Here is a 140513-nt window from a genome sequence, read left to right as displayed (position 1 = left end):
CTCCTGCCATTCGATACCTCGCATCTGCGCATCCACTCGCACCCACGCCGCCAGCGGTTCCATGGCCAGGGCAAATAAATATGGTGACAGGGGGCATCCCTGCCTGGTGCCTCGACCTATGGGGAAAGAGTCAGATACTGCCCCAGCCACTCTCACCGACGCCGTCAGATCTGTGTATAGTAGCTGCACATATGATAGGAAGTGGGGTCCGAGGTTTAGGCGGGACAGGAGTGCGCGGAGGTAGACCCATCTCACTGAGTCAAAGGCCCTATCTATGTTGGCTAGTAGAAGCGCCGCAGGGATCCCCGCCGCACGGGCTGCTTCGCCCGCCACCTGTGCGCGTCTAATGTTGTGTCTTGTTGCTCTGTGGGGCATAAACCCGGCTTGGTCCGGGTGGACAAGGTCAGTAATGTACGGGAGGAGACTGTTGGCCAGTGCTTTCGCCAATATTTTTTGCTTCGGTGTTCAATAACGATATTGGTCTATAGGACTCATGTTGTTCAGGGGACCTTCCCGGCTTACAGAAGACCACTATTTCAGCGTGTCGCCAGTCCTTCGGGAGTCGGCCACATTCTTTGGCTGCCTCCAGTGCCCTTTTGTAATATGTGCCTAGTTGGAGGTGAAATTTCTTAAAAAATTCACAAGGGAACCCGTTGGGTCCGGAGGCTTTGCCAAGATTTAGTTCTCCGAGGGCTGTGTCCGGCTCCTCCGCTGACAAAGGGAGTTCAAAGCGGGCACACCCTTCATCTGAGATCCCTCGTGGCAGGAGGTCAGCAAGGAATTTGTCGACATCTCCTGCTGGGAGGGACTCCCTGGAGGCATATTGGGTAGCATAGTACTGTGCAAAACTGGCCGCTAGAGCTGCTTGGGCCGTCATGATCGTTCCCTCACCATCACAAATACATGGTAGGGACTGCGCATGAAAAGTGCTCTGGCAAAGTCTATATAACATCGAGCTAGATTTATCACCCAATTGGTAGATCCTACTCTGAGTCGCTAGCCACAGCTGTTTAGCCTCATCCAATAGCAAGGAGGCATACGATTGCTGCATCAGTAGCAACTGACCCACGTCTTCAGCACCCCCTTTAGTGTTGCATCTTTTTTCCTGGTCTCTGACCCGATCCGCAGACTTTACTATGTCTTCCCTACGTGTCTTACGAGCAGCGGCACAAAAAGCAATGTCTACCCCGCGAAGCGTGGGCTTCAGGTCCTCCCACAGGGTCATGTCATCTGTGTCAGACCTGTCGTTGTCGCTCCAGTAGTGAGCAATGGCCTCCCTCATGTGTGTCTGATAGGTGTCTTGTTGCAATTGCCATGTGGAAAGGCGCCATCTGAATGGCTGTCGTCGTTTATCGAGAAGTAAATCAATCGCAATTGGGGACTGATCCGACAGGCCGCGCGGCAGGATGGATGTGGAGTCTACCCTCCCAACCCAGGAGTGGGGGACAAACAAGTAATCAATCCTGGAGAAGGACTTGTGCACTGCCGAGACATATGTGAATTCACAACTTTGGGTGTGTTGGTGTCGCCATGCATCAACCCATCCCATCCCTCTCAACATACAATCAATTTAGTAGGTGTGTCCGCTGGCACATCTCCCCCTAGTCTGTGGCGATCCATTCATGCATCCATCACATCGTTCCAGTCACCACCCACCACTGCCAGAGCTTGTGGTATCTCGGCCCATACCCCAAATAGCTTTTCAATAAGAGCACCTTGTAGTGGAGGTGGGGCATATACACTACCGAAGACTATCACCTCAGTGCCTATCCTGCCCTGGATAAGCACGAACCTAGCCTGTGCATCAACCCATTGAGCCTCATGAACATAGGACAATCTGCGGTGTACTAGGACAGCAACTCCTCGAGATCCCCTCACAAAACCAGCATGAAATACCTGCTGATAACCGTAACGCTGTAAACTAAGAGTCTTGGTACCCATGAGGTGAGTCTCCTGCAACAGTAACACATCAGCTTTCTCTTTCTTAACCTGTCGCAGGATTGTGCCTCGCTTTATCTTATCTAGCATTCCCTGTACGTTCCAGCTCACAACACGCATCATTGCCCTCTGAGGGCCTGTCTCCGGAGTATCATCCGCCATCTATGGGCAGAAAGAGGAATGGCCCAGGTGTCAGAGACCACACACACATATCATGTTTCAATAGGACTTGTAAGAACACTGTGCAGATGAAAGTATCTCCCCCCCTTCCCCTCCCCAACTCCCACCCAACTAATCCCCCTACTGCCTCCCCGCCCCTAGCTACACCCACAACTTCCCCACCACCCCCCACCCCATACCTCAGCAACATTGAAGTACCTGTCGCGGTATAGATCATCTCCGGCCTCCAATGGGAGGTCAGAAACCCACTATCCCAATGGATCCCCATGAACTACCTACTTAGTCCCAACTTACCCCCACTAACAAACTTATCTAAACTGAGGGGTTATGTCCGCCCTCCCTTTGTCGTCCCCCAATCCGCGTCCCATAGTCACAAAATTACTTGTTCATCAGGAGTCTCAGGTGATAGATTACGAGAGTCATCGTCACCCAAGAAACGTCTGGATACTTCCCCGGGCCCTTGTCTGAAGGCCGCCGCACACCTTTGGAGCTTATGATTCCGGATTCTGAGAGCCTGTAGCATCAGCGGCCTCTGCCGCCCCACCGTCAGGAGGAGGGTTCTTCTTAGTTCGCGATCTCCAATTGGTCCAGCTCCGCGATCGCCGGGGGGGGGCGTGGGGGCCCCGCTGTGGAGGATGAGTTTGAGTCTCGACCTGGAGGAGTATTTACTGGCGTTGTTGCTGTACTAGCCTAGTGTAGTCCGGGAATATCAGGATTTTGTGATTGTCAAATAATAGAGGCTCCTTCATGCGCGCTTGTCGCAGAATCGTGTCACGGTCGTGGAAATTGAGTAGCTTGGCTATCACTGGCCGAGGGCGAGCTCCCACCGGTGGCTTTTGGACCAGTGCTAGGTGCGCGCGCTCAATTATAAAACAGTGCGAAAGGGACTCCGGAGGGAGCCACCCCTCCAACCATTGGGTCAGAAAGGCTTCCATGTTGCCCTTCTCGCAGCCCTCTGGAAATCCCACAAATCGTAGGTTATTTCTCCAAGCACGCCCTTCTGCATCCTCGGCTCGCAGGGCAAGACCCTTCTGAATCCCTTCCATGTTGGCCACCTTCTTTTTCAGGGTCGCCACATCGTCCTCTACCCCGTGATTCTGGTCTCAGTTTCAGTAATGCGAGCCACAGCGTTTCGCAGATCCTGGGGCAGCAAAGTAACATCAGCTCCAACTGCTCCTATTTCTGCATCTAGCATGTCTCTGGATTGTGTAATCGCTGCCATGAGGGCTGCATTGTCCGGGCCGGACACTGGAGGGCCCCCCGAGGCTCCGGCACCCCCAGTTGGCCCAGTAAACTTGTTTATTGTGCCTTGTTTCGAGGTACCTCCACTGTTGCCACCCCTCGTCATGGTAACCTACGAATATGTGCAGAGAGTCCAGGGTGCTGTGGGGGTATAGATCAGCCACACAAATCTCTTCAGTATCGGGCTCTTGTCCGGGCCTTCCCCGCTGTCTCAGGCGTCGAGGAGGTTGTTGTCTACTCCTAGGCCAACCTGCGTGTTCGCCCGTGGTATCACGTTTCTTTATATCAGTGTCATACCAATGTCACGGCGCCCCCATCCATCTCTACCAGAAGCAAGCACTCCACGTCCAATGCAAGGGGCGTATGGGTCCCACCGTTGTTTGGGTGCAGTGCACGCCGTGCGATGTTCTGCCCAGGGCCTAGTGTTCTGCGACTGGCACAGGTCAGTGGTGTGAGCGCCGCGATACTATTGCACGGCTGTGTTCACAGTGGCACGAAATGTCCCCGTCCGCCTGCACAGAAGAGGACACTCTTTGCAGCAGATGGCCTTGTAGTGAGGTGCAGTGCGGTCCAAGATGGCGCCCCAATGTTCAGCCAGTTCATATAGCTATGCTGCACACGTGGCTTCGAGTCGTTATACTCAGGCACCGAGGTTCCGCAGAGGGAAGCGCTATAAACGTGGTCAGTGTTGTGTGGTCAACAGAGCCTCACTTGGGCGCAGCGGCACTGTGGCAGACGTGTATGCCAAGGGGAGCCCAGGTCCTTGTGAGCGCCTCTATGAATCAAGATGGCGAACGTGACAGTGTCCAGGCCTACTGGCTCGTCAAGGCGTCTAATGACGGGAGGAGTGACCTGACCTGACCTGGTCAGAGCCGGTCGCTCCTCCCGCCGCGTTGCCCACCCCGAAGGTCCCGGTATCCGCCGCCACTGCCGCTGCCAGTTCGTCCTCTGTGCCCCTGCCGTTCTGCCTGATTAGTCTTGTGCCGTGATTGTATTCTTGTCTCCTGTACCCCTGAGTAGTATTGTGCCTGAATAGTTTTTGCCATGATTGTTTGCTTGTCTCCTGTACCCCTGAGTATTATTGTGCCGTGATTGTGCCCTGATTGTTTTTTCCGTAATTGTTCGCCTGCCCTCTGCTTCCACCGCCGACCCACCCCGCTCCCTGCCGCTGCTCCCCCGTGGCCCCAGCCCCGCTCCCTCCAGCATCACCGCTCCCCCCCTCTCGCCACCCCGCTCCCGCCTCCCAGCTGCTCCTCCCTCCCACTGGATTAAAAAGGTGGTGTCCGTGAGGCGGGGAGCTGTGACCTGACCTGACCTGGTCAGAGCGGGTCGCTCCTCCCGCCGCGTGGTCCACCCCAAAGGTCCTGGTATCCGCCGCCACTGCCGCTGCCAGTTCGTCCTCTGTGCCCCTGCTAAGTATCATTCTGCCTGATTAGTCTTGTGCCGTGATTGTATTCTTGTCTCCTGTACCCCTGAGTAGTATTGTGCCTGAATAGTTTTCTCCGTGATTGTTTGCTTGTCTCCTGTACCCCTGAGTATTATTGGGCCGTGATTGTGCCCTGATTGTTTTTCCCGTAATTGTTCGCCTGCCCTCTGCCTCCACCGCCGACCCACCCCGCTCCCTGCCGCTGCTCCCCCGCGGCCCAACCCCCGCTCCCTCCAGCATCACCGCTTCCCCCCTCTCGCCACCCCGCTCCCACCTCCCAGCTGCTCCTCCCTCGCCTCTCCCCTCCCCACTCTACACTTATGGAAGAGTGCATGCCTACGTGCAGCGTGGACGCGCAGCGGGCGCGCCGATGGTGTGCCGAAGGCGCGCCAAAGGCAAGCCTGTCTGCGCCCGTCCGTGCCTGGACCGCGCCCAGTGCCAGGACCCCTGGCCCCCACCGATGCAAGACGACCCGACAGACCTACAACGCCGCTGGCCTCAACGCACTCAATGCCGGCCGGAACCCCACCTGCTGCCGGGCCGCCCGAAACGCATTCACAGACCCTTCACCTGCAGAACCTGCAAATACACCTGCCTCCGAACCTGCACCGCGCCCGCCAAGCCAAGCACCAGCAGCAACCTCAAGTGCATCCTGCTCAACACCCGCTCCGTCCACAGACACGCCGTGGAACTCTGGAACCTCCTCGACACAAAATCACCAGACATCGCCTTCCTCACGGAAACCTGGATGAACGTCTCCTCAGCCCCTGACATCGCCATCGCCATCCCGGACGGGTACAAGATCATCAGGAGGGACCGTGTCAACCAGACCGGAGGAGGCATCGCCATCGTCCACAAGAACACCATCCACATCACGACCGACTCCAACTACACCTTCGCCGCCGCCGAGCACCTCCACTTCCAGATTCACACCGACCCAAAGACGACCCTCAGAGGCACCCTCATCTACAGACCCCCGGGACCACGCACACAGTTCAGCGAAGACATCACGGACTTCATCAGCCCACACGCCCTCCCATCCGCCGACTACATCCTCCTAGGGGACATCAACTTCCACCTGGAGAACAACAAGGACCGCAACACCGCCGCCCTGCTGGACAACCTCGCCAACCTCGGACTCAAGCAACTGGTCAACACCCCCACCCACTACGCCGGCCACACGCTTAATCCCGTCTTCTCATCCAGCAAGCACATCACCTTCAGCCACTCCACCGGACTCCACTGCACCGACCACAGCTGCGCCCACTTCAGCTTCAGAAAAACCACAACCCACCACCTCCCGCAACAGGTTCCTCACAGGAGCTGGAGCAAGATCACCGCCGACCAGCTCACCACCTCCCTCAGCCAGAACCCACCTGCCAGCACAACGGACCCCAACGAAGCAACCCGCAACTTCACGCAGTGGCTGACCGCCTGCGCCGACTACCTCGCACCACTGAAGAACCCTCCCAGCAGACCCAGAAGCAAGAAGGCACCCTGGTTCACCGACGAACTCAAGGACTCCAAGAAGACCTGCCGCACCCTCGAGAAAGCCTGGCTCCTCGACCAGACCACTGACAACATGACCGCCCTCAAACACGCCACCCACAAGCACCACCAGCTCATCCGCACCACCAAGAAGAAATCACTGAAGGAGCGACTGGACAACAACGCCCACGACAGCAAGGAACTCTTCAGCATCGTCAAGGAGTTCTCCAACCCCAGCACCGGCAACAACGACATCACTCCTTCACAAGATCTCTGCGACTCTCTCGCCTCGTTCTTCCACCGCAAGATTGCCGACATCCACAACAGTTTTGGCGCACCATCCACGCACCCAACCGTCAAACCAACGCACCCCACTGCCACCCTCCGCACCTGGACCACGGTGACCACCGAAGACACAGCCCGCACGATGAACACCATCCACTCCGGATCTCCAACCGACCCCTGCCCCCACCACGTCTTCAACAAGGCCGACTCCACCATCGCACCCCAACTCCCGGACGTCATCAACACCTCCTTCAACACCGCCACCTTCCCGGAGAGCTGGAAGCATGCCGAGCTCAGCGCCCTACTGAAGAAACCAACAGCGGACCCCACCGACCTCAAAAACTTCCTCCCCATCTCGCTCCTCCCTTTTCCTGCCAAAGTCATCGAGAAGATCGTCAACAGACAGCTTGCCGCCTTCCTCGAGACAAACTGATCCCTCGACCCCTCTCAGTCCGGTTTCAGAGCCAACCACAGCACCGAGACCGCCCTCATCGCAGCCACCGACAACATCAGATCCCTGCTCGACAACGGGGAAACAGTGGCCCTCATCCTCCTGGACCTCTCCGCAGCGTTCAACACTTTCTGCCACTGCACCCTAGTGCAGAGCCTCAGCAACATCAGAATTCAAGAGAAGGCACTGGAGTGGATCATCTCGTTCCTCGCCGGAAGAACACAGAGAGTCCGCCTCCCCCCATTTCGATCCGAGGCCACCGAATTCCTCTGTGGCGTCCCGCAAGGATCATCACTCAGCCCCACCCTCTTCAACGTCTACATGAGACCTCTTGCTGCCATCGCACGCCAACACAACCTCAACATCATCTCCTACGCCGACGACACCCAGCTGATCCTCTCCCTCGCCAGAGACCCCGACACCACCAGAACCAGCCTACAAGAAGGGATGAAAGACGTCGCTGAGTGGATGAAGAACAGCCGCCTGAAACTGAACTCAGACAAGACGGAAGTCCTCATCCTGGGACCATCGCCCTCCGCCTGGGATGACTCCTGGTGGCCCCCAGCCCCGGGCACCGCTCCCAAGCCAACAGACCATGCACGCAACCTGGGCTTCATCCTGGACTCCTCCCTCTCGATGACCAGACAAGTCAACGCCGTCTCCCCATCATGCTTTCACACCCTTCGCATGCTTCGCAAGATCTTCCGATGGATCCCGACCGAAACCAGGAAGACGGTCACCCAGGCCCTCGTCACCGGCCAACTGGACTACGGAAACACCCTCTACGCCAGAACCACAGCCAAGCTACAGAAAAGACTCCAACGCATCCAGAACGCCTCCGCCCGACTCATCCTGGACATCCCCTGACCCAGCCACATCTCCGGCCACCTGAGGGACCTGCACTGGCTCCCCGTCAACAAGAGGATCACGTTCAGGCTCCTCACCCACGCACACAAGTCTCTCCACGACCTGGGCCCCAAGTACCTCAACGACCGCCTGACCTTCTACACCCCCCCCAGCTACGTTCTACTAGCCTCGCATCCGAAGAGCCACCACCGGAGGCAGATCTTTCTCCTACCTGGCGGCCAAGACATGGAACTCCCTCCCCATCCACCTTCGGCTGACCCAGGACCACCTCGCCTTCAGGAGACAACTCAAGACCTGGCTGTTCGAGCAGAAGCGGACCCCTTCCCCCAAGTGCCTTGAGACCCTTCTGGGTGAGTAGTCCACTATACAAGTGTTATGATTAATTGATTGATTGAATGAAGCAGTAATTTAGCCAAAATGCAGGACCTGCGCACTCTCAGTAGCTGTCGACACCAAGCGCGCTGTCTCAGAGTGGCACACAGCTTGTCGGTCGGTCTCTCTGCACTCCCACCACTCGCATAGGCTGCAACCCTGCCAGTGCTATTGTCACCGCCTGCTTAGCATAATGTCAAATGTGAGGGAGCTGGAGCGTGGATTAGCTCTTGTGCAAGCTCTGTCACTTTACCCCAGAACTCGGCAGCTGGGAGCTTCTGTGTCTGCTCTCGATGTGTCGCGCGCCGGCCTGCTCCTCCCCTTGCAGCCGGGCACTGCCGTACTTCGCTCTAGCAGCAAATCCGTTCCGGCATTCTCCACAACTGCCTCGGATCCGCTGCTTCGTATGCCCCCTGTGTCTGATGTGCTGCGAGTACGACGCACTGCCACACGCACTCTCCGCTCCCGTGATCTTGCTTCTCGGGACCCGGACTCACTCGGCAGAGTATATGATCGCCTCCTCCTTCAGACACGGGCCGCCATTTGCAGACTCGCTTCCTCAGTTCAGTTCCGTGCCGCAGCCCGATTTCTGGCACCGCCACCACCTCGGCTCACTTCACTAGATGCCCCGCCAATTCCGGAGCGCAATCCCACCTGGATAACACCGGGTCCTTAAAGTCGGGGAAGGATATTGGTAAGATTACTTAAAAGTGGCGGGCGGAGCTGCAATACAGTGCGGCCATTTTCGCTGAGCCTCAAACCACGCCCCATTTATATCACAAGTTTATAAAATTATAAATTACAATAGTAATATAGTCTTGTGAAAAAAACAGTTTTTATTGTTACATTTGTTTGTAGATAGAAACATTTAAATATTTTTTTAATTTTTTTTAACATTTATTCAAATTTAACATTGCAGTATTTGTAACATATATATTGTAATTTTTTATTCATTAGCATATTAAATTTTAATATTTTTAAATAAAATTCAATATGTTAATTAATTTACATATAATTGGCATTTCCAAAAGTATATACATAAAATTGTTCACATTTTTATATTATAAAAAAATACATGTTTTAATTAATAAACATATTTTTAATATACAATCATTTTTTATATATATTTTTATATAAAAAAATTAATGTATATTTTACATTATTCATATGTTTAGTGTAAACATTTAGAAAATTATAACAATTTATGAAAAATAATTAGCCATTTTTTAAACATTTTTTCATTCATTAATATGGAGATTAAGTCCTATTTTTGTTTTTATTATGCTGCCATTTTGTTTTTTGTTGTTCACTTTTTAGGCTATCTACATCGTTGTTTGGGTCATTTCTGAAGACGGAATCTCGCGGTTGGGAGCTGCTTCGTGTTTGTTAAAGTAAGTTTAATTTTCATTACTTTTTAGTTAATTTAAAGAATTTATTTAGCTAGTTTTAGTGTATATGTGTTGCTATGTGTCTTATTTAACTGTTTATGTGAAAAGTACGTGTTATTTAAGAACGTTAGTTATAGCGTACTTAGTTTGCTATTTAATATGGATGGAATGTTAATGTTTTATATTAAAGTATTATTTTATGTATTTTACTACCTTTTATATGTTATTTCTTGGCTTTGTGGGTTTAGTATTTATTGCGGGTGGGTTTTGTTTGTACTTTATTTACAGGTGTTCTTTTTGGTGACCAGATGGATTTGATCTCGTTTTTTTTTACATACAGGGAAATGTTTATATATATTTCCTTATTTTTCGGGATTTAGGAGCGTTTTTTATCGTGATTTATTTTCGGGTTTTTTATGGCTCCGTTATCCAGAGGATTTCTAAGTTGGAATCTTTTTATACAGTTGTATTTATTGCATTTTGTGGGGATTATTTTGACGATGTGGATTGCTTTTGGTTGGATTCGTTTTGAAACCATCTATTTTGAACACATTCTACAGCTGCAGAACCGTAAGTTATTATTTATTTATTTTTTGGGGTGGATTATGTTTATTGGTGAATTTGTTTTTTAATTAGTTATATTATGTCTTGTGATAATAATTTACATTTAATTTCACATGACATAATTTAACTAATGTAAAAAAAAAATGTCTATGTTATTTATTGTTTGATGGTTTGCTATTTGTATTTTGTTAAAGGATAGATTTTGCGATTAGGTCTAAGTATTCTAGACCTTGGATACTTGGGTACATTCTTGTCTTTTGTTGTAGGTATTCGTACATATTTAATGTTTGTTTACTTAGTTTTGGCCATATTTTTGATAGAGATTGCTCGATTCTTAGTTCTTGGTAGCTTTGCTCTTTTTTGATGCATTGGATTAGTTTATGAAGTGTTGGTTGTGTTCTTCCTATTGTGGCTTGGAAGGCATTATGCCATCCTTCTACCGCGTTGTTGGTTTTGGCTTTCTGTGCTATAGTGCTAGCATACACATTCCACCATGGAATTTGGAACTTAGGTTGTCTGCGGTGACCAGAACGATGTAATCTTCCTACCCAGGTGTCTTCAAAATAGTCTAAGAAGGGAGTTAATTTTTTCTCATTACTGCGGTAGAAAGGGCTGTCAAGTAATACATTGTAATAATTAGCCACTTCTGTTGTTGGGACATATGCCAGTGCTATTAATTTTTTAATCTGGTAAGCAAAAGTTACTGTTTGTAGAATAATCTATGCTTAAAGTAGATTTTTGTAAGTGTCTCCATATACTTTGGTTGTAGTGATAATAACACCTTGTATTGCAGTGTGTGGCTATATTTTAAGTATAGCTTGAATCATAGCTATTTCAAAGTCTATTATGATTCTTTGTGGGTAGTAATTATCTGTAAAATCTTTGATTGTTGTTAAGATTTCTATGTAGGTTTCATTTGTTTTATTTGGCAGCAGTGTATAAATTAAGGGTATATTAGTTTCCTGGTATTCACCGTGGATGGTGTAAAGTTGATAGAAAGGTTTGGGACATACTTTAAAAGTTCCGTCCATCATCCATGTTTCACACGATTTTAGTTTTTGCAAATTGCTATTTGTTGCAAAAAGTAAAATTCTTTTATCATGACTTTGGTTATCATACATTAAGAATTTATCTTCATTATGGGTAATAGTATATTCTGGATATATTTTAATCTCTTCAAAAGTTTCAGGTGGTGGTGGAGTTGGATCAGAAGCTCTTTTAGTTTTAGCTATTAATCTTTTCAAGTTGGGGATTGAAGGTAACTGTCCAGTTACGTGTTCTGGGACTTTGGTCAAAACATTTTTCAAAACAGTGGTGCTTGTTTCTTGGGAGCCTGTACTAGCTTCTTTAAGTGTCTCTAATGCTTCTCTTACTTTGACTTCTGTTACATTGGGTGGGTGGTTATGCTCATGTACATTTACAACATTGTTATCGACAGTAGTTGCTCTACCATAGCATGCAGTTGAATAATATTTACTACATTTCCAATGGGTTTTATTCTCTTTGACTTTTTCTTGGGTGTAGGTATAACCCATGTAGCTGAGCATTATTTTCCCTTTTTGAGATGTTATAAAAGTAGCTCCTTCTGCAATTTCTAAGGTAGATCTGTGAAGACATATATATGTGTTTTTAGTAAATGTGTTAAACATTTATTTTAATGTGTTTGTTAAAAAATGAAATTGAAAAAATAACTTACAATGTTGTTTTTTAAGCTATTCCGATGTTTTCTGTTCTTATATTCAGAGTTTGGCTGTTGAATGTCCTGTAGTTGTGGTAGAGAACAGTAGTAATTAATAATATAGTTTGATACTTGTTTGTTTCTCTTTTCTGATTATTAATTGCCACAGTGGGTATACTTACTTAATTTAGTTGAAGCTGTTGTTTGTGTAGATGTAGATTGGTAGATGAAGTTTGTCAAATCTGAAAAAATAAGTGTTTCTATTAGTTATTTATTATAATTGGATATATTTATAGCTCATACCATATCAAGTCATTTCGAATTTCTGTTTGCTATATTCTTATTTATTTACAACTTTTCTATGTAGACATTGATAAGGCTGTTCATATTTTAGTTTATTTATTTATTGTGGCTGTTGTTGATAGGGTTTTTTAGTTCAATTTTAAAAAAAAGAGAGCATTTCTTTAGTACAGGGAGTTTAGCTAATTTTCGTGAGGCTTTTATAGTACATAAAATGGGAGTTCACTTACTTGAGTTGTAGTAGACTGTGTTGTAGTAGTTGTTGTAGGTGTGTATTCTCTTCTCTTCAGCAAAGTAACCGTTTTTCTCCAAGTTTGGGCCAAAAATGGTAATTTTAGTTAAGTATGTAATTGTTTTTATAGTACTGAGTTAAGTAATTCTTCATTTTGATTGGTTAAATTACATGTAATTTAAATTCATTGGATGAGAACCTTGGTTTGAATTTGATATCCGTTATTTTTAAATGAGGCTGTTTTATTAGTAATTTCGTTCTAGTATATATTTAAATATGTTTTGTATGTGTTTCATATTTATAGTTTATAATGTTAAAAATGTGTAAATATGTGAAGTCTTAATAAAACTATTCGAAAATGAGTATATTAGAATTATTAAGTAAGTTTATATTAATTAGTGTATTTAAAAATATTATATATATATTTATCGAATATATAGTATATATTTATATGTTTTTAAAGCATTATTTTCAGTTTATAATTATAAAATATTAAATTTGTTGAGGGTATTGTGTATTTAAGGTTATAGAAAAAAAGTCAATATTTTTAGTACATTTTATTAAGTAGTAATTAAGTCGATATTTGTGTTATCGATATTTGTGTAGATGGTAATGTTATTTCAAGGATTGTCGATAATGTAGTAGTCGATATTTATGTACTCGATATAATTGTTAACGATATTAAAGTTTTTGCGATGATATTTTTGTAGGTCGGTGTTTTTGTAATCGATATTTCATCATGGAACCAATTAGAACTAGTCTGAGAAGAGACGTGTGAGTATCCTTGTTGTTCTTTCCTTAGTGATGGTTAAACTAATCAAGAAAATTGTGATCACATGATGAGATGTGTATAAACCATGCAATAATCAAGGAATTTCCCAGTAACACACTTATTGCTGCTGGCTGCATGGTATAAGATGTGTAGCCTAGAGGCGCCATGTAGACGGTGTCCATAGTGAGATACTGAAAGATAGGGATGTTAAATTCAATTCAATTCAGTTAATTTGTATAGCGCGCTACATACCCATAGGGTCTCAAGGCGCTTGGAGAAGGGTGGGGAGTTACTTGTCGAAAATCCATGTTTTAAGTTGCTTTCTGAATGCTAAGTGGTTCTGAGTGAGGCGCAGGTGGGTGGGAAGTGAGTTCCAGGTTTTAGCCGCCAGGTAGGAGAAGGATCTTCCTCCCATGGTGGCTTTGTTGATGCGAGGTACAGCAGCAAGGGCTTGGTTGGAGGAGTGTAGCTGGCAGGGGGGGGGGGGGGTGTAGAAGGAAAGTCGTGTGTTGAGGCATTCGTTGTAAGTTGTATACTCCTGCAGAAAACAGACAAAACAAAAGACACTAAGGTTAAAAAAAATGCATTTGAATAGGCATAAATATAGGACAGCTTAACAGGTTAAATTACTCAGGTTGTATGCTTCCCAATACTCACTTCTGAATTGTCAGCCTCAAGTTTATAGCAGGTCTCTCCAAAAATAGAATGAAGGTTGTAAACGTAAATATTAGCACTCTCTGTGAGTGTATGCAAATAACTGTTCAAGACATATGTCTGCCCTGTGTTAGTCCACAAAATTAGAGTAGGCCAAGGTACCCAATAAACAAGTTCGAAATCCTCCAGATCTCCGTGTGAATCCACAAAGCAGCTAACAGAATGAAACAAGACATTATAACAATTTATGAAAAATAATTAGCCATTTTTTAAACATTTTTTCATTCATTAATATGGAGATTAAGTCCTATTTTTGTTTTTATTATGCTGCCATTTTGTTTTTTGTTGTTCACTTTTTAGGCTATCTACATCGTTGTTTGGGTCATTTCTGAAGACGGAATCTCGCGGTTGGGAGCTGCTTCGTGTTTGTTAAAGTAAGTTTAATTTTCATTACTTTTTAGTTAATTTAAAGAATTTATTTAGCTAGTTTTAGTGTATATGTGTTGCTATGTGTCTTATTTAACTGTTTATGTGAAAAGTACGTGTTATTTAAGAACGTTAGTTATAGCGTACTTAGTTTGCTATTTAATATGGATGGAATGTTAATGTTTTATATTAAAGTATTATTTTATGTATTTTACTACCTTTTATATGTTATTTCTTGGCTTTTGTGGGTTTAGTATTTATTGCGGGTGGGTTTTGTTTGTACTTTATTTACAGGTGTTCTTTTTCGTGACCAGATGGATTTGATCTCGTTTTTTTTTACATACAGGGAAATGTTTATATATATTTCCTTATTTTTCGGGATTTAGGAGCGTTTTTTATCGTGATTTATTTTCGGGTTTTTTATGGCTCCGTTATCCAGAGGATTTCTACGTTGGAATCTTTTTATACAGTTGTATTTATTGCATTTTGTGGGGATTATTTTGACGATGTGGATTGCTTTTGGTTGGATTCGTTTTGAAACCATCTATTTTGAACACATTCTACAGCTGCAGAACCGTAAGTTATTATTTATTTATTTTTTGGGGTGGATTATGTTTATTGGTGAATTTGTTTTTTAATTAGTTATATTATGTCTTGTGATAATAATTTACATTTAATTTCACATGACATAATTTAACTAATGTAAAAAAAAATGTCTATGTTATTTATTGTTTGATGGTTTGCTATTTGTATTTTGTTAAAGGATAGATTTTGCGATTAGGTCTAAGTATTCTAGACCTTGGATACTTGGGTACATTCTTGTCTTTTCTTGATTCGACCAAGAATGCCAAGAAACTAGTAGTGCCTTGTGTAGCACAGTTTTAAATTCAAGCAGCCACTGTGTTGTGTTTGAAAGATTTCTCATAGTATTTGCAGTTTCTTTAAACAGAGTAAATGCAGAATAACCGGGGCCAGATGTATCAACATTAGGAATTGTGATTTCCAAATTGCAATTCTTACCGAATCGGAACTTAGAAATCACAATTCCTAATGTAAGACAGTTTGTTTTTTAAAATAGTGGCCTAGCTCATGAATATTAATGAGGTAGGTCACAATTTGCAACCCACTAGGAATCACAGTTATCACAGGGATGGTAGCCTGCTGGGGTCAGTAGACCATCGTGTTTGTGATTGCTTTTTAATAAAACAGACTTGTTTTTTAAATGCAAACCATTTCCCTTAAAGAAAGCAAGGTCGCATTTACAAAGAAAAGTTTCCTTCTTATTTTTTGTTTAAGAGGAGGGAGTGGTCTTATGGGTCACTGCCTTCTCTTAAACATATTTTTTTTTTACATTCACAAAGGGGAAAGGGTCCCTGTTTGCGAATGCATTACCACTAGACTTCTGTAGTCGGTAAAGTATTAATTTTTTGCGACCAGAATACGGTCACATATCATTCCAATTTAATATTTGGAAGAGACGCCCTAAACACGCCCCTTCCAAATATCGAATCGGTATGCATTCGCAATCCCAAATTTCGATTTGGTAATGTGCTACCAATTCGCAGTTCGGGGTTAATTCCTACAAAAATGCCATTTTCTGTTCGCAAATACCCCAATTCTATGAATCAGGCCTTTTGCCAAAACAAACAGGCTTGGTACATTTGGCCCCAGGTCTCTTGCAAACCTAATTTATCTGGAATGTTTGCAACACAATATGCAAAACAAAAAAAAATCTCTAAAAAATGGGTGAACATTGACAGAGTGGAATATTTTTTCCTGAAACTCCCACTTGACATTAATGCCCCCTGAATGTGCGACCATGCCTTTCTGGTTAAAATAGGCTCCTTCAAAGAGATACAGCCTGATTCATGTGCGGGCCGTTTTGCGTGGCCCTAATAGCGAATCATAGCGACTCGCTACTTGAGGACACGCAAAACGGCATTCATGTAGGAATTGCTAAATAAATAGCGATTCCTACATGTTCTCTATTTGCGAGTAGCAATTTGCTACTCGCAAAAAAAGGAATAACTCCCCATTCATTCCTATGGGCCAAAAGGCCCATAGGAATGAATGGGGAGTATCCCTTATTTGCGAGTAGCAATTTGCTACTCGCAAATCAGATAGCGATTTTAAGGGTGCCAGGGGTGTCCAAAGGACACCCTGTAGCACCCCTAAAATGCACATTTGAACAGGTGTTGCGCACACACATGTCCAAAGGACATGTGTGTGTGTAACATGCAAAAGAAAAAAATGCACTAAAGTGCTTTTTACACAATTAACGCAATTTACCACCAAGTCAGACCTGGTGGTAAATTGAGACCAAATATAGCGATTTCGCTATTTCTATTTGGTTGTTGAATTGCATTTAAGGAATCTCTATTAGAGATTCCTTAAATCCAATTCCTCGCAAATATGCGAATTCTTGAATAGCGATTTTTGCATTTGGGATGATGAATCCCAAATGCAAAAATTGCACTCGCAAAAGGCAAGATTGTGAGAATCTTGCCCTTTGCGAGTGCAATTTAGCTTGATGAATCAGGCGGATAGTTGTCTAAGGATTTTCCAGATAAAGCAGAAACTTTGTTGAACTGTTCTTTATTGGAGCAAGTGGTGAATTTGGCCAAGAAATTCATGCATTGAGGGCCATATTTATCAACGTTTCACGCAACTCAATGCAGCAAGACAGCTTGCTGTGCTGCGTGAAAGGGCAGGAGTATGCCGTATCAATCAATATATGGCACATTCCTGCGCTGGCGCAAAAACTGCTGCTTACCGCCAACGCAGTAAATGGTGTCAGGGTGCCTGCATTACAGGCAGGATTGTTTTTGTGCAGGAAGGGACACCTTTCTACACAAAAACAATCCACAGGGGCATTTTCCTCTTTCTACGTGCGTCCACACTAAATAGCACACTTAGAAAGAGGAAACAACGAGGAGAAATAAAGCTATGTCTACTCGTTGTGCCAGTGGTGGGGCGCAATTCTGCTGCATGCCCAGGTCTACCAGTGTTGGTAAATCTGGGAATGCCTCGGAATACATGGGTGGATGTGTGGGCATACTCACGTTCTACCCATGTAACACCCCTATCACGAAGAGTAATGGCTATTGATTGCCTACCTTTGGTTTTGAAAGTTTTTTTTAGCTGAAGCTTCGGTATGCCGGTGGGAAGGATGCTTTCTAGTGCTTATTTTGAGGTGAATAGCACATTCCTGATTTTGACCGATCTGTAGAACACAGACTTGGGAGTGGTTATTTAGGGCCAGATCCATCAAGGTTTTGCATCGGCCTTGCGCAGCGCAAGGGATGGGCAAGGGCGACGCAAAACCTAAGTGAGATTTATCAAGCCGCGCAAGGTAACCTTGCGTGGTCCTGCATGGCTTAATAAATCAAGAGTAACGTGTCAGCGCTAATCACTGTCTTGTAGTACTCTGTCCCACCTATGCATTGTTACGCTTTCCCAGATTCACCGTTAGTGGTAGACCTGGGAATGTGTCAAAATGCCGTGCCTTCTGCGGTGAGGCATAACAAGAAGAAATATCTTTATTTCCCCTTGTTTTTTCCTCTTTCCACGTGTGCTGCCTTCTGCAGCATTAAAAAAGAAAGAGGAAAATGCCTCTCCGGTAGGTTTGTTTGTAGGAAGGTGTCCCTTCCTGCACAAAAACAATCCTGCCTACAGTGCAGGCCCCCTTGCATCATGACACAAGGGTGCCTGCGCTGGCGTTAGGCAGCCAAAAGTGCCCCAGCGCTAGAAAAGGACAGGAATGTACCGTATAATGTTAGATGCAGCGCAATCCTGCCCTTTCTCTTTCACGCAGCGTAGCAATGTAGCATGTCCTTTATGTGGGTGACAATTGGAGACAGTTTGTTTTCCTGCTAATAACGTACAGAGCAACACAACTGATAAAATGTTTGATTATTGGTCAGAGTCCAGTATTTCATGTCAACATGTGTACCACAGATTAGTTAGTATACTACAGGTTTATTTCCAACACATGCAAGTTTATTTCCGACCATTATTAGATTTACATTTAAGCCACAAACATGTTTTGTATCACTCACATTTTTCAGCAAAAGCCAAATACCTCCATAATTGTTATATTCAAACTGCAATTCCAACTCTGCATTTCGTTGCTGTAGTGCAGGTATTGGCTGATCTGATTTTAGTACATTTCCAAACTGCATTTTACCTTTTTAAAGCAATCTGGTTGTATCCTTAATTCGTAAAGGAATATCACAAAAAACTTTTGAGTTGATTCTTTTTCAAGTGTCCTTCCCAGACTGCACTCCAAAAACATCGATTGAATAAAGTGATGCTTCTCACAGCAGGCATCATTGTGGCTGTCTCCATCCTCCAGCACCCACAAAAGGGGCACAATGAGGGTTGAAATTACTGCAACTGGCTGCCATGAACCTTCCTGGAGCAACCATTAGGGGCAGAAAAATGGAACGGCCGGGTTCCTTTTGCATTGGTTGAAGACCTGGCATCCTTATGGTGGTCCTCTCCCAGACTTTTTTCCTTTTGCCTTCACGTTTTGTTGATTTCTTTTGTTGGCCTTAGGACTCTGAGCACTTTACCGCTGCCAACCGGTGCTAAAGTGTATGTGCTTCTCCCCACAACATGGTGACATTGGCAGGAGAGTCTCCTCCACTAGGGCGGAGGAGCGTCGCCCCACTGCTTTTTCGCCGCGCTAGAAGCAGAAACATAAAATGGTAATAACTTTCAGTTATTACCATTTTATGTTTGGTTGCAGGTGGATGGGTGGGTGGGGCTGCTCTGCGAGCAGGGTAGGGGAGGAGTGGTGTGGCTGCCCACTCCAGAGTGCGCAAAGACTGTTTAATCGGCCCCCTGGCGCCACCCAAAACAATCATGTGCACTCTGCCCTTCTACATGCTGCAATGCAGCCTGCATGGAGAACATGGCCACCCCATAAGCCCCTGGCTGGGTGGCATCCCGACCAATCACAAAGCTGTTTGCAGCATTGTGATTGGATCAGGGGAGGGTGCCTGGCTGCCTGCTCTGCCTCCTGTTCCTGCCAGAGGCAGGAGAGCAGGAGCAGAGAAGATGCGGAACCCGGCCGGTGGAAAGGTAAGTGTAATTTTTTTATTATTATTAAATTAAGCCCCCGCGTGACACCTCTCCGCGCTACCCCCTCCTGCTCGACCCTCCGCTCCTCCACCCGCTAGCCAATCTGGCTGCAACTGGACATTGGTGTATCCCTGATTGGCACATTTCATTTACTAATAAGTCCCTTGTAAAGTGGGCTAATGGATACCCAGGGCCTCTAGGTCAAATATTAATAGTGGTCCTGCAGCACTGATTCTGCCACCCACGTAAGTAACCTTTCAAACCTGTCTCAGGCCTGCGTTAGCAGTGGCTGTGTCTGTAGTTTACTGCTACTTCGACTTTGCATTTAAAACTACATGTCAAGCATTAAACTTCCATGTTATTACATAGAAGTCACCCATAAGGGAGGCCCTAAGTAACCCTAAGGGCAGGGTGCTATGTGAGTAAAAGGTAGGACATTTACTTTATGTTTTGCATGTCCTGGTAGTGACACACAGCCTATTTCTCTTCACTACTGTGACGCCTACCCCTCTCATAGGCCAGCATTGGGAATTTCTTAATACACTTTTAAGCTGCAATTCCTGATCAGAGAGGAGTAGCTTTTTCATGTTTCATTTCTTTGGAATGGTAATGATAAACCCTCCTTACTGGTGAAGTTGGATTTAACATTACAGTTTTAGAAATGCAACTTCTACAAAGTGGACATTTCTCTGCACTCACTGCTTTATGTGCCTGACAGCCTGTCTCCAATACACATCTGGGGTGGGTTCTGCTGGTTCTTCCTGGGCAGGGAGGAAGGGGAGGGGCTGACACTTACACTTCAATAGGTCGTGTCCTGTAAACACATACAGCGCACACAGAGACCCTGACAGACAAACACTGGGCTAAAATGGATCCTTGTGCACTTCAGAGAGCTGCTTTAAAGTCATCCCTACATCAAAAGTCACTTTTGGTTATAAGTACTGGGTCTCTTGTCCCTAAAATCAGACACTTCTCGATCTTGAACTGAACCTCTGTCAGAAGGTCTGCTGTGCTGCTTAAAGGATTCAACGGGACTGCTTTTCAGGAAGGACTGCTTTTCTGCAAGCTGACCTGCTGCTTGTTGCTCCATGACTCTGCTGTGGGAGAGTTGGAATCTGCCTTCCCTCCAAGAGATCTCCTTGGGCTTGCTGACGTACCTCCTGTTTTCTGAAGTCTCAGGGACTCAAAAGTCTTCTAGCAATTCTGCTGGTTCTGCTGCACTTTGCCTTCTGTGAGTCCTACCCTTCCCTGAGGTGCCCTCTCCGAGTCCTGGGCCTCAGAAGTTGGTTCTGCAGCTGTTTTGCTAGAAATCTGATGCCTCATCACCTTTACGCCGATGGGAGCCAACCTATTGCCTGTCAACGCTGACTCAGAGGCTATTCAATGACAGTGGTTATACAGCCTGTGTGGCCCTACAACGCTACTCTGCGCAGCTTGATAATAAGGCATTGCCTTCCCCACAGCGAAGATCATCGATGACTCAGCGACCCAACTACATGGAAAAGATTGATATATCGTGCCCTCAACGTTGACGATGTATCGTGCCCTCAGCGTCAATGCTTTGTTCCATTCACAGTACTTTCTCAGCGGGCCCTGCGTGGGTCCTCTAGCCAGTCTGCACTCCATCCACCTCCATCCTTTGATGGTGTGAACTTTGGATTTGCAATGAACCTCAAGTAACCTTTTGACTGTTAGTCACAAATCAGCACTGTTTTTGCCTTTAATCTTTAAAAATTCTTATCTCGACTTCTACTGATTGGATTTTTGTTTTTTTGGGCTTATAGTGCTCAGATAAAAATTCTCTATTTTGTTAAACTTGTGTGGAATCTTTTTGTGCTGTATTAATTGTGTTACTGTGTGTGTCTGTGTGTGTTGCACAAATACTTTACACATTGCCTCTTTAGATAAGCCTGACTGCTCTGTGCAAAGCTAATAGTAGGTGAGCACAGGTTATCTTTTAGTGTGTATCTAGCTTACCCTGACTAGAGGGGTGGCTGCTGCTTGGCCTGAGTGCATACCTCAACCAACCAGGAATCCCATTTCTCACACTGGTGATCAGCGATGAGGCTAGGACTTGTGTTAGTCCAATACCATATAAGTAACTTATTGTTCACTACAACTCTGTACTCAGACCAATTCACACCTTTTTTCAATTCTCTCTGTTCTGACATCTTTTGATTTTACCAAAGTCCTGTTGCCCAAGTCATGTCTGTGGTCCTGCCTGGCAATATGGAATTCGAGCTGGCCAACCTGGAGGAATACACAGTGGCCCAGCTTAAGGGGGTTTTGCCAGGAGATAGGGGTGTTCCATAAGGAAAGAGCCAAGATGGCAGAGCTTTCAAAAAGCTTTAGGAGTATGGGCAGAAGCCCTCCTAGAAAGAGAAATGGATGAGCATGAGAGATTTGTGTCTGAGGAAAGATCAGAGGAAGACCTGACAGAGGATCTTGACATGCAGCCTGTAGAGGGGGAGACCAATTTTCTCCCAGGACTGGCAGTCCACTCATGACCAGGCAGCAGTGTGTCCTCAAAGAGCCTGTCCACAGAGGAGCTGGTGGATAGGAGGGCGGATAGAAAACTAAAGCTAGAGCTTGCCAAGGTGGAAAAAGACAAGGAGCAGACCCTTGCAAAGCTTGTGGAGGAGCAAGCTCTAGAAGAGAATAAGCTAGCAATGGAGGAAAGTAAGAAAGCACATGAGCTTAGCCTCAGAGAGCTGGATATTTGAGTCCTTCAAGTGGGGTCCAGCAACAACAATATTGGTGGCTGCATACCTATAGTGTCTTCACATGAGTCCACATTTCATATCCCAAAGGATATGGTGCAAAGCAATATGGTGGGGAATGACAAAGATAAATGGTTGGCAGCCTATGATGTGTCTTTGAAAGTGCACAGAGTCCCAGAGGATTTCTGAGGGGGGTAGTCTTCGGCGGTACTTGCCCATAGTGAGGAGGGAAAGGCTCCTTTCACTGGAGGTGGAGGAACAGTCAAACTACACTGCCAGGAAGACCATTTTAGTCAGTAAGTTTGTCCTGAAACCTGAGAAGTTCAGGAAACTGGTCAGAGAAGAGACAAACTCTCTATACGAACATGGATGGATTTCTTAGACCATGCCGGTAAGGCACTGAAGGGCTGTGTGAGGGGCAGCAATGTTAATGATTATGAAGGGTTGCAGAACTTGTTCTCAAAAGAGCACACTCTAGATACTTGTTTTCCAGAGCTGTGCAAACACCTGGTTGAATGCAAGCTTACTGACTCCAGGAAGCTTGCTGAGGAGGTGGACCTTTGGGTCAGCACCAGATTGACAAAAAGGTATCTGGGGGTATTCCCAAAAGGGTGGTTAGGGTTCCCACCAGAAGAAGGAGGGGAGATAAAAAAAAGACTGAGTTCTCCCAAAACAACTCACAGGGGAAAGGGTCTGGTTCACATTCCCAATCATTGCCACCAGAAGAAAACCTTCTCTGACAAAGCTCAGCAGCCCAAGTCCATCAAGTGCTATGAATGCAATGAGTATGGACACTACAACGGTGATCCCACGTGTACAAAAGAGCACCACCTCCCACTAGAGGAAATATTCTAGGGGCGGGTAGCATTGCACTAGGGGGAGGTGTTTGTCCTAGTTAATGGTGAGAGTTTACAGGGGTTACCCTAGTGTCCCTGGGTGACCGTGATATGGTTCCTAAGATCAATGTGCCCTCGGATACTACTAAGTATAGGCAATGGTCACCATCAAAGAGCAAGGTGTGGAGGCTCTGAGGGATACAGGAGCCAGTATGACTTGGTAAGGAGTCTGCTGTTTTACCCAGTTCCTAATGCATTCCACCAGGTTGTGGTAGCTGACAACTGAGAGGGGCACTACCCTGTGGCCCTTGTTCCATTTGATGGGGGGGGGGGTTCTGGTCTTATGAAAGTATCAATGAGTCCTGCCAAGCTTGTGGATTGCTTGTTAGGTAATGACCAAGAGCAAACTACATGGAAGGAAGTGGCGCTCAAGACTCATGTGCATATGTTAAGGTTACCTGAGTAGATCTGTGCTACAACTAGGTTAATGGCCACCCGGGAAGGTAGTCAAGAAGGGCTGGAGCCTGGAACGATGGATCAGCCAGCTGCTAAGAAGGCGAAAAGCATAGGATATGGTAAACCAGCCCCTCAATGAACCTCCAGTGAGATGGACGGGGCACCTGCGGTGGTCACACTGGACGCCACTGAGGAGGACATTGCTTTTCTTGGTGGCTTACCTGAGCTTGCTGGAGGACCCACCAAAGAGGAGTTCTATAGGGCTAAAACAAAGTGCCCACCCCTTGTGGGCATGAGGCAACAGGCTGAAGCCCAAGCAGCAGATCATGCCTCTGGTAGCCACCAAATTTGGTGGGAGGACACCTGTACATTGAGCCTAAGGCTCTTGGGCACAGGACATCAAGGCCCCTGTTGTATGGGCACCCCATCAGAGGACCTCTGAGTCTGGTACAACAAGCATTGGCATAGCCAATAGGTCTCGCCTTGGGACCCTATAAGTATTTATTAATGCAGCACAGTATCCTTGGTACAAGAACATCAACTGTTGCATGGCTAAATATGGCGAGACCCACTGGCTATGCCAATGCTTGTTCACAATGCCCTTGCTGAAAGGCTAAAAAGCAGTGCCCACTAGAAGTTAGCAGTTGGAGTATATAGGTTTGCATGTGAGAATTTAAATGTGATATTCCAGGCAATAAAGTGAAAGGTGACGATCACCATTTTTATTACCTGTATAGTTGCTAAATCTCAGCCAAGCTGAATACTAGTCAGGAGGGTGCATAGTGGATTGATAGCCCATTCTTGTACATACAAACACACATTCCTGAGGTTATGGCTTACTGGTTGGAGGCAATTAAAACTTGCACTGCTGACTAGGTTTAAGTGCATTGGCAAGGAAGTGAAATTATTTGTGGATAATAAATTTGGGACTTTCAGTTACAGAAGTATGTTGAAGTGTAACATCTGATTTCGAATATATTGTTGAACATGAAAAGGGACAGAGGAGAAGGACAGTGAGGGACAGAGGAGGGAGAAGAAGGACAGTGAGGGACAGAAGAGGAAGAAGAGAGACAGTGAGGGACAGAGGAGGGAGAAGAGAGACAGTGAGGGGCAGAGGAGAAAGAAGGACGGTGAGGAACAGAGGATAAGAAGGACAGTGAGGGACAGAGGAGGTAGAAGGACAGTGAAGGATAGAGGAGGGAGAAGAAGGACAGAGGAGGGAGAAGTATAGTGAAGGGTAGAGGAGGGAGAAGAAGGACAGTGAGGGACAGAGTAGGTTGAAGGACAGTGTGGGACAGAGGAGAAGGACAGTGAGGGACAGAGGAGGGAAAGAGGACAGTGCGGAACAGAGTTGGACAGTGAGGAGCAGAGTGGGGTAGAAGGACAGTGAGGGACAGAGGAGGGAGAACAAGGACAGTGAGGGGCAGAGGAGGGAGAAGGACAGTGAGGAACAGAGGAGGGAGAAGAAGGACAGTGAGGGGCAGAGGAAGGAAGAAGAAGGACAGTGAGGAACAGAGGAGGGAAGAAGAAGGACAGTGAGGAACGGAGGGGTGGACAGTGAGGAACAGAGTTGGACAGTGAGGAACAGAGTGAGGTAAAAGATGGACAGTGAGGGGTAGAGAGAGGTGACTGGCTGTCCTTGAAGGGGCTGCCGGCGGCCCTCTGGGGGAGCGGAGGTCCTGAACCCCACAGGTCACTCACCCCCCCAAAGAAAGAGGGCAGTGCTCCCAGAAGTAGAGATGGCGCCTGGAAGAGGCCTTGAGTCAGGTAGGGATCCTGAGAGATAAGAGGAGCCATGTGGTAAAAATAAGGGCCCATGTGATGAGGCCACATTGAGACCACTCTTTTAGGGGCCTGACACCACCACCCTAAATGCAGTCAGCATGCTTCCGTCTATGGATCCAGAAACATATTTGCCAAATTCTGAGACACTGTCCTTTTGCTGTACAGTTTACAAGAGATACTGTATTATTGTTTGTCTTGGTGGTATTTGTCTGCTGGTTTTCAAGTGTTTGTGAAAACAACAGTCAGGAAAAGTAAGGGATAACAACTTTGTAACAAAGTGTCTCGGGCACAAGACTATGATCCCCCATTATACAGGGTTATGATTGTGAACAATTTGTGTTTACAAAAACTGTCAGAAAATCCAAATGTTCTCAGAACTGCACTGTCGTGGCACTGAGCTTTTGTTCTCATTGTAGCACCATTGTCCACATTTAGTAATAATGCACTGTCTGCATAGACAAGGGCTGTTGTCATTGCATTAAGTTTGCATCCTTTTGTTTTGTGTACTTTCCTATTATTTGCATCACATTTCTTATTGTAAAAACATTTGAATCTTTTGATGCATTATCAAGTGTTTGGTGCTCACACATTCATATTTTATTACAACTGTGATAACTGTGTGGCAAAGCTCTTACACTTGCCCCATATAACTTCCTTTAGCTAGACGTTGCCAGCATTTCCATATCTACTCGGAGAGTCTAGGAGGAATAGGGAGCAAACTTTCCATAGCAGACTAAGAATCTAGAGCACCAATAAATGGGAAACACCAGTCCTCTAACATTTGATAGTGTGTGACTGTCCCTTTAACTGCATAGGATGGGGAAAAGCTGCAATGATACTTGTCAACTGTGCTCTAAAAGTGCGTTCTTGTGATGGTGAATAATATATTATTAGAACCAGCTCATTTCACTGTTTCAACGCGACCTGAAAGTCCAAAAACACAGCCACTGGAATAGAGCGCTGAAACAGCGCAGTGAGACTGAGCACCAACTACAAACACCACGTGAAAGTTGGCACCTATCAGCTGCATGAACACAACTAAATAGCCTTAAAATATTCAGCAGATATATTTAATCTAAAGCAGATCGTCAGCCTAAGATTTTAATTGAGACCGTAAATTCAGGGATCTGTGCATGTTAAAAATGTTCACACCTACTGAAACATGACAGTGAAAAAGTGATGTAGGTTTGGAGAGGCGCAATGAATTGAAGGTAAACATCGCCCTACATAACCATTGCCTGTGAAGAAAGGAATATTAGGATCAACTGTGGTTGGATAAAGAGTAGCAAAGACTGAGGACGTAACTGCATAGTTCTCATCTGCTCAGAATACATTCCAATGAACCCACTGCATGGCTCCCTTGCCAGAATAAAAGCATCCACAGTTTCCGCCAACTTGCTCCACCCCCTGTGGGGAGGAATTACTTCAGCCATCCTGTCAGCCTGATCTTTTATTTTTGCGTGGTGTTTGTGCCCAGCGGTCGCTAATTAGACACCGTATGTGTGTGAAGGTGTCAAACCACCCCTGCCTACCCGGAGAACAAACGCTAGTCTGCGTGCGCTAATGGAGCCTCCAGTACCTCTGCACCAAACGTGCGAGGGTCGGGTGGAGCGGTGCTAGACAGAGACAACACTGTTGAAACATGGGCGAGAGAGCACTGTTCTACAAAGGAACACTCGAAAATAATGGGCATTTTGCACGGCGACTGGGCCCGGAGCCTTGATTGACAGCAATCATAAGTGTGTGGGCAGCAGCCAAAAATTATTTTCTTGTTAATTAAAAAAAAAAGGCTAACTATTTCGGATGAAGCGGCAGCTTCTTACACGCATTTTTAAAAAAACAAGCCTCGATTTCTTGTCTTGAGTCGGGTGGAGCGGTGCTAGACAGAGATAACACTGTTGAAACATGGGCAAGAGGGCATTGTACAGCAAATAAATACTCGGAAATAATGGACACTGAAATAATGGGTATTTTGCATGGCAACTGGGCCCGGCGGGAGAGAGAGGTGGAGGGGTGCACCTGTGAGTGGTGCGCGCGCGCTGGAGAGAGCAGTCTGCTCTTTTTCAAAGAACATACTCGTGCTTCTGGCGCGCCGCTGCACAATCCGGCAAACCATATGCCGCCACAAGCACAAGTATGTGCTTAGTAAAAAGAGCTGCTCGACGGCTAAAGGTCTCCAATGCAGTGCATGCACACTGCATAGGAGAGACCTAAAAAAAGGGTAGGAGCAAAGCTCTCAGGAAGGTACCCCATGATGTAGTGAGATACATGCAGGCCTTCAAAAGCCAGATAACTAAGTTAGGGAAGCAAACTTCCAGTAACCTTGAAGCCAGTCAGGAAGTCATGAAGGAGTAGTTTGACAAAACTTCTACCACTGTGTAATTTCAACCTGGTCAGAAAGTGTGGGGATGGAGCTGGTAAAGCTGGACTGCTGGAATTGGCCATACAAGGTGAATGAAAGAAAGGGTGAGGCCACGTACCTGGTGGACCTCAAAACCCCTAGGCAACCCCACAGAGTGCTGGATGTAAATCACCTCAAACCACACTTTTGAGAGGTCTGAGCCCACCATGCTGTTGGTGACTGAGGGGAGTCAACCTCTCCCTAACCGCCTAGACTCCAAGGAGAAGGATGGGTCTGTGGATGGAGTAATCCTTTCCCCCACTCTAACTCATGAACCACAAAGAGACTGCCATCAAGTGTTGGGTCAATACTCTTCTCTGTTCTCCCTTATCCATGGGACTACCCATCTGTGCATCCATGATGTGGACACAGAGGACAATGTCCCTCTCAACAATAAATGTTACAGATTGCCGGATAAGGTGAGGTCCAGCATTAAGGCTAAAGTTTCCAAAATGCTGGAGTTGGGGGTGATACAACACTCCAGTAGTCCCTGGTCCAGTAGTGTGGTTCTGGTACCAAAAGCTGCCCCACCGGGCACCACACCTGAGATGATGTTCTGTGTGGATTACAGAGGGATAAATTCTGTGATAAATTCTCCCAGGCTGATGAGCTGATTGATCGATTAGGGGCTGCCCAGTATCTCAGTACCGTTGATCCTACATCAGGGAAATGGCATATCACCCTAACAGAAGGAGCCTAGGAGAGGTCTGCTTTCTCCACTCCAAAGGTCACTGCCAGTTTAGAGTGATGCCCTTTGGATTCAAGAACGACCCTGCCACCCTCCAGCGGCTAGTGAACCAGTTCCTTGCTGACATGGAGGCCTTTTCTGCTGCTTATATGGATGACATAGCTGTCTTCGGTAGCAGCTGGAAGGACCACCTCTTTTACCTCCAGGAAGTGCTTCAGGCTCTGAATATGAAGGCAAGTTAGTGCCATATAGGGCAGGGATCTGTGGAGTACTTAGGACACCTGGTGGGCAGGGAGAAGGTGCAACCCCTTCAGGCCAAGATAGAAACCATCATGGCCAGGCTGCCATGCTGTTACTGAGTGTTGCACAAATGCTTTACACATGTCCTTTATAGATAAGCCTGACTGCTCTGTGCAAAGCTACCAGAGGGTGTGCACAGGTTATCTTACAGTGTTTATTGAGCTTACCCTGACTAGAGAGGTGGTTCCGTCGTGGCCTGGGAGCATACCTCAGCCAACCAGAAATCCCATTTCTAACACCTGATCTAGAAACGTCCTCACATTCAACAAAGAAGCTAGAGACCCACCCCAGTTCTAAATATCAACCAAATTGCAGTGCACATAGATAACTAATCATCAGCCCATTGCTAACATAGCCACTAGGCAATTTCTAAAAAAGAGCCCTTTCTCAGTCCTCCTCTTGTCATTGTCTGGGTCTTTAACCTCCTGCCACAGGAATTCAGGCAACACACTTTCACTATCTGGGAAGCTGTCCTCATCCTCCATCATATGCCATGGTAAACTGAGGGCATCCAAAATAGATTCTATTTTGCCCATAGAATAATATTATAAGCTAAACTGTAAAGGAGGATATTAGAAGACATCCATTCCAGCATTTGCAAAATCTCCTTTTCAATGTTTGCATTATTTACCCCAGCATATTTGATCTCATTGCTATGATCACTAAGTTACTGTTTCCTTTGAGTGCAGCTTAAAGCTCTTGCATGCCAGTATATGCTCTGGAAAAGAAGCTACATTTAAGTAAGAGACAACTTGAACTGTGTGACTGGTCTTCACAGCACCATATACATGTTCGTATTGTATTTTGTATGTTGTTCACAGTGAACATTTCACAACAATTCAAAATTTCAATGAAAAAGAAACACAGATATTTACATGATTATTATTTGATGTAGAAGTCTTTATGATTTTATTGGTACATTGGTGTAGCATAATATTTCATTGTAAGGAGTTAAGAAGTGATCTTAGGCGCATGACTTTCTGGCTTCGTCAGGGGTCTTTTGCTTTAGTTGGATGCAACAGTCTCGTCAATCCAGTTACGGGCATAGGTGACACGGGCATACACAGCAGGGTAGTTCACGCTGCAAGAGCTCGAGCCCCAAGAAACAATACCCACCAACATCCAAGGCTCTCCAGCTTGGCACACCAGGGGTCCCCCTGAATCACCCTGCGTAAAGAGAGAGAGGTAGAGGTGAGGGCGAAGGAGAATACATTACTTTTTATTATACTTCCGAGTTTTTAGGCAAAGTAGGTGACTTGAAGCTGGAGCCATTTTGACAACCCCTACTTTTCTGTATTTCATGCTATGTAGTCATCATACATGGATAATACATGGATACTGACCAGGCAGCTGTGACTTGAGTGATTGCCAAAAGGATGTGACTAGGAGCTAAAATAAATCCTGGAAAACATTTTAATAATAGATCTATATTGGATGGAGCGAGAAAATATTGATAACGAATCAAGCCCTTTCAGCCATGGTTTTGGTTGCTTATTTCACCTCACTTTTAACAAAATTGTTGTTTGCAGGACATGTCCCAAATATATTGGCTAAAAAGCTATACATTTTAGATAGAGTTACAATAACAAACTTATTGCATAGTTAATGGTGTGGCAAAGTACTCACAAGCAATAATTGTCTGGAGCAGATTTTGTCTATAAGATGATGATGGGCTGCTCTGTCTGAGCTGCTTTCAGGGCTAAGAGGGCTGAGGATTCTTTACCACTTCAACAGTGGCAAGGGGCTCTGCCTCCCAGCCTACTAGGACTTCTCCTCAGTACCTTGTGGCCAGTGTCACCCTCTTTAATCTACTTCCACTGAGTCCTTTTGAGATAAAGAGCAAGATCAGAATTGCATGGTGGTCTAGCCCATCTCTTCTATTTATCGGTGTTGGAGAAAATTACTTCACTCACCTTTGGCTCACCAGCTCCATTAGATAAAAATGTCACCAACTTAATTTTCTTCAGTTCATTAGCTCACTTGTGCAGGGGACTATACTGCTCATACTATTATGGTCATACTATTACGGAAAGTTTAACTTCTGGGCTTTCTCTGGTCGTTGTTCCAGACACAAACTTAGATCTTGACACACGCTTGATTAATCTCAATGACCAGATTACTTCGGTAATTGACCTCATTGCCCCAGTTAGACCTATTAAAACCTACCGTTCGGCTCCTTCGGCCCCTTGGTATTCGAACGACCTCAGAGTGCTCAAATCAGAATGTAAACGTCTAGAGAGACGCTGGAGAACCACCTTTTCCCCTGACCGCAAAAGCCACTATAAAGCCGCTTTGAAAAATTATAGAAGGATGATCATTGAACATAAAAGGAAATTTCTAGAAGACAAAATAAACCGCTCTCAAGGGTCATCTAGGGAAATCTTTGAGACAGTAAGGTCCTTTACGGATCCCCTTGCCCTTAAACGTCCTCCAGTGGTTTCACAGACTCTCTGTGACAACCTCTCTACTTTCTTTGAGAATAAAATAACTACAATTTATGATTCCTTCCCCAGTAACATTCAAGTAACAAAATGTTCCTCCCCCTCCTCTCCTGCGGCTTCAGAGTCCTTGTTTTCTGAGTTCGCAGAGATCTCATTGGAACAATCTCTTGGGGAACTCTCTAAGACAAAATCTGGCTCCCCACTAGACCCTTGGCCCCCTAAACAGTACAGATCATTAGCCCCCGTTCTTAATCCTTTTTTGAATGGGATTTGGAATGACTCGTTTAAGCTGGGACTCTTTCCAGATACCTGGAAACAAGCTCGATTGGTTCCTATAATAAAGAAGTCTACCGCGGACCCCAGTGACCCCGCCAATTACAGACCGATTTCCCTATTACCTGCCCCGGCTAAAGTACTAGAAAGACTCGCTCAACAACAGCTAGCGACCTTTCTCGAAACTTCAGGCGCGTTCCATGACTCTCAGCATGGCTTTAGGTCTGGTTACAGTACCGAATCTGCACTCATTGAGATGTCTGATGCTGTAAGATGGAGCTTGGATGGGGGGTCTAGAGCGGTGTTGGTGCTGCTTGACTTGTCAGCAGCATTCAACACCGTTTCCCACCCCCTGCTCCTTGAACGCCTGTACTCTAAGGGTGTTCGGGGTACAGCGTTAGGGTGGATATCTTCCTTTCTGTCCAACCGAACCCAGGCGGTGTTCACTCCCCCGTTTACCTCTGAAAGCCGTCCGCTCCGGTGGGGAGTCCCTCAGGGATCCTCCCTGAGCCCGCTTTTATTCAATATATATTTTTCCCCACTTTTTGATATCATTGCTCAAATGGGTATAAAAGTCACTTCTTATGCTGATGATATCCAGCTTTTGTTTTCGTTTAACAGCATCACTCCCACTACTTTTGACCCCTTAAAAAACTGTTTACGAACCATCGCCCAGTGGATGGATCATAACTTCTTGAGGTTGAATGCTGGAAAGACGGAGGTCCTTTTCTTCCATCAGCCAACCCCATTGGACCCTAACATCTGGTGGCCTCTGGATCTAAGTGTACCTCCCATCCCCAAGGACTCAGTGAAAAATCTAGGAGTCAGATGGGATTCCAACCTCTCTTTTAACCATCAAGTTCACACAGTTTCCATGGCCTGTTTAGCAAAAATTCGAATGATAAAGAAGTTTATTCATTTTTTGCCCAGTAACACCAGGAAGACAGTGGTACAGGCGTTAATCACTTCACACCTTGATTACGCCAATGGCCTTTACACTGGTCTGTCTGTAGGACTTTGCCACCGCCTTCAGACGGTCCAGAATGCCGCGGTGCGACTGGTCCGCGGCATCCCTCTGCGTGAGCACATAACCCCTCATCGTCGCGACCTTCACTGGCTTCCAGTTCATAAGAGGGCAGAATTTAAAGCTCTGGTCTTGGCTCATCGAGCCTTGCGAGGCAAGGGCTCTGCTTATCTCTCCACGTGCCTTATTCCCTATAACAACTCCAGGACCCTTCGTTCTTCTGGCAAAAACTTACTTTCCGTACCTAGATTCAGGAAAACCCGCTCGGGGGGGAAATCCTTCCCAGTGCTGACAGCGGCCATCTGGAATAAATTACCCAATGCCATTCGCCTGATCAAGGATGAACAACCCTTCTGTTTTGCTGATTCTCTTCTTTTTCAACCATCTCATGCAGCTTGAAGTTACTCAGAAGCGTCGGGACACCCCGTTGGGGTAGCTGTACGCTATATCAAGATACACTTAAATAAAAATAAATAAATATTATGCTCTGGGTTAGGAAGTGAGAATTCAGGACTGTCCTTCATGGCCCAATGTGATTTGGAACCTTGAGGTAGATAACCTGTGAAGACCATGAGGCAGATTTCTGTGCGTATATGTGATGGTCTGAGACATCTGTTCAGAGTATCCTGTCTTCTGAAGAGGGGACCCTTCGCTCCCCTGTAGTTCCTTTCTACAAGCTCCATGTGGAGCACATATGCACAGAGGAGACCTCCCTTGCTGCCACTTGACAAGGTGGAGAGAATTGCTGTACCCTCCTGTGACATTCCAGTTACATTGCATGGAAGAATGCACCTTCCCCCATCTAGGGTAGTGGACTGGGTGGGTAACCCAGATTATGGGAAGTCCCCACTTTAAGAGACCTGGATAGACATAATAAGGCACGGTGTGAAATCCGGATTGAAGTAAAGTGTCACCCATCACGGCGGACACTCTACCTACTAAGCTTGGAAGCTTATTTGACCGAGCTGCCCTCTGACTCTTGAGATTAGTTGATGACCCTGGCAGTCACCATTGGGACACCAAGGTCTATAGAGCCTGAGATGTGAGCACTTTCAGGGATCCGGTCAGAATGTGAGGCTGTTACTTCTGTGATTGTGGAGGCCTATTATGAGCTTCTACCAAGAGGCCTGAAGGATGTCTAGGGAGGATGAGATGTCCCTGGGCCTGGGAGTGTGATGGGATTTCAGGCAATAAATATTTTTTGGTTGGGAGGCCAAGAATTACTTGATTTTGCTTCTAGCCTATGCAACCAGTGGCTGCTGCCTTGCCCACCCAGCTTCCGCCCTAGAACCTTCATTATGTATAAAAAGGCATGGACCCAGAGAAACAATATTGCTCAACCACAGTAGGGCAGACCAACATAAGAAGAAGAATCAATACTTGTAAAGTGCCAAAATTTCACCCCTTAAGGTTTCAAGGCGCTGAGGGCCCGTCGGGGTTTTGAAATGAGCTACTGCCCAGGGTCACATGATGCTGAGCTGAGCTGCCGTCGGTGCCAAAGATCGTAACATGATCCCCGTGCTCCGTGGTCAGCCACTCTGCCGCTGCACCACACCTCTCCCACCATGGGTGTTTCCCATACCCTGAAAAAAGTTTTGAACTGTGCTATTTAACATTGATTTTTCAGACGATAGTTGCATTCTGACTAGCCTTGCTGTTTCTCCTCTTTTAGCCACGGTTACCTGCCATGCCAGGAGCTCAGAACACTGTATCTCAGAAGAAACACTGTGGCTGCCAGCTGCCTCATACCTCAATTCCTGTCCAATCATTATCCTAGTGTGCAAGTTCACCCATGGGTGTGGTCTTAAGCTGCTGTACCACAAACACCACAGTTTGCTTGTTCAGTGCAGGGGCATCAAGCCCTACACCCCTTCTCACTGCTCTCACCAGCTACCTAGGAAAAACATCTCATCTACTGGGGCTCAAACTTTGCACATGCATGGGCCTTACTATAAAGGGAACGGTGCAGACCTGGTTTGGATTGAAACAGGGATTGGCTTTACTTGACCCCCCATAATGACAATACATATAGTTATTGTTTGCTTTTTAACCGGTATTTGTCCAGTTGTATGTAATAAAACAGTGTTATATTATATGCTAATATATAGAGTGTGCCAGCCAGGATATTGACCCATATACATCATTTTTGCAGGTGTTCGGCCAGGTGCTATTCTTCCTACTTTCATATTCAGCATGTCTGACTCTTCAGATGATGTACACTCACCTGCTTGATCTGGGGTGTGGTGGAGAACACTGTACCATCTCCCTATGACCCAAGAACTGGGGGGTGGGCACACCATCCTGAGATTCTGGGCAAATCACTTAGTCTCCCTGTGCCCATGGACATGCCTGGATACCCTTACAGGTGTTAAGCTACGCTATAAAAAATAAACTATCTATTCAGAAGAGGCAGCTTTTCTTCAAGTCTGAATAATTTATGCTATTTCAAACCCATCCTTCATACATCCAGCCTCTATAGAACACCAACATTGATCAATGTTTCTTTAGCATCTGGACTAATACTTCTGATTATGAAAGTAGTGCTCTAAACCTCAGGAAGCTCATTGAGTGTCCACAAGATGAGGACACTTCCCTGATCACCTACAACGTGGAAATATTCCTGTAGCAGCCGCTTACTTATCTTAGCTCTTGTTATTCTATAATCGATCCTCAACAATGACCTGTCTAGGTTTGAGCCTGAGATCTAATGTCCTCTTTTGGCAATTCTTGCCCTGACAAAGGCACTCAGTAATGTTTTTACAACTAATGTATATCAGACTGTTTTCAGCTATGTTTGACCTGATGAAGACCCAATAAAAACAGCTAATTAGCAGAAACAAATCTTGACAAATGTAAGCTCTAAAAAGACCCTACTGGCACAAAATTGTTAGTATGTTCTCTTTCTCTTGAAGTGATCCTGAGACATTATTTTATGTGTAATCGTATGATATTTTGCATTTGTATGAACTGCCAGTGTATTCTTTAAAACAAACCACATTGTCTTTTTGCACACCATGCAGGTAAATATCATACATCGTGGAATACTTGCTGGAATATTATTGTTTTGTTAAAGATTATATTCTAAAACATTATTCTGCATTTGAGTGGGCATTGTATGCGCTAGTCCTTTACATCGCTTCTTTTCCATGTGTTCTGGTAGTCTAATGGTTTTAAATGATTTATCTCTATACAAAGTCTCCTACTATGTAAGTGGCAAAAATAATTTGTACAAGGAAATCCACAATTGTATCTGCTCAGACTCCATTGTACTGAGATAATAGTTAGTGCTTTCTGAATACAAAGCAGGACACCTACACTTTACGGCGCCCGTCGTCTCTAGCAAGCACTGCAGGGTGGAACACCATAACGTAACTGGGAAAGTTAACCCACCCTTGCTCTTTTTCACTTTTTCAATGCTGTTGTTCGATTTCCACAAGTAAACCGATTGGTCTGTTAGTCCACTGGGGGGTGCTTCATGTTTGAACAATGTTCACCTGCTAAGGATAAGGCTGAGCGTATCAGGGGTGCACCCAAAAAGTATGCGCTCCAACTTTCTGAGAGAGAGTACGGTCTTGTCATGCCATGCTATGCAGAGACTGCAGTTGGCAATAGCTGGTGGTGCTTGAGCTTTGGTTGGACCAGTATTCCCATTACAGGCCTCAAGCAGGACCAGTAGTGGCCATTGGCAGACAGCAGTTGTGCTTCATCTGGAAGTAAGAAAGCAATAATGTGAGCTTGAGACACGACTCTAGTTGTTGCTGTGCCCAGTCAAGGCTGGGACGAGACCCAGGTACTGGAGAAAGCCTGATGCTGATGCTCCATGTGTGGAGAAGAGCATGCCCGAGCAAGGGGGCAATGAGTAAGGCCTACTTGTACAAAGAGTTCATGGAGATCATCTACAGTGAGCGAGCTACCCATGAGTCAAGAGGACATTAACACCATGCGCGCTAGCGGAATTCCGCTCGCACTCTGAGTTTTTAAAAAACGCACTTTACGTGACGAGCTGGGCTCGTCATCAGCGTGCGAGGAGGCTACGCCATGACGAGCCCAGCTCGTCATCAGCGTCGAAGGGGTTAAAGCCCAGTTGGCTCGAATCAACTAAAACACATCTTGCCTGATCAGAGGAACTAAGATCTCCAGAAACCATTCCAGGGCAATGATTGTGGTGAGCCTGCATCCTCTCACATTTTGCTACAGTATTACTAACTTAGTGAGAAATGTTATCTCCCTGCTTCCCACTGGTGAGGGACAGGAAGTATTTTCCTTTTATGTCTCACAATAGACTCTAATTACCCTATGCAAAAGCAATTGTTTTGTAGTTATGGTTGGACCAAAACCATAAAACCCTGTACCACAGTCCTAAATGGCTGATCGGGTGGGTCCAGTGGGCGCATCTGCCGCAATGGGTGCCTCTAGCAACTGAAAATCTTGACCTCAACCCCCCAGGTTTTGATATAAGGAACCTCAAAATCTGGTAATTCTAGGATATGTACTTTGGGCAATAACCCAACACCAGCACAAGCAGTTCATCTTCATTGAACTGTGACTTTGTAAGACCTTTGGTGTATGACTGGTCTCGATGACTCCAGGGTCCATGGTTGCCCCACTAATTGGGTGCAAACTGTGAATTGACCAGATGCCATTCTAAAACAACTTCATTGACGCGGGTGATACCCCTGTAGATTTTTGGCTGTAGATTCTTTTGGCTTACTCCGGTTTTTGAAACAGATTTGTTTTGAGCCACATGGGTTCAAACTGAGTTGTCTAGTCAAGAACAGGGCTGCAGAACAACTACAGACTGGGGCAGACTTATCAGAGGTAAAGTGATACATTTCAGCATCCTGTTTGGCTGCTTTACCTCCTAGACTGACCAGATTACACATAGTTCATAGTAAGACCGAGAGTTCACGAAGACTGAGAATTATGTCCAAATCTTTACCTGTAGCATAACATTAGCCAACGGGCAACTTGCTATTTGTATTATATCGCCTTCTTGAATATGCATGACTGGGATTATACCTCAGATACAGAACTTGGGGCCCGATGTAGGTAAACTAATTTTACCGATTCCTAAATACCGAATTTTACCGATTCGGTATTTAGGAATCGGTAAATATGATGTAGGTAAAAAATCGGTAACATTTACCGATTCGGTAATATTCCTAATTACCGATTCGGTAATACCGATTCGGTAATAAGGTATACCTTCCCATTCATTCCTATGGGCCTGGAGGCCCATAGGAATGAATGGGAAGCAATTCACTATTACCGATTCGGTATTTACCGAATTGGTAATAGCAGGAGCACATTCAAGGGTGACAGGGTGTTACATTGACACCCTGTTGCACCCCTGAAGCATACATGTGTGCACATGTGGTGCACATACATGCCCTAAGGGCATGTATGTCTGCCACATGGCACCTTGAAAAAAGCAAATTATTGCTTTTTTAAAGGTATTCGGTATTTACCACCAACTTGTAGTTGGTGGTAAATAACGAATCCAAAAATGCACTCACTTAAGGGCTACCTACATAGGTTTTAAGGATTCGGTTATTTTACCGATTCCTTAAAATAAGGAATCAGTATTATACCGATTCCTTAAAATAATGAATCAGTAAATTTCCAAATCCTTATTTCCAGCCTCCTACATTAGAAAGTTACCTGAGAGACACCACACATACGATCACTTTAGTTGATGGAAAATCCTTTAACCCAGATGAAGAGCTTTTGGTTACGTGCGACATTGTGTCGCTGTACACAAGCATCCCGCAGGAGGAGGCCGTAATGGTGGCCACTGAAGCTTTGGATAGTCGTGATGCCCCAGTACAAGTACCCACCACATTCATAACTCTTCTACTTAAGATTGCCATGATGAGGAACTATTTCATGTTTCAGAACGTGTTCTATTTGCAAACGAAAGGTGTGGCAATGGGGGCAGCCTTTGCCCCAGACCTGGCCATTTTGTTTATGGCTTTCTATGAAAAAACTTTTGTCATCAACGTCCAGAATCCATTCCATCATCATATACAACTTTGGGTACGGTACATTGATGATGTGCTGCTAATTTGGAAGGGGAACAACAATGAACTGGAACTTTTTCATGAATGGTTGAATTCACGGTCCACAGACATTCAATTCACAAAACAATCCAGCAACAAAAAGATTGACTTTCTAGATATAACGCTAGTGGCAGAGGGAGGCACTCTACATACCACCTTATTTAGAAAACCTGCAGAGCGGAATTCCTTATTACAATACTCCAGCCATCATCCTAGGAGCCTTCGGGATAATTTACCCTACGGACAGTTCCTCCGTGTGCGTAGGAACTGCAGTAAGAAGGAAGATTACATGCTACTATCTGAGATCCTGATGACACGTTTAATAGAGAGAGGCTATCCCAAGCGACTCATCAAACGCTCTAGAAAAAGAGCTTGGTTCTGTCACCGTGATATACTCCTTGAACCTACAACACGTAGCAGTCAATCTGAAGAGCGCATGATTTGTGTGACTACTTTTTCAACTAAGAGCCACTCCATCAAAAAGGTTATAAATAAACATTGGAATCTGATTGCGAAGGATCTGGATGTATCAAACGTGCCGATGCATGCATTCAAAAAAGCACGTAATGTCAAAGACCATGTAGTTTCATCATTCTTGGAATGCCCACCAGAACCCACTATAACCTCGTGTTGGAACCAACCGCGGGTGGTGGGACATTATAGATAGATGGTGGCCCTCTGAATTGGGCCCAGTCCCTGTGCCAAAAACTACGGTCAAGAACTTGGGCGTCAGGCTTGAACCAGAGCTAACCATGAAGCAAAATGTTAATATCACTGTAGGAGCGTGCTTTCATGTGATTGGCCTCCTTCGTAAAATCTTCCCTTTCCTCCCTGATTTTCACAGGAAAACTCTGGTTCAGGCTCTGATCATTAGTCGGCTTGACTATTGTAACGGCCTTCTACTAGGTGCAAACGAGGAGGTTCTGGACCGTTTGCAGGTGGTGCAAAACACGGCAGCTAGGCTGGTGTTAAATGCACCCCCTAGATCCCCCTCCAGACCACTACTTCATGAGCTTCACTGGTTGCCAATACGTCAACGAGTGAAGTTTAAAACATGCTGTACTATACACAGGGGCCTTAACCAACTGGGACCTGAGTATTTGGCGAACAAATTTATTCCTTATGTTCCCATCCGTGCCCTTAGATCTAGTGACCAATTGTTACTAAACGTTCCCAAGATCACGAAAACCAGGTTGGGTGGAAGAGCATTATCTGTTGTGGGTCCCAAATTGTGGAACTCACTTCCGTTGTCACTAAGGAAATGTAATGACCACTGTCAATTCAGAAAACATTTAAAAACGTTTTTGTTTGGTTCATTTTAGAGTGTCCCTTGTTTACAGCATTTTTAACTATGCGTTCCCTAATTTCAGTCTTGCACCGGCCTGTTACAGCGCGGAGATACTCCCTTGGGAGTTTATTCATAGCGCTATATAAGCCCATAAATAAATAAATAAATAAATAAATAGATGTGGTAACTGTAAAGCCTGCCCGTCTACTATCCAATCCAAAGAATTTGTCTTTAAAAATCATCGACACGTATTCAAACACCACACAAATTGTAATACCAAAGATGTGATTTATGGTATTATCTGTCCATGCGACCTCATCTATGTTGGTCAGACTCAACAACGTGTAAAAGCACGGTTCCTTTCACATTGCAGCAGAATTAGATGCAAAGTACCAGGGGCACTTTTGGTTGATCATTGTACCACACACAACCATTCACCAGAATCACTTAAATGGGTAGTTTTGGAGCATATCATACTGGGCCCAAGGGGAGGAGATCTATCCAACGTCCTGAATATCAGAGAGCTCAAGTGGATCCATATCTTCAATTCTGTAGTGGAGGGCCTAAATGAATCTGAAAATAGTTTTGCGCAATTGGCCATTCTTTAGGGTAATGCACTACACACTGTTCTTTTCATACATATAACTGTGATTGGCGCTAACTAATTGTTTTTCCTCATTATTGCCGAATGCAAGTGGAGTTTACACTATCCTACGTGATTTGTGCACACCCTTGTCCACAATATGCTGCACATTGTCTTTCATTCAAATATCTGTAGTTGGGTTAACTAATAATTTTCTCTCATTTATTGCCAAATGGAAGTGGAGTCTACACTATCCTACATGATTTGTGCACTCTCTTGTTAATTTAATGCATGACACAATATAAATACAACATAATGCTGATTATTGTTACAAATAGGTTAAACAGTACTGTTTTGTCGCAACTTTAATATAAGATGAGATACAGGAGTTTACACTATCATAGGCGATTGGTGCCTTCCCCGCTCCATCCTACGCGTTTTGTGCCTCTTCCGCAACACCTAACGCGATTTGTTGCCTCCCCAGCTCGATGATAAGTGATTTGCCAATATAAATACGGTGCTAGTATAACGTTGGTTTATCCAAGGTACAATATTGAATAATAATGTGGATTATCCAAATAACATTAACAGATAACGATGCGGATCGATGTGGTAGAATATGCCTATTAGATAACCTTTCTTTCCAAATCATTGAAGTGTAGCCGGAGTCTTTTTTCAGTTCCCATTGTAACTTTCGAGGCTCCGCCCCCCCAGCTGAGAATCATCAGGAAGTGCCCAACGCGCGCGGTTACCGAGATAGGATCCATAGCGGTAGCGGCAGTGCTCAGACTAGATGAATTTTTACCTCTGGACGCTAAATCAGGTAAACAATGACAGCCCCTCTCCCTGGCATCCCTTTGGAACGGCGCGAAAAAGTCGCGTACAATACCCTGAACTGTATGTGTTCATTTGGTCTTTAGGAGACGGTGAACATAATCGGTGATTTGCTTCCCTAGAACTTTCAAGACCGCCAGGCGCTGGCAGGTAGGAACGCCCGAAATTTATTTATTATTTTTTAGATTACCCGTAGTTACTTCCCTGATCAATGCGCAAACCACGGATTATTCTCCGCATTTCTTCTAGACAAAAAAAGACACCTTCCCACGAGATGGCTTAAGGATTGCATAAAAACATACTTCTCGAGCAGCCTATTTGGTAACGTTACCAGTTCTAGTGTTTCCTATGTAATGCTAGGTGCATATTTTGAAGCGTTTCAGTTTTTCAGTAACTTAAGAATTCTCTCCCTTTCCAGGCAGATTTCCAAGCCGGTCTTCTTTCAAATTGAAATGTGCAATTCGTATATGCATTCTCCATAAAGAATCGGTGAATTTTTAAAGAAAGTCGAGTAGATTAATAAATCTCCAGCTGCCTTCTCCCGGTAATGATATTGACTTGGAAGTATAGATACATCAAATAGCTTGTTTTTCTGCAAGACTAATAACAATTTAATTTACGAATTTCTTTTCATACTTAGGTTCCCTACCCTAAAACACGTGGGTGCCCTGAAAGGAATAATAATGCCTGAGTGAGGTCTACTATATTTTGTATACAGAATCTACCCAATAGAATTTAACAAACTGTTGATAGTGGTAAGCCCCCCAAAAAAAGATTGTTGATACACCATTAATATTTGCATATTTGGTATTTGTTGTGCAAACAGATATCTTATCTTTCATTCTTGCAGGTTGAAAATTCTTATCCACCACTAACAAGTTGCTTCCACAACCAACTAGGGAGATACCCTATAGGGGTCTACAGGTAATAATACCGAGGAATATTCGAGCTCACAGTAATATGGATGAACTAGCCCCCCCCGTTATTCAGCCAAGACGATTTTGTACATCTTCAATCTTGGAGATCAGACCCTCTATATAGATTTTAAATGTACTAGCTGCCAACCTAATAGACTTGTTTAAAAACATCAGTCTTTTAAAAAAAATTTAGAGTTATCTACCGACAACTTGGACCAAGAAAATCACCTTCAAGTCCACTCCTATCGCCCCTTTGTGAAAGGTGAGCGTGAGTCCATATTTATCAATCTTACTTATGGGATTTACACAGAGATAGACAACACGGCTGTCTCCCCTTCTTTAACGATCATTTATTTATCATGTACCACCTTCCTATGAATTAGAATACAGGATTGGTGTGTTTCTAATTCGCTTTTCCAATTGCTCCCCAGGAGGTTGCCCACCCACAACTCTGCTTGTCCTGATGAAGACCCTTCTGTAAGGAAAAGAAACCTACTTATATTGGGTCGAAACGTAGACGACTACACCACCCACGACCAACTCCGGTCCCCATTCAGACACTTACGGCTACAACGGAGTTAGGCCGGTCTTTATCATTCATAAATTTGGACTCTTTTGGAGCCACTAACTGTGGCCCTTTTATCAGGGACCACATGTACATTGTCTTAGAAGCTTGAATAAGACTTGTCACCGAATGAATCAGATCACATATATCCTACCCCCTACACTTTCCCTCACGTCACCCCCTTCCTGTTGTGAATGTGGGCGCGCACATTGTATATAAACTGTGGTATCAAAAGAATGTACAAAATGAGTAAGATATCCATTGAATAGGATGTATGCAATCTTGAATTAAATTCTTTTTTGCTTCTATAAAAAGTTTTTTCTTTCTTTGAATTGTTAAATAGAAATGGTGTAAATTTGTAATTTCTTTCCTCTGGTCACGGACCCCTTCCTTTTGTTCTTCTTCTCCTACATTAGAAAGGGCTAAATACTGGTCAGTAACGGGGAATTCACCGATCTTTGGCTGTTACCGACCGGTATTTAGCTACCTACACTGGCCCTTGATTTCCAATATGTAGATAAATGAACTTTTATTTATATAGACAGAGTTCTGACAGGGATCCTGTTTATTTTGGTATGCACTAGTGTTATACTGCATCTAAACTCAAACACCCTCTCGCGCATCTCCTGGAGTAAGCCTCGAATACTCACTCACCCTTGTTGCCCTTGGTGAGTGAAGTGCAACAAAGAATAACTTGGTTACCTAATTTTTATACAATGATAATAAGAGTATTTTTATATATAATTTAATACTACTGTTCTCCCACTTCTAAGTGTTTTGAATAGCACGTGCTACTATTACCTAATGTAATGCATCAGCTTATTAAACTCAGAATGTGTGGTTTTAAATTGTGACCTTCAGATCACTGCAGATGTCAGCAACAAGAACTGAGTCATCTTGCTGTTTCATGTACAATAATACATTAGGCCTATGTTGACGTGAGGCCCTGGTAAGTGCCTGGGCCTAGAAATAGAGAAAAGGCTCAAAATGATGGAAAGGAGACATCTGCTGGTCCTTCCCATATAGTGCCAACCTACTATTGGAATATAATGAATGGTAGTTAATAAAGCTTTCAGATGTTTATTAAACTCGGCCTCCACCTGATGATGAAAAAGGACTCTCCCTCTCAGGGGTGTGGAGATCCTATAGCCTGACACTCAGGACAGATTAGTTGGGGTCAAGAACAACAGGTCTTCATGTTTATTTGGTCCAACCAACAAGTAGGTCAATTCCCCTATGACAAAGCCTTTGGCTGTCAATTTACAGTACACCAAGCATGGATCTGTGGTCTGTGGAAGAGGATTGCCTGCTACTAAGGAAAGATGTGTATTCATATGAATTAGTTCTTCAAACCTGTATCGATGGCTCATGAATACAAAAGGCATCCTTGTTAGGATGAGCGCCCTAAGGAACTGCAGTGAGCTTAGGTTGCAAAGCTGACAAGGTCCAGCAGAAAAATATCTATCCTTGTTCTCAAAATGTAACAATATTTAAACGACTTCATATGTTTCCAGATTACAACCTAAATATATGCAAATAAAACCGGAAGCATGATAGCAAGATTGGTGTTTGTGATCAAAATAAAATGTACACAAAAAAACTACAACTTGAAGTAAAGTTTTGGTAAACTATTGCACCACTTTAAATATAGTTATCTAAGGCATAATTTAGTAAAACTTGTTGGATGCATGACATTATTTTTTTTTTTTAAGAAGAAAGCTACCTAAATGCACCCACAGGTACATAATCTTGCAGTAAGACAGGCTTACGACTTCCAGGAATTTACAGGAGTTTATCAACTAAAATCCATTTTCTCAGGATCAGATATGCACACACATTTGTTCGTGCAAACATCTGCTGACCATCTGCAAAATCACTTCCACTGCACCCCCTTTTTTTCCCCATTATTAAGTTTTACTCCTGCAGAGTAAATTACAAACTTTTCCCACTACAATGCAGCCGGGGCCGAAAGCAATTTTACTTGTCACATTTTCCCTCCAGTAAAGTCGGTCTGTTGTTCTGGGGGCAAGAACAACAGCTCGCTCACAAGTGAGCGGAAGGTAATTTCAAATTGGAATTCGGCTGCGCTCAACTCCTAATCGAGACCTGTATAGATTTTCAAAATGGTGGCAAAATCAGAACCTTGCATGAGTCAACACCCATCAGAGAAGCTATTAGCAGAGCTTTTGTATCATGAGGATACAGTCATCATTTCTGGCAGCCAAAGGGAGAACTAGATTTTGTTAAATGACAAGTAGAGTTCGGAAGCATCCCATCCCATGGCCAAGTAGATATTTACTACATTTCCATACCAACCTTATTTTCAGTGTCAAAAGCTACAGTACTTACATGGCAGGATGAGGCGCCAGCGGCGCCAGCGCAGATCATGGAGTCAGTCACCATGCTGCCCCACTGGTTCTTGCAGTCCTTTTCACTCACAATGGGGAGTGCCACCTGCTGGAGGATGATTGCTCCTGCATTTGCTAAAGAGACAAATAAAACAAGTGACACAAAGTCAATTATTGCTGAGCCCGGGGCAAGCAATTCTCCTGTACTCACTGGCCACCAGGAGTCATTCTACAAGGGTCGCCCCTGGCCAAACTCAATGACCTCCGTCTTGTCAGTGTTGATTTTTAGGAAGCTATGGTTCATCCAGGACATGATCTCAACAAGACACTCATGAAACCTGATAGCTGTATCTTCAGGCTGTTTAGCTATCGAGATTATAAATTGAGAATCATCTGCGTATGATACCAGGGCAAAACCATGCTTCCTAAAAGCACAGACTGCCTCACGCTCCGCCTGCGCGGGGTTACTGGAACCAAGAAATGATCTAGAAGGAGCTGCACAATGGAAGTGCATGCAGAGAGAAGAAGAAGCCCAAGGTGGGACTACGAATACTTCCAGGCATATCTATAATGGATCTGCACCCCCCCCTCTTTACACCTGTAGGCAGGGCCACCAGGTAAGATCACAGGTATGTCTCTGCATTTCTGTTCCAGTTTGTACTTTTCTATGTTTTCTAGTGAGGATAACTGATCCTACTAAGTAATAACCATCTTTCTCCAGGTTTGTATCTCGGTGAACAGTGCCCTATTCCGCAATGTTTAATTTGAGGCGGTGGTTGCTGGTGGGGCCCACCAGCACTTGTTTTTGGGACCAGCACTTATTTTTCCTCAACAGACATTGACCAAGAGCAAAAGAGGGAAAAATAAAAACAGGGGAAATCAGAGGAAGGGAAAGGCGGAAAAACCATCATAAAGGTGAGAGCAGGAAACTGCAAGAGAGTGAGATAAAGGGGCAGGGTGTGCCTGGCAGTAGATTAAAGAGGCCTGAAGTGGATTCAAGACTACACATTCAGCATGCCGGCATTTAATAATACAGGCCGATGGCTTACAAATTAAGCACTGCCTCTGGGTAGGTATTTGGACTGCATAGAAACACCAAATCTCCTTGTTCCAAAGCCACAGTAGATGATCACAAAGCATTATTGATTGCCTTAACTTACCACCATGGACATGAAATTGCATCAAAGATTTCTGTAAACACTGTTTACCACCGTATTATGAGAGCAGGTTTCTGGAGGTGGAACAGTGACAAGAACATTTGTGCATACTTATTGTGTTGCCTTTTGTTCTTTTGGCTATATGTGCTGTTATCTTTTGTGCTGTGATGTGATGTACTGTGGTTATGTTTTTGCCCTGTATTTTAACTGCTTTGTAGTGCTGTGTTCTGTTATGTTTTAATTGTGCTATTATGTTGCCTTGTGTATGTTACTGTGTTATCTTTTAATGCTCATCATGAATACGTCAATAAATGATGCCACACTTGCATGTACAGAGCGGCAAAGGGTATTAACTAGACAGAACAGCCACAATGCAAGTAAGAAAACAATACAACTTTTTCCATCAAGCAAGGCGAAAATAGAAGGTTCATGATATGTCTACAAGTGTATATACCGGTTCATTAAAAAACAAGTTCAGAACCTTGTTTAGATATGTGCATACCATCAAATTAAATGTTTAGTAGCCCAGCAGAGGAATTGTAGTACTCTCAATAAAGGTAGGGATACGTGAAATGAGAAGTTTTTATATTTTCCTATGAAGTTTTGCAAAGTTGACAAACTTTGCACTATGTGCTGTTTGTAAAGTTTTTCAGCTTCGCAAATCTTTACAAGCTGATGAAAATTCCTGTGATAGGACTTTCTATGAAGAAATGTTCCCAGAATAGAATTTTTGCAGTAGAATTATCCAGCATTTATGTTTATTAAATTTCTAATCTTTGTGGACTTATCAAGCTTATGAAGTTAGTAAAAACCTGATGAAGTTTGGGGCAGAAACTAGGGCCAAACTGGAACCTCAAAGCAGCCTTGGCAAAGTTTGTCAGACCAGCCCCTATACGTTGCATAGTAGGTGCAGCAAGCAAGCCTAATCACTACAGGGAGGGCTTCGGGGGTTCTCCCCCAAGAAAATTTGGGCAAAAACGACGCATTCTACAATACATTTTTTATTATATATATTTGCTTTTAAAGCATAGTAAATGACCTACGAGAGCTCACCAGGATTCAAAAATCTTTCTGGGGCCCTTCAATGATCCTCTTACTGTCACACTTCAACAGTGCCCCTTATCTCTCCATAGCTTCTCTCCCACCATGTACTTCATTTGTTTGATATTGCCTCTCATACCAGTGAAGGGTTTTGGAGCACATCACACAAAAGTAGAGGGACAATGAATCATACATGTGTAAATCAGTGTATAAAAAATGTTGCATAAGACAAAGGGGACTACAAGGTGTAGGATTCAGGGCATCCATACCGGTAGGAATTTTTTAAGAGGGCTTGGTCTGGAGAAGCTCAAACCCAGGATTCAGAACGTAACACAGTGGTTACGGTTGGCTTTACTAATAAGAATGTATTTCTATCCAAACAATCCCTTTTTGGCAACGTGAGGATAATGAAAGACTCAGAAAAAAACATAACTTTCTAACCTGTACCATGTAGTTTGCATGCAGCTCTTACATAGCACTTCATAGCTCACTGTGCGAGATTATAATAGTAACTTATGAACTGCACACTAACAAAAGGGTCTTTTTTTACAAAACAAGTAACCCACTAAGCTATGCACATTCGGTGATCTGCAGGGTATACATTCTTTGCAGCAGGGATAGTAACCCTCTGGCTACCTTAGATGAGTCAAAACTGCCACTAAATAAAACTCAGATCTCTCTCCAGCAGGTAGATCAATCACCAGATTTATATTGACACTTTTATTGTTGCCTGAAAACTACTGGATATACAAGGAACTCTGCAGAGGGTGCTTTTAAAACTGCTGCACTGCTACAAAAACTGCCCAAGTAACAAAAACGGCCTCCCACCCTTCCAGTCTCCTAGAAAAATGCTCGATGCCTGGTATGGCCAGTATGGCCCTGGTGAAAACTCTTCACAGCTTCACACTGTCCTAACTGAATATACACCATTCTTTCATCCTTATACTGTAAATTCAACAAACACGGAGACAACCATACTGATCCTGATGACTCCACGGTAACACAAGCATTGGCAAAGCCAATATGTCTCGCCTTTTCGACCTAGTGACTTTGCAAATGCTTTTTGTCAATGCTGAACATCATTGGCAAAAAGAAAAGCTTCTTTGCCAATGCGGTATAGCATCAGAAAAAAAAGAAAAAACAACAGCATGTGCTGAGTAGTACGTGTGCGTACGTCATGACGCACACACACATGCATCATGACTCTATAGTGGCCAGCAACATGACGTATGTACACATGCATCACAATGCATTTGTGTACATACGACATGACCCAGTCGCTATTTTGTTAATTTTTTTATTTACCCTTCCAAGATGCCGAACGCCAATCTTGGAGCCATAGATTTAAAAAAAAAAGTAGCCTGGCAACAAATTACCTATAATGGACCCTCCAAAAATGTTAAAAGAAACATTTAGTTTTAAGAATGCGACGGGGTGGCAGGGGGGCTCTAGGTACGTACTTGGGGGAATAATTCACCATGGGGGGCAAGAAACAGGGAGGAAGTGGGCGGGCAACGGAGGTGATGAGGTGGGGAGAGGAAGAGAAGAATTAAAAAAGTAATTGAGGGACGGGGGGGGGTTACAATGGACGTGCTGTGGCTGGGTGGGGTAGAGAGCAACACGGAATGCGTGGTGGGGGCAGGTATTTAAGGGGGAAAGCAGCAAATAGGGAGAGAGCACAAAAACACAAGCACTCTCACAGAATGCTGAAAGAAAAAGTTAAAGTAGTTCCATGAATGCGTACAGTGGAAGGCTACAAGTCATCCAATCAAAAGGATGGGTATGGTAAAGAAGTAATGATCCAGGAAAGGGACAAACACAAGAAAAGGAAGGAAAGCGCTCAAATAGAAAGGAAGGAAATGAAGGTGACAAGATATTCAACCAGGGATTGTTTGGCCGAGAGCCCACTGTAAGTTTTGGTGTGGTCCATAATGGGTCTTTCGACAAGAAACATTAAGGGCCTGATTCACAAAGGGCTTCTGCACTCGTGGCGGAGGCCCCGCAGTTGTGGGAAGTCTCAGCACTAGGGTGGAATCTCCACAATGAGAATTCTCATTGCAGAGCTTCTGCTCCGAGTGTGGCGACTCCTCGACAACTGCGGGGCCTCCGCCACGAGTGGGGAGGCCCTTTGTGGAACATGTCCTAATTGCTTTTAGGTCTAGCCTGCAGACATTTTTAGCAGTCTGTTGGAGAGAGCTAAAAACAATCATGGCACAACATTGTAGCTCAGGAAAAAAAATCTCATGTTGTTAAATTAGCAGTTAATGTGTCCTAATCTCATCATTAGGTCAATCACTGAGTGAGCCATCTTGGATTGTTTGTTGTTCACATTGTGCTTGTAAAATGAAACCTCTGTTTTGCATTGGGGCCCAGTTTCCAGTTTGGAAATGCACAAACTTTTAAGCTTTGAATTCTTAAAAATGTTCCCAGTAGAATGCGGACACATTTTAAGTGTAACATTCATTTCCGCGTGTGTTTCTACTGCTCCATGCAAGTGTAGAGAAATAACCAGGGGGCATATTATCAAGGGGGTTTATCTCCGCTTTTTTGGCTTTAAAAGCCAAGAAAGCGGAGATAAAATTATCTCCCTATTACCAAGCTGTCGCTAACACCAGTTAGTGACAGCTAGTAGGAGATAGCGACCATCTTGGGCCCCACTTTGCATGTCAGTGATATTTATCACTAATGACATGCAAAGTGGGCGTGCCAAGATGTTAGCGACTGGAAACAGTCCCTAACATCGCTATCTCCTATTACCAACTTTTGGAGATATTTGCGCTAAGCTCGAATATCTCCAAAAGCTAACACCTGCCCTGAGCAGTTCTTAGCCATGTTATCCAATGGGAGGTGGATAACATGGCTAAGAGCATTTGCTCGATAATGCATGAATATCGCTGACTTTTCAGCGATATTCATGCATTTCGGCCGTTTTTTATCGCATTTGCGATAAACCTTGTTAATAGCAAGGTTTATCTGCGATAAAAATCGCCGATGTGCGGCGATAATTTTTGTCTCTAAACAAGTTAGAGACAAAAATTATCGCTAGTTGTTGGTAATATGCCCCTAGGTTCTGCTACTGTTCTGTTGAACGTTTAGCAGTTCTGGTGAGTTCTGGGACAGTTCCATTCACAGCATCACAGATCTGCTGGGTTCTGGTACTGCCCTGTTCAGGGTATTCTGAGTAGTACACAGGAAGCAGCATATGAAGGCAGCTAGGAAATAACGTAAATATCCACAATTTGGACAAGAAATGATTTCTCTGGAGAAGGTACTCAAAAGGGCCATCATTCTAATCAAATCAGAATATTATAACTGATTCATAAAGCCCTGGGTACTAAAGATATGTTTAAAGTGCTTAAGTAACTAAAGCGATGATCTGTAGTCCATCTACAGAGACTGAAGCCTCTTTCTTAAAAATCTTGGGGCAAATTACCAACATTTAGCGATATTTACCGCTAACGATGCTTAGCAACACATTTTTTAACGCTAAGCATCGCCGGAAATTATCGCAGAGATAACTTGCTATTAGCAAGGTTTATCTCAGTAGTGATAAAAATCCTCGCGCTAACTGCAAATTGAGAGATTATTGCTGGAAAACCAACGATAATCTCTCGAAGTTTGGCGTTAGCTTGATAATAGGGGCTCACAAACTTAGCCATGAAATCCACCTTCCATAGGATATCAAGGCTAAGTCAGGAAAATACCAGGTGTAAAAAAAGCAGTGCTAACCGCGGTTAGCGCTGCTTTTTTTTTATCACTAACAGGGTTAGCGAAATCCTTGATAATAGGAGAAATGTCGCTTAACAACATTTCTCCTATTATTTTTCTCTGGAACGCCCCCTTTGCATCTCATTAGAGATGCAAGGGGAAGCGTAGAGAAAAAGGGTGCTAACATGCGAATTTGCGTGTTAGCACCCTGTTGCTGATAGGGAGATAATTTTACCTCCGCTTTCTTGACTTTTAAAGCCAAAAAAGCGGAGATAAATCCCTTGATAATATGCCCCCTTATTCTCTAACAAGGTTGACCTAACCATTAGAGGACACAACTAATCACGTTATTGGTGGTCAGCATTCAGACACTCCCGAGTGCTGTGTGACTGGTCCAGTCAGAGAAAAGGGGTTTCCTTCATTCAGATTTAGGAAAATAGCTTTAAAATTCAGTGGGTCACAAGCAGAAACCTGCTCCAGCATAATCAAGAAGATGGTTGTAGCCCCGACTTCTACCTTAACTAACTTTATCGAAGATTCACTTAAACTGCAATGTGTTCTTTAGTCCTTTAGCAAGACTGGGATGCCAAGTAGTGTTGTTTTAATACTATTTATCCTAAGGCCCAGATTATGAGTTTAGGTGTTATTTAATCACACCTGATAATTAACAATACCATAGGGTACGTTATATATCGGGTGTGATAAATAACACCTTTTACTAGTTAGTGGGGAATAAAATGAGGGTTTCGGTGTGTAGCGCACCAAACTCTGCATGATACGGTAAACACTGTATGCTTTTCCCCTGTAAATTTTTGGCAGGTTTGACCTGGCGAAATTTAACCAAGATTGGGGTATTTAATGCATCTGACAATTATCGGACGCGTTATAATAATAATAATCCACATTTGTAAAGCGCAAACAATCACCCGTAAGGGTCTCCGGGCGCTGGGGGCCGTCAGGATGATTAAGCAAGCTATTGCCCAGAGTCACATGGTGCTTGGCTAATCTGCTGCTGTGGATCGAACCGTGATCCCCAGATTCCAGCGTCAGTCACTCTGGCCGCGGCGCCACACCTCTCCCATACATAACAACTCACAACAGCGACCCGTGCATAAACAGGGCTTTACGCACATGTCGGAATATACCCACCAACTCATAAACAGGGCCTTAGTAAAAAACTTTTTTAAAAAAATGCATCTAAAAGGAGTTTGATATTCACAGGAGTCTTAGCCTTGAGTTGGACATGAATTGGTATATCTCTCGAGAGCAGCATGTGGTCAATCATAGAATGTTGGCACCTTTCATAGATGTTCTAGTATTTTATGTTTTAGAGTGAAATCTGTTGTTTTTGCTCGTGGATTACATAAAGGCATCTAATGCAGTAGTTGTGTGCTGTGTGTGGGTCCCTGGCATCCGTCCACTCGTCTATGACCCTCATTACAAGTTAAGGGTTAAATGTGAGTTATGTGATAATCAAATACATTTGCGGTTATCCCCAGATAACTTCTGGTAGGTCAAGCCTACCGAAATTTAACAGGGGTGAGGTGGGGGAATGACCCTCCATGTTATGCTTACATGTCTTCTTGTAAACTCGGGACAGGAAGTATTTACCAAAAATGGTAAATACCTCACATTGGGATAATCCTAATTTCCCATGAAGCTGTGCTCTCTGTTCTATTATATGTAATTTTATACTATGTCCCTGTTTTGAACGATTTGATTTCAGCCTCTCTTGTGGACTTTGTACACTATCGAGCAATCATTTTTAAATAATGGAAGAGGCGTATGGATAAGTTGGCTCCCCATCACTTTATGTTCATGGGGGACTTAGCGTTGGAGAATAAGCATCTTCCATGTCAGAATTCTATTCGCCTCTAGAGTACTTCTGAAGACTCTTCGTTTGAGCAGGATGTAGGCAGTCTTACCAGTTCTGAATTGGACCATTGGACCTCTTTCTCAAAAGGCTGCGTTTGTCCATATTCCATTATTTGTATTTCATTTGGCACGTATTAGGGGCTTTGGGCCAGATGCATCAAAGCGTTTTGCCCATTCTGTGTCTATGGCAAAATGTGTTGATGCATATGGCCCTTTGTGCGTGCACCATGGGTATGGTGTCTCATTTATGTCTATCATTTGTTGTTTCTTAATCATGATTATATATTGCTATTGCCCATCAGGCTTCATGATCTCAATTCTATTTGACAACATGTTATGCCATGTTGCTGGTTTTGCATGATTTGGATTTAGCTTTAATTGTGGACTGTGCATGCCTTCAGCCAGTTAGTTTTGAAATATTTGAAGTGGTGTTTCAAACTGTTAGCAGTAAAATAATGTGTGGATTGGGCCCCAGGTTCTAGCCACCTCGACTTCTCAAACAGTACAAGGAACACAGAAAACTCCCCTCTCTCAGTCCATAGCTTGCCTGCTCCCTCGTGCTCTCTCCATCCCGTTCCCACCGCAAAAAGCGCCCCTGCTTCAATCTACCAGGGGCCGTATTATATAAAGTGCCCTCGGTGTTTGTGCCCGCTTTGCACGCCCCTAGGGCATGTTGGTATTCCAAAAGGGGCCGCAAATGCTTGTGTGGCCCCTTCTATAATATCAATAGCCCTGGTGCACATAAAGTGCCAGTGCTATATTTAAGGAGGCACTCCCAACATTTGCATGGGGGCGTGCCCCATGCAAATGAAAGAATCTCTTTGGCTCTATGCCCACGCCGTATTACCGACAAGGGCACAGAGGCAAAGAAGCGCTCAGGAGTCACACTAAAAGTGTGCCACCTGAAATGTCATGAAAGTAGCCCTCTGGAGGGGCTAAAGGTGTTCTGTAGACCCCCAGGCATCCCCTTGCAGGGGGGTGCAGTGATCTACACCCATGCTGCCATGTACTAGAGCTGTCCCAGTACAAGGCATGTTGTAGCCAGATGTGTTGTGCCAAGTGGGCAGCAGAAGGCATAGATTATTGGTTGAATAGCCATATGTTGATGCATTTACTGCACAAATGTCAGGGTAAAGGGCATTCTAAATGAGGCCAGCCTCCTCTGATGCTTTTACAATTTATGGGATAAAAAGGGAGGGAAACTTTGAAGACAACCAGCTATGAGAGAGATATATTTGTGAAATTTGCAAGGCGAGATGGGTATAGTCCCAAAAGTCCAGTGGATACCCACTTGTACTATTTTCCATTGTATTTTAACAACAATATTTTGAGCAAAGACTTGTGGAATGTTCCTCTGCAGAATCCTTCAGTCCCACTGAAAAATTGAGGATGCTGTGCATGTTAAGCCATATATCCATTTGTTTGTTCATATACAAAATATTATTTTGTATGTATGTGGCCACTGGTCTCTGGTCTGCAGTGTATCGCCGGTGGCCTTTGGCACCCGATTGCTTTTGCAGTATTTTAGGTATGTTACACTTATGCATGATGTGCCTTAATTTCAAGTGTAATGTTTTATTTAGGCAAAGCATTGGTTTGCACTTATACAGGAGTGTATTGCAGTGTGAACTCTCACAACACTGTTCTCATGATATGGCAGCATTACAACCTTCTTACAATCCTAGTGCACAACCACTGAACACTACAAAGGGCCAGGCATAACCTGTGAAACTTTCTAAAACTGAAGACCAGCCACGCTGCAGAGTTCTGAACACTTTGCAGCCAGCAAATAGATGAGCCTGGGGGCCCAGATGGCATGCTATGTCAGAGTGAAGTCAATAATTAGTACCTATTTTAATTCAGTACTTATATAAATAATGAGTGCCTACAGTAAATAATTAGTCACCTATGTGATGAGTGCACTAATTATCTGGAAATAAGTCATGAATTTACAAAACAGGCTCTAAGGTTGGCAGGAAAGAAAGGGCAGGCCTTCTTCATGATCCTCATCTGATGGTAACAAGAAGTGACTACAGATGCCATCTGACGAGTGAGTTTGAGCTCTTTGTCCGACCAAAAACCCAAGCTCTTTACCGTCAGAGAAATGAATAGATCCCACAAGCAGGACGGCCGTGGCGAGAAGGTATCACTGTTATACTCCAAGAACTGCCTTACGATACAGTCAGACAATTTCCTTGGTATTGTAGTGGTATTGGTGCCAAGTGAGTGGCCTCAATATCTCTACCTTTCTTAGGAACTTTTCCACCAAAAAGTGTTTTGAAGATGCTACACTATCTATGTCAAAGGTGCTGCCATTCCTTTGGAGACAAAGACAGGTCTGTTTTATTAGCATTGTGCGAACAACATACTGCTGATATGGTATTTGGTAAAAGAAAGAAGTACATCAAGTTGAAGATTTAACTTGGGGAAGTATTTGAGAACAAATACATATGATGAAGAAGAGCACAGCCCCTCCTTGAAGTGGCAATTGCAAGTGGAAATAGATGTTGGACGGGATTCTTAAGGAATGTGATTCCTTATTTGGATTATGTGCTATAAATCCTTTAGTTTTGTCATGTGTTGATAAGGTTTTAACCCCCCTGGTATTGAGCACCCACATCAGAGGGATTAAAGATGGTTGAGGAAATGCCAAAAAGTTGAACAGAAATTATGAACATTGCATTAGCTTTGTCTTAGTGCACAAACATAGCAATGCCAAGAGCTGAACTGGGATTCATCTTCATTTACCATTCAGCCAAGAAATTTTTCAGAATTTTGTAAGGCAATCACAAACTCACAATTAAGGTTTGGTCGTCCCCAGCCAGATGTGACGCACTTCATGCCTGCTGGAAAATCATCTCCAGGAGCGGGCAAGCATACAGGAGACACATGCACGTTTAGCTGGGCAGGAGAGGCGAGTTTCAACAAAGCTATATCCGTGGATATGGCTTGCGTATACTCCGGATTCATGATCGTCTGTGGAGAAAAGAACAGATGGCAAACATTTATCATAATCATCCTGTGAGCCTAGACCTGCACATTGTATCCACTCCTGTGCATTGTTTTTAACCCCTTCACTGCGGGGGGTAATCCCCCCGCTGTGCTGGGGGGCGGGAGGGCACGTACAGCGCCCCGGTGCTCAGGTATGGCGCTCCAGTGCTCATGACGAGCTGAGCTCGTCACAGCTGCGACCCTTTCCGTGGAACGCTCAGCACAGCAGGGGAATTATCCCCACATGCGAGCGTTCCACGGCTCATGACGAGCTGAGCTGAGCTCGTCATGAGCACCGGAGCGCCATGCCGCATGACGAGCTCAGCTCGTCATGAGCATGGAAGGTTTTAAAGCACTCCAAGGAGTAGGACCTGACTACCTACAAAAACAGTTTAATTGGTATATACTGAAATAAATTTATGTTCGCTTGGAGCTAAGCTTGTTAGTGTCCCAGCCACAAAAAAGGCGATAAGGGGTGACCGAGGCTTCGTTTTTGGGGCAGATTGATGCTTCTGCAGACAAACACTGAACAACATCCCAGGAATGTAGAACATGTACCAGGCAACATGAAGGGAACACAAATGATAGATTACTGGTGCTCACGTGTTAAATAGTTCATGATCCACACATGGTCACCAGTAATGTATCCTTCTTGCGCTTGTCACAATGAATGCTTGTTTTATGGACCCAGGGAAGAGCTGTTGAATTTTGTTTTGTAAAGCTGATGACATTGAAGAGTTCACAGTCCTATTATTAAAATCCAGAAGGGAGAATCGTGTGTGTGATCAGATTCTGAGGGACACCGGGTCACCCCATTACGTTTACAACTGATCATTGGAGTGGCACGTTTACTTCCCTCTTTGGGCTGAGTGTTAATGAGGAGGGTCAGCCTATGTGACAGTCACAAGAGGCAATTATTAATGTATATGTAGTCCACAAGAAGCACAAAGGTTCTGTTGCCACTAGTTTGGATACAGTCTCACCATTAATATTTTTTACAGTCGAAGGTTTAAATTGCCTGATCTAGTTTTATTAATGTAGCCCTCAGAAAAATGGTATCACTTAAAGAAATACAGGGGATTCTATTAAGATAGGCCAATTTAATTCTGGTTCATGTAAACCCTGCATTTCAAAAATGTAGGAGACAATTGACTTGTTTGCAAATATAATATAATTTAGTGCAGTCTGAGGAATGGTGTGTGTTCAGATACATGATTTATGTAAAGAATTGGACAATTATAGCCATTGTTCTTGTCCAAATACAGCAACTGAAAGCAACATCCCAGTGTTGTTCTCTCAGTGATGTATTGGTGCAGTTAAGAGACTGCTTTTTACTTTCTCTAGCTCACAATATACCCAGAAATGTGTTGACTTGTTGTAGGAAATTTCAAATATGAACACAGCAGAAAATATAAAACATGCAGAAAATATAAAAAAGCGCAGAAAATGTAAAACATTAGAAATAGCGCAATACCAAACACGAGTAGAAAACACACAACTGTAACTAGTTAAAAAACAGTTTAGGCCCAGCTCTTGCGCTGGCCTAAGTAAGGTGAAAAGTTCACTTGGGTACACCATGGGATAAGTAACTTGAAAAAGAGTCATAGTTAAAGGCCAATTCGTGTTTAGCAAGCATGAACATTGTTATGGGTTTAACACCTGAGATCACTGGCACGCACTCCGTGCTTCCAAACATATTGTAACCTGATTAGACAATTGGTGCAGGAAAATTTAATTAGCTTAATACACATATTGGTCTTAGGTACACAATGATGAAAGCACACACTCCATTTTAATTACATTTGCCATGAACACACATGCTTGCATGAGCATAGGAATGCTTGGTTTTTTAGTATTGTTCGAAGTGCAATAAAGAAAATCCTGCAGCGGGATGCCTGGCTTTCACCTTGGGGATGCCCTGTAGGGGCTATCTCACAGGGAAAAGCCAGGACGGGTTCCCAAGGCAAGCGCTTAGAGACCCCTGGGTGATAAGCGCTATATAAATCCAATATACAATACAATACAATACAATATGTCGAGGATTAGGTCAGAGTGTGTGGTTATGGGGTCAAAGGTCTTTGAGTGTTTTTCCATCTTCAATCTATTAACTACAAATCAATTATTACTTACTGTTTGTAATAAAGTAGTGTGAAAGATCTATAAAAATAGAGCTGCCCTTGAAGCAGCAAATCTTGAGAGAGCCCAGCAGCCTGCCTGTGCGTAAGGAGGGTCTTTCTCCCTGTCGCGACAGTTAGTAAAGACTGTCTTTGCATTGCCAAGAGGAGTCTGTGTCATGTTTTTTTTCATTTGGAGGTTTCAAGTCACCCTGCAACAGTCAGTATATTTACAGTAAGGTATCAGGTGGAGGGGTCCTCTCTGCATTGGGAGATCGGAAGAAGGGCTGTTAAGTGACGAGGGCAATAATGCAGCGGCCCTGCAGGTTTTGTGCTGATGTCATGACGCCAGCCTGTGCAGCAGGACTATTGTCCCCCCTGTACATCAGAGGAGAGGATGCCACCCTGAGACGCTTCATTCAAGAGACATTTTGAAGATGCCCTTGCTGTAATTCATGCGACTGTTGAAAAAATGAAAATGAAGCAGGCTGGAACCAGTAAGGAGAAGGAAGCTGACCTTGACAGAGCGGTCAGGTTATCTTACATGAGGATTGTGGATCCATTAGCGGACATCTACTAAAAAGGACCAAACAAGAACATGGGGAAATGGATACATAGATATATTGGCAGAGATTCAAGATGTAAGACGGGGTCTGAGGCCAAATAGAGAGAGTTGGTGAGACATGCCAGGATGCCGACAAATATAGATACATTGACACTTGGACAGCAGCATGCACATTCTAAGACAATGTTACCTGTGAGAAGTCACACAAATCCAGTGTGGCACTTTTTAAATACCTGGGGGCATATTACCAACAAGTAGCGATAATTATCGCTAAATAGGCTTAGTGACGATTTTTTTATCACTGCCTATCGCTGGATAAGTTAGCGGAGAAAACATGCTATTAGCAACGTTTTTCTCCATTGTGCTAAAATATCCAGCGATTGCGGCGAAATGCGTGAATATCGCTGAGAATACAGCGATATTCACGCATTAGCGACGCAATGCTCTTAGCCATGTTATCCACCTCCTATTGGATAACATGGCTAAGAACTGGTCTGTGCAGGCGTTAGTTTTTGGCGATAGCGGGAATATTTCCATCGCTACGCCTGCCTTGCTAATAGGCGATAGCGACGTTAGCGACTTCTTGCATTCGCTAACAGGTTGGGTACGCCCACTTTGCATGTCATTAGCAATAAATATCGCTGACATGCAAAGCGGGCCCCAAACCGCTCGCTATCGCCTAAAAGCTGTCACTAACATCAGTTAGAGACAGCTTGCTAATAGAGCGATAGAATTATCGCCGCTTAGCGGACGAAAACGGCCGCTAAACCGGTGATAATTGCCTATTGCCACCCTTGGTAATATGCCCCTGGATGTGATAAGGATGACCAGAATTCGTTTTGGAGGCTTGAATTGGCTCTGGTATGACGAAGAGTTCAGATCTCCAAGTAGCGAGAACCATAGGAAATTGTGTGGTGATTTGGATTAACAAACTGTGGTTGCAGTTCATGGTAGCAATGTGACCCATGCCAATGGCATTTACAGTGACTGGCTTACTTTTGCCATATGTGCCTTTTCATGAGCATCGCACCCAAGAGTGGCAGGGTCAGGGAGACAGAGCTAATTTAATGCATGCTGGAGTTTCAATAGGAACGGTAGCGGCGGCTCTTCCGTTAAGGTGGAGGAACATCGCCCCACTGCTCTCTGAGCAGTGCAAAATCGAAAGACACAATTATAATAACACAATGTTATTATGATTTTATTTTTCAGTACTGAGCCAGTCTAGGGTGGGAAAGGGCTGGGCTATCGTGACGGAGCAGAGGGGAGGAGTGGTGGGCACCATAAGTGTGCTTGTTAGTGTGGCCGGCCGTCTTAGGATGGCCAAACCGACATGAGCACTAAGCGTTTTTCCAGCTTAGGCTGTGTTGCACAGCCGGGTGGAGAACAGTCCAAGGCTCCCAGCAAATACCTGAGCGGCAAACCAGGCTGCTCAGGCCAATTGTGACGCTACTCTCATGCTGGTAATACTTTTACCAGTATGAGAGCAGCGTCTTGATTGGCTTAAGGAAGTCTGGAAGCCTGTGTGCTGCCTTGGGTTGCCGGGAATAGAAGGAAGTTCTCCCCTGTGCTGCCCACCACTTCTGTTATGCAGCAGCCGCCACTGAAGAGCCGGTGTTACCATTACCAATGCAGAGTCTGGTGTGACTGTCATAAGTACTGGGCTAATCACCCTGTCATGCTGGGCTTCGCTGTGCAAGGGACGGGGAAGAGGAGAAGGTAGAGGAGTGTTGAGAAAGGGCATTTATGCTAATTAAAGTGGAAAGGATGGAGAGGTGGCTGTATAAGTATCCAGATAGGAAGGGCGTAGGCAAGATTTCAGGGTTCCTTACTTGCGGGCTGCCAGGCAAGTAGGTATTGAGAGAATTTAAGGTCCTGCAAGAACAAAACTGATACTATAGATGACAAATGTTTGAAGGAGGTAGAATGAAGACAAATTGCTTTCCTATTCAAAGAACCCTCAACAAGGATTTGATCAGTTCTCAGGGCAGTTCTGAAGAAAGCTGAGAATGAAGTTTGAATAATACATCGTCTCTCGTGGCAAGAAGGCGGATCAGTGAATAACTGTGTGGAAAAGAGTGAATTTTCAACAGCATATGCTAATTTGTGACAGAGCAATCATACTGGTGAGCAAATATGGAAAGGGAGCAGAAATGAGAAAATCAGACATCAAATCAGCTTTTCTGACTACTGCATTTAGATGACTTTCAACTGGTGGGCCCTCAGTTTCTAAGCAAACAAAGCCATGCCAATGGTGTGCTGTGTGGCATGCTGCACTCTTTAGGAGATCGGCATATTTTCTGAATGGATGGTGAGGCAGGTGCCAAGGTCTGAGCAAGTGCTGTAGTACCTTGAGTATTTTTTTATGGTCGCCGTGGGACAGAATATGAGAGGTCTGTGCACGTTTGAGGGGCTAGCTCTTGACATTTATCCAATGCTCGAACTGAAGACCCGGCACCTGCCAGGCATTTTAGTACCTGAAGTAGGCGCGGTGACTATGGTTTTGCGTTTGTCAGCAGTCAAATTGGTAAAACAAGGAGCATCAATCATTGCTGAGCAAGAAGTGTGAACTCCACTTACACAGCAGATCGTCGGACACCTATGTTTTGCCTAAAATTTGATGTGAAAAGGTATGTCCTTTGGCAGGCAATTGGTGTTTACAATGAAGGGGTATCCTAGCGCTACTACAGGTTTAACATCACATATTCAGAGAGGAAGGATATGAACATGGGGCTGGGATTTCTGGAGCCTTACAGTGGTGTGACTTTATAGTATGAAGACAATATGATGATGTGAATGGTGAAGATTTCCTATGACGCGACTGGTGTGTACTGTTTTAGGGTGTAACTAAAAAAGTCTGTGGTGTGTGGAACAGTGGGTGGCTGTGTGTAAGGAAAGGTGTCATAGCATTGCCTTTTTGGAATTCTCTCCAGTAGTTCTGGAAGTGTGACTGTGGAGAGAGCAACTGAGAGACAGGAAGTGATATTTGCACTAGGCAATAAAAACCTGTGTTGCAAGGGATTAACACTATGCCGACAAAGAACTGAGAAAGAATTGGTCTGACTGCTTGCATTGGATCATTATGGCCTAGATTTACTACGTCTTTGCGTCCCATGAGTTGCACAAGGCAATGCAGGGCGCCACGAAGGCTTATATGGAATTTGCAAAGCCACGGAATACCAGTCTTGTGTGGCTTCATAAATCGTAAATCATACGTCCTTATATAGCGCCTTTCACCGTAAGGTCTCAAGGCACTTGCTTTGGGAACCCGTCCTGGCCCTTCCCTGCGAGATAACCTCTACTGGGCATCCCCAAGGTGAAAGCCAGGCATCCCATTGCGGTGGGGCTGTAGTGGAGATTAAGCAAGCTATTGCCCAGAGTTGCAGAGTGTGAACCCATGATTCGAGTAGGCACCGAGGCGAGAATTATCGAGTCCGTGGACATTTTGAGCTCAAGCCCTGCCGCGTCGGGGATAGAACCCTGGTCCCGGGTCTGACCTCTGCGTCCGGGTCTGCCTCCTCTAACCGGCGAGCCACACAATGTAATCCAACACAACAGCTTGCACTGCACTGCATTGCATTATGTTCCATTTCTTAGTGATAAACATTCCATAGGTGGAGCATGGGCGTGCCTGTGTATCCACCCAGGGATTTCATGCAAGTCCAGATTTACTAAGGTTTGTAAAACTGGTATTGTGTGAAATTGGTATACCTAAAGCAAAGAGGCGCAATGGAGAGAAAGCTTTTGTGTTCTTGTTGTTACCTCTTATATGTTTGATGAATTCTGCATCATGCTAGAAAGAAGAAATGCCTCTTTGGATTGTTTTGAGCAGCCCTTCCTGCGCGAAATCAATCCTGCCCATAAAACAGACATCCTTGCAGTATGGTGGAAAGGTGTCTGTGTTGGCAAAAAGCAGCCTCCAGTGTGCCAGAGTGGGATAGAACTGCAGAGTGCTGTATGTTAGTAGATATGGTGCTTTTCAGCCCTCTCCCATTCACACAGCACAGTGCAGCATATTTGCTTGCTGTCCTGCATTGCATGAACGTTTGATAAATATGCCCCTAAATTTCTATAAAATCATTATCTCATTCACAGTGGACGAAGTTCTGTGGTTTGGCTCCAGAGGGGGACTTACTGGTGACACCAGGGCTGCAGGACATGTGGACGATCAGAATGCAATGACCATGCAACTGGCCGAGAAGTCCCTGGCTGCATCAACAAGAAAGACTATCCTCAGTAGTAGAAAATGTGTGTGATTGTGTGCTAAGTGGAGGAACAGACTAGGGCAAGGGCAGGAATAATGGAGACATGGAGGCAACCAGAGAGGGGTCTTGCACTAGTCACCATTTCAGAAAAACTTGTAGGGAATGCTTTTTATTCGAAAGGTTTTCTGCAAGTATGTGACTTGAGGGGAGATAGGAGAATTCTAGAGAACTGGACGGATGGATATTAGGAGGCCAATTGTTGTAGACATTTTGAAAGGAATAACTGAAGATTATTTCCTCTTGGGCAGCACAAGTGTTACCCTAAAAGGGTATCCTGGTGCAGAAAATTATCATTGGCCAAGCAAGATTTGCATGCACTTCTGGCTGTAGGTCTAATGGTTTACTACGATTTTTTAAGTCTTGTTTTTTCTGGGCCTTTTTGACGCCTTAGGTGATAGGGCTGAAAGCTCACGGGCATTGCTACGATAGGACATGATGGTCCTGGGTGATGGGATGCAGATATCGATGTCGTTGTTTAAGACTGGTCAGAGGGGGGTGTGGAGTGAGGTGTGGATTGGATTGGATCATCGGTGTGTCCAGTTAGGTTGTTGGTGAGTTTTGTGAGAGTAAGGGGGGTGGCAGTGGGGTTAATCTTGTGCATGAAGATAGCAAGAAGGCGATTAACAATTAGGTTTGGAAGTTTTGAGGAAATGCCTGAAGCTGGGCGTATGGGATAAGAATGTATATGTCAACACATGTTTTTCGGATTAGTGTGGCCACACAAAGTTTCAAGCTAGAGTTCAGGGCGGACGGGCTGAAAGAAATTGGGGAGATGAAGGACCTGCATGTGGGGTTATGTTCACCCATGTGAGTAGATAGTGGCAGGTACTACCTGCTCTCCAGGCTCTGTAGCCCTGAGTAGAAGGAAGAAAGAGGTTTGGATTTTTGGCAACTTCGCTGTCAAATGGGCAGGAGAACATGCAACAAGGCAGTACGATGGCCAGCAGATGCGGTTTGACTTGGAAGAAGGTTGTGATGCGCTGGTAGGTTTTAGGGAAATGAGGCTCACCTGACGCCTACTGCGAGGGAACTGAGGAACAAGCGGCCAAGACCACGTATGGTGTTGCTGCACCTTACAGAAAATGACGTGATCCAGTCCATGGGGCTGGATTTGATCAAAATGGTATAGTGTGATTTGGTTGGGGTGCAGGACAGATGGACTGGGATACTATGGATGCTATTGCTCCGTATGAGGGTAAATAAAGGGCTACAATGTCTGCAGTGATTGACAGAACGTGATGGAGGCGGACAGCTGGTTGTCGGATCTAATGAAGCAAGAGGCATGAGGATATTGGGTTCAGATTCGACACATTGGGATTCACGTATCGCTACTGGGAAATAGGTTATATTTGAAGAAACTGACTCACTGAATAATTCTGGCGAGGGTTTTTCTAGTGCCGGTGTGACGGGTCGAAGACAGAGCTCTGGGTAACAGTAAAAGGAAGAACGAGAGAAGAATTAGGAGAGAAGGAAAGGTGAGCCAAGAGGTAGGCATGATCCTTGTGCGGGCAGGCTCAACAAACAAGCTGAAGCTTCAGGAGCTCGGAGGGAGAGTGAAGAGTGCATGAGTAGCTTAGTTTCTAAGGTCTAGCTGAAGGATGTAAACATGTTAGCCAGACCTGCTCCAGAAAAAGCAGCCTTATACCCACGAGACAAGCATGCAGGCGTTCATTCCTCTCCCATTAGATACGGCCAAACTCCCAGGTAAAATGCCATTCACTTCTCAGATTTGCTTTGATCTGCAAGTGCACCATGTACACACAGTTTTTTTTGTGCGAAAGAAAATACGTTTAAAGGGAACTTTGTATCCTGTCTGTTACTACCTGCTGAAGGAGTCTGCATTGTAGCATCATTGAAAGTTATTTGTAGTTTTAATACAAGGGATCAAACCCTGAACTGTTGAAATAACCAGTGCATGGAGGGCACTGGTGCTAGGGCTTCAGAATCACACAAGATGCACAATGGTAGCCTGTGATCACTAATTATGTTAATAATTGTATCTTCTGGCACACTGGTGACATATCACCTACTTTCGTGTTATTTGCCATCAGGGACACCTAAATCGGCAAACAAAAATGGCTGAAATAGCATGTATGTGTTGTTCCATCATCTTTACTTTAGAGGTAAGCCTAAAGAAAACCCAAGTGGTTAGCTTTGGTAGAAAAAGCAACCTCGGGGGTGGATGGATATATAATAAGATGAACCTCACAATTGGAAAAACATATAAATATTTAGGGGTCAATTTTGACTCCAGGGGTTCTTTTACTAAACAACGCAGCGAAATAGCAATAAAAGCTATGAACCTTCAGGTGACCTTTTCTAAGCTCTCAAAAAAACTGTCCAGTCCGAGTTTATCACCACTACTGGAAGTCATGAGAGCAAAAATTATGCCAACTCTGTCGTACGGCATTGAAATTTTAAGGGGAAAACTAAATGCCAATCTAAACCAACACGTGACCAAAATTTACAAAAAAACCCTCCATATGCCTAAATCCGCTTCTGCATTCCAGATCAGACTAGAACTGGGCCTATTAAATTAGGAATTTTCAAATACTGGCTCGTATCTGAATCTGTGCCATAAACTAAGACAAGCAGATCCTGGTACATTGGAGTCACTACTCTGGTTAGATATTTCACAGAAAAACCCAGGTGGCTCTTATGGCCGTTTTTTTAAGGACGCAGTCCACCAAATGTCCGTGGGCGAACTATGGGACCTCAACCCCAGCAAGGCAGTTTTTAAAATCAGTATTAAGAAACGTATTCGAATGAGGTCCCTAATTGCTGATAAAGCTCACTTTGCTAAACGCAAACATGCATGGGCAATAATGAATTCTTATGGGCTGGCCACTCCTCTCCCTTATCTGTCCTGCACTTACCCCTTGCACTTAAAACTTAGCTTCATGGCTCTTAGATTGGGTGACTGGCAATTTTTAAAGGATTTACCCTCTTGGCATCGAACGTCAGAGGATTTATTGTGCAGGGGGTGTGGTAAAACGGCTGAAACTTTAGAGCATGTAGTCTGTCTTTGCCCCGCTCTTACGCCACAGCGCAGACGAAAACTGAAAATTGAGTGGAACAGGCTGGGAACCCGGACCTGCAGACAGGCAGTAATTGCAGCTCTGAATCCAGAAAATAAAGTTTTAAACATAGGCTTTATAACTTTTATACGCCATGCATATCGCAATTTCACTCAATAACCGAAAGGGCCAGTCAACGTTTTTACTTTAAGGAATACAGTCTTCACCAAACTGCACTTTATTGTATGCTGCTAAAATTGTTTACATCTGACTGCACTTTACCATAAACTGCTGCTAGTTTTTGTATACTTGACTGTATCTATTAGCACAACATTGCTATCGTTATGCTTACAAACCTTTTTCGTCTAAATGCCACTGATGACACTGTTGTTGAGCATATCTTGCCCTTTTTTAACACCATCGACGCTTATGGTTTTCCCCCCCTGTGCTGAAAATCTGTAATTCCTACTAATCATGACGAGCTCAGCTCGGCATGAGTGTGCGAGAGGTGTACCTCATGACGAGCTGAGCTCGTCATGAGCGTCGAAGGTGTTAACTTATGTATGCTACAGAAGTTCTCTAATGCAACTTGGAAGTTTTTATCTATTCACTGTTTTTATGTCTTGCTCGTTTATATTAATTTGTACTGTTGCTGGCATCGTGCTGATGTGTACTTTTATGGATATTTTATATCCCAATAAAGTTATTGTTATTATCTTTACGTTGTTGCTTTTTTTAATGTGTGTTTTACAGGTTCGCTGTGTATCTGTCCGATAGTGTTTTGTTTTTAGTATTTTTCTCAGGCTAACATGAAGGGAGCTGCCTCTTCCATAGACTCCAGAGGTCTGGCTGTGCAGCTCACTGTCTGTTGAGCATACCAACAATGGCATCACTCCAGGAACCAGATTGAAGTCTTTTGAGAAAGAAAGGCCCCCTTTAAGGAGCCAAGAGTGACACAAACTGTGCTATTATCAAAGGGGAAGCAGAGAATACCCTGGAGAGGGGGCAGGGAGTAGGTGGGACGTGGTAAGGAGATGGGTCTGGCATTCCCTTCTTACCTTACTGATGCCGATGACCTGGACGTTCTCAGCGTTGGAGTTGCGGTCTTGCTCTCCAAGAACAGCGACATCCATTCCGGGTCTGAAAGTCAAAGAGCAGAAAGTGAGGTTACCCCGAGTGAATTGACTTATCTGATCTGGGTTTCAAGCTCTGACTCCGTCTACCCCCAATGAAGCACCTTCTTCTCAAGACTCATTCTTTTGTACATAACTTGGAGCCTTGTGCTCATCCTAACAGGACTTGCATGGTCCGCTGGTGGTGGGTGGGCATCAACAGCAAGGGAGGAGACGCGAGGAAAGCTGCCTTTGAAAATACGTGAGGATGTTTCCACCATACCAAACCCAGCAGTTTGCCACTGTTAGGTCACAAGTGACATCGATGTCCAGCCATCTTAAGTCTAATTAAATGGTAAGGAATGATATCTCTTTAGAAGGCAATTGTACCCCTGTTTTGCACTAAGGGCACCATAGACTTAAGTGGAATGTGACATCTAGGAATTTTGTTTTTTCACATTTTCTTCATTTTTGACCAACCTGATCCAAGGACCTTTAAATGTTGGAGTTGATTACAACGCTTCAACTAGGCCATTCTTGGGCATTTTTCGTCCAGAACAAACCCAGAACCCACAATAATATGAGCTAAAAAGTCAAAGATGTGCATATAGTCATAGTGTGTTGTCTTTAAATTATGACCTACTGAGGTGACGTCTCTGGGCGTTTCACTGAACTTACAGGCTTCCAGAATGAAAACACATAAACAGGAGGTGCCACTAGTGAAATGTTTAGGATGCAAAGGTGTTTGCATGAAGGACAATTGCTGAACTTTACTTTCAGCTTGTCGAGAAAAAGGCTTCAAATTCTGAAGTCTTTAGATTTTTAGACTAGGCTAAAACGGGGCTTAACCTTTCTCTGCACTCTGATTCCTTACATAGGAATGTTTCCCTGGCTAATTTTCAATGAGGTCTTGTTTGTTCCTGTGGAACTTTTGCTAAGCTTATGTATCTCCTTAGATACTCTTGGTTTATCCTCACTGATCTTTTTCAAAAGTATTTTTAAAACGTATGTCCTGAAGTTCTGCAAAAAGGTTTAGAACACAAGTGACGCCCCTCTGCTTTACTGAATATTTAGATATACTTGGTTGAGGTATGCAGCAAGGGGATTATTAAGGTACCAGAGTAATCAGGCACACTACCTGTGTGTCCGCAGAGAGGAAAGAACTGTAAGGTAGATGGTACAGGCAATAGGGCGGGCGGTAATCCCACAAAACCGCTCAAGGTTGGACCAAATGATCCACACAATAACAGTCAAGCAACAATGCCCCTGCACTATACAAGATTAGAACATTCTAGGTAATGTTAGTGTCCAAAAAGATAATTGGTTTGTATACATCCACACTTTCGGAGTGACTTTGAGAGAATCAATCATTCACATCGAGGTATAAAAGTTCAATAAAGATGTTCTGTTCTTGGTGTGAAGTGTCTGTTTATTGTTCCTTTAGTTATGCCAACACGTGTTTCATCGGAGGGAACACACTGCGAATCTTCAGGGCCTAATGAAAAACAATGTGAAAATCGAGCTGGATAAACCCGTTTTGTGGCGGTGCTTCTGTTTAGTTAATTTCTGGGTATTCGGAAATCCATGAAAACGCTGTCTGCGTAATTGATGGATCTATATATCTGTTCGGTAGTAATCAGTACTTTAACCGGGAGGAGTCGACACAATTCTGAGAGTTATTGCTCTGCTTTCTCAAGGCGGGTACACCTTGTTAGTTCACTGCTCCCTCTTGAGGTTCCCGGTGCCGTGTTCCATCAGACATGAGTCCCTTTCTCACTGCACCATCAGGATTCAAGCAAGCCGGGCCGAAGAAGGCTGAAATGCCAGAAACCGGTCCCCGGTAGCTTGTCTCCTTTCTGGTGAAGAATTGGCTTGGTAGTTTAGTCTGCCCTGTTCCCATGATGCACTGGGCCAGGGACAGACTGATTTGCATATAGCCAGGTTCTGAGCTGGGATGGTGCAGTGAGATAAATAACGGTGATGGATCAAGCCCTGATCTTTGGACTGGGTAAGAGTGGTCTGCTTAATTCAGACACTCTGTTCATCACCACCCCCTTTTCTGAATCGTTTTTGGCCACTATAGGTGTGGCAGGGTTTACTCAGACATGAGTCCCTTTCTCACTGCACCATCAGGATTCAAGCAAGCCGGGCCGAAGAAGGCTGAAATGCCAGAAACCGGTCCCAGGTAGCTTGTCTCCTTTCTGGTGAAGAATTGGCTTGGTAGTTTAGTCTGCCCTGTTCCCATGATGCACTGGGCCAGGGACAGACTGATTTGCATATAGCCAGGTTCTGAGCTGGGATGGTGCAGTGAGATAAATAACGGTGATGGATCAAGCCCTGATCTTTGGACTGGGTAAGAGTGGTCTGCTTAATTCAGACACTCTGTTCATCACCACCCCCTTTTCTGAATCGCCTTTTGGAAAAAAGCAAAATGCCATGGATTGTTTATGTACAGGAAGGTGTCCCTTGCTGTACATAAACAATCTTTTTAAAAAAATGCTATGTTGTCACTTTCATGTGTGCTGCATGAGGCAGCCAATCTACAGCTTCAACCCATCTGGGCACATTCCGTATTCTAGGGTTCAGCTCACTCATTAAATGTATGACCATTTAGAGAAAAGTTTGATTTATCTCTGAAACATATTAATAATCCTTTTAAAGAAATGTGAGTCATTCCAAAGATTCATGGTTGGAAATTTAAAAATGACAAAGACAATAATACTATCAATCATTCTGTTTTTGTTTTCATGGGCATTAGGATGTACTTTTCAAAGACATAATTTTGGAACTAGAACACAATATATATAATACGCAGCTGAAATGTTTTATAAATAAAACATAAGTAAACAGATTTTCCAATAACAGCGCAACAGGTGTGAATTTGCCACCAATCTGTTTAAGCACATTTTCTTGTTTGTCTTAAGCAGAGAAGGTGGTGCTACTTCTGAACCGTGGTGAGTCACCAGGGTCAGATTGGTAACTCAGGCACTCGGGAAAAGGCCGAAGGTCCGGTAGCCGAGTTCTAGCTGTGGTCTGCTTTTTTGGGCCTCCTGGGGGCTTTCTGTGCTGTTAGGATGCCGCCAGCGGCCCAGTGGGCGCCCGAGTGGCCCTTCTAGAGGCAGATGAGCGGAAGTATCACTCCCTTTCTCTCGCTGGGCCGGCCCATTAATGTATGTTGATTGAGCGGACCAGGGGGCCTGAGCAGAAGTGGCCTCATTGGCATTCATGTGTGGCTCAGCAGTGTGAACTTATCTGACAATTTTTTTTTTATCTAAGTGAAGTTAATACAACATGCAGCCCACACCCTTTCTTTTCATAAACCTTCGCTGAAACAGTGTTTTGCGGAATGGCAATACGCAAATGTGGGCCACTTTTATTTGGTGTGCCCGGGCCGAATTTTTTATCCCAATCCAACCCTGTGAGTCAGGGAACACCACTGCGCGGCCTCCTCCGCCAAGTGGGTGCGGAGACTCCGTCTGTGATCGACAGTGATCGTGGTACTCGGCTCCCACATGGCTGAGGTCAGCCGCATCTGCGACTCCTTCCGTGGTGAATACTCCACGGGCAGCAAGCCCAGTCCTGACCCACCGGCAAGGGACGGCGGCGGGCCCAGACCACGTGTGGCAGGGGCAGAGGCCTCGGATTTAACGCCCCAAGTTCCCAAGTGGGGGAAAGTCAGGCCCCAGGAGGCCTCCAGCAGGTCAGATGGGCACCGGCTGCCGGAAAAGTGGGTGGATTATAGACGACCGAACGGAGCCGCTTCAAGTTGCAACTACTATCTTGAGGGCAATGTCTTCTTGATGCTGTTCTGCAGGGGCAGCTCTAGGCTCATGGTGACCCTGGGCAGGGAGCGTAGGTAGGGGGACCGGAAGAGGGGGTCCGAACGGGACGGAGTGCGGAGGCCAGTGAAGAGGAGGGGGGTCAGGGTGTTTGGAAGTGGAACAGAGCCGGAGGCCACCAAATCCCTGCCAGGGGTCGCCACGCAAATATGTATCCATTCTCAGAGGATTATTATATTAAGGATATATATTGGCGTGGTGGCCCCTGGGGTTTGGCGGCCCTGTGCAGGTGCACAGCTTGCACATGCCTAAGGCCGCCCCTGTCCTCTGCTTCTATTGTCCCCGCAGAGTGTCATTGCCTGCCACTCTGTGAGTCACTAGGGAGAACGTCTTCATTGGTAGTAAAGTCTACTGACCTTATGAGGGGGTTTATCACCCTCGTCATTGTCTAATCTGGCAGGATGAAATCATTTTAGTGATGCTCAGGTGAGAGACCAGGTGACATTTTTCAGGTGAATGCTAGCGGTCATATTTTATTAAAATATTATTATTATTATTATTATTTTATTAAGGTCACAAATGCTGCTTTAAGGAACGATGGCCATATTAGTTTTTGAACCGTTTTTGCTATTTCCATTTTAATCTTTATATTGCAGGGCAGGTGGTTCTGCTGGACTTTAACTAACTTATGGTGGGGAACAATGACGCTTCCCATACATAGTGCTTTGTTCTTCAGTGGGTATCAGGGTGCTCACTTTTACTTCCTTTTGAGTCTACAATACCCATATAGTAGAGCTATGTCTTGACTGGCACTTTGCTATGGAGTGTGCCCTTATCACTGCCAAGTTTTCATTGTGCTAATGTGTGACATTTCCATGTTTCCTTGAACTTATGTGTGACATTTCAATTCCTAATGTGTGACCCTTGACCATGAGTAGGGCATGTACCTCTGCCCATGTAAAAAGGAAAATCACAAAATGTAACTCTTTTTGTGCACCCTAACGGTATTGCTGAAAAGGCCATAAAAAACTCAAGGTCCTTGTAATCCTTATGTAAGGTCACTAATTTGTTTCCATACATTTTTTGCAGAATTGTCCTTAATTTTCACACGAGCTTCTGATGCAAGAGGAATGGCGGTGTTGAGAGATCAAACTTTTAGTGTGTTTATCCTCCCCACCGCTCAGCACATTTTCAATACTTTACACAGGTGATAACATAAGCTCAAAGGTTGTGATCTCACGCATACTATGCCCTTAGGCTCTTGCACTAGAGAGAATAGCTGTTCTTACCTCAGGAAGCACAAACCATACAGACTCACACATCACCAAATACAGACAAGGCTCAGGTCACATAGACCATGAAGCCTCAGATCTCACAAGGCTCCCAGGTTTCACATGTTATACTTGCATTACAGTTAGATGGCAGGGCTGCCCTCCAGGTTATATACATTAGTTGGCCTTATCTTTTAAGCAGACTAGTACCTCAAGTTTTAAAAATCTTAAAGGGCCAGACCTCAGGCAGAGGACCTCACCTAGGCTGTACAGATGTGACTGCCCAAGGCCATCTGTAGGAGTTGCAGGAAGCAGCAAGAGACAGCTCTGAGCAAGTGGTGCACCACACTGGCTACCGCTCTGGATACCTGTCGATTGGGTATATAGTTTGGAAAACAGGGGACCCCTACGTAAATTATGTTTGCTATAGGTAGGGCAAAAACAGTTTTGAAAAGAAATTATAGCAAACAATTAATAAGAAAATGCCACGACCTCTCATTCACATATTTGTGTATATAGCTACGACATTCACACAACCTTATAAGTTTATGATCACAAAAAGATATATTGTGAGTTTTTTAAAAAATCTTTTATTTTTATTTTATAGCAAGATTTGTCTGATTATTTTGAGTGTCCTATATAGGCTCTTTAAATAGATGATTATAATACACAATTCAATATTTCATTTTATGAAGATATACACATTTAAAGACAAGAATTTTTTTTGAAAAATATGAACACATATCACAAAAACTAACAAAGACAATTCGGTCAATGATCTATTGTAGTGGGCAAAAGCGGTGAAAGTTGGCACCTGTCGATTGGGCACATTGCAGTAACGTGCAGCAGGGGAGGCCTTAGGTATGTGCAAGCTGTGCACCTGCACAGGGCCGCCAAACCCCAGGGGCCACCACGCCAATATATATCCTTAATATAGCAATCCTCTGAGGATGGATACATATTTGCGTGGCGGTCCCTGGTAGGGATTTGGCGGTCTTCAGCTCTGTTCCGCTTCCAAATACCCTTACCCCCCCTCTTCACTGGCCTCCGCGCTCCGCCCCGCCCGGACCCCCTCTTCCGGGGCCCCCTACCTACGCTCCCTGCCCAGGGCTGCCATGAGCCTAGAGCCGCCCCTGCGTGCAAGGTCACACATTAAGTAGCTCCTCACCAGCTGTGCCCCGGTAGTCCAGTATCCTCTATGACTGATCTGACCACGGTGCTGCTCCATCCCACGGCTCCCTTCGAACACGAGCCGGTCTCTGAGATAGCTGCACCTAGCTGCATTGAAAAGTTAGAACAGCACCAACCAAGGGGGCCCAGCTCCTTGAGGCCCTTGTGGGATCTCAAGCACTCCCTGGGGGCTGAGCCAGCTTGATGGCTGTAACCGCACTCCTGATAGGTGGATAGGCCAGCAGGAGAAAGTGGCGATGCCCACTAGGCACCAACAACGTGAAAATGGAGCACCCTGCCCAGTGTCACACAATTCCATTTGAGGAAAACCAAATCAGATGCTCTGTATGAGCACTCTGAGAGCCTGTGGTAACGCGAGGAGACTCCCAGAATGCATTAGTCTGTCACACAATGTGTTTCTCTTGGCAGGGTCATTTCCGAGTTCTGATTTTGAACTGGCACAGTAAGCCCCAAAGGACTTGTTACTCTCACATCATTCTTTACTTATTGCGTGCTGTAGTTAAATACTTGTGATCTCATCTAAGAAGTGCATCATTTAGCTTTGTTTTCATTCTTCTTACAGGACAACCCACCATACATGAGCGCACATTGTACAGAACATTTCACATACATCCAGCTGAGCCCAGATGTGCTTTATAATGCACTGTCACAGAGCTCCAGTGTTGGTCACCACATAGACACACTATGCACACAAATGCAACAGGTAGCGCCCTTCAAAACATTCAAAACACAGATGTGCCAAGTAGTTGATCATCACAGTAATCTAAACAGCAAGTTGTCACACCAAATCTGCACACATTACCATGAAACCAAAATTACTACACGGAACACTGCACACCCATCCTATTGTCACCAACCAAAATGGGAAACATCCTTTACCCCGCATTTTTTACTCCGCAAAAACCTTCACAACGCAGGGATTCACACTGCAAACCATTACAACACATTCCCCACTACAGCGCCCCGGTGGAGTTAGAATAGTAAACTGAGTTGTAATGGACAATGCGTTGTAATGGATTGCGTTGTAAAGCTCTGCGTTGTAAAAGTTTTTGTGGAGTAAAAAACGCGGGGTAATGGCACGTGTTGAAAATGCGTGCGGAGTAAAGAGTCCTATGCGCCACAAATACCACACAAAACACAACTAAACATATTAAACATCTCCAACCGGAAGCTGGAAAATCATTAGCGCAGATATAACTGGGAGTGGTCAATACCATTGCAACCTGCTACCCTAGCCACTTTTAGATGCCACTCAACACGAGCAACACACACTGGACAGAATATATTGTAGGCACCTATTAACAACACAATGTTGGCTGACCAACAGCGTGATCCACTTAGGAGGCATCCCCATGAAAAACACCAAGAGCACAGCAGACACCCTTCCAATCCCACATCCGATATGCCATCACGACAGGAGCGCCATCTAACTGGTGAGCACGCTAGCGACTTAAGAGAGGCATTCACAAGCATTGCATCCTCATGGGGTTTAAACCAATATCATACACACACAGCTCTTTCACTATGAGATTACCCCCTAATTATTCGATGGGCCCACAGATCTTTTGTTGCATTTGAAATCAATGTCCCGCCGGACTCCAACCAAGTTACACCACATTCTGTAGATGGACCAGACGGTGGACCACCACAAACAGATCATCATCGACAGAGTCAAATCCGGTCAGTGGTGGAAATCTTGAAATTGTATAGAAGGGCAACCCGGAGAGTCAGTAAGCAATAATAATGGCAGACTTTGAACCACAGAAATGGCAATACCATGCCAATTACAGCATGTATGTGGTGCTTTAGACTGATCATGGTGATCGTGGGACAATACCATGCTGATGATGGGCCACTTCGCAAGTTATTGAAGGGCATGGCTCCCAATCCATTGAAATTGGACAGATAACATAAGCAATGGAGTTGGCAACTGTGAAAAATGTATGTAGCTCAGGGTATGGGAAGAGCCTGGAGACTGGGGTGAGGCAGAGGGTTGGATAAATTCATAGCTTCTGAATTCTATCATTTTAGAGGCAGATAACGGATTAAAATGTCAGTCAGAATTATCCATTTGGGCCTTAAAATTCTTGAAAGGTATAAAAGGTTTGGGTTCAAAGTGACCTGCTCTCAGGGACTGTGTGCAAAGCATATGGCTCTGGGTTGACTGCGTGCCTCCTTCAGGGGGACAGAATGGTGCCACGTCTTAGAAAAGTTAGGTTACTGTTCTGGCATTATACACTGTGATGCTTTAAACTCACAACAAAAGTGTTGCCTACCATAGATTCGTGATTTTGGTTTACACCTTGACACAATCATGCTTGCTCCAGAATTTGTGATAAACGTGAAATAAAGATATGAGGCATGCTTTATTCCCCGAATGGACTCCGCTCTAGAAGTGCAATGTATGTTTGTGAGAAAGTGCGAGCAGTGTAAATCAAAAGTGCTGGGCGTCCATATTAGAAAGCAGAGTAGATTGGCTTAACGGTAAAGGGAAGTGACATGAATGATTGGCTTAACTGTAAAGGGAAGTGACCCGCATGATTGGCAGGAAGTGGTTCTGTGTGGGTCACAGGTCATATTTTGTTAACAGGCGCTCTACAAAGCATCGGTGACAGGAAGTGCCATCCACCTTTTGCAAGCATTGTCTAGCAGAGTGTAAATATATGGTGCAGCAGCCTTACATGACGTCACAGTGGGCAGCTGTGATGACCCAGTTCTCATTGATGAGGGATCCTCCGCAGAAGTGAAAGTTGTTGTACTGGTTGGGAAAATAGAAACAAGGAGATTATTTTCCATGAATTCCTATGCGTGGGAGTAAGAGGCAGTACATGAGGGAGATACAACATCACATTAATGCACGCTGCAATGGGCTAGGTTTGCATTTCAAAGTGGGCCCATTGCTTTTATGTATTTGTAGTAAAGACATTTTACAGTGGTCTAAGCTATTAGAAGAATAATTCACTACTGCTGGCATTTGGATCATGAATTATTGAATTATGTGGCAAGAATCTGTTAGAAATTGGAACTCATTTTCTACCTCAGCAGATCTACATGATCTAATCTGATAATATGCAGGGGCCAATTTCCATATTATTTAGTTTCCCAACTAAAAATGGATCTTAGAGCACACACCAACCCATAACCTCAGTGTATGGTACCTATAACATTTATGCAAATGCGTTTTCAATCAGAAACTACGGACGTATCATAATTATGCACACCGTCTAAAAAAAGCGAATTCAGACCCTGGAGACTAAGGGACTGATTTCGAGTTTGGGGGATCTTGGACTTTCTACCTAAAAGCAACAACTTCCTTTCCACCAGATTCAGAGAGTAAAGGCATCTAGTCACTTTATATGAGGCGCAAGGCGCACACCCTGCTTTTTGACAGGTGCCGGCTTCCACCAAACTCACAATTAGGCCCTAAAATTCCAAAATATGGGAAGGTGAAATTGCTGTGGTAATTGGGCCGAAACACGTGAACGCCTGAATTTGGAGACAATCCCCATGAACAAAACTTTGCTAATTGCCTACATTTTGAAAAAAAAATTCTGTTTGCGTAATAAACTTGGAGAAAAATTGAGCAAAAACAATCATGAAACGTCTTACCAAACCTGTCTTAGAAACAAGTTAAATCACTAAGGGCCTCATTTATGAAAAGTGACGCATCGCTGCGTGAAAACAGCGACACGTCACTTTTCACTGCGCCCTACTTGCGAAACCAATGATGCGTCATATTTACAGTATGACGCATCATGGCGCAAGGAGTTACAGATATGTCAGTATTTCTGACGTATCTGTATGGCGCAAAAGAGACGCATTGCTGGAGTGTGTCACAAAAGTGACGCAACTCCAGCAATGTGTCCTTTCACATGGGGCAAGCCCTATGTGAAACGGCCTGTGTCAGTCTTATGCCTGCTGTGAGGCAGGCGTAAGAAATTGACGCATCTGTGTCCTAGAAGTGGCGCAGTGAAATCTTATAGATTTCACTGCGCCACTTCCATGACCCTTTCTTGCGTCAAAACGCCCCCCCTTGAATACATTATACCTGGCGCAGGTATAATGTGGCGCAGGGGTTTACAAAGTGATGCATCTACCTAGATGCGTCACTTTGTAAAGATGGCGCAACAAGGCGCATTTTTACGTCACTGGTGCGTCAAATAAAGTGACGCACCGGCGGCGTAAAAGTGACGCACAGCCTCATAAATGAGGACCTGCTTCCTTATCTTACAAATCTTCCATTCAGAGGCTGTCCATTGCGTGAACGGCGGGGAAAATATATAACACAACACAATTACTCTCGGAAGAAAGACAGGCTTTATTTCACACATCTTGGTTAACAAAAAATGTGTTTACTTACTTTGCAATTTAGAAATGCTAAGTTACCCTAGTAAATATGCACACTTCCTGTGCACAACGTCGGGTTTCGGGTTAATTTTGTATCCAATTCTTTTCAAAAGTTTACAAAACATAATTCTAACAGTAAAACGTGTTCATATTACAGTCCAAATATTTTCCTAGCCTTGGTCTTACAAAACATAAACTTATAATTTCCTTTTGTTACTTCAACAGATCATATTTGAAGCAGAATTGTGAGCATGTAAAAAGTGTGCAATTATTTGTGATTAGACATATTTTCGGTTCTAAAGCCACTCACGTTTTTGACTTTTCCAGTGCTTATTGAATTGCATCTCAAGCATTGGCAAAGCCAAAGCATTCCAAAAAGTTCAAAATGCATGCACAATGGCCATCTTATAATAGAGTTTGTTATATTGTTGAAACATTCATAAGAAGATGGCCCTCGTGCGTGCTGACTCACGCCTTTTTAATTAAATCGCAGCTATAACTATTTAGGTACATCAATAATCTTTTAATTTAGTTTAACGCATACTGGTGCTTTTTCATGTTTTTTGCAGTTCAATTTAGTTCTTTCCAAATTGATGATTATTTCAGCCTTTTCCCGATGTTAAATTTCAAGCAGAACTTTAATAGAAGCTGTCAAGTTTATTGCCCCCGCTAGTTACCCGGTGCGATAAACATCGCACCACTTATAATTGCAATCTGTACCCAAACAGGTGTTTCCGCACGGATCACAATTTTGAGGAGCGCCTGTCACCAGGCCTTCAGTTACTTGCAAAATATAATATTGCAGTGTCCAATTTTAAATATTACAGATAAATAAATTGTCGTGAAGCATAGCGACGCACATGAGGATGAAAGGCGGGGAACATAGGGGCAGATTTATGTTGCCTGACGCATCTCTGCAAATCGGCAGAGAGGCGCCAGGAAAGATACGGCACGCAAGTTTATCCTTGCGCCACCCATGATGCGCCGCATTTACAATGCGGCGCACCATGGCGCAGGAATAAATAGATGTGTGTTGCATTTAGGGCGTAAAGTTGGCGCAGTGCTGAAGTTGTGTTGCGTGCGGCACGCAACTCCAGCACTATTCCAACTTGCCCTATCTCTAACGTGGTGCGTCAAACTTTACGCCTGCTTCAAGCAGGCGCAGGGTTTTGAGGCATCAGTGTTGGGAAAGTGACTCAGTGAAATCTTCTAGATTTCACTGAGTCACTTTTCAGGGGCGTTGCTGTGACGGAAGGCCCCCCCTGTGTGGAAACGCCCACATGAAACCTGACGCAGGTTTTATGTGGCGCAGGGCCTTACACCGTGACGCATCTCCATAGATGCGTCCCGATGTAAGTATGTCGCAACGTGGCGCAGGGTTTACGCCGCCACTGCGTCACAGAAGTGACGCAACGGCGGCGCAAAAGTGCCGCAAGTCCGACATAAATCTGCCCCATAGTGTGCGAGGTGCGGGAGAAATAGCGGTGCTTAATTTGTAAAAGAATTAGTGCCGGGGCCCTCGACAGGAGGACAGTAGAGCTTGCAGCATCCACAACACACTACTAATCCTCACACTCTGAAAAGTGTGACAATTCATACTGTTCCAGGGCCCCAAAGCTATAAGAATTGTTTTGGAGGCAAATACTAATTATTTAAAATGTCAATTAAATTACTAAACAGATGTTGTTGTGCTAGTACCTACATTTGGCAGACACCACTACAAGTGGCAAACAATCATTAGCCCCGGTGCTGGCAATTAAGTGCCAGTGCTGAGCACCGGAAACCACTAGCTCAAATTAAGCATTGGTTGAAGGCATTGAACAGACAGCAAGTGGAGCAGAAGAAGTGGGCCGTAGGTTTTTACTCCAAAATCCTCAATTTTCTAAAGAAGGCCGATAAAAAGTAGCTCAAGCCGCCGTTTAAAAAACTATCAGCAGTGCACGCTGTATCCCACTGCTTGTCAGAGACAGCTGTGATGTCTCTAGCTAACAGCTGCCAGCGCGGCTGCGGCCTGTCTACAAGTGGAACGCTCTCGCTAGAGATCTTTGGGGCATATTTACAATAAGTGGCGCATCCCTGCATATCAGCAGGGATGCGCCACTTATTGTGCACCATGCCTACGCCAACATGGTTGCGCTGCATTTACAATGCGGCGCACCATGGGGCAAAAACGGCACAGATGCGTCACGCATCTATGTCGTAAAAGTGTTGCATTACTGGAGTTGCGTCGCAAGCACGACGCAGCTCCAGCAATGCTCGGGGGCCCTATTCTTCCAATGCTGCGTCAATCCTTACGCCTGACTCAAGCAGGCGCAGGGTTTTGACGCAGCATGGGCCCCAAAATGACTGATTGAAATCTTGTAGATTTCACTCAGCCACTTTTAGGAGCCGTTCCTGTGCCGGAACGCCCCCCCCGCGCAGGAACGCCTCCTTCTGGCGCAGAGCTTTACAACGTGACGCATCTCCCAGATGCGTCACGTTGTAAATACCCCGCACCATGGCACATCTTTTGCGCCGCAGCTGCGTCATAAAAGTGACACAACGGCGGCGCAAAAGCGCCGCATGGGGCTTGTAAATATGCCCCTTTGTGTCACAATGAAACAAACCGGATCCGTGCAGGGAGGGGGCTTCTGTGGTGAGTCGAGGACTGTGAGCAGTGGGTTGGAACTGCCAACCGGATGGCCGATCCTGACCGGCAGAGACACAGCAGGCTGCGCCACTTATTGTGCACCATGCCTACGCCAACATGGTTGCGCTGCATTTACAATGCGGCGCACCATGGGGCAAAAACGGCACAGATGCGTCACGCATCTATGTCGTAAAAGTGTTGCATTGCTGGAGTTGCGTCGCAAGCACGACACAGCTCCAGCAATGCTCGGGGGCCCTATTCTTCCAATGCTGCGTCAATCCTTACGCCTGACTCAAGCAGGCGCAGGGTTTTGACGCAGCATGGGCCCCAAAATGACTGATTGAAATCTTGTAGATTTCACTCAGCCACTTTCAGGAGCCGTTCCTGTGCCGGAACCCCCCCCCCCCGCACAGGAACGCCTCCTTCTGGCGCAGAGCTTTACAACGTGACGCATCTCCCAGATGCGTCACGTTGTAAATACCCCGCACCATGGCACATCTTTTGCGCCGCAGCTGCGTCATAAAAGTGACGCAACAGCGGCGCAAAAGCGCCGCATGGGGCTTGTAAATATGCCCCTTTGTGTCACAATGAAACAAACCGGATCCGTGCAGGGAGGGGGCTTCTGTGGTGAGTCGAGGACTGTGAGCAGTGGGTTGGAACTGCCAACCGGATGGCCGATCCTGACCGGCAGAGACACAGCAGGCTGCGCGGGTCTCAGCTGTGTGCTTCCGTGGGCCACAAGGCTCCCGTGCAGTCCTAGCAGGAACCTCAGATGTGGTGAATTGTTAACAGAGATGCAACACAGTAGTCAAAGCAGGACATGACACACAACAATGCATCACCCATCAAGGGACTAGGAAACCTTTGAAGCCACCGACCTATAACAACATATATTTTCAGGCTAATTTACAGTTTTGGGGCCCTGCAGAATAACAGTCTCGTTAGATGTGTTTTTGTTATTTATCGTCTTCTCCCGTCCCAGGAAAGTGGCCGTTGCCCCGGGTTACCTGAAGAGACACCTGCCAGGGCCAGGAATGCGGCACCGCGTCCTGTCCGTTGATGATGCGGCCATAGTCTTTCACCACCGGCGGTATGGCGGGGATCCCACAATCTGCAACGAGAAGCATACCATGGGTGAGTCACAAAGACATGTATGAGTCCGCGAAGTAGTACCACCGGAGCGCTCCTGTCCTTACTCCCGGGGGCCTTTGTGAGTCTGTCCTGAGTCACACAACGCCCTGTTAGTGAAAGTACCAAGAGGGTGCTTTCTATGTGTACGGAATCTATATGATATTCCATTTGAGAAGTTTTGGGCCCAATTCGTGTAAGAGAATATAAAAGTATTCTATTGGAGTGCTGCTTTACGTATTCCAAAATGCTTTTGTGAATAGGCTTTTGACACTTTGGATAAAGGGAGAGGGTGTCATATTGGTGCTGTATACATAAAGCGGGGACTGCACTCATGATGTAGATTATGAGGGTATCAGATTATTGTAATGACCTTTTTTTGGTGGGGGGGGGGTCACATTGAGGTAAAGCACGTCAAAATTGGGGTATGGTTCAGCCTGAATGACTAATCTTTTGATGTGTGAGGAGAAAGATGGAAGGGTGCTGTGTCTAACACAGAGAGTGGTAGGTTGAAAGAGTCACAGCACTTCTAATACAAGACAAAGTAAGCCTACTGCACTGGACACGCTTACACTGCAGACTTCCCATAAAGTTTTGAGCTTCAATGTTTGATGCAAGCATGTAGCCTGAAATTAGGAAAATGGTATTGGATCCACCACACTCACCTTCTGCAAATGCACTGCCAATAAAGGCCAGACAAGAAAGAACCCACAGGAAAGCCATGACTGCCTAGAGATATCTACCTGCTTGCTGTTCCTGCTCTTTTATAGAGCTGAGTCCATGGCCTTGACGCGTGGGTGGATGAGTGATGTGTGTGCAGACAGAATGTGGCAAAACCTCATTCCAGGCCACCTGCCGGCCTTCCTTATCCCTGATCGGGCATGGTCTCTTTATCTTCAACATACTGGAACAGGAATCAATCATTCCCACCCTGAAGGTCAAAGGACCGGCTTGCGAAAAAGGCAGACCTTTGCTGGTGGCCTGCCACGTGACGTGGGGAAGTGACTGCAAGAGGTTACACCCTCCCCCTGGGCTGCCTGCAAGAGGCATTTCATTGTTGAGAAGTGATCTGACTGCAGAGTAGGAAGGCCAATGGCTGTTACCAGAAGTCAAGGTGTATGTCTGTGTGTCATTGTTGGAATCATCAACACATGCTTAGCAGCTGCAAGCACATTCATTTCCTATAGTTTAAAAACAAGCTCTGCTCTTCCTGAAATATTCGAGACAGCAATGGATTTTGTAGGAGCATTCCATATTCTCAGGCCCCTGAACTCAGTCACCAGTTCTTAACTTAATTAACCAACCAGTACTACAAACCAGTATCACTGGTTCTCCTGTCACAGTCTTGAAACTCACACTCACCAGGATTGTAGCTTACACACTAGCATTAGCCTCTCAGACTCCAGTACAACCCCACTCATACATATATTATTTCAGTGGTGGCTCAGTAATCCCATATGGCTGGCCTTACACACTTCAATGTTCTAGGTGGTCTTGATTCAGTGATACACACTGTCCAGACAGAAGAATGAAAACAACTAATGATGAGGTTGGACCTTGGCACAGTAGTGAGTCAAAAAGGGAAGCAATGGGAGTTTATCTTGAGCCCCTATCTAGCGTCATTCCATATCCTTACATCCTGTCTACCTTGTCCCTGATCTCTATTCTTCCTCATCCAGCATGATCTACGTCTTCTGTCCCACCCAATACTGGGACTGCTCTCTAGTGCAGTTTTCTTCTTCGGCCTCATCCAGTCTGTCCCACATCATCCTTCTCTGTCTAGTCCCTCTTGCCTCATCATCAGTCAACTATCATCCTCAACTGACCCTGCTATAATCAACCATGCTTATTGTATCTTCTCCCTTCCTCGTGCCCAATCATTGCTGGCAGAATACATGCATTGGGTTGAATGTGTCATGTGTTACTGATACAGACCCATCAAATCCAGTCCAAGTGGCACTGCTGTGTTGGTGATTGTTCAAGTAAATTGGTCTAACCAGATCAATCATAAAATCATGCATGAAAGGCAGGCAGTGGAATTTGTTGACTTACATTGTGAACAGTTATGGATAGCTGTATTGGGGAAGAGCTGTGCCATGTCATATAGTACAATACATCAATGTCTACATATGCCTTTCCCTCCGTTGTTTATGTGTAGATGAAGAGAGTCCACATCGCCACCCATGTGAGCGTTGTACACCCCGCTGCATGATTGTCCCTCTGCTTCTCAGCTCTCTGCCATTTCTCACCGATTAAGTGGCCTCCTGCATGAACCTGTGAGACTCCAGAACTGCGATCGACTGCACCCTCTAAATCTTCTCTGTGCATGTTCCTCACCAAGATGGATGGGACATTGGCAGGCACACGTGCCTAGATGCCAGTTCACCACACTGTGGTTTCCCATTGGTTTCCCTGGAAATTGTGGCCCCTGCGTCTCTTCTGTAACTTCTAAGTCTGAGTGAACATATTCTTAGTGAGAGTCACCAGGTGCTTTCTCAGTTCTCCTTTGTGAATCATATCCTTGTACCCGGTGAGCCATGATGCAGAGTGTGGCAAAACCACCTCCTTTCATTGGGAACTCCTTTGACAAAATGTAAAGAGCAGTCCAGGTCTCCATCACATCCTTGACAGCATAGTAGTTGATGATGTTCTACAATGGAAGCAGATATTGTTAGTTCATTCGTTGACGATAGCGGGCCAGAATGCATTCGATCATTTATTTACCAAAGCTGAAGAAGACAGCGATGATTTAGATGATGCATTAATGGTATTTAGAGGCTAGGCATTCATTACAGTACTTTCCAGCATGGTGATTCAGTGTTACAAATTCTATACTAGGTTTCAACATGACCAATGAATCCACTCATGATTATGCAGCAGCCCCTCATGTCTTAGCAGCCTCAATAATGCTTGTTTGCTTTACCAAGTAACTCACCAGAAACTAGAACATTGCTGAATGTTATACTGACAAGCACAACGTAAGAATAATTGACAGGATGATATGGCCAAAGGCACTGGGCAGTGACTGGAATATATTAAAGTGCTGTTGAAATGGAATTATGTTTATTATTTAATTCCCATAAATAAATGTCAGGAAGACCAGCTTCAAGGCACAACAAACACACACAATAAAACATATAGGGGCAGATTTACAAGCCCCTTGCGCCACTTTGCGTCCTTTTTCCCATGTTAAAAATGATGCAAAAGTGGCGCAGGGGGCTAGTAAATCTGCCCCCTAATGATTAAATCATGACTGTTAGACATGGCATTCTTGGCGTGGTTTCCGCTGACTTTTTGCCTTCTGACCTCCTGTTTTGCCAACTTCATTTTTGCTGACTTTAGGATTCTGGGCACTTTAGCACGCCTAACCATAGCTAAAATGCATGTGCTCTGGACTCCAAACATGGTAACATTGGCTTATCCACAATTGGCATATTTAATTTACTTATAAGTCCCTAGTGAGGTGCATTATATGTGCCCAGGGCCTGTAATTTAAATGCTACTAGTGGGCCTGCAGCACTGATTGTGCCAACCCACTTCATTTGCCCTTTAAACTAGGCCTGGGCAGAGCTCGCAGAGTTTCACTCTGCAGAATTCCACAGTCATGGAAAAACTCAGTTGAATTATGCGGAGTTCTGCAAGCGGCGGAGTTCCCTCTATTACGGACATGTAGGAGCATCCCTGTCGTTTTGAGAAAGAGGGTGAACATTCAAGCCTCTTCCTAAACCCTTCATGTGCTGTGAATGCATTGCAAACACACCAGTAATTATCCTGGCGGGGCAATGTCTAGGGATTACTTCAGGCAGCAAATGGAGACTGGGAAGAACCGCAGGGGAGCCGACGGGGAATCACGAGGCAGGGGGACTGGAAAAGGTAGGATGCAGCCTATGCTTTGTAAACAAGCTGGGATGCAGTGTGCGGCTTCCCGGGAAGAGAGGATGTGGAATCCTGCATGCGCTCCATTACCACAGGCTTGGCTCTGCTGCTGGATTGCTGTGATTGAATTAACCCAGCTGCTAGAGCTGCACCTTGCTTTGCTGTTTTTGTGGGCCTTTGCATGACTGTACTTTAAATATTGTTTATTGTTATTTACCTACACAGTTATTTCAGACTCTCAGGATCTGTTTAGGTGCAGCATTTACAAATCATGACCAAATGTATGAATCACTTTTTTGTGTATCTCTAAAGATCAAGTGCAGAGATGCCATGTGTATTTGCAGGTGTGTCACTGTAACTATTGTGTACCAGGCACTAAGTTCAGGACAAAGAGGAATGATCTGGCTAAACCAGGAAGTTCCTACTGCTGGTCAATGCAACACACTTGCGCTGTTGTGGAAGAGCGCTCTAGCTTTCAAAGGTCAATCTATGGACATCCACACTAGATGTGGACTTTAGGGTTATAGTACCGCCCGATTTGAATTATTTTTGGTTTTGTGGGTCGCACATCATTTTTATTTATTTACCAACACACGGAGCTCCCCATAATAATGGCAAAAGAAAGAGCTGCTTGTTATTGCACAGATCAATTTTTAATATCCTTGTGATTGCCTGTTTCAGGTTCCTTACTTATCTGTATGTTATTCACAGCAACACCATTGCTCAAAGTGTGATCTTGAACTACCCAAACCCTGCTGCCACCCTGGGCTTCTCTGACCCTGGGAAGGACACCACTCCCCTCTCGAGCCTAAATCTCTCTACTTAAAACTGCCACCCCTTCCCGAGCCTCACCCTTTCTACTTCAGATGGCCAGACTGTCACACCTCCCCTTCCCTCCTGACTCCTAGGCTCCCTGATGAGGAATTTGTTTTATACTTCGTCCTCCTGCTCCCTGAGGACTTGTTTAAGGAGGATCTAAAGAACCTCCTCCTCTGAAGCCAGTCGCTTCAGAAATCGAATTAGGCACTATGTCACGACTGGACGCTGGCCTTTGGAGTGTGCTGCAATTTAATTTGTTTGACTCTGGCTTCCGTACCCCATGTGAGGCCCATCTATATTCCTGTCTGTTCTCTCCAGCCTGTGCTGAAGCTGGAACACTAAAGTACCGTTCCACCTTTTCAAATGAAATATATGAAGGGATTTTAATACAGCTAGGTAACTGGAGAATATTTTTTTGGGGCTTTGATACCATTTACTGTCACAATTCATCTGTCAAATCATGTTCGAACAACTGAATATAAGCTAAACCATCGCTCAGTGACACATTACTTAGTTGGGGTGAGCGCGTGCTGGTAAACTCTACTCTTCGGGCAGAGGTATTTTTGCCTAACTCCGTGCTCCAAGCAGAGCGTGGAGTGACAAAAACTCAATGAACTCAACCGGCGGAGCGGAGTTCATCACCCACTCCTACTTTAAACATGTCACAAGCCTGTCACTGCTGGGCCTGTGCGTGCAGATTTAAACTGCCATTTCGACCTGGCAAGTTAACCTACTTGCCAGGGCCAAATCTTCCCTATTATAACATATAAGTCATCCCAAAGGTAGGCAAAGGTAGGCCTTAGACAGACCTATGGGCAGGGTGCAGTGTATTTAAAAGGTAGGACATGTACTTTTAAGTTTACATATTCTGGTCGTGAAAAACAATTACATTTGTTTTTCACTACTGCAGGGCCTATCTCTCCCATAGTTTAGCATTGGAATGACCTCATTACATTTTATAAGTGTAATTCCCAATTGGGAAAAGATAGACATTTGGCATTTGGTGTCCCTGGACTCACAATTTAAAATCTCGTCTCATAGTAAAGTTGGATTTTAAGTTGCAAGTCTGAAAATGCCAAGCAACGGGGAGGCACAGGGGTGTCTTTTTTGATGTTTTTTTCAGTATTTCAGTGAATCCTTATGTTTCATGCCCAAGGTTATTTTTACATGCTTCACTTTTACATGTCTTATCGTCTCTTTTAGTATTTAGTTGATGCGATGTGGGTTGGGTGCATTTTTTACTGAACGAGGCAAGTTTTCGAATTTTAAGGGGGTGGTTGTGGGAGGGTAAGTATAATTGAGGTTTGTAAGGATGATAAATGCTCTTATGTATTTTTCAAGTTTGGTTCTCGAGCGATCAGTTTTAATTGCTGTTTCAAATTTTTTCAGTGACCTCTGATGAAGAACTTATTTGGTTCGAAATGCATTGGGTTTTACACAAGTGTTTGCTGCATAATTTTTTAAGACTGCACACGCCAATTTACAAGCCTGGATGGGCAACAGAAGGCATATGAAAATGCATGAATAAAAAGATTCTAGTCTAATACTCGCTGTCTCTGGAGTGACTCTATGGATAGACAAAGAAATGACTACATGTTTAAATCATGAACTGGTTTACATCGGACTGCATGGTTTACTGTAAAAAAAATGGTTTACTTGGAGCACTTCTTCTTTGTATAGCAGTGCAGCAGCTGGGGGTGCTAAATGACGTTACATAAAGGGTAAACCCAATGGTACTGGGACCTGGGTAGAATGCAGTACAGTGTAGGGTGGTCCCGGTCATAGAAAATTTAAAAAGGCAGTCTAATATACATAATTATAAAACATAAAGAAAACAATCAAGAGGATTTTGCAAAAGCATGAATAGTGTTATTTAATCACACCATCACAATGACACATGTATGCACAGTAAATCTAGGAAAAATTGCATGTTGTGCCCTGAATAAGGGGGTAGGCAGGAAAAATAAAGAAGATTTGTGAGGATGGAGGTGTGTAGGATAGGCAAAAGGAATTAGTGACATAAAAACATGTTCGTATCACACAACAGCGACGGCATTGTCATTTAGCCACTTCTGAAATTGAATTACATAGATGCAAGTCAAGCTGTAAAAATGAAAGACACAGCAATAAATCTCAGTTGATTGCAAGCTGGCTTAAAGTGGAAAGTGTTCCACATTTCGACCCCAGGGACTCGTAGGTAATTGGCTACCTTACTAAGGGGTCTTCATCAGGACTGTGAAGGGGAGGGGCACCTAGAATACAATTGAAACGGAATTAAAAACTGTCTAGGGGAAAAAGGATTTGCAAGACATAAGTACACATGGCCAGTGGTCCTAAAAATGTACGATGAAAAACCCTGCACGGAGTGTAGGAGAGAGGGAGAGGGCGGGTAGGCTTCGAATCCCAGAGAGCAGAAAAACCTCCACCTGAAACATAAAGGTGTGGTTTAAACATGAGCCCGTACATGTCAAGGCTCAGAGTCATTGTGCGCGAAATCACATATTGTTAGCGGGGTTCGGAAAACACTCACGCTAAAAGAAATCCATCATATATGCCCCATTGAAGACTATTCTTAAAGTGCAGCCATAAATTGCGGCTTGGATCAAAATATTCACATCTACAAAGGGAAAAATTACCAAAATTGAAAGGAAACTGGAAAGGACCATGAAATTACGCTTAAAAAATGTCAAAGTAAGAAATCAATACAGACCTGTTGAAGCTCCCAAAAGACCGTCCCACGAGGGTACTGTGTCTGGAGAGAGATTCAATGTTTAGGACTCTATACTGTTGTTGTAATAGCAGTAGATGAACACGCTAAGAAATTAAGAAATATATCTATGACAAACTCACCGCTCCTCGGTGGTCTGACACGTTGTGGGAGGGGATCAAGCGAAGGGGGAATGACTCCTGCATTGACAAAAGGAGGCATTAGATTCTAAGCAGGGCGTGCTGAATCTACAGGTTGAAGATAGGGATGAAACATGGGCTAGGCTTACCGCCTCTGACGTCGGCTCTCTTCGTGTACAAAATCGAGGGAAACGAGACGTTCTTCTAGCCCCATTTAAATATACAAGTGCGACGCGCACAACGCGTTCCACACGTAGGAGGTGTAGACGCTGCGGTTGAGTGGCGTCATACCGTGACCGGGAAGGTAGGGAAATAGACAATAGACTAGGGAGCTGGTGTGGCTAACTAAGGGAACAACACCGTTCAAAATGCAAATTAATTGGGTAGTTGTTAGAGAACAGTATCCTCTGGAAAACATGTATCTTTACATGAGGACCAAAAATAATAGGTGCGCGTGCATCAACAAAATTACATTTAAATGTCCACAATGGTTATAAACCCCGTGGTGTAACATAGAGTGACGCAACATCATTAAATGCTTAACCCAAATCCGCAGCAGGAGATAAAATTAGGATCAAATTACATCTGAAATGGTTAGCATTCGTAATGCCCCTGAAAAAGTCAAAGATGTCTTTTTTCTTAGTATTGGTCACACATACAGAAACAATTAGTATTCGTATTGTCTCTGAAAAAGTCTGTATTGTCACCAAAATAATAAATAAATGACAAACGATATCTATAGTACAATGATTACAGGATCATAAGTACTCCCGTTCAAGGGCGTTGATACAACCCCCTGTAGCTCTAAACCTGTGGATGCATTACATAGTATTGTTCATGCACCCAGAAATGTTGTAGTATCTAAGAGAAAAAAAATTCTGTTATCACCAATACATTACATAGATCACAGATGATATAGGTGGTGCAGTACACCGAAACCTCATTCAGAGGTGAGGCATGCTAACTGCGCATTACTGGAGTTTTGCTCATTTAGTCCATTGTGTACAGACGCAAAGCGTGTCATCCATTTAGACTCCCTCATATTCAGAATCAGACCCATGTTGCTAAATGAGGCACCCTTTATGATAGTACATTAAGAAAGTTGGCATTTTCTTACCTTAACCATTCTGTTCCTCTGCCTATCTCTGAATAAATGTCTGGGGTGGGTTACAGCTGGGCTTTATGCATTCACACTAGACAGTCACACGAATAGGGAGCTGAATTGTGTCTGATGGACCATTCACATCCTGATGGGCCATTAGCATCCTCAGGGGTCATCCTGGGCAGGATGGAAGGGAGAAGCTGACACTTGCACCTGAACAGGGCTGTGCCTGTCCCCACACACATAGCTGCATACACCCCTGTAGTGAGTCAGGAGCCAGAGCAGAAAGGCAGGGACATTGTGAATTTCAAAGGCACCTCTTTGAAGTCTCCCCCACTTCAAAGGCACAACTGGGTATGAGTACAGGACCTTTGACTCCATGACGTCAGTACACTTCTGGACGTGAGGACATTCTTCCATGAAGAAGGACTGTGGTGCTAGCAGGAGGCACTCACACTCTGGTGAACTGCCTTGCTGTGTAGGCCTGCTGCCTCTTTATGGGAGTGAGAAAGACTGGACCTGCATCTCTACATCCACAAAGAACTTAAGTGACTACAAGGGGTTGCTGACTTGCCTCCTGATTTGAAGTTCCAGGGGCATCAAAGACTTCTTTCAACTCTTCTACACCTTTTGGACTTTGCCAACTGTATGTCCTTTCCTGCCTAGAGGTGCCAATCCAGTCCTTGGCCTTGGAAGTGGGTGCTTCAGCTGTTTTTCACCAAAACCCATGCATCACTGACTTTGCACTGAATTTTAAACAATGTTGTGTGGCCTTTTACTATTTGCAGTTATTGTCCGACCCCTTTACCTGTTTATCTGTGCCATCCTTTTTTTTAACTGCTCTAAAAAAAGAGACGCTCAATCTGCTGAATCAATCTATTGCATTGTGCCCTTAATCAAGTATGAACTTTTACTATAAATTTGTAATTTGTATAACTATTGTATATTAAAATTTATTGTACTGTAATGATGTGGAATGCTTTTATCTTTTATGTTTTTCTTTATAATATGTAGCATACTTTTATGCCTTCATTATGTTGGCGAAATAAAGTTATTCTGACTGACTGACTTTGCACTGGTTTTAACAAATGCATCTCTCTCCGACGCCGATACCGACGCAGAGCTGCTTTGAGAACACCACAGCGCCGAGTGCGCGGCTCAGTGACTACTTGGCACCCAACTACAAAGTTTGAGGATGACACATCAACTGCATCCCAAGAGGTTCGAAGATGACACGGCTTCTGACTTTGTGGCTTAACAACAATGCATCGCCTTCAGCACAAAGGGTTCGGTGTAGACGCATCTTCAAACTGCGTGACTCGAAACTGACGTACCTTGCTTCTCATTAGTGACACCTCCTCTGGGAAAGTACTGTTTACAGTGGGACACGCGTGGCTCCTGTATCCGCCCCGTGCTCCATTGTGGTCAGACTGAGCTTTTGAATTTACTCCGGTCAAGCGCGACCAGATGTCCCTGCTTGGAGGTGAATGCTTTTAAGCAGTATATTGCAGTTTAATCTTTAAAAATTCATATCTCAAGTTCTACTTATTGGATATTTGTCATTTTGGTCTTGTTCTGCTCTTAAAATATATTCTTGATATTTCTAACCTGGTCTCAAATCTTTTTGTGGTGTTTTCTCTGTATTGCTGCAATTTAAGTATTGTACAAATACTTTATACATTGTCTCTTAAGTTAAGCCTGATGGCTCTGTGCCAAGCTACCAGAAGGTGAGCACAGGTTAATTTAGATTGTGTATCTGATTTACCCTGACTAGAACTGTGGTCCCTACTTGGACAGGGTGCAAACCTCTGCCATCTAGAGACCCAATTTCTAACTATTATTTAGAAAATTAAAACAAAACAGAAGAAAAGAAATGAAAATCCAAGTCATTGAAGCAATAAATACTCTCCAAAAAGAATTTGAACATGTAGAATCAACATATCTGGCAACTAAAAAAAACTGTACAGATATAACTTGTTTAATCTGTGACAATATCATAAAACAATGACAGTTGAATCTGTGGTGTAGAAGGATGGTTACAAGAGCAGGTAGAATGATAGAATAGTGTTTTACAAGAAAGAGAACACCACAGATGCAAATAGATCATGTGCTCAGGCTAGCATTAATGAGGGTACGTGGCCAACAATAAGACCAGATCAGCTCTGATTGCGTAGCATACCACAGCCTGCAAAAGTGGAAAGTAATGTGATTGAATGTTCTTTTAAAAGAAGCAGCACTCTTTAGATGATTGTGTCATGCCACATTGTAATGTATTTGGGAATAGAAGGGTATGAGGCTTTGGATTGACGCTTCCTGGGTTACTGATTAGTATAACTACAAGATACTCTAGGAGGATCAAGTCTAATTTTAGGCAGATGTATCACCTGTGGTATATGCTAATTCTTAAATAGAAATTATTTGGTATTCTTGACTCTTCCGTTTAATAAGAACTTTTGAATTAAAGCAATATGTGGGTCGCCAAAAGAGATGTTCAAATTTTGGGATGAGACATAAAGGAGAAATTTAAATGAGATTAAGTCCAAGGGACTAGTATCATATTAAGTCAGTGGTGGATAAATAATATTTACAGACTATTTTGGAAAAGGATGAAGGCATATATCTAGCTAGACTAGGTAAACACAGGCTTTTCATACACCAGATTAAGGATAAGTGATGCTTTCTAGTCACTCATTGCTTCAGATATCTTCTATTTAGTATGACAGACGAGCTGTTAAAGATTCAAAAAGGCACATGTGATGAAGGAGTTACAGAATTTAGAGAGTTATTCTTATTTTGTTATTACTACAATTAAAATGATCAATTGAGCTTGTGCAGGTCTCTGTCATTCAAATTATGCTACACATGCAACTCATCCCTAGAATCGTTTATCTGATAATGACTGTGGGAGGAACACGTTGAATTTCTTTTTTTTTTCTTAAACATCTTTATAATATGACCCCGAATCATTGATACATTAAATGAAGAAAGTTTGTTAAGTTATTACAAAGAGAAGATTGAAAGTTCACAGGGAGCACTTTGTGGCTCAACATTTCATATCAGAGAAGTCTATCACCACAAGAGGTTTTTTTTTTGGTTTTTTTTGTGTAAGACCTTTATTAACATAAAGCAAAGTACACAGCATGGGCCTACAAACCTGGGGCCGGCCCGCCACGTTGTTATGATCATTCCACAGATAGCAAATGCATTACTACAAGAGCGTGAAGTCCACAAGTAGGGCCACCCCACGAACCTTCCGTAGGACCCCTAGCTGACAGGTGATGTGAGTCTTACATTTTATCATTTTATAAAGCAAAAAGAACAACAAAAAAAAAGAAACTGCAACATACCCCAACTTAAGACCTCACAGTGCCATCAGTCACAACCTATACCTAAAGTACAACATCAGTCCCGGTTCCTCACCAGGGGCAGCCATCCACAGCTATGGGTTTGAGCACCAATATGACGCATGTCTGAATAAGACAGAGGATGAGCTAGTCTTCATCACTGTCCTGCAGTGAGGTAAGGTAGTCTGTTAGGAAACACCATATGTCTTTTGGTCTGGATTTCGCCGGTAGGTGCTCCTCATAAGTTTGCAATTTGTCTCTGCAGACAGACATATCATGCAGCCATGCTTTCTTCGTCGGTACCTTGCGGCTGTGCCAACATTGAGCCACTTGTCTTTTCGCTAAAAGTAATGCTATCGCACAGAACTTGCGTTTCAGCGCCCTGAACTGGGGCACTATACCCAGTAGACAAATCTTAGGCGTGCACTGTACCTCTTCTTCCAACATAACAGTGAGAGTAGTAGTGACCTCACCCCAGTACCTCGCCACCTTCTCACAATCCCAGGCCAGATGCACAAAGTCCGCACCCTCCCTGTTACACCTCTTGCACCTGTCTTCCTCCCGCAATCCAAACTTAAGCAGTTTCGCTGGCGTGTAGTAGGTTTGGTGAAGAAATTTGAAATGTATGATTCTCAAGTTGCCATTAGGTGTCAGTATCTGTGTTAATGCGCAGGCACTTTGCCATTCCTCTTCCCGCAACGGTGTGTCTAGTAACGCGTCCCACCGCCCTTTGGCCTGAAGCGTGTGTCCTGATATTTCGGCTTGTGTAGCTGTATACAGTCTGGAAACCAGGTGGGAGATGTCATTAGTAGTAATCAGTAGTTGGAGTGGCGCAAGGCATTCCGGCTCTGTGGGGAATGTTGGGTAATGTTCCCTCAATGCCCTGGTCAACCTATAATATGTGAAGCGGAACATGGGAGTCTGGTTTTGGATATACGTCAATTGGTCGAGGCCTATGAACGTGCCGGCCTCAAACATATCACCAAGCTTGTCAATGCCAGCCCTATTCAGCAGGGACATGCCAACCTTTTCACTAGTGACGGACAGTGCCTGATGGTGCTGTAATGGCATGGCCGGTGCATATAGCGGGGTTTTATGCGCCAACTGTCCCAGCCTGTGCCAAGCCTTTACCGTGGTGTCGACAGTGTTTATGTCCTTTGTATGTAAAGGTGGCCTTGTGTGCGATATGATTGCAGATAGAGGGACAGGATGAGCATCACTTTCTTCTATGGCCGCATGTGTGAGATAGGGGACCTTATGGTACCAATATGCCGCATATTGCGCCTGGGCACAAAGGTAGTAGAGGAGAAAATCCAGCACACTAAATCCGCCCTGCGCAATCGGGAGTGTCAGCGTCTGCAAATCAATACGAGCTTGTTTACCTGCCCAAATCAAGGTCCGCACCAGGGAATTAATGCGGCGGAAAATCTCTTGCGTCGGCGTGATTGGAATGTTATTAAACAGATATAGCAATTTGGGTAATACGTTCATTTTAACGATTGCGATTCTATCAGCCAGTGATAGCGGCAAGTGGATCCACCGTTGAATCTTATCTTCAAGCTTAGCGAGTACCACCCCATAGTTTGCCCGCAGGACCACCTCTGGATCCCTGTGAAACATGACCCCCAGGTAGCGTATCGGGTCCTGTTGCCATTCCAATGGGAAGGCCACTGCAAAGGGCGGCGTAGTGTCAGTTAGGGGTATTATGGATGATTTGGTCCAATTAATCGCCAGCCCTGAGTGTCCACCAAAGCGAATGTACTCTCTGAGCAGCGGGTTTAGATGGGTTGCAGGGTCGCGAATGTATAGTAACATATCGTCCGCATAGAGCGATATGTGAAGCGGCCTTGCTATGAATTGCAGTGCAGAGTCTCTGTAGTTCTGTCGCACTATGCAAGCTAGGGGCTCCAACGCTAGCGCAAATAAAAGGGGTGATAGTGGGCAGCCCTGACGCGTGCCCCGCTCAATGCCAAACGGAGCCGAGACATAGCCATTAATACGGACCCTGGTGCATGGTTTCGTATAGAGTAAGGAAATCCATTGAACAAACAGTTTAGGGAACCCCATTCTGTTGAGGACGGTAAGCATATAGAGCCATTCAGTGGAATCGAATGCCTTCGCGGCGTCAAGCATGACAGCCACTGCTTTGACCGAGGGCTGTAGGTAGTGTGAGAGTGCAAACAGGGATCTGGTGTTATGGGAGGTGGATCTGGTTGGCACAAACCCCGATTGATCCGGAAGGACCAGGCTGGTCATTAAAGGGGACAACCGAACCGCTAAAAGTTTCGCGAGAATTTTCGAGTCAAGGTTCATCAAAGACAAGGGTCTGTAAGAATCACATGCCTCCGGGTCCTTGGACGGCTTTAGTAGTGCTATGACCAGTGCTTCTCGCAGGGTGGGGGGAAGCAGCGACTTCTCAAAGGAGGTGCCATACATGTCCACCAGATAGGGAGCGATAATGTCTGCAAACTGTTTATAAAATTCAGAGGTGTACCCGTCAGGGCCCGGTGCCTTGCCATTTGGGAGCGAATTAATCACCTCAGTTACCTCCTCCACCGTTATGGGCCTAGCTAAATACTCCCTTTGTGCATCCGATAGCCAGCCAATCGCTACATCATGTAAATATTCATACGTGTCTTCGGCTGGTGCAGTAGGTTGCGATTGGTATAGCGAGCTAAAGGACTCCACAAAGCATTTCAGGATATCTGCGGGATGTGTCTGTAATATACCCTCCTGAGATTTAACCCTGAGTATCGCCGACTGTCCTCGCCCCTCGCAAATCTTCCGTGCCAACATGCCCCCTGGCCTACCCCCCTCTCCAAAAGCACTAGCGACATGCCTACGGTCCAAGTATTTAATCTCGGACTCCAGAAAGTCAGCATGCTCAGTATGCAGGTCGCGCAACCTAGTTAGCAGCGAAACATCCTGTGTCGTCTCATACAACACTTCTAAGTCCCTCATTTGCTGTTCGCAACGGCGGATCTGACTCCTGATGTCCTTGAGTACCCCGATGGTGGTGCCAATACAGACCCCTCTAATTGTGGCTTTGAATGCCTCCCAGAGAAGGCACAGGTCTTCCGTCGCCTGTGCATTAATGTCAAAGTAGTCTTTTATGGCTTTCTTTAAGGTATCAGCATAGACTGCATCTGTAAGAGCCCTAGAATTAAACCGCCACTGGAAAGGGGGGGGGCGTGTCACGTGGAATTTCTATTTGCAACAAGACCGGATTGTGGTCTGATAATGTGCGGGGTAGCACCTGCAATTTGCGAACCCACAGTGCCACGTCTTTAGAACCCAGCCAGTAGTCCAGCCTGGACCAGCTATTGTGAGACGCTGTAATGTGTGTGGCGCCTGACGCAGCAATGTGTTGCAGTCTCCATAGATCAGCTAAGGCCAGGTCTTCCATCATGTGACCCACCATCAGTCGCGATTGTTTGTGCTGCTCTATTGAATGTACGGAGCGGTCTAGCCCATCCTGCAGTGTTACATTCCAGTCCCCTCCGCATAATATATGCGTGTTGGCATGTGTCTGCAAGTGACCCCAGACTTCACGAAAGAATTCCGGAGCGTCAGTGTTCGGACCATATACGTTAAGGAATGTCACACGTTGGCCCCTCAATGTGCCCGTTACCAGCACGTACCTGCCAGAGGGATTGTGCATAACAGACTGTGCCTCAAAATTGACCCCTTTTTTAATCAAAATGAGCACCCCACGGGAGTAGGAAGAGTAGGAGGCCCCGTATGTGGATTCCGCCCACCTCGACCCCAAGTGTGCATGTGTATTAGGTGCGAGGTGTGTTTCCTGTATGAATGCTATGTCTATGCTCCATCTTGTAAGATTAGCAAATACCTGTCTGATTTTCTGTGGCTTAGAGAACCCTCGTATATTCCAAGTAAGAACGTTTAAGCATAACCTGCCCTCACTCCTAGAACCCATTGCCATCAGACACGTCAATACATTTCATCCCTGTACATTCCAATGCTGCAGTCGGTGCCCAACCCATCGTAATACAAATAATATCCGTAATGATGGCTGTCCATCCCAGCGGTGAACCTATGCCAGGATATATATGCAGTGCTGTCGGTCTCTGTAAACAGTCAAACATCCCCCCTCCCCTTATCCCACCCACTCCAGCAACCCCAACCTGCCGAAGCCATATCCCCACTGAGCACAAATCCCACAAACACAGAACCAACAACTCAGTGCTCATACTGAGAACTTGTGGTGGGTATTACCCTCATGGAGGACCGCCAGGAGCACAACCTCACACCCGGTGGACGGGTGCCGGCGATACTATAAAAGTCATACATGTTCGTGATATATGTGGCCATTGGCCCGCTGCACCCTCCACCTCTCCAATGACTCATCAACAGTACACCATTAGCAGCGTTGTTATAGGAGCAGCACGGCGCCATCTTGACTCCATCCAAAGTTAGCGGCAGTTTGATCCCCTCATGGCCCTGAGTTCAAAACCACTCCCGCGGAACAAGTGCGGGACTGCAAGTCGACAATCCACTGAGGGTGTGCATGAATGAGCGCTTATCCGCAAGGAGCCATACCACAAGTTCGTGTATAACATGGCGTTGAAGCGCATCCGCTCCCAATGTCCCAGTGACCACAATAGGCCGGATTAGAAGGCAACTTATGGGGAAGAGTCTGTACGGTCGCCAAGTGCGCCAGTCACTGCACCATTCTGACCTGAAGTTATGAACCAACACACCGCAGGGAGGGTTTGTATGCATGTGCCCCCCACCGGCGTCAATAAAGTCAAAAAACTGAGGCAAGCCCCAAGCCCAATGGATAATAGTCCCCCTGACATAAAGTGAGTTCATTGTCTATACCCATGAGTCTGACATCAGGCGGGACTGTCCCGTGCAGTGTATAGCAGTCACGCAGGCAGCCACGGTAGCCAACAGTACAAAAAACAATCTCACCACTTTCCTGCGTAGGACTACGCCAATGCCTTCAGTCCGAGTCTCTCCGTTGATCATTTTGCGAGTCCGATCTTGACTCCCTCTGAACCTTTTTAATAAAGTCCTGGACCGCTTTGGGGGTTGCCAGCACGATTGCCTTTTCCTTCCACACCACTCAAAGTCGGGCTGGATATAACATCGAGTAGACAATGTTTAGATCAGGCAGTTTGGCTTTTACCGAGGTGTATTCCTTACGTGCCTGCTGAACCGCTACCGTGTGATCCGGGTAAAACTCGAGGGTGTTGCCTTGATGATTGATTTTGCCCTTTTCACGTGCGAGCCTGAGGATCGTGTCTCTATCTCTGTAGTTGAGTATCCTTGCCACAATCGGCCTTGGTGTGGCACCGGGCGGTGGTCGGGGGGCCAACGATCTATGGGCTCGCTCCACTATGAAGATGGGCAACAAGGCCTCCGCGCCAAAAAGATCTTTGCACAAATTTTCGACATATTGCTCCATCCGCCCAGTATTGGTCGACTCTGGCAGGCCTGTGATTCGCACGTTATTGCGCCTAGAACGCGCTTCCAAATCCTCCTCCTTCGCCTTGATCACCTCCAGGATCCGTTCCATTCCAGCGCACTTGGTGGTTGAGGTTCGCGCTTCATCTTCGACGGCCGATATTCTCGTCTCCGCTTCATCCAACCGTTCGCCATGTTTTTCCTGTCTGGCGGCCAAGCTGTCCATCCTGCACGTCAGGTTGTCCAGCTTACCGTTGATGTCCTGCAAATTCGATTGGATTGCCAAAAGTATCTTCTCCATATTGCTGTTTGGCAGTGGTTCAGTGGAGACGCCAGGTTCCACTATCTCGTCCGCAGGTTTCGTAGACTTCCTGTTGTCGAATGATAGCTTTGGTTGTTGTTTATCAGGCTTCCCCATAATGGCGGTCGGAGAGGTGGCCTTTCGGACTGTGGGCCCAGATGCCCTCGTGACTCTGCCCGCCGTCGCCGTGATGCACCGGTAAAGCAGCAACTAGTTGCTCGCGTTTTCGACCCTGCGACCGGGAAAATGGCCGTCAGGCGTCTCTCCTCATGTTGTCAGCAGGATGCGGGAACACGGCCCGCCTCGTGAGACCCTCCGCCGCAGCAGTCGCCCGTGGATCTGGCGAGCCCCTTGCTGATTCTGTAAAACATGTGGCACCGGCACACCAGGAGACGCAGCTTGCTAGTGCCCACACCCGGCAGCGTACAATCCCGTGGTGGTCCCTGTTGATCCGCCAGTCGGCGAGTCCAGCCCGGCTGAGTCCGCAGTCACTGGCGCGAAGGCGGTGATAACTCTGCTCCGGCACCACGCGCCGCCATATTGTCAGGCGTGTAGTTCGTGGAGACCGTAGAAGCACCCGGCCGTCCGCGGGGGGTGAAGGCGAAGAACAATGTTCACTCGGGTCAGGAAAGCAATTTCACACCCCCGGGCGCGGATGGCCGTTTAGCAGGCCGATCCCTCTCCGACGCTGCCACAGAGATCGGAAGTCCACATGCTGATGTCGGCCATGTTGTCAGGCGGGCCGCCGCACACTACAATGAACACGGCAAAAATCGAAAAAGCAGGAGTGGTGATTGAGTTTCTCCACGTTGATCGACGCACCACATCTTCACCCACTCGTGGATGGTTTTGGATAGTGGGTTGGCGGGGATTGAGCGGCAATAGATCACATTGTTAGCGATCGCTCGGCGGAGCTGCGGTTCAGGCAGCCATTCCGCTGTGCGCCCCCTAGTGCCTCCCTCCACCACAAGAGGTTAATGAGAAATTACAAGAGCTGACAACTTTTGTCATTCCTGAAAAGACATATCAGCCATGCAAAAGGATGAAACCATGCCCATGAGACATGTTGTGTAATATTTAGGTCATGTCGTTTCTATTCAAAATATTTTACTGACTTATATAAACCAGTGGCACATACAGAAAAAAACAGGTTAACAATGCTCATCATGAAATCGAAAAAAGTATGAATGCGAACAAATATGCTCCATGTTAAAAAAGAATTAAAGCAAATAACAGATAACTAGTGTGCTACATGTAATAATAAATAGAATCAATCACAATAAGATAAGCAACTTGATAATTAAGATTGATAACTATGATCATAAATATTATATGATATGACTAATGGCCAGCAACATATTCATAAAGAGATTTCCAAAATCAGTGATGGCATGATTTCATTACCAATGAAAAGAGAAACCTAAATAGTTTCATTTGAGAAACAAAAAGTGAAGAAGAAAGTGCATTTGACTTACAAATAATCACCTTACAGGAAGGGGTCGCAAATATTAGGAATTGTAGTAATTATTTCCCAACGTTGATCCAGAAATCACTAATTACAGGACAGTCTAATAATATATGTCCAATAGAACTTTCCTCAACTTTACAGTGATTGAATCATCTAAAATGTTGACTTCAAATAATTTGTTAGGAGCCAAAAAACAAAGCTATAAAAATAAATGAACTCTATATAGACGTGCTGGTAAACATTCCAAAATATTATGCATCCATATTTTTGGTTCAAAGATCACTGTTCCAATTGGGGGTGAGGTTCCGTGATTCTGAACCGGTTTCATAAAGGTCATGATATCGTTACGATTTTGGTAGTACCGGACCGCAAATGACGAGTGCGGCAAGTACGAGGCTTTTCGTCATGTTCGATTGATGGATTCACTATGAAAGTAGAGATTTCGTTCTGAACCTTTGGGTTCCATTTTGTGTATGGCAGCCATTTTGTGGTTGCCCTCACATAGGCCGATGAATACGGCTGAACGAGTCTTGGGGACAAGTACACCCTTAGTTGACTTTTAGATGACCTGAGCGAACTGACTCTGTTGCCTGAAGCTAACCTTGCTGAGCCAGTTCCTTGTCCGACAGCTGGTCAAGATAGAGATCAAAGAGCAGGACATTGCTGAGTTTATGGTACACGCACACACCCTTCTATCTTGTTTCACATCTGTTTCTGTTCCTTCTTTTATGGCTTATTTATGATTTGGGTTGTGGTCTCTTATTATGGGTTCGTCTGGCCTGTCCGTGGAAGAATGTTGGGTTTTCCCGTGTAATTGATGGTGGGCTGGACAACTGAAAAGTGGGCTTGTCGTTATGTGATACCTATTGCAATGTCATCTGTGATTGGATAGTTTGTAAATAATTGGTGTTTGTCAGGAATGTGATTTTTAGCATAAAAGACGATGTCTCGCAATACGAAAATTGAGCAGTCTCTAGCGAACCTACCCGTGTCGTACTTCGTAGATTTCTGTTCCTGGTTGCAGCCAATAAATTTGGTCTTTGATGTCACCGAGAATTATCCTGTGTCTCTGTATTCTAAGACAGGTGAACTCGGAGACTTTGGGCGTGCCCCTGGCGCTGCGGGGTTCTAAAACCCGGTTCTTCAGTTGGCACCCAACATGGGGCGACTTCAGTGGTACCGATCCAAGCCTGAAGATCGTGAGGAGCTTCGTGGGAAAATTCTGGAGGAAGGCCAACCACTTCATCGACCCCTGTATGTCGTTGTGGTCCGAAAGTCTTTGCTGCGAGGTTCCCCGCTTTCCAACGGCTACGAAGGACTGCTGCCCTGGCTGTCGCCCTGTCTTGGACCCTTTGACGATTTGTAGAGCGAGACGATAGAAGGGTCTTCTAGTGACGTGATCGATACCTCAGTTAAGTATAAGTGGAGCGTCTCCCAGTCCTTAGTTTTTTGGTATCCTTCGGGATCTTTGATTTGAAAGCCGAGGGACTCGTATATTTGCGAGACTATCGAGTTTGGTAATCCCTTGAAGTTTGAAGCTAGATTAGTGAGCGAAGATGCCTGGTCTTAGCAAACTTGGAAAGATATTTTGTTGTGGTTGTAATAGGGATTCCCGATTGGAGGATTCGTGTCCGATACCTCCGGTTGGAACTCCGACTTATGAGCTCTATTCGAAACATGGTGTGGGCCCCATTACGTATAATGAAGTGTGGATTCGCTACACTAGAAAATATGGTGTTTTAAAATGGCCCAACATAGCAGCTATGACACGGAGATTTTAGATAATCTGGAAATTAAACTATTTAAGAATAAAGCCCGGCCGGCGATGTTTGACTCTTTCCACCTCTGGCGAAAGGAAGCCAAACAGAAAGAAATTAAATTAGCTAAGAGAAATAAAAGAGAGAAGGGTATATCGATAATGCAGGCTGCTATACAGTTTAAAGGTAATGAAGAAGAACAAGAGAGTGAGCAGTTGCACAGGCAACGTAAAATGGCTATCGATAAATGTTATTCAGCTTTGTCACCTCTTCAACAAGGTGCAACGAAGGACATTGAGAAGGATCCTTTGATGTCACATTTGTTAAGTTCTCCACCCCCTTATGTGCAGAGTGCTACAGCACCTCCGCAACCTTTAGTTGCGCAACCTCCAGTTGTGCCTCTTGCTGTTGTTCAACCACCAGCTCCTCTTCAGTTGGCTCCTATTCCTTTGGCGCAGCCTTCTCATGGGCCGCCGACTTTGCTATCTGTTCCGCCTCCAATTCCTACGACTTTGTCTCCTGTATTTCCTGCTTCCTCTGATACTCCTTCTGATACTACTTCTACGTATACTCAACCTGCCCTGCCTCCTGTCCTTATGGCAACTTCTCCTTCTGTTTAACAAAGAATGACTGATACTGTTACAGGTCTTTTGTCTCCTTCCTTTGGGTCATTGAGTATGACCCCTGTTTCAGCGCGTAAACAGTTGCGTAGCCACTTGCCTGGTCCCGAAGAGCGGGCAGTATTGGATCATTTGGCTCGTAAATGGGTTACTAATTCTTCGAGATATGGTTTAGAGTCGGTAATGGATGTCTTCCGTCAATGGGAAGCACCAAAGCAGAGGTATGTCTTCGACATGATGTGTACTTTCCTTCGTGAAGAATGGGAAGATGGTGAGTTGGGACATACTCAGTCTGAGTTGTTCCGTGTACAGTCCGAGTTCGCAAAAGGTACTATAGTGGATCTCGAAGTTGAAAAAGCAGTTGCGACATTGCTGTCATTTAGAAATGCATCTCCTTCCCAGCCGTTGTTTGAGCCTGATTCTTCTGTTCGGAGAAAAGTGCGACAATATCCAATGAGAGAGGTTCCTCCGGTATGGAAAGATGCAGTTCAGGCCGATGCCGCTAATGGTATTGCAGCGGTAGATACTCATTTTCAGCGTGTTTGGGTACATGTTCCGTGGAAGCGAGCTGAAGTTTTGGCTCTTAAGAAGACTTTACCTAATCCCCGTAAGAATCCTGCAGGGTACTATAAAGAGTTGTCACAGACAGCTGACGCGTGCATTATGAATCTAGCCGATATAGCTATGTTGTTTGGGAATGTGGTTTCTCAGCCCTTATGGGGAATGATTTGTCATGTGGATCATGTGCAGGAGTTAGGTGATACATGGAATAATATCACAGCTGCAGATGGTCTCCAATGTGGAGGAGCTAAACCTGAAGCTTTAGTAGGACCATTACTTATATGAAGACTTTGATTCCTGCTATGCGAGTGAATTGGGATAAGTTGTCTGCATGCAAGCAGAAGAAAGACGAAAGTGTGTCTGATTTCTTCACTAGGTTTGAAGAGACATTTATAGATCACAGTGGTCAAGACATGAGTACGGAAAGTGGGCAACGGTTGTTCCTAGATAAGTTTGTATATAACTTACTTCCCGAGTTGTGTACTAAGGTGAAGGATTCAGAGAGTTCATGGGCTGTTTCTTCGTCTGCTCAGATATTGGCTACTGCACAGTATTACGAGAATAGTGATAAGGATGAGAAAGAGAAAGCGGATAGAAAGACTAAAGATCTGAAGACGAAGGTTCTTTTGCAGCAAGCGTATCCGCCTCGTAATAATCAGCGCGATTATCAGCAACCTCAGCAGTTTCAGAGAAATTCGCAGAGGTTCGAGTCTTCTCAACAGCGTTTTCCTGTAGGCCCTAATCAGTGTGCGTATTGTAAAGAAAAGGGCCATTTCAAGAATAGTTGTACGGTTCTGTTACAGTGTACGAATGGTGCTTCTGGTGTGAGAGGTCGAGGTGTTCAGCAAGCTCCTAGAGGTAGAGGACGTGGTGTGTTCCTCCAGAATGCCCGATCCTTTCCTCCACAGAATTCTATGAACTGTTTTGACCAACAGAATGTTGCGTCTGGTAGGACGACTCAGTATTATGCTGACGACTACTATGTTGAGGGTGAGAATATCGACGGCAACGATTGCTAGGACAGCCATAGACGAAGAGAGGGAGTTGTGTCAGTTCCGTAGATCAGAGTGGACCTTATGTTGAAGAGATTACATCAGGTGTGTCAGAGCCTTTTCTGTTGGATACTGGTGCTGCAAAGAGTTCTATCATGCACTCTAAACTCCCTGGCGCACCTTTGTCTGGCTTGACGAATGTTTCGGTAGGTTTTTCTGGCGCCCCAGTTTGTAATCCGGTTTCTAGTTCTTTGTCTCTTTCTGTTGGACCTTGTGAATTTGAAGCACCCCTCATTCTAACGACTGGTTGTGGTGAGAATTTGTTGGGATTAGATTTGTTGAAAAGATTGTATGCAACACTACATTGTTCTCCTTCAGGAGTACAGCTTACATTGGGTAAGAGAGTGATCTCTCCGATGCATTTGTCCAAAGATCGACTTCCACCGGAATTGCGTTCTCTCCCTGATACTCTTTGGGCTACTGGTCCTAATGATGTGGGTCTTTTGAAGATTCCACCATATGTTGTGACATTGAAAACGAATGTTAGATTGCCACGTATTCCTCAATATCGGATCTCTAGTGATGGTGAAAGAGCGCTTTTAGCGATCATCTATGATGTAATTGAAAAGGGTGTGATCGAGGAAACGAGAGGTAATGTGTGCAATAGTCCGGTTTTGCCTGTTCTGAAACGTACTGATTCTTCGCAACCGCCTGTGTACAGGTTTGTGATCGATCTTCGCGAAGTGAACAAGATCGTAGTACCGCAATTTCCTGTTGTTCCGGATATTACTGCTTTGCTGACCATGATTCCTGCTTCAGCTACCTGGTTTTCGGTGATTGATCTGAAGAATGCTTTCTTCAGCATCCCGATTGCCGAGGAGAGTAGAGACATTTTTGGCTTCTCTTTAGGAGGCCGAAGCTTCCGGTTCAAGGGCGCTCCTCAAGGCTATTGTGAAAGTCCATCCATCTATAGTCAGGCTTTAAAAACACAGCTTGATACGATTGTCTTACCTGATGGTGCTGCTCTTTTTCAGTATGTCGACAATTTGTTAGTAGCTGCTGATAATGAGGAGATTTGTAAAGAAGCTACTCTTTCGTTGTTGCGTCATTTGTCTAACCTCCATCATAAAGTGCCACTTTCGAAGTTGCAGTATTGTCGACAAGAGGTGACCTACTTAGGTCATCTCTTATCGAAGGAGGGAAGAAGATTGACCCCAGAACGAATTCAAGCGATTGTGAAAATGAATGTGCCAACTACACAGAGAGAAGTGCGTGCTTTCTTGGGTATTACTTCGTACTGTAGGCAATGGATTCCAAACTTTTCACTTCTTGCGAAACCTTTGTTGGGACTTACTGTTAAGGATACTCTGAATCCTCTTCCTTGGACTGACGAATGCCAGAAGAGTTTTTCTGAATTGCGTGATGCGTTGTGTTCAGCTCCTGTGTTGGGTACCCCCGACTACAGTAAGCCTTTTACACTCTATGTTCACCAGAGAGAGGGATGTGCATTGTCAGTCCTGACACAGCAGTTTGGTGATAAACAACGTCCATGTGCGTATTTCTCGTCGACTTTGGATCCGGTAGCTAGAGCATTGCAGAGTTGTTTGAGAGCTACAGCAGCCGCAGCTGTTTCTATCCGACAGTCTGCTGGTTTGGTGATGGATAATACGTTGATTGTGATGGTCCCACATGCAGTGGATACCTTGTTAAACAGGACTAAGACACAGCACTTAACTAGTGCTCGATTGTCAGGTTACGAGTTGACACTTTTAGCGAGTCATGTGCATATAAAAAGGTGCAACACGTTGAATCCAGCTACGTTGTTACCGATTTCTGTAGAGACGGATGTTTCTGAACAGCATGATTGCTTTCTTAGGACAGAGGAGGAAACGAAGGGTAGAATAGACCTTAGGGACACTCCTCTTGCGAAGTGTGATGGTACCCTATGGGTAGATGGTTCATGCTTCAAGCTTCCGAATGGTGATACGACTGCGGCATATGCTGTTACGACTTTGCATATGATTGTTGAAGCTGCACGTATCCCACACAATTCAGCTCAAGCAGCAGAGTTGATTGCATTGACAAGAGCGTGTGTGTTGTCAAAAGGGAAATGAGTGACTGGGTATATCGATAGTCAGTATGCGTTTGGTGTGGCTCACAGTTTTGGTCGCTTGTGGAAGGAACGTGGGTTCCTCACGTCTCATGGAATGAAAATCCTGCATGGTCAGTTGGCGAATGAACTTCTTGAGTCGCTTACGTTTCCGATGCAAGTTGCGATCGTGAAATGCAGTGCACACAAGAAGGTTACCGATGACGTTGGTCGTGGTAATGCGTTTGCAGATGAAGTTGCGAAAGATGTGGCGAAAGATGTGATCAGTCGAATGTATGTTGCGGGTCTGGCAAGATGGGTTCCGGATAGAGGAATGTGTGAAGATACGATAGAGAGTGTGAAGTCAATTCAAGCAGAAGCTACAGAGAAATAATTGAGTGTATGGAGAGAGAGTACGGGTAAATTGGATTCGAATGGTTGTTGGATTGAGTTGTCAGAGCATCAGCGATGGTTGTTACCTGATGCGTATGTGCTTGCAGTGGTTACAATGGCTCATGAAATGGCTCACATTAGTGCGAAAGGGATTTGTAAGTTGTTGGCTCCAGTATGACAGAATGCTGGAATTGCTAAGTGTGCAGAGAACTTGGTCAAGAATTGTATGGTTTGTCTGATGTATAATCCTGGCAAGGGAACTCCAACTCCAGCTGGTCATTTTGTGCCTCCGACGTATCCGTTCGAGGTTCTACAATTAGATTTCATTCATATGGAAAGATGTAACAACCTGAATTACGTCCTTGTGGTTGTTTGTGCCTTTTCAAGATGGGTAGAAGCATATCCCCTGAAAGATAATACTGCTTTGTACACAGCTAAAGCCCTAGTTAAGTAATTTTTCCCTAGGTATGGTTTGCCGAGAATGGTCTGGAGTGATAATGGGAGTGAATTTGTGGGTCAAGTGATGAGAGTATGTGATGGTTTAGGCATCAGACAGAAGTTTCACGCTGCAAATCATCCCCAATCAGCTGGTCTAGTTGAATGCTATAATGGCACTTTGAAGCTGAAGTTAGCCAAGATTCAGGCGAGCTCTGGTCTCCAATGGCCCGATGCTTTGCCATTGGCACTTTTGTCAACTAGGATGACAGTACATTCTCGAGTGGGCCTTAGTCCGTATGAGATTGTGTTTGGCTGGCCGGCAAATATATGGGGAGAGCCGAGGCCGACAAAGTTTAGTGAGATCGAACATCCTGTACTAATCGACTATCTGTATGAATTGACGGCTAAATTGCGTGTTTCACACCAACAGGTTCATGAAACATTGCCACAAGCATCTGCAGATCCAGGACACGCCATCGATCCTGGCTCTTGGGTCTTGGTCCGGAACTTTCAGCGGACAAAGAACGATCAGCCCACTGGACCGGACCCCACCAAGTTCTGTTGGCGACGCGTACTGCAGTGAGAGTGCACGGTCAAAAGAACTGGATCCACGGCGTACATTGTAAGAGGGCCCCTTTGCCTCTGCCGTACGACCAGTGGGTCCAGGAGGGTATAGGTGATTCAGAGACCGAGACCGTGCCTCGTTTTGTGCCGATCAGTGATGCATGTTTAATTGGGACAAGTTCTGAGCATGAGAACGACAATATTCTGCAAGAAGCTGTGCCTGCATCAGTTCGACTGGACACCACTGAACCTGAACTATTATTTCGCGAACAGACATTGCCTGGTAAAGGCCGCTATAATTTACGACCGAGAGTCGTTGGACTAATAAAGTAAACACTTTTTCTTGCTATTTTTTAGACTACGCTCTCTCATCTGAGAAACTGTTTTGATCTATTTTTGTTTTTCGAACCGCCATCCGGGTTCAGCTGTAGGGTCGCGGTATAAAGACTCAGAGTGTACAGCTGGAAGACACAAGGTCGACGTTTCTGGTTTGTTCTAGGGCGTTCCCTGGAGCATTCAGAGGTACACTGAGCGAATCGAACCAACTGCCGCGAACAGCACGGTTAGAGGATGGAGTTTTTCGAGATGGAGAGAACTGTTGAAGAAATGAACTTTAAGACAAAATTGTGTAAAATAATGAGTAGGAAATGTTTTCTGATAATGTGTTTTTTTATGCTACTTAGCATAATGATGTTTTTGGTGGGATATATTATTTTCTCTTTTCAAGTGACGTTTGCACCCACTACACAACCCATATCTTCTTCTACTATATCTTCGCATTCTTTTCACCCTTTTCCTGAACATGAGTCCACTAGAAGATTGGAATTTATTAATAACTCCTTTGTTCAACTTTTGCACCAACACCAGCTAGTAGTGAACACCACTAATTGTTGGGTGAGTGGCCTTATGCCTCATACTACTGATAAAGGTATTCCTTACCTGGTCCTGCCTTTCAGCTACAATGGTTCTGTGTGGGCATACAGAACAATGTTCATTTATGCTCGTGAAGTTTACCCCCTGTGTTCTGTGAAAGACAATCCAAAAAATGGTGCTCTAGTTAAGGGCATAGTAGACATGATTAGAGGAATTGACTCCTATGAGACTATCCCGAAAGATGAGACACTAGCGTATATTGGATGGAACGTGACTGGATATGGTGTTAGTCTGAGTGAAAACCAGCGAGCGAAAAGATCTTCTCCGATTTGGATCGTACCCCATCGTGGTCATTTTTGTCTGCAAGGTAATGGCAAGAATCCGAGAGTTCAGTTAGGGAAGAGTGTTTGCACTGAGACGTATGTTTTTGCGTCCCAGACTTCCCCATCGTTTTCAGCAGCTAAGGGTACCTATTTTGTCTGTTACGATAGAGCATATACATGGTTGCCCCCTGATTTTTCGGGCACATGTTATGTCTCGTTCCTGTTGCCTCCTACGTATACTGCTGCAGCAGATTACCATAGAACGAGAGTTGTTAGAGGTGTCTTCAGTAAGGAAGATACTTCAGGAAAAGAATTGGGAGATTTTCTGAAGGGTTTTCTGCCGTTTTGAGGGCCTAAGGTTAACAGCGGGAACATACGGCAATTGACGAGAGTGGTTGAGTCCACCATAGTTGAGACTTCCGGTGCCCTTAGTAATCTGACTGCTGAGCTCCAGTCGGATCGCCTTATGACTCTTCAGAACAAAGTTGCGTTAGATGTCATACTTGCAGATAGAGGAGGGGTATGTAAATTGATTCAATCGAGCTGCTGCGTTTTCATTCCAGACAACGCTCCGACAGTGTACCAAGCCATTTCCAAGCTACATAAGATCTCCGAGTCTATACATGTGGACGAAGGAGATTGGTAGTTAACACCTTAGCTGCTTTGGAACGTCCAGCTCCAGTGCTGAACGTTCCATTGCGCAGGTGCAGCTGGAACGTCCAACGGCCGACGGCAGCACTCCCAAGGTAGTGGTGCCGTCGGCCGTTGGTATAGGCGCAGCACTTAAGAGGTTAATGGGATGGTTTTGGGGATTGTTATCCACTTGGGGATGGAAGATTCTGATGATCATTGGGATGGTTTTAGCCATTCTTTTCCTGTTCTGTCTTTGTGTACAGTGTGCTCTTGCTATGTGTGGCCTTTGTGCTACTTCGTGTGTGAGGAGACCTGTCCAGAGAGAGTTACTAAGTAATAGGATGATGCTACAGCAACATCTTGATGATCTGATGAATATAGACCTGGATTCAGACTGACATGAGTTTATGTTATTGCCTATGTAAGGGCAAAAGGAGGGGCTGAGGTTCCGTGATTCCGAACCCGTTTCATAAAGGTCATGATATCGTTACGATTTTGGTAGTAGCGGACCGCAAATGACGAGTGCGGCAAGTACAAGTGTTTTTGTCATGCTCGATTGATGGATTCACTATGAAAGTAGAGATTTCGTTCTGAACCTTTGGGTTCCATTTTGTGTACGGCAGCCATTTTGTGGTTGCCCTCACATAGGCCGATGACTACGGCCAAACGAGTCTTTGGGACACGTACACCCTTAGTTGACTTTTAGATGACCTGAGCGAACTGACTCTGTTGCCTGAAGCTAACCTTGCTGAGCCAGTTCCTTGTCCGACAGCTGGTCAAGATAGAGATCAAAGAGCAGGGCATTGCTGAGTTTATGGTACATGCACACACCCTTCTATTTTGTTTCACATCTGTTTCTGTTCCTTCTTTTATGGCTTATTTATGATTTGGGTTGTGGTCTCTTATTATGGGTTCGTCCGGCCTGTCCGTGCAAGAATGTTGGGTTTTCCTGTGTAATTGATGGTGCGCTGGACAACTGAAAAGTAGGCTTGTCGTTATGTGATACCTATTGCAATGTCATCTGTGATTGGATAGTTTGTAAATAATTGGTGTTTGTTAGCATAAAAGATGATGTCTCGCAATATGAAAATTGAGCAGTCTCTAGCTAACCTACCCGTGTCGTACTTCGTAGATTTCTGTTCCTGGTTGCAGCCAATATATTTGGTCTTTGACGTCACTGAGAAGTATCCCGTGTCTCTGTATTCTAAGACAGGAGAACTCGAAGACTTTGGGCGTGCCCCTGGCGCCGCTGGGTTCTAAAACCCGGTTCTTCAGGGGCGTGGCTTGCAGGGCTGCGAAATGGCCGTTGCTTAGGTGAGCTCCGCCGGCTGAGCCGTTTATCCTACAATAATCCTCTGAAAAGCTTCGATATGGGAGGTGCGGTGTAGGGTGCCACTATTCTGGACACTGACACACCTACATGCCGGAATCCCGACCTGTTTCCGGATGGCAGAGGCGAGGTGCTGACATCGGTGGCTGAGCGGAGAACATGCCTGGCTGCGGAACGGAGGTGGGGTCCAGTGCTGCAGACGCCGATCTGCACTCAAGCCCGGGGCTGTGTGGGCCGTGATCGCGCGCATCGGCTGCGGTCTGCCGTGAGCGCTGCAAGTTCTGAGCGGTGGCGGGCGCCGACCCTCGTCTGCATAATCCGCAACCTCCTGCTGACACCGCGGGCCCTTACCTGGACCTGTATCCTGTGGAGGTGCTCTGGAGGAGCGGCCCGGAGTGGCGGCCATTTTCTGTGCGGCCCGATGGAGGAGCTGTACCGGCGTTAGTGGCGAGGTAGCTGGGAACTGCCAAGTAATGCATTGCTTCCTACCCTCGGCGCTCCCTACTGAAGTGGTATGCCGATAGTTCTTCGCAAGAGCCGAAGGGTGGACCTGTATGTGTACATTTGGGCTGACGTGCTGTGATACGGGGATTGCCTACCTGATGGTTTCTACACGTTGTGGGTGCTGATTGCGGAGCATTGGCTGTCCCCTGCAGATTCCTCCTGGAGACCCTTTCCGGGACAGCTGCGCCCGTGTGGTGGACACCTCCTCCTGCGTCGCTGTAACAGTTGATAAGACACTACGCCGTGGGCTGGGTTGTACACTGCCGCCATTTTGTAGGCCGGAGCGCCTGTTGGACGTGTTAGCAGAGCCGCTGTCCTTCAATGCTGCCTGGGCCAGGTGAGGATGGTCGAGGCTGGGCTGTTGCCCGTATGGATATATCCTGTTTTATATAGCTGGGACGGCGGGCGCTGTCACTGTTGATATGCCACCACACCGCGAGCTGCGTTGTACGCTGCCGTCATTTTATATGTTGATACGTCTGTTGGACATAACTGCAGATCCGCTCTCCTCCATTACTGCTTGGGCCGGGTGAGTGTGCCCGCGGTTGGGCTGCTGCACGTTTGGGCATATCCTGGTGTGTACAGCGGGGCAAGTGCGTGGAGGAGAATAGCCAAGCGGTGAGTGTTGTGCGCGAATTTGGGGCTTCCCTAAATCTGGATGCGCTGACACATTGCTGATAGCGGCTCCTGTTGGCCTCATTCCCGTGCCGTGATATTGCAGACGTTTCGAGGTACTGGACTGAGCGGCTGGCCACGCGTCTCTGAAGTGCCGTGCAGGCTGTAGCCCAGTTCATCTTTGTTTTGAGGCCTCCGCCATACTGGGTGCTTCAGTTGCATACTTTGCGGGCTAAGTCGTACATAGCGTGTGCACCATGGGCAAAGCTGACGCCCGACAACCTAAGATAACATTCACTAGCACAAGAGGGGGCAAACAACCCGACCAGGGCCAGGATGTCCAGGATGCGGCGGGACATGGGGATACAATGGACGAACAGGGGGAGGACCTGTCCCCTCCCACTGTTCAAAGTCATCTTACTTCCATTCCCCCCCTCACTGAGGCAATTTTCCTGGAGATACTCCCCAAAGTAAAGTTGGGTTCTCCGGCAGACATCTGTCCGGCACGTATCCTGCAACAAATCTACTCTTCTTGCCCAGAACCCCCCATTACTTTCCTCAACAGCTCTCTGGCGCAGGGAGTAGTGACCCCTGCGCTCAAATCAGCCACCATAGTGCCTATTTTAAAGAAACCTGGCGCTGATCCGTCCAGCTCAGCCAATTACCGCCCCATTTCCCTGCTGCCCTATTTGGGCAAGGTGCTGGAACGCCATGTCACCGCGGTACTCAGCGCCCACGTAGAGGTCAATGGGGGACTGGCCTCTCGCCAGGCCGGTTTCCGCCCCAGGCACTCGACCGAATCAGTTGTGCTTTCGGTCTTGGATAACCTCAGGAAGGGCATGGATAACAACAAACACCAGGCGCTGGTACTCCTCGATCTTTCCGCCGCCTTTGACACGGTGGACCATACCATCTTACTGTCCCGTGTCAAGGCGGCTGGAATTGAGGGTTCAGCCCTGATTTGGCTCTCCTCCTTCCTGAGGGACCGCACCCAGGCGGTCCGGCTAGGAGGCTTCACAACCACCCCACTCCCTGTCACCTGTGGTGTCCCCCAGGGCTCCTCTCTTTCTCCCTTACTATTCAATCTTTATATCTTTCCTCTTATTTTCGCTCTTCAGCAGCTGGAGGTCACCGTGTACAATTATGCGGATGACCTCCAGCTCATCTTTGATCTATCCTCTTCTCCCCTTTCTGTCTCTAATTTTCAGTTCACCATGACATTCATCAGGGACTGGATGAACCACAACCATCTTAAACTGAACCCGGATAAAACCGAGTTGGTTCTCACCGGTGGTTCCTCCAGTCCCTGGAACTCTCTTTCTGGCCCCCCACTCTTGGCCCCTCCCCCACTCCTTCAACCACGGTCAAAACACTGGGTGTTAAAATGAACAACCAGCTCACCCTCCATTCACAAATTAGCTCGGTAGTCTCCTCTTGTTTCCTCACCCTCCGAACCATCCGCACTGTCTCCCGTTTCTTTTCTCCCCAGGCACTTAAGTTGATCATGGCCGCACTGGTGATATCACGGCTGGACTATGTCAATGCCCTTTACAACAGCATCCCAGCATACAGCCTGCGGAGGCTTCAGATGGTCCAGAACCAGGCGGCCCGGTTGGTCTATGGTCTTCCACGCTATCATCACTCCACACCCCCCCTCAGGGAGCTTCACTGGCTTCCTGTTAAGGAACATTCCCTGTTCAAAATCGGCTGCATGGTCTTCCAGGCTCGTCAAGGCACTGCCCCCGCCTTCATTTCCTCGCTAATAAAAGATTACGTCCCCACCAGAGAGCTTCGTTCTTCCTCTAAGTCTCTCCTTCAAATCCCGCGTTTCAAACGGAAAAAGTGGGGTGGAACCACCTTTTCTACCTTAGCGCCCACCTTCTGGAATTCCCTCCCCGATCACCTTCGCTTTGCCACTCATTACCTTTCTTTCCGTAAAGACCTTAAAACGTTTCTTTTCAAACAGGCCTTCCCCATGTAACTTCCCTTCTCCTCTACGACAGGTTTTTATTTCTTTGACTCAGTTGCCTAACTCTCTACTAGCGCCAAGAAACCGTACGGTGCACGCTGCGCTCTATAATTGTTTTAAATTGGAAATTGGAAATTGGACCTGAAGTCGCTTATGCTAGAAATGCGGTCCAGTCTCAAGAGCATAGATGCAAAACTAGACACCCTGACATCGCAACTTGACATGGTCAAATCACAGGTCACAACACACGAAACCAGGCTTGACAGTTTGGAGAACAAACAGACAGAGTTCCGTGAATTTCGGCAGGAAACCAAAGAACAACTTCTAAACATGGACAAACTCCTCACGGTCATAAGGGCAAAGAATGATGACCTTAAAGCGCAATCGAGGAGGAATAACCTCCGCCGTACGGGAATTCCGGAAACCACAGCTATGCCCAAGATGGAGTCCTTTGTGGCCGATCTGCTCCACAAACTGTTTGATCCTCACCTGTCTCCGGTCTTTGCAGTTGAACGTGCACACAGGGCGCTGGGCCCGAAGCCACCGGTTGGAGGCACACCTAGACCCATTTTAGCGAAAATATTGAATTATCAAGATAGGGACACCGTCCGGAGGCTGTTACGAGAACGTGGCCCAATCACACATAAAGGCAATAACATATCGTTTTATCCTGATTTCACCCCTGCGGGGCAAGCTGCACGCCTAGAATTTCTTTCAGCGAAACGCTTACTTCTACAGGCGCAAATTCCATACTCCTTACTCTATCCAGCTAAGCTTAAGGTGTCAAATGATGGCAAAGCCCATTTCTTTGCGGACGCCAAATCGGCACTCAAATTTTCTAAGCATATATGTGGGCCCACTGCTAAGCGCAAGGGTACAGGGGTGACACTTTACAAGATCGTCTCAGTGATAATGATTGATTTTTTTATATGCCCCATGTGTAATGATGCCTGTGCGACCTCACTGTTTAGTATGCTTTGTATCTCTTGACTATGATGTTGATGCTGTTATGCCAATGAAAATGTTGCTTGCTATTGCTTTTGTCTTTACACAGGCTTTCTGGTCATTGGTTTGCCTCTGAGGGCCTTACACATGCGTTCTATGTTAGACCATTTACTTGTATGGCCGCTCCGCCCCTCCCTGGGGGGGCTCTGTTCTTTTAGTGCTCAGCCACCCTGTGCGAACGGGAGAGTATGCCTCTGTCACCACACCCCCACAGGAAATTTCCCATTGTTTATGCTTACCCGCTTTCCTTGTGTGTTTGGGGGGGATTTTACTTGACCTAATTGGGGGGTTAGAGTGGGCGGGGGGTGGTATGGGATGGGGTTCGCTTGTTTGTTATGGTCCGCTAACTTTCTGCTCGCCTTTGATTTTCCACAGACTGATCTTTTCTTATCGAGGGGATCTATGAGTTGTGACATGTTACATGTTTGATGACAGGCGACCGGGAAAAATAAATGTGTTAACTTGGAACATTAGGGGAGTGAATGATGGGAGAAAAGCCAGACTGATGCACGCACACCTCACACGCCCCCACATTGACATATGTTTCCTACAGGAGACTCACCTGAATGTCAAGCCTTCTGCACGCCTTTAACACGCTAGATGGGGTTCAATACACTCTGCAGTGTACTCTAATTATGCACGTGGGGTGGCCATATTGATCCGTAAAAATCTTGATTGGAAGGACATCTAAGCTCATGTGGATCAGGAAGGGCGATATGTTATACTGCAAGGCCTCTTGGGCAGTAGGCAAGTAGTTCTGGTAGCGGTGTATGGCCCAAATACTGACTCCCCAGAGTTCTTTCGAACTGTTTGGTCGAAGATCATAGCGACACAATGCGACTTGATAATTTGGGGAGGGGATTTCAACTCTGTATTAAATGACCATTTAGATAGACAAGGCTCACCGCACCCACTACATCCCCAGGCGGGCTCAGCTCTGCGTGACCTGATTGCTGAGGGGGGGCTGGTGGATATTTGGAGAGATAGGCATCCGCTACAGCGCGAAGGCACATGAATTTCGTCATAACATGCTGCCTGGTCCCGTCTGGACTCTTGGCTGGTTTCGTCAGAGGTGGCATCATGGGCGGTCCATGCCTCTCACCTGGCGCGCTCCCGCTCTGATCACGCTCCTTGCCTGCTTACCCTAACGCTTCCTGATGTGCCGCCCAATGCTTTTAGCTGGCGACTGCCTTCATATGCATTGCTAGACAGAGCATTTAAGGAAGAAATTAGGAAGGATTTGGTTGAATACTTTGATCTAAACACCGGTACAGTTCCGACAGAAGCCCTACTATGGGACGCTTTCAAGGTGGTGATTCGGGGCAAATGTATTGACAGACAGGCGGCTGTTCTCAAGGCGCTTAGGGAGACCCTGACGCAACTAGTGCTTCAAATTAAGGGCCTGGAGGGGCGCTTTTGTGCCGCGGCAGATCCTACCATTGCAACAGAACTAAAGAGTAAACTACTGGAATATGCTGAGGAAGCTCAGAGGGAGCTGAAATTTTTAGGCAAACATGCTGAAGCCAGGTGTTATGGGGAGGGTGATAGGCCTGGACGGACGCTTGTTAATTTAATTAAATGTTCCAACACTAATGCCTTTATTCACAAAATCAATACACCAGGTGGGGACACAATCACGGGACAAGTAGGGGTCCTCAAGGAATTTGCCTCCTTCTATTCTACCTAATACATTGCCTCTCAATCTGTCCAATCAGATAATTTGCAAGAATTCCTGGACGCCATAGCGCTTGTCTGGTTCAATGATAACCATAGACGATATATGGATCTACCCATAACTGTTGACGATGTCAAACTGGTGATTAAAGGCCTGCCCCTTAGCAAAGCCCCCAGACCTGATGGCCTGACGGCATCATTTAATAAGACCTACACTGATGAGCTGGCGCCACGCTTGCTTGAGGTTTACAATGAAGCACTGGATGCAGGCGCCCTTCCTCCCTCCATGCGAGAAGCACTGATAATAACTCTGTTAAAGCCTGACAAGGATGAGATGGACCTAGACTCCTACAGACCCTTGTCTTTATTAAACGTTGACATTAAGATCTACGCAAAACTGCTGGCCAATCGTTTACAGCCATTATTACCGATGGTGGCCCTACCGGATCAATCTGGGTTTATACCTGGACGTTCAACGTCGCATAATTTGCGAACGCTATTTTCTATCCTGCACTATCTACACCCCAGCGTTAAGGCGGCCGCGATTTGTTTAGACGCAACAAAAGCGTTTGACTCGATAGAATGGCCCTACCTCTTCAGCATCCTTGCCCGAATGGGATTCAGCCCCTTATTTATAGCCCGCATTAAACTGCTTTATGAGCAGCCACTGGCGCGGATGCCTGTTAATGGACTGATATCTGACTGCTTGTCCATAACTAGAGGAACGCGACAGGGCTGCCCCCTGTGGGCACTCCTCTTTGCCATTGCGATGGAGCCCATGGGGGCTAGAATTCGGCAACACCATACCGCACGATGAATTGGCCTCAGCTCCAGAAGCTTAGTAGTCTCTATGTACGCTGACGATGTCATTTTGTACGTTCATGATCCGTCCGAAAATCTTGACCCGTTATTACGAGAGTTTATCCGTTTTGGGGGCCTCTCAGGCATAACTATAAACTGGCAAAAGTCTATGATATTCCCACTCACTGATGGTACCCCGGAGGTGGCTTCGGAATTCCCCTTACGATGGCAAGCAGATGAAGTAAAATATCTGGGAATATGGCTCAGGCGCTGTCTCCAAGACATATGGAACCTACATTTTGGGCGGGCTATGTGTTGGCTGGAAGCTAAAGTAAACATCTGGACTAGATTCCCCCTTTCTATCACTGGGAGGATTGCATTGATAAAAATGGTAGTTTTGCCCAAATTTTTATACCTGTTTGCCAATTTGCCGATCCCCCTCATGCAGCACTTTCATAAAACCCTGCGCACTCCTCTGTTATCACTGGTATGGGCTTACAGCCACCGCGTGCCTCCTGGAATCTCTTAACACTTCCTCTTAGACAGGGCGGTCTAGGTGCCCCAGACATGTATCTATACACACTATGCGCACAAGCGCAAGTCCTACACTTCTGGATTTATCCAACTCCTTACCAGCCCCATGTTGCGGTGGAGATGGACGCAGTGGCCCCCACCCCTTTGAAAGTCGCTCTTTACAAAAAGGCACCGAGACCCAGTCAGGATATTGACACAGCCGACTTGTTGCACTGGGTTTGGAGGGAACTCCAGAGACGTGCTGATGTCCCGCTGTTGTACTCGCCTTCAGTGCCTTTGCACGACAATCCCATACTTCCATGCTTGGAACAGGGTGGCGGGGGGCTAGTACTGGGTGATACACAGCTGCTTTTTTTGCGGATTTATATCCAGATGGTCGTTTTAGACCTCCATCCCTAGGCACGGAGGATAGGAGCCCTACATTTGCTGAACAGTTCACCTATCATAAACTGAAGGCTGCCTGCCGTTCGCTGTGGGAGGGTTTTCCTGAGGCCCCCCCCGACTTTGCAAGCACTAGAATCCATTTTAGCTAAAGCTTCTCCCAAGAAGTTAATAACGAGGCTATATACTGCCATGCAGGACCAAACCCCAGTTGTACTCCCCACATCATTACAGCTCTAGAACATGGAATTATACCCCCCACTATCAGAATAACAGTGGCAATATTGCTGTAAACAACTTACTGACCTGTCCCCCAATTACAAACTCCGACTTGTGCATTTTAAGTACGTGCATCGTTATTATAGAACCCCTATCGTCCTTTACAGAATGAAATTACGTAAGGATGAGCGCTGCTGGAGATGTGGGTATGGCTACCGGCTTCCTTTTTGCATATGGCGTGGGACTGCCCATCACTTGTCCAATATTGGACGGACATTTTTGTGGCGATCAACCAGATTGTTGCACGTAAAGACGAGCCTTCGCCACACCGAGGCCTCCTGGGCTATGTGCAAAACACAATACCCCGACGGTGCAAGTTACACACTCTACTGTTGCTATATGCCCGTAGGCAAATTGCACTTAAATGGGGTAGGAAGAGAATACCCAAGTTTACTGAATGGCTAGCAGATGTTACTTAGGCCATACCCAATTAGGAATATTTTGGGAACTCATGCCACCCACGTATAGACCTAAAGACATATGGGAGCCGTTTATACAATGGTCTGCCGACAGGGCACGGTCCCCCAGCATTGCTGCAGGCCTGGAACATACCGAGTGACTCCACGAATTATTACTGACAATGGATGCCTGTATGTCCATAGTTAAAAAACAAAACAGTGGCCAATACTGGATTTGATTCAAGCTAATCTGGTAGTGACCTTTATGAATAAAGCATAACGGTCCGTTTTGCGTCACTAGTTACATTTTTATTTTCTTCACTAGTTGAGCATTGCAATTTTAAACCAGGTCAAAGATACTATATGCATGTACAAACAATTATAAGGTTAGACATATCAAACCGGCAACTTTATACATACTTACAATTTATACACATCCTACCAACAACACTCATACTTCACTGTATGTACACATAAATCTGAACTAGTCTAAGCTGATTTTTTAATATTTGTTTGGTCTTTGGTCTAGTGAAGAAAATAAAAATTTAACTAGTGATGCAAAACGGACCGTTATGCTTTATTTATAAAGGTCACTACCAGATTAGCTTGAATCAAATCCAGTATTGGCCACTGTTTTGTTTTTTAGTTGTATTTGGCTTAGCCTTACTGGACACAGCCAGGACCCTGTGTTGTTTTTTCCTGTATGTCCATAGTGGCAGTTTGCTTAGTGTCGGCGAGTGGGAGCCATCTGTCAGCTGTCTGTACATTCAATGTGGGACTGTATCACAGGTGCGCATTACTGTTTGGCTATGTCTGGTCATGGAAGATATGTGAGTTTGTACTGGTACTGCTCTCCGCTAAAAGTGGTAATTGTCCTAGTTGCTCTGCTCAATTGCTAATGCTGCTCCCCCCCCCTCTGTCTTTATTCTCCATAAGAGGCTGATGTTGCAGAACTGTTTGAAGCGGTACAGATTGTTTTACTTGTTGCTGGTTTATGGTTTCAACTCCATTCTGATATGCATTGTCCATTGGTCATATACTGTAAGCTGATAATTTGTATGTTCTGTAAAATCAATAAACAGACTTTAAAAAAAAAGCTCACTGTTCCAAAATTTTACTAAACCTCAAATTCCAGTTATTAATATAAATAATTTTGTATATATTCTGGAAGCAACATGGCCTGATATATTTACAATACTTACATACATTTCTAAGATAGAAATGTTTGTTACTGAAAATAAATTAAGAAATGCTTTTAAGAATTATACATGATTTGTACATTTTAAAGTGATAAAAACATATAACTTTGCTTGTGTCCTGTAAATAAAAATACCTCATCAATTCCAACTTTCCAACATGTATATTATTGTTTAATTTCAAAGAAAGATTAGGTCAATGAGATTTATTAGATTGTTTAATATTAAGACCAAACAGTAAATCAAGTTCTAAAAGTACAAATTTAGTTGATTTAATAACATGAGAGATTTTATTAAGTGGGCCTCTGTACTTCAATATACCCAGGGTCTGATCGGAGCAAGCGAATTCGATTTGAATGTTAAAGCTTTCTCAACTATGATATATTCTATCGTACTGGGCTCAGATACTGCGAATGCTTTTTTAAACTGCACTGACTTTTCTTATTATAAACGCACGCGCTTTAAGGCAGTTATTGCTGCTCATAACATCTGGTCAGCTGTAGCAAAAAAATGCGGATTGGGAAGATATAACAGATACACCAGATTATATAGGAACAAGACTCTACCATCTTTAATTTTTGCCGATGCTACTATGGCAGAATGGGATAGAAATGGAATTAAATCCCATTCTGGAATTAAAAAAATAGGTGATCTGTTGGGCTTAGATGAAAAGATATTGCAATTCTCAGATTTGATGGCAAGATTTAACATAGCAAGACAAAGCTTCTTTAAGTATTTGCAGATCAGGAGTTTTTTAAATAAGAAAAAAGGAGGCGAGGGTGGATTCGGTAAAATAATATTATGGAATCCATAGCGCAAGATGGGGTGTGCTCCATTCGCCATTTTTATGCCAATTTAGCAGAATTAACGAAGGATGATACTGTAAAATTTGGTGACAAATGGGCTGGGAAATTAGGGATACAGAGCCAGTTTTTCTTGGACTCGTTGGAACTAGGATGCTCTGTTTTTCGCTCTGCCTCGCTCCAATCCCAACATTTCAAAACTTTATACCAACTCTATCATACACCGGATCGCATTGCACAGTGGGGTGGTACTACAGGGACTACTTGTTCTCGCTGCAGTGCACCGGCAGCGGATAGCATTCACATTTTTGCGTTATGCCCGCAGTTAAGAATGTTATTGAAGGGTATTGAAGAATTTATGGGTCGCACACTTGGTTTGAATGTGATTTTAACACCAACTGTAATTATGCTAAGGGTTAGGGGATTTGATGGTGACCATTATGAATTTTTATTTGTAGCAATGGCGGTGTATAGATTGCTAATTGCTAGAGCTTGGCTGGATCCCTCACCTCCCGTAACACAACAATGGATTGCTTTGTTATTGGGGACGTTCAACCTTGAAAAGGGCATATACGCTAGGAAAGGCAAAAGGGCAAGGAGGTTGGGTATGAAAATATGGGAACCAGTTTATCGTTGGAAAGAAAGGCTAAATGAAAGCCTTGGTTGATTTAATAATATTTTTTTCCTTTATATGCTTTGTTGGTTGTATGGAAGAAAAAAGATTTGTTTATTGATATATAGCATCTCTTGTTAGTAGTTTTTGTTTAATATCTGTATTAATATTATGTATTTTGTGATAAATGTGTGCCCAAAAACTCTTTTACAATAAAAATATTGAAAAAAAAATGCTTTTAAGAATAGACTCACATAATGCCTCATATTTCTTATATTTAGAGGAATATAAATTATACATGATTTGTAAATTTTAAAGTGATAAAAACATATAACTTTGCTTGTGTCCTGTAAATAAAAATACCTCATCAATTCCAACTTTCCAACATGTATATTATTGTTTCATTTCAAAGAAAGATTAGGTCAATGAGATTTATTAGATTGTTTAATATTAAGACCAAACAGTAAATCAAGTTCTAAAAGTACAAATTTAGTTGATTTAATAACATGAGAGATTTTATTAAGTTGACTGTATTTGCTCAGATGCTTGGAGAGGGGCACTAGGACCAGCTCTAGCCCCCAACGCTTTCCCGCCAACGTCATCATCAGAAAAGCGCCTGGAGGCGCTTTGAATTCACTTGCGGGCTCCCGCAGCGCGGGAGGCTCGTATTTGCTCAGCTGTTTGGAGAGGGGCACTAGGACCAGCTCTAGCCCCTAACCCGGTCCCGCCAACCTCATCGTCAGAAAGGTGCCCGGAGACGCTTTAAATTCACTTGCCGGCTCCCGCAGCGTGGGACGTGCGTGGGCGTGCCTTGGCCGTGCCCGGGCCAAGGGCCGGCCGGCTGCGCCTGTTCGAGACCGGACGAGGCCAGGCCGGGCCACCCCTCTTGGATGTTAAAAGTTTTTGCCACCAACGGATAACGGGTTAGTGACTTGAAAGGGAGTTGCCTTGAGTTGCTCTGAATGTCCCTCTTTACTCTGGCCATCTACGTTACATTTAACCTAAATCTGAGAGACATGCTGACTTGCTGACTGCTTCCTTATAGTCTGCATCCAGTAAAGACTTAAAGTTGCAATTTACATGTGGTGAAGTTGACGTCCCTTATAAGAACGACTACATGCCCTTCTCATAGTTGTGCCCTAGGAATCCATTTGCCTAAGGAGTTTTTAAAGCTCTTCTGCTGTATTTCTAACTGTGAAGCTAGATACTGAGTAAAAGTGTTCTTTTGGGTGAAAAAATTAGCAAAAGAAATACTATGGAAGTCCCACAGGGGAAAGCTCAACCAAAAACATCAAATGCTATCACTAAGTATTTAACTAACGCAGTAGGACTAATTGCAACTGAAATAAGTAATGTGGAAGACGAAAGGTTAGCAGCCACCAAACAGTCTGTGAGCAGAGTGGCACAAAAAGGAGTTACACAACCTATGGAGGTTACCTACTCTGAAGCCTCTGGGACAGAGAAGGAATGTCCCCAGCGTGAGGAACAACCTTGTGTCTCTCAGAAATCCCTAGAGTTATTAGAGCTATCTAGCTCACAAAGTATAAGTCTGCCACCTACTAAGAAAAGTAAACAACCGGGGATATGATCACTGTATCCCCTGGAAGCCATATAATATGTGATAGTGCCCTTGGGAAGAAAACAATACCAAAAAAGAAAAGGGTGGCTAAGGGAAAAGGAAAATAAACTAACCATTTAGACAGCCCTGAATGTCTTCTCAATAAACTGTATACTAAACTGGAGAAAGTAGAGCAGAGAGTTATAGGGGAGTTTGCCGAAATTAAAGATAGATTGAAAGCCTTGGAGAATATCCCTAAACATACAGAGAGGGTACTAACAGAGGAAAATGTCAGGAGGAATAAGGTTGTTGATGGCCAAATGTTGGATACACGGTGTACTGAGGAAACATCCCATCCTAGATTTAATAAACCACCTGCACCACCAGAAAACAGTATAGAGCCCACACTAAATAAGCTAGCTATGAACGAGATTAAAAGCCCCAATAGAACCGGAGCAAGGAGCCATAGAAGGAGTCAAACACCAGACAGATTACATCTTCCTCCAGAAGTAACACCATATGTTATAATTTTAAAAGGTGTACCCAAGTTAGCTCCCCAAGCTAGAGAATCTTGGATTGAACTTAGAAATAAAGTGGTACCCTGGATGGCGGATTTTAACTTAAACATTAACCTCCTTTGTGAGGAAATTATAACCGTGAGGCGTGTGAACTGGGTGCGACCTCCTGTAAACAAGCATTGGCATAGCCAATAGGTCTCGCCTTTGGTACTTTATAAGTGTTTAGCCATGCAACAGTTGATGTTGTTGCACAAAGCATATTGTGCTGGGTAACCAAACGTATAAGGTCCCAATGGCGAGACCTATTGCTTATGCCAATGCTTGTTCCTATTTTCTAGTGTTATTTTTAAATGTAATTTGTATTCGTTGAGCAACATTCAAACCACAACTTGGATATTTGTTTTGCTTCTAAACAATTGTATTTCTCTGCCACGCAGTATACACCATTCCATCTATCACCCTTCCGAGTTGGATGTTTGGGTCAACAAATGAAATATGTCCTCCCATAGTTTCCAGTTAAGGCTTTATTTTGTAGATGTACATACCATAATAAAAGTGGATCTGCCTAAAGTTATTTAAACAAAAAAAAACTTTAATTCAGTGCTTGATACACCTCTGCAGGAGAGACTGACATCGTTTGTATACTAGAAGCATACTCTAACTAATGGCAGAGAGGTTGAATTTAAGTGAAAAGCCACCTTCGTCCAGAAACAATCTAAACTACAAGCCAGAAAAACCGAAGTGAAACCTTTCCCTAGATGGGGCATGGGGATTGCTTACTATTTGAACTTCAGTACTGGAATGTTACGTGAAAGATTATCAATTCCCCACATTTTCCAAAAATGAGTTTAAATGTTGGAAAGCTTATTTGCTCAATCAGTTTGCTTACGCTGGCATGCTCTTTTATCACCCCTCTAAGGCAATAAATATTAGCGTTGCCCTAGAGCGAGTCATTGAATCATGCTGCCAAATAAAATGCAGCACATCTGCACACGCAGTCCGACGGCGCGCAGCTCATGAGAAACGGTTTTTTTCAGCAGCTTTTCCAGAGGTAACCTCACAGCAGACCAGTTGACACCAGTAAGACTATTAAAGTACTTCACAGAACCCAAGTGCTCTTTAAAAGCATGATAAGGCTGATAACACTTGTTTTTTCTTTCATCGTGCTCAGACTTGCAGTGCTTTAAAAGGGTTAGGCGTCTGTGGTTTTAAAGACCTACATGCAAACAACTGCAAGTAGCCCACCTTTATCAGTGCCTGTTTTTAAAACTGGGTATACATTCCTTCAAGAGTCCTGTGTATTGTTGTAACTGCGTCACTGGTCGGGTCAGCAGTACACACTGCAGAGACTGAGAAACGAATCTTGAGTCGCGCAGTCAGAGGTTTTCGATCATTGGCTCAAGGGAGCGCATAAAGAAGGAATTCATCAGCCTTGATTGTTGATAGCCCATTATGGTAAGATGGATAATGGTAATCGATTCAATATGCTTAGTTCAAAAGCATCACAACTAAAATACATGCGCGCGCACCTTGCGCTGAAAGTAAAAAAAAAAAGGAGTGCAGGCTGCAGCAGTAGGTACGCGCGTGCTTGGGAGAGCAGTCTTCACTTTTTCAAGCACTGCACCCGTGCTTGGGCACGGTGGAAGCAGCCACAAGCTTGAGTGCAGTGCTTGAAAAAGTGAAAGGCGACGGCTAAAGGCCCTCCTATACAGCGCATACGCGTTGCGTAGGGGAGACCTAAAAAAGTTACAGGGGATTGCATAACTGTTCATTTTCAACACCCAGAGATGGTAAGCTTTATGCTCAGTAAAATTCAATCCAGACAACAGCACATGACGGGGAACAGCCTTTACGATGCGGTTGTTACACCGCATGCCGTTACAACGCGGTTTTTAAAACGCAAGTCATTACCACGACTTGCGCTGGAGGGCGCTGCAGGACAAGGAATTTTTTAATTTACTATCCAACACCTTCCCTACTGTACGTAGGCTGGTGTTGGAATAGTTAATTAAAAAATTCCTAAGTCCGCACCCCCTCCAACGCAAGTCGTGGTAACGACTTGCGTTGAAAAAAACGCGTTGTAACGGCACGCGGTGTAATAGCACGCGTTGTAAAGCCGTACATCCGCACATGACCAATTGGGATGATCAAGTGATTGCTGTACCACTAGGCTTTTATTTACAAACACCCCACACCTATCGGTATTTCATCTACTGATAGAAGAACAAACTTGGCTTCTATATCTAGTATGGTACCTTCGATAAATTGTTCCAACCGATATGCACCTCTGTCCAATCTAGCCAAACAAGATTGAAAAAATGACCTAGGGGAGAGAGTAATAATCCATTGGGGTAAAACTACCCATAGGAATATAAATGACGATCAAGAAAAAATAGTCCTTGATAGGATGACCCAAAAAAAGTTTAGGTCATGGAACATCGCTGGGATCAGGAGGAAGCTAAACAATGGCTGGAAAGTATTAAAAATCTCCAAGTATTATGTCTCCAGGAGACAATGCATACCCAAGAGCCATATATTGACGGTTTTGAAAGTATCTCAACACCAGCAATATCGTCATCCTCGGGTCGAGCAAGGGGGGGTCTGGCAATCTTTACTTCAACTACAGCACCCATAGAACTCAAATAGTTGTATAATGGCTCACCCTTTTTCCAAAATGCTTTATTGATAACGGGGAAGAACCACCCATTCATAGTGGTTAGTTTGTGTAATATTTTTAATGCTACCCGCTATTTATTTATTTATTTTATTTTATCCATTTATAGAGCGCCTGGTTACACCATTGGGCATCGCGCTGAGACTCAGAACAAGGTGCTAAGGAGAGAGAAGACGTCCTTTGTTACATCTGTCAATCGAAGTAGGATGATCTTTCCTACTCGTCCTTTTTATCAAACAGCCACGTCTTAAGTTGTTTGTGGAACCTACTTTCACACGTCTCTGTTCTCATATTCATTGGAAGGGTGTTCCAAGTCTTGGCTGCTAGGTATCTAAAAGAACAACCTCCCATTCTGGCTCTGTAAATTCTTGGTATAGTGACCATAGATTTTTCCATAGATCTTAGATTTCATCCAGGGGTATAGTGGGTTAGTAGTGGTTGCAAGTATTTTCGGCTGTTTAGTGTCAAAATGCGGTGGCAGTAGCACATTGCCTTGAAAAGTACTCTTTTTTCTATTGGTAGCCAGTGTAGTCCTACCAGAGCTTTCTTCATACTTCTTTTTTTTATGGTCTAAGCACCAACCGGGCAGCCGTGTTTTGAACTCTCTGTAATTTTTCTAGTCCTTTCTTTGTGATCCCAAGGTATAGTATGATACCGTAGTCCAGTTGGGAGGTAATTACGGCATGTACTATCGTTTTTCTCGCTATGGGTGGGAGGAGATCAATGATCTTTTTAATTGTTTTTAAAGCTCCATAGCATTTGCCGGCCACTTTCCTGATCTGGTTGTCAAATGTCATCTTGTCATCGAACCAGATTCCTAGGTTTTTAACTTTCTACTTTGGGGTTGGGAACTATGCCTAGAGATTTGGGCCACCATGCGGAGGACCAGATGGTGGGTGCCTTACCCACAATCATAACTTCCATTTGACTTCCTTTTAATCTATGGCAGTGGTTGGACATCCACTCTCCCACGTGCGCTAGACATTCGGAAAAATGGGTTGCAGCTTTCTCTTGATTTTGCGACAGCAATACAATCAGCTGTGTGTCGTCCGCGTAGGACACGATTGACACATCATACTGCTCTACTTGTTCTGCCAGCGGAGCCACATACAGATTGAAAAGTGTTGGGCTCAAAATTGAGCCCTGTGGTACTCCCTGTGCTAGTGGAAAGGTCTTCGATAAGTATGTTAGTTGTGACACTTGAAAACTCCTTCCGAACTGGAAATAGCAATGACCACTTTTGAAAAAGGGTAGATCCTAAATATATATGCATTTGGATTGGGAATCTCAACATTAGTAAATGCCCTCTCTCTGGAGCAAATGCATATGGTTTTGCAGATATTACTGGGAATAATTTACAACATTTCCCACAGGTTTGCTATGCGGAAGCGTTACTGGCCCTAAGGGGATAAGATGGAGCAAAAGTTTGCACCACCTTTTACAGCGGTGGAAGTGCATTGTGTATTGATCACATGATGGTGTCCAGTGCCGGCCTCGCATGTTGTGGCTTGCTAATTAGAAGATTTAGCGATTATGCCTCACTGACCTTGAACATATATGTTACCATATTCGAGCCTGCAGATAAGTTAATGCACCCAAATGTAGTGGCAGCTGGGAAAAATACTATAACCATCAAATGGACCGGTACTGACGAGGATATAATGTTAAACAGGTTCGTAAATTATAAAATGGAAAGCTCCTCTATCTGCACTGATGCTGACTCCCTACCAGAAGATATTATTACCGCTTACGAGAAAATCACAGCAGCAATATCATTCAACTTAAGAAAGGAAGTATCACTGAGAAAAAGATAGGCAAATGATTGGTTTAACCATGATTGTATACGGGCAAAACAGGACTTGGTTAAAGCCCTACATAAAACACCACAAGATAGGGATGAAATTAATCAACTTAGACGTTTATTTAAACAAGCACTAAATAACAGGAAGAGGTCACCATGTCAATAATAGGATGAAGCAGGATAAAGGCCCCTGGACCCGATGGGGGCCCAGCTGATGCATATAAAAAATATTTAGAGCTGTGGGTATCGATTTAACCCAGGTCTGTAACGCAGCTGCTAATGGCTATGTTCCAAAGACCTGGACAGATAATGTTATCGTCCCAATCTTTAAAAAGGGCCACCGATGTGATGCAAGATGCTACCGCCCCAAATCCCTTCTGGACTCATCTGTTAAGATCATGGGGCATATAGAATAGTATTGGAAAGACTAGAGAATTGGGTGCACGATAATAACATCCCGAATGAAACTCAGTATGGCTCCAGGGGTGATATTGGGATGGTGGAGCAATGCCTAAACTTAAATCTAATTATAAATAAATATGTGCTTCACTCTTATGATGCCAGTGCGTCACTTTTTGTGATGCACCGGTAGCATAAAAAATGTGCAATGTTGCGCCCTATTTACAAAGTAACACATCTAGGCAGATGTGTCACATTGTAAACCCATGCACCACATTATACCTGCGCCAGGCATAATGTATGCAGGGTGGGTGTTGCCCCGCAAAAAGCCTTGTAGAAGTGGTGTATTGAAATCTATGAGAACTCAGTGCACCACTTCTAGGACGCTATTGCATCAATAACTTACACCAACCTCATAGCAGGCGTAAGACTGACGCTGAAGAACCGGGTTTTTAGAACCCAGCGGCGCCAGGGACACGCCCGAATTCTTCGGATTCCCCTGTCTCGGCAAACAGAGACACGGAATACTTCTAGGTGGCGTCAGAGATCAAATTAATTAGCTGCAGTTAGTAACAGTAATCCCAGCAATACAACACAGTGTACAACTCAAGAAACTGTTCAATTTTCATAGACCAAGACATCAGTATTTATCCACATTTTACTCATTTGCAATGCACACCCACTGCGACAAATTCGAACGAATCAAATACATTTTCCCATGCTTCGTCATATCGTAAAACACTCACTTTACATTGTACCAACCCACAAGTTAATCATTAGGAATGTCCCAAATTCAATTTCCACAAGCCGGACAAACCCATAATTGAAAGCACTACCCATGTAATGAAAAGACATAAAGAAAGAAGTAATTTAGATATTGAGTAGGATAAGATATGTGCAAGCGAACTAAAAGTTAACGATATCCTGAACAGTGATTGGCAATTTTAGACAACGATCGGCCAGGGAGATTCGCCTCACAAAGGGTCAGTTTCGGTGACGGGGTCAGCGTCTTACAATCCACTCGCAAGTCAGAAAAGGCATAGTTAATATGTATATGAACAACAAAGCCCATGCAACTTTGTTCGTTCAGTCACCTCCACGGCCTACGTGAGGGCAACACAAAATGTTGTCTTTAGACAACATAAACAAAATGGAGTTGGGTTCGGAAATCACGGAACCTCAGACCCTCCTTTTGCCATTACGTAGGCAATGGCCTAAACTCACGTCAATCTGAATCCAAGTCTATATCTATTCTCATCAGATCATCAAGGTGTTGCTGTAACATCATCCTATTCTCCTTTACTTCTCTTGAAACGGGTCTCACACAGATCGTAGCACAAAGACTACACTGGATGCATAAGCAACTCGAGAAAAGGATAGCTAACGTCATACCAAGGAACATCAGAACCTTCCATCCCCATTTGGACAACAATTCCCAAATCCATCCTGTTAATGACCAGTCCCCTTCGTCCACATGTATAGACTCAGCGGACTTACGTAACCTAAAGATGGCTTGGTACACTGTCGGGGCATTATCTGGTATGAAAACGCAGCAACTAGATCCGATCAATTTACATACCCCACCTCTATTTGCGAGTATGATGTCTAAAACCATACAATTTTGTAAAGTCATAAGACGATCCGCCTGAAGCTCCGCTGTAATATTGCTTAGGGCACCAGCAGTCTCATTAATAGTGGCCTCGACCACTCTCGTAAGCTGACAAATATTCCTGCTATTGGCCATAGGACCCCAAAAGGGCACGAAACCCTTAAAGAAGTCCCCAGCTTCTTGTGCGACAGTATCTTCCGCATCGATGACACCTCTACTATATCTTGTCTTGTGGTAATCAAAAACAGCAGTGAATGTAGGGGGAAGAAAAAATGCCACGTAACATGTGCCGGAAAAATCAGATGGCAACCATGTATATGCTCTATCGTGACAAACAAAATACGTGCCTTTAGCTGGCACGAACGGTGGAGAATTCTGGGACGTATAGACATAAGTGTGGACACACACGCTCTTACCAAGCTGAGCTCTCGGGTTCTGACCATTACCTTGCAGACATAGTTGACCTTGGTGGGGTACAATCCAAATAGGAGGAGACCTTTTTCGTCTCTCCTTCTCAGTCAAACTAATGCTATACTCTGTCTTGTTCCAACCAACATATGCTCGTCCCTCATCCTTAGGGATAGCATTATATGCATCAATATCTCTAATCATATCTACTATTCCCCGTATCAAGGCATTATTACTCGCATTATCTTTGACGGAACGTACAGGTGATGCTTCATTCGTGTAAATAAACATTGACTGGAGCGCCCATACTGACCCATTAGGCGAAAAGGGCAGAACCAAATAAGGCATTCCCTTATCTGTCGTATGCGGCATAAGACCACATACCCAGCAGTTCGTGATATTCACAACTAACTGATGCTGATTCAATAACTGAATAAACAAATTGTTAACAAATTCTGATCTTCGTGTCTCTTCGTGTTCAGGCAACGTATGAAACTCATGTGGAGAATCAGTAAAGGACGAAAGAGTAGGTTGGGACGTAGACGTAGACGTATGTTGTATGGCATAGAAAATCCAACCCACACAACCCATCATAATATTCAAAAGCATTAAGGAACACAATATTAAAAAACATTTGCTACGGATCAATATATACATTTTCATTTTGAAACCATTTTCCTCAATACTCTTATCAGACCCAAAAGACTCCATCCTCTAATGTGCTGCTCACGGCTATTACCATCTTCACTTAAGTGTGCGTCAAGATCGTACTAAAGACCATGAACCACAGACCTTTCGTCAATTCGCGGCTCACCCCTTAAGAACTTCCTACCGTGACCCTGCAGCTGAGTCCGGATGGTGACTGGAAAAAGGAAAAAAGGAAAAAAAAATATCTCTTGGTCTGAAAAGGTGTAACTCACATTTAAAAAAGTTTGCTTTATTAGTCCTTTTTATCTTTTCTCGGTCTCAAATTGTAACGTTCTTTGCCAGGCACAGTCTGGTCTTGAAACAGGGTTTCTGGATCTGTCGTATCAAGTCTCAATTCAGGAGGCACAGCAGCTTGTAAGATGTCGTCATCTGCACGCTCTGATTGAGTCCATTCCAAATGCGCATCACTAAAAGGCACGAATCGGGGAATTTTTTTCACATTCAGAATCGGCTATACCTCCCCTCTCCCACTTGTCATACGGTTAGGGTAACTGAACTTTTTTACAATGGGTGGCATGCACCCAGTTTTTTTTACCAGCTACTCTAACAGCAGTCCGAGTTACTAGCAAGACTAAATGCGGGCCAGTCCACCTCAGCTCCAAATTTTTTGATTGCTGGAAATTCTTTAGCAGAACATAGTGGCCGGTTGGATCTTGTGACCTGGATCCGCAGACGCTGCCGGCAAACTGTCATAGACCTGTTGGTGGAGAACACGTAATTTAGCAGTCAAGTCATGTAAATAAGGTACTCGATGTTACTGTACTTTTTGGGCCTTGGGACACCCCAAACATTGGCCGGACGACCAAACACAATTTCATAGGGACTAAGTCCCACACAAGAATGTACTGTCGTCCTTGTTGACAAAAGAGCCAATGGCAAGGCATCTGGCCATGTAAGACCAGAGCTCGCTTGTATCTTAGCCAGTTTCAGCTTCAACGTGCCATTGTAGCACTCGACAAGTCCAGCTGACTGGGGGTGATTCGCAGCGTGGAACTTCTGATGGATACCCAATCCCGCACACCCTTTCTTCATGATCTGGCCCACACATTCACTCCCATTGTCACTCCATACAATTCTCGGCAATCCATACCTAGGGAAGTACTCTTTGAGCAAAACCTTGGCTGTAGACAAGGCAGTATTATCCTTTAGGGGTAAGCCTCTATCCATCTGGAAAAGGCGCAAACAACCACAAGGACATACTTTAAATTGTTGCATCTCTCCATGTGAATGTAATCTAACTGTATCACTTCAAACGGATACTTTGGAGGAGCAAAATGACCAGCTGGAGTTGGAGTTCCCTTTCCAGGATTGTACATCAGACAAATCATACAATGCTTCACCACATTCTCAGCACACTTAGGAATGCCAGCATTCTGCCATACTGGAGCCAACAACTTGCATATCCCTTTCGAACTTATGTGAGCCATTCCATGAGCCATAGTAACCACTGGGAGCACATACGCATCAGGCAATAACCATCGCTGGTGCTCTGACAACTCATCCCAACAACCTGTTGAATCCAACATACCCATACTTTCTCTCCACGTACTCACTTCCTTCTCAGTAGCTTCAGCCTGAATCAACTTCACACTTTCTATTGTGTCTTCACACATTCCACTTTCCACGACCCATCTTGCGGGGCCTGCAACATACATTCGACTCGTCATATTCCTCGCCGTCTCTTTCGCAACTTCATCTGCAAACGCATTTCCTTGACCCACATCGTCCACAACCTTTTTATGCGCACTGTACTTCACAATTGCAATCCGTTTTGGCAAAGTAAGTGACTCAAGAAGTTCATTCACCAATTGCCCATGCTGAATTTTCGTACCATGCGAAGTTAAAAATCCTCTCTCTTTCCACAGGCGTCCGAAACTATGGGCAACACCAAACGCATACTGGCTGTCGGAATAAGCATTCACTCGCTTTCCTTCTGATAACACACACGCTCTCGTCAATGCTATTAGCTCTGCTGCTTGAGCTGAATTTTGTGCAATACGTGCTGTTTCAACAACTGAATGTAAAGTTGTGACAGCATATGCTGCAGTCGTTTCTCCATTCGGAAGCTTAAAACACGAACTATCTACCCATAGAGTACCATCGGCATTCGAAAGAGGAGTATCTTTTAAATCAACTCTAGCCTTCGTTTCTTTCTCTGTCCGAAGAAAAAAATCATGCTGTTCCTGAACATACGTCTCTACAGAAATCGGTAACAACGTAGCTGGATTCAATACATTGCACCTTTTGATGTGTACATGGCTAGCCAAAAGCGTTAACTTGTACCCTGACAAACGTGCACTAGTAAGGTGCTGTGTCTTGGTCCTATTCAATAAGGTATCCACTGCATGTGGGACCATCACAATCAACGTATTATCCAATACCAGACCAGCAGACTGTCGAATAGAAACAGCTGCTGCCGCTGTAGCTCTCAGACAACTCGGCAACGCTTTAGCTACCGGATCTAACGTAGAGGAGAAAGACGCACATGGGCGTTGCTTGTCTTCGAATTGTTGTGTCAAAACTGACAATGCACAACCTTCTCTCTCGTGGACATACAGTGTAAAAGGTTTACTGTAGTCCGGAGTACCCAACACAGGAGCCGAACACAATGCAACACGTAATTCAGAAAAACTTTTCTGACATTCATCAGACCAAGGGAGAGGATGCGGAGTATCTTTAAGAGTCAATGCCAACAAAGGTTTTGCTAGCAAGGAAAAATTGGGGATCCATTGCCTACAATACGAAGTGATACCTAAAAAGGCACGCACTTCTCTCTGCGTAGATGGCACAGTCATTTGCGCAATCGCTTGAATTCATTCTGGGGTCAATCGCCGTCCCTCCTTCGACAAGAGATGACCTAAATAGGTCACTTCTTGGCGGCAATACTGTAACTTTGAAGGCGACACTTTATGATGGAGGTCAGACAAATGCCGTAACAAAGAAAGAGTGGCTTCTTTACAAATCTTTTCATCATCAGCAGCTATCAGTAAATCGTCAACGTACTGGATAAGAGTAGCACCAGAAGGCAACACAAAATTATCAAGCTGAGTTTTCAACGCCTGACTATAGATTGAGGGACTTTCACAATAACCTTGAGGAGCTCTCTTAAACCGGAAGCTTCGGCCTCCTAAAGAGAAGCCAAAAATATCTCTACTCTCCTCAGCAATTGGAATATTGAAGAAAGCATTCTTCAAGTCAATAACCGAAAACCAGGCAGCTGAAGCAGGAATCAGAGTCAATAAAGCAGTAATGTCCGGGACAACAGGAAACTGTGGCACAACAATCTTATTCACTTCTCGAAGGTCAATCACAAACCGATACACAGGTGGCTGAGAAGCATCAGTACGCTTAAGGACAGGCAAAACAGGACTGTTACACACGTTACCTCTCGTTTCTTCAACCACACCCTTCTCAACCAAATCATAAATGATGGCTAAAAGAGCTCTCTCGCCATCACTCTAGATCTTATATTGGGGAATACGAGGTAGCCTAGCATTCGGCTTGAGAGTAACAACGTAGGGTGGAATCTGAAAAAGACCAACGTCATTGGGACCTGTAGCCCAAAGTGTATCAGGAAGAGAACGCAATTCCAGTGGAAGACAATCTTTAGACAAATACATCAGAGAAATCACATTCCTACCAACCGTAAGATGTACTCCTTCGGGAGAGCAATGCAATGTCGCATACAGTCTTTTCAGCAAGTCCAAACCCAACAGATTCTCACCACAGCCAGTTGTTAAAATAAGGGGAGCTTCCAATTCACAAGGACCGATAGAAAGAAGCAAAGGACTAGAAACCGGATTACGAACTGGGGCGCCAGAAAATCCTACTGAAACATTGGTCAAGCCAGACAAAGGTGCGCCAGGGAGTTTAGAGTGCATAATAGAACTCTTTGTCGCACCAGTATCCAAAAGAAAAGGTTCTGCCACACCTAATAACAATTAAGTGTTAAATAATTAACATAAGGTCCACTCTGGTCTACTGGAACTGACACTACACCCTCTCTTTGCCCATGGCTATCCTAGCAATCATTATAACCAGCACTCTCGCTCTCGACACAGTAGACAAAACAATTCGCAGAATTCTGAGGGGGAAAGGAACGCTCATTCCGAGGAAACACACCACGTCCCCTACCCCTAGGAGCTTGTTGGAAACCACCATGACCTCTCTGATCAGATACACCATTCGCACGCTATAGCAGAACCGGACAACTATGCTTAAAGTGACCTTCTTCTCTGCAATAAGAACACTGATTAGGGCCTGGCAAAAATGGCGAAGCAAAATACTCGGGCTTCTGTAACAATCTCTGAAACTGTGGAAGTTGCTGATACTGAGGCTGATTCGTACGAGTCGGATAAGCTAGCTGCAAAAGAACTTTTGTCTTTAATTCTTTAGTCTTCTTCTCTACTTTATCCTTCTCATCTTTATCCCTATTCTCGTAATATTGTGCAGTAGCCAATATCTGGGCCGACGAAGAAACAGCCCATGAACTCTCAGAATCCTTTCATTTATTAGAAAGTTTGGGAAGCAAATTAAAGACAAATTTGTCCACAAACAACCTTTGACCACCTTCAGTGCTCATATCCTGACCACTATGATCGATAAACGTTTCCTCAAACCTAGTGAAGAAATCAGACACACTTTCGTCTTTCTTTTGTTTACATGCTGCTAACTTATCCCAATTCACTCGTAAAGCAGGCATCATAGTTTTCATCAAATTAATAATTCTACCAGGTAATTCTGCAACTAAAGGTTCAGGTTTGGCACCTCCTACCTGCCGACCATCTGCAGCAACGATATTAACCCACGTATCTCCTAATTCTTGCGCATGATTCTTACAAGGGACATGTACCCATACTCGCTGAAAATGAGCTGGCTCAGCTTGAATACCCTGATTAACATTAGCCTGAACTGCCTCTATCGATACAGGGGGAACCTCTCTCATGGGATACTGCTTCACTTTCCTCCTAACGAAGGAAACAGGTTCGTACAATGTCTGAGGCGGTAGCCTAGACCTGAAGACAAGTATCGTCTCTACAGCATCTGTAACATCGGACTCCACTATCGTCCCTTGAGCAAATTCTGACTGAACATCAAGCACTTCCTGCGGAATCAGACCCAACTCATTATTTTCCCATTCCTGACGAAGAAAAGTACACATCACATCAAACACATGCCTTTGCTTCGGTGGTTCCCACTGAAAGAAAACATACATAATCGCTTGTAAATTATACCTCGAAGCATTTAAAACCCATCTTCGAGCCAAAAGATCCAACACTGCCCGCTCTTCGGGACTAGGAAACTGACTACGACTCTGTCTACGTTCCGAAACAGGGGTCATATTCAATGACCGAAGAGTGGAGACAAAAGATTAACAACAGTCTCAGTCATTCGTTTTCGGGCAGAAGGAGAAGAAGTAGCCATAAGAACAGGAGAAAGAGTATTTTGAGGCAAAAGAGGCGTAGGGACAAGAGGAGCAGGAGTTGAAGATACAGAAGTAGAAGGCAAAGGAGTTTGAGGCAAAGCTGGTAGCAAAGTCGGCGACCCTAGAGTGGGTTGCACAGTAGGAGGGAGAACCATCTGTGAAGCAACGGGTGGCTGAACAACAGCAGGAGGCGGAACAGCAAGAGGTGCAACAACCGGGGGTAATGGAGGCGCAGTAGCGCCCTGCACATAAGGAGGTGGTAATCTCAGTAAATGAGAGATCAAAGGATCTTTTTCAGGGTCTTCATTCACATTTGTAGGGGAAGGCGGCAAGGCCGGATAACATTTATCTATTGCCATGCAACGCTGTCTATCTAAGACTTCACTCGCACGCTCTTCTCCATCTTCCTTAAACTGTCTAGCAGCTTGTAACACTGACATATTCTTATCTTTCCTATCTCTCTTTGCTTGCTTAATTTCTCGCTGTTTGGCTTCCTTACGTCAAAGGCGGAAAGAGTCAAACATCGCCGGCCGGGCTTTCTTTTTAAATAGCGCAACTTCCAGATTATCTAAAATATTTAATTTGAAGCTACCATGTTGGGGCCATCGTAAAACAACATCTTTCCTAGTATAGCGGACCCATATTTCATTATACGTAATGGGACCCACTCCGTGTTTTGAATAGAGCTCGTAAGTTGGCGTTCCAACCGGAGGTATCGGACACAAATCCTCCAATCGGGAATCCCTGTTGCAGCCACAACCAAACCATTTACCAAATTTGGTAAGACCAGGCATCTTATAGCTCACTAATCTAGCTTCAAACTTCAAGGGGTTATCAACTATCAATACACTCGCAAATATACGAGCCCCTCGGCTTCAGCTATGCAATATCTGAATCAAAACCAAGGACCAAAACAAAGATCGTGGGAGCGACCCACTTATACTTAACCAAGGTATCTGTCACGCCACCAGAAGACCGTCTATCTTCTCGCTCTACAAAGGATCAAACAAGGGTCCAAGACAGGGCGACAGTCAGGGCAGCAGTCCTTCGTAGCCGTCGGAAATCGGGAAGCCTCGCAGCAAAAACCTTCGGACCACGACGACATACAGGGGTCGATGAAGTGGTTGGCCTTCCTCCAGAATTTTCTCACGTGGCTCCTCACGATCCTCGGGCTTGGACCGGTACCACTGAAGTCGCCCCTCAATGGGAGCCAACTGAAGAACCGGGTTTTTAGAACCCAGCGGCGCCTGGGACACGCCCGAAGTCTTCGGATTCCCCTGTCTCGGCAAACAGAGACACGGAATACTTCTAGGTGGTGTCAGAGATCAAATTTATTAGCTGCAGCTAGTAACAGTAATCACAGCAATACAACACGGTGTACAACTGAAGAAACTGTTCAATTTTCGTAGAGCAAGACATCCGTATTTATCCACATTTTACTCATTTGCAATGCACACCCACTGCGACAAATTCGAACGAATCAAATACATTTTCCCATGCTTCGTCATATCGTAAAACACTCACTTTACATTGTACCAACCCACAAGTTAATCATTAGGAATGTCCCAAATTCAATTTCCACAAGCCGGACAAACCCATAATTGAAAGCACTACCCATGTAACGAAAAGACATAAAGAAAGAAGTAATTCAGATATTGAGTAGGATAAGATATGTGCAAGCGAACTAAAAGTTAACGATATCCTGAACAGTGATTGGCAATTTCAGACAACGATCAGCCAGGGAGACTGGCCTCACAAAGGGTCAGTTTCAGGTGACGGGGTCAGCGTCTTACAATCCACTCACAAGTCAGAAAAGGCCTAGTTAATATGTACATGAACAACGAAGCCCATACAACTTTGTTCGTTCGGTCACCTCCACAGCCTACGTGAGGGCAACACAAAATGGCGTCTTTAGACAACGTAAACAAAATGGAGTCGGGTTCGGAAATCACGGAACCTCAGACGCAGGCCCTTACACATGGGGCTTGCTGCATGTGAAAGGACACATTGCTGGAGCTGCATCTATTTTCAGACACACTCCAGCAATGCATCACTTTTGCGCCTGCAGATACGTCAGAAATGCTGACGTATCTGTAACCCCTTGCAACATGATGCGTCATACAGTAAATATGACACATCCATCATGTCGCAAGGAGGGCGCACTAAGAAGTGACGCATCCCTGTTTTCACACAACGATGCATCACTTGTCATAAATAAGGCCCTAAATGTGTTTGAATCTAATATTAAGGGGTAGTTATGTGTGATTTTTCAATATAGTAACACAGCAGCAGCTCACCAATATTACTGCAAATAATCTCTGTGACGCCCTCCCATTTCTTATATGTTAAGCCTTGTTTTGATCTAAAATAAACTTTTTTAATGTACATGCATGAAACATAAACACAACATTTCTCTGCAAAATGGCTGTCCTAGACTCTCACACATCAGGTACATAAAAAATAACTCTGGAGAACGGAGGTGACTCTGTCGGGGGGGCCCCCTGAAAGGCTGGGGCCCTGGGCCAGAACCCATTTTGCCCATGCATTAAAACGTCTCTGATTTGATCACCTCTCGAGGGTCCTGACCCTCTCCGAATCAGAGCATGATCACTTTCTATTTTCTAGCACACAGTTGAATTCATTCAACTGAGCCGGCAGAGGTGGTGTTCCATCAGAATCTCTGTTTTGTATTGAAAAAATTATGTTCTTCATTTTTCTCTATTAGAAAAATCAGTGTCCAATTCCAATAATGTTTTTACAATTTTGTGAGCAATTCTATTGGAAATACAGAATGTAAATAAGCTAGTTTGCTCAAATATAACTAATATTGCAAACAATGTTAGCATTAATAATAATGCCAAATCTTCATGGCAGCCCGGAGAGGTAAAGGAAACCTTTGTCCAAGTGGGTAAACCAATGCGAAATGTGGTGTCCGCAAAAAATAGTTATTTACATGGCAATGAGAACTGTGACTTAAGTTGGCTGTTTGTGGATTATAGTCAGAATGTCCACTTGGTGGCTGATAAGGCCAAGATTTTCCTGATGTTTAGAAAAGGGCCCAAAACAGAAGTTATGAAACCCGGGAAGGAGACCGTATCAGTGTCTAAGGCAGGGGGTGGTGCTCGGTGCCAGGGTGGCTTTACTCCTTTAGAATGACATAATCTTGTCCCTGTCCCAAGCTGCCCTGAGCACGAATCCAAGGCTGTGCCCTCATTGCCAGGGCAGGCAGTGGCTATAAAGAAATGTAAATATAAGAAGATCAGAAGAATTACAAGACATAAAAAGAAAACATTGTATTTTCCAAATTATCCTGACTGGGAGGGTCCTGGTGAGGGGATTCCAATTTTATTGAAAGGCAGTGCCCCGTCCCTTTCCCCGATTAAGTAATGTCTGGATGTTTGGAGTCCCTTGGCTGAAGAGAGGGGTTTAATCTTAGAAGACCCCCTAATTCCCACTGTGGCTCGCCTCTGCCTCCCAGGAGATCTGTATTTGACTCCAAGTGCTTTATTTGTTTTATCGGGAGCTCAAAGATACGGCTTCTCAATAGTCGCACACTGTTGATAGGGCGAAGTGCACTGTGGCTATTTCAAACTCTGTTGGCCTAAATAAATTGGGTAGTGCATCTTTGGGAAAGGGAAACAGGTGTAACCAAGTAATTTATTCTTTGAATACCCGAAATGATGATGATGATCCTGCAGCTAGAAAAGCGCCTGATAATAAATCATAGTGAGTTTACAATGGGGTATACCCTAAGAACTCGCTGACCTGGGTCAGTTAACCTAGGTACGTGTATGGAGGTCAGGGTCTATAGATTCTAGTCACGAATTA

At 44.8% G+C, this 140513-nt stretch overlaps 1 protein-coding gene across 1 annotated transcript; it reads right to left on the bottom strand.

Annotated features, from left to right (window-relative positions):
* Window positions 1-29419: 29419 nt before the first annotated feature.
* Window positions 29420-81790, bottom strand: LOC147677596 (chymotrypsinogen B-like). The gene is made up of 7 exons (XM_086945251.1): window positions 81719-81790; window positions 80933-81036; window positions 75631-75707; window positions 66655-66736; window positions 55446-55623; window positions 44868-45001; window positions 29420-29701 (listed from the first exon to the last, which is right to left on the bottom strand). The coding sequence occupies exons 1-7, from the start codon at window positions 81774-81776 to the stop codon at window positions 29540-29542; spliced, it is 795 nt and encodes a 264-aa protein (XP_086801377.1). The 5' UTR covers window positions 81777-81790; the 3' UTR covers window positions 29420-29539.
* Between the last annotated feature and the right edge of the window lie 58723 nt (window positions 81791-140513).

Source organism: Lissotriton vulgaris, chromosome 12 (genome assembly GCF_964263255.1).
Source record: "Lissotriton vulgaris chromosome 12, aLisVul1.2, whole genome shotgun sequence".
Taxonomy (NCBI): domain Eukaryota; kingdom Metazoa; phylum Chordata; class Amphibia; order Caudata; family Salamandridae; genus Lissotriton; species Lissotriton vulgaris.
The sequence above is the reverse complement of the archived record's forward strand: the minus strand, read 5'-3'. Positions and strand labels throughout refer to the sequence as shown.

What these genes read in the sequence shown, in the direction of transcription:
- LOC147677596 (XM_086945251.1), bottom strand. Translation starts at nt 81,776, where the DNA reads ATGGCTTTCCTGTGGGTTCTTTCTTGTCTGGCCTTTATTGGCAGTGCA. An exon ending in GCTGCCCACTGTGACGTCAT is followed by an intron (nt 66,737 to 75,630) that starts GTAAGGCTGCTG and finishes TTTGACTTTCAG; the next exon opens with ACCCGGAATGGATGTCGCTG. An exon ending in AGGTCATCGGCATCAGTAAG is followed by an intron (nt 55,624 to 66,654) that starts GTAAGAAGGGAA and finishes TTTTCTCCACAG; the next exon opens with ACGATCATGAATCCGGAGTA.